The 144,179-nt window shown below is 42.5% G+C and overlaps 1 protein-coding gene and 1 long non-coding RNA gene across 8 annotated transcripts; both read right to left on the bottom strand.

The window, feature by feature from the left end:
* Window positions 1-16,709: 16,709 nt before the first annotated feature.
* On the bottom strand, window positions 16,710-17,593 carry LOC131472859 (uncharacterized). The gene is made up of 3 exons (XR_009242141.1): window positions 17,484-17,593; window positions 17,322-17,403; window positions 16,710-16,818 (listed from the first exon to the last, which is right to left on the bottom strand). It is a non-coding gene; the product is annotated as an uncharacterized LOC131472859 (long non-coding RNA).
* An 11,052-nt stretch (window positions 17,594-28,645) lies between these two features.
* pcdh19 (protocadherin 19) lies at window positions 28,646-78,641 on the bottom strand. Of its 7 annotated transcripts, XM_058649314.1 has the most exons (6): window positions 77,811-78,590; window positions 74,865-77,681; window positions 71,583-71,928; window positions 50,588-50,645; window positions 48,649-48,834; window positions 28,646-30,308 (listed from the first exon to the last, which is right to left on the bottom strand). In XM_058649314.1, exons 2-6 carry the CDS (start codon window positions 76,994-76,996, stop codon window positions 29,755-29,757), a joined length of 3,276 nt encoding a protein of 1,091 aa, XP_058505297.1. In that variant the 5' UTR covers window positions 76,997-77,681; window positions 77,811-78,590; the 3' UTR covers window positions 28,646-29,754. The 7 variants fall into 7 exon arrangements, with proteins under 7 accessions (XP_058505297.1, XP_058505302.1, XP_058505303.1 ...); XM_058649319.1 differs by having other exon boundaries at window positions 71,796-71,928; window positions 74,865-78,641; XM_058649320.1 differs by having other exon boundaries at window positions 48,649-48,821; window positions 50,587-50,645; window positions 71,796-71,928; window positions 74,865-78,590.
* Between the last annotated feature and the right edge of the window lie 65,538 nt (window positions 78,642-144,179).

Genomic DNA, 144,179 nt, shown 5'->3' with positions numbered 1-144,179 from the left:
ACCTCTATAGCCTTGTTCTCTCTGCCTTCCCGTGGATGCACAGTAAGGCAGACTGTCAAGTTACACCGAGATAAATGTTCAAATGTTGCATGCAGACGTCTTGCACAGTTTTTGTCAATATGTCTAATTCAGATGAGGAAATGGTGTGTTATTATTATTTGATATGTTTATGAAAAGAGTGCTGTGATGAGGCCAATCATGAAGTTCCCTTGATGCACAAAGAATCCAGCATGTGTAAATTAAATGGGGGATGTATTGATTTTGCACACTGGCTTTTCATCTGTAATACCTTTCTTTGAACCGTACATGTATACACACAACCAACCAAGCCGAATGAGAACTCTAAATGTCGGATTTTTAAAAATAAATCTGCTCTTTGAAGCCCAGTTTGCACAGATGCTGGGTACCTGCCATGTACCATAGCATCACATGTTTAATGGACAAACTACTGAAGAAAGACCCTATGAATTAAAAATAGACACAACTGACGTTAGCAAAAATAACATCTGATTTTTTTTTTTTCTATTTTATCTTTGAAATAGTTCCGTTTTATCCTAATTAGCTGATGCAGGCGCTTTGAAAATGTGTGCAAAGTTGTGATTTCAAATGTATTTATTTTTAGTATTGCATGATGATTTTTCTTTGGGTGGGGGTTAAAAGAGAAATCAACTTCTGTCTGAAGGTATTGACATGAAGCGATCCCACTCGCCTGCCTCCTTTTACATACCCTCTATCTGTTTTTTTCCCCCATTTTCCTTTGAAAAAGACAGATTTGAGTTGTTCAAGTGATAGCTTGAGTGATGGCCATCTTGGGGAATGAAATATTTGCCGAAACTCGGGCGCCCTTGAAAGTTGATTAACAGGAACACAGTGGAGACATTGATGAAGAACAGTAATGGGGGGTTTCTATCATCTTTTGTATTATTTCATTCACCATTCATGTCCCGTGCAGATTATGTCATTTGGTTTTTGAATACAGCCAATTATATATAATAAATATATGAATTACAATACACGGTGAAGATAGTCTGCAGTATTCCAGAAATGGCCAGAACGTTAGTAATCAAGGAGTGCTCATATTCATGAGACTCTCAAATTCCTACTTAATGTAATGCACAAAAGTGGATGGGTTCACTGGTCTCTAAGAAAGACATTACCATATTACATGCATGACATACAAACTGCATATTAGGCTCTCAATCTGATATAATTAGTTAAATACTTGATTCAACTATAAACAACCAAACTATTTTTGGAAACATTTAGAAAGTCACACGTTCTGCTAAACTGTACATGTAATACCTTTGTCACAAGTGATCCAAAAGTGTTCTGGCCTTCTGACCATGCACCTGTTTGACCTGTAATACAAAGCCCTCAAGCACACGAGTGTCCGGATGTGCAAAGTGGGCCTTTTGTGGCACCTTAATGTGCAACTCGTGCTAGTAACAACCAAAGTGTGCATAGGACCATCGCCTGGCGGACTTTTAACATCACAGGCAGTAGAAAAGTAACACCTTCCTCAAAGCTTTGTAGTCGCCGCGTCACATGCGCTAACCGCCATTGCTGAGCTCTCTCTGTTTCTCTCTGTGACTGACGATTTCATAGTAGCCATCTACCATGAGAGCACTGGGCTATGATGCATCATCCTATCTGTTGAGAAAATCACAGTATGTGTCTTGCCCTCCTCCCGAGCCTCTGTGACAGCAGGTCACCAAGTAGCGCATTCAAATGCATCACTGCTCTCAGACCCCGCTCACACCAGCCAGGCACACTTCCCAAGCTCTTAGCTGAAGTATGTTATTAACAGACACTAAAACAATAATTTGTCTAAAGAGCCATGTCCCCAATAGACTATGATCTAGACCCATGGTTCCAAACCTGGGCTCCAAGCTCCCCTTAGCGGACGGCAGAGATCACATGGGGGTGGACACAGAGCTTTGACTGCTCCGAGTTTGTAAGGTTAATATAATTATATTTGTGCATCCCATTCAGACACTCTACTGGATAATTGGAAGTCAGTATCACCCAAATAAAAACTATAATTATTTTGGTCCAACTTTCAATTTATTAAGCTATTTATCACCAACACGCGATCACGTTCCTAGTGTGTGAGAAACGTAAAAGTACCAAAGAATCAACGGTAACAAAAAAAGAAAACAAAGCAATACCTCAATTTTGATTTAATGGAAGCACATGACAGTTTTTTATCTATATATGTATGTATACTGCAACTGCTGTTTATTTTTGCATATGAACTTTTGACTTTATTCTCTTTTGTGTGCGTGCCCTGGACAGGGGTTCAGGGCAGGGGGGCCTGGTTTATATATATGTATATATATTAAGCGTGCAGTCCTCTACAGTATGTTTACAAATGTACAGCTGTGCACATAAGGTGGAGTTCACAGTAATGTGGAGCTGTAGCAGTGAGCATAGTATATGGGAATACAACAAAACCTAAATCTAGATAAGACTTCCAGTCCCTAAGGGAATGTCTGCCTTTGCTTAGTTTCAGTGAGGGAAAAGATTAAAAAAACCAAAAAAAAAAACCTGACAGACAAAAATTTCCAGTTGATGTTATAACAGCCTTTAATGGCACCATTGATGAGCACAAGAGCACAACCTGACAAAACACCGCACACCAATCTTCACGTCTCCCTCAAAGGTACAAGTGCTGGTTCTGTCTGATTTGAGTGCAGCACAGTTGAATCTAGCAGCCATTTTCTAAACTAACAACTAGAAAAATCCAGGTGGTATTAAAAGAATCGCAGGACAAACCAAACATTAGATTTAGTGCAGTTGGACCGCAATGATGCTTCACTTCAGACCCATTCTCCCGTTCCAAATATCAAATTGCAGACTGCAGCCACAAGTAATTGGCAAAAAAAAGTGTCAACGGTACACATCTAAAACCACCTCTAAGTTTACACCTCTCTCTTCTCTTTACACTTCCTGCAGACGCAACAGTGCTGTGGCGTTGTAGGTTGTAATTGCATGAAGGGGAGAAGGCTCTCTGTGAGGCACATGGGTGGGCTTAGAGGTGACTGCAGTCCCTGTAGTTTGAAGTGCTGTCCGCTACAAAGGGAAGTTGACCTCGACAAGACAAGAGGCCTCTCTCTGCCTTGTGGGAAGCAACAGTGGGGTAGGGGGTGGCTCTGTCTGCCCACATCACATTACTTAGACCTAATGGCAAATTGTCACTGTGGAAAACACCTCGGCCACAAAGAGATGTTTCAGGGGCAGAGGCAAAAGCAAGCCTATACAAGGTTGAAGAGTCATTGCCGAAGGGGAGTTTTGAGTTGGTTCCATTAGTACCGTGATTTAAGGGCTCTGGGCAAAAATGTGCAGTTCGCTGATTCAGTGTCTCTTTATTCCAACTGGAAAGTAAAGGTGTGAACATCATGTTAGATTTTCAAATCTTACATGGCCAAAACCATTTTTATTATTTTTAAATCAAGAATAAGGTACATCCAAAGTGCTATGTGTTAAAAAGTCAATGGTGTGTATTGCTATTTCCTAGTTCCTAAGAATTACTTAGAGAAATCTTGCTCATATTTCAGTCAGTTGTATAGTGGCTGTCACTACTCGCTAGTCTTTAAGTAGAATTAATGCTGGTAAAATAAGGGGCATGGATAACTAAAGACATATCGCCCTTGCCAGCATCAAAAGAGTAAAGTCATTAAAGTCAATTCAATTCAATTGTATTTGTATAGCAAAAGAACATACATTATCTCAAGGAGGGGGAAGAGAATGGGGTTAGTGAAGGAGAGATGGGTGAAAAGAAGAATGGAAAGCAGAGAAGAAGATAGAGGAGAGATACAGAGGCCAGAAACTGTTGTGTAAGAAGTGTATTTCAAGAATCAGTAACATTAATAGTACCATCATTATCATCTTCATCATCTCCTCCAGGGTGTGACATGCCTCTTCCCCCCAGTAGTCTAGGCCTAAGGCAGCATAACTAAGTGGTGGTCCAGAGTTCACTTCGCTGTCAGTTTTATTAAAGAGGAAAGTTTTAAGTTTAACTTTAAATGTAGGGAGAGTGTTTGCCTACTGGACCCGGAGTGGGAGCTGGTTCCTCAGTAGACGAGCTTGGTCGCTGAAAGCTAGAAACTGAACACAAGATGTACAGGTCTACATTATCAGAGGTCTATTTGTAATAAGGAATAATCAGCCTTTTGAGATATGACGGGGCCTGATCACTGAGTGCTATAAATTCTGTTCTAAATTTTACAGGTGATCTGTGTAAAAAGCTCAGCCCTGGAGTGATGTGATCTCTTTCCCTCGTTCCCGTCAGTACCCGCGCTGCTGTATTCTTCAAAGATGTTTTATAGCTTCCGGATAATAAGGAGTTACAGTCCTAAGGTAATTGAGGCATAAACAAGCTTGTCAACATCCTTTAATGACAGGATGTGTGCTATGTTGCACAGGTGGAAGAAGTCCGACTGACAGGTGTTGCATGTGTGAAATGGGTCATCCAGGTGTGATCACATGACTTCATGGATATGTACAACTGTGTGTCATCTGCATAACAATCAAATTCAGGTTGTGTGTTTTTTTTCCAATAATACGACCTTGAGGAAGCACGTACAAGGTGAAAATAATGTGCCCGAGAACCAAACCTTGTGGAACTCCATGTTGATTAACATGAAAAAAATCTGCACAATTTAAACCGGATTATCGCAGTTCCTTTGATCCCAATAACATGCTCCAGCCTCTGTAATAAAATGTTATGGTCAAGTGTCGAATGCAGCACTAAGATCCTATAGCACCAGCACAGACGCAAGGCTGTTGGTGACTTTCAATAGTGCCGTTTCTGTGCCATGATGTTTTCTGAATCCTGACTGAAAGCTGTGCAGATAATCACATAACTGGTTTGCTATAGCTTTTTCAAGGATTTTAGAAATAAAGGGGAGGTTGGACATAGGACGAAAAGCAGAGAGGACAGGAAATTTGTTTTGCCTGCCTTTTATTTGTGTGACACGCCACCTGCAACATGCAAAGAAATGAAGAACAGAGGTGAATAATGACAGCGATGTTTATCAACAATGCTGTAAAGTCTATGCTCAGGGTGATGTAAATTCTCCTTTGTCAGTTTTTTTACACTTAGGTATAAGAAAAAGCAGTTTGAAGAAGCTTGTGGTGCCTTACAATGATGGAAAGAAGAGTGCAAGTCAACATTTAGTGTCCACTTGTGTCCCTTTACATCAGACACAAGAAATTTGAAGTACAATTTGTATGTGTCGCCTGGTCTGAAAACAGCATCATGGAGGATTTAAGCAGCCTGAAGAGCTTCTTCCTCTTTGTTTCTTATCCAGGTTATGAAAACACCGGAGAGATAGCCTGCATCTGTATTGTGTCTGATTAATCGTGTGGTGTATTGTACGCTCCACTCTTATTTATTTATTTTTAGCTGCTACGGGCCCTCTTGTGAGTCTTCAAAGTTGGAAGTTTTAATTGAATGTGAGTTGAATAGTCCGTGCCAATTTCTTATCTCCATCCACAGTACAGGTAAAACAAATTCTCAGATAGAAGAGATAGATTTCCACTGCCTCACTGTAATTCCAAGATATGCTTTAAGATATCTTTAATTTTACATCCTTTAATTTCCTCTAGACCAGATGAACTGTTCACCAAATGAATAGTAAAACATCAAAATCATTCCGTTTCTGCTGTTTTGCTTTTGCAATTTGGGGCAATTACTTGGATGTTATTTAGAGAAGACTGAGATTTAGGTGCAGTATAGATGTAAGACCCCGCATTTAGGTTATAGTATAACTATTGTGACAACATATTCAGAGGGGGTATATAAAATAAGGAGTGATTTGGTTAGATCTAATTATTCTCTTGGAGATTAATTCACCGAGAGATGTAGCATATTAATAAAACAGAAGTCCTTCATTGATCCTTTTCATTATGTTCAAAGTGGGTGGCGCTGTCGACAGACCTGTACTTCACTGTCCACCTGTTAATACCAGGTCTGAACAGGGTTACCATCTCTCTCCCCCTCCCTCGCTAACCAAACTGTGACAACTGTAGTTCAGCTGTCACTCAGAGAGTCACTACGTTGTGCTCCATCATCCATGAAACCGACTACAGCTTCCAGTTTGCGGCGGAGCGCCTGCTCTTATTCAGATAAAACAGTGGTTCCTGCTGCCATTTCAGTGAATGCTTATGCCAGAAAACAAGAGGAGCAGTATCGCTCTGTTCAGCACCGTGCCTGTTCTCATTGGACGTGCACTCACAGGTATCAGTTAAGCCTTGAAAACACATTGATATTCCATGTTTAAATCCACATTACCAGAACACTAACTCCGTACATAGCAGTGAGGAAGTATTGAGTTGATATCCAGTATAAAGTTATGTCTTTTGACACCGCATTACACACCCTTGTTAGGCATGGGTGACTCAACCAGTTGATTAATGTCCATAGAAAATTGAGGAGAGGGCAGAATCACTGTCAGTGCTCAACAGATAAAGATGTCCTCAAAGAACTGAGTTATTTCTTTGTGCTCATCCCTTTCTTACTTCAGTGTCGAGTATTCAAAGTTTGGACAATATCAAATCATATTTCAAAATGTTGACAAAACCCTCTTAAATATTGCTATTGACTTAAGTAGAATACAATTTGCTTATCTTTGGTTCAGCACAACACTGCACAACACACAATATTGAGTTTTCCTCCAAAAATGTACTGTATGATGTTTAGTAAAAAACAAACCTAAGTTTATGCCACAGTTTATGCTTAGTGTGTGTACGAGTGCACAAATCGTGTGCACCATATACAGTGTGGCATCTATTGTGACACTGCTTATTGCCACGTTCATGTAAACTAGTTGCAGTTGCAATGCAAAGCATATTGCACCAGGGAATGGTAAAAAGAAAGAAAATCTATATGTAACAATGGTGCATTTGCCTAATAACAGGGAGATAGAGTGTGAAATCTGTTTAAATTCCTGCAGCACCACGTAGAGCAACTCCCTTTCGAAGCAACAGAAGTCGAACAGAATAAACACAACGCAATCACACCAAGCACTGCGCACAACAACGGGCTGATGTAACGATGCAAGCTTCAGCTTATGATGAAAACAATGATATGGGTCCATAATAGACCAAGCAGCACAAGCAAGCCAAACAGAAACAAAGGCTGATAAAAAAAATTCCAAGCGCTGAATACTGAGAAAATAAACAAAAACCTGACCAGCAAAATGTGGTATCGCACTGCACAGAGTAAAGGGAACGAGGCCTTACACCTTGAACAGAGTCTCTTCCTTGACCTTGTATGTGCAAAGTGATACGTCCAATCCTCGTTCTATTGATCACACTAGGATGGACTCCACAGCCAGCACAGCAGTGAAAACACAGAAGCAGTCAGCCCTGGCCTGATGACAACAGTGTACAGTCAAAGCCAAACCTGCAGAAGGCAATTTAATAAAACAGGTCTCTTGGTGCAATTTGTTCCAAAGGCCGCAGTGCAGCAGGTCAATGTTAAGAGAGGACTTCCTCCAAGGTCAGTGTCCAGTACGTTTGTCAGCCCTATTCTCTAAAGCCGAGTTATGATACATGTTAATTTTGAATCTGAATAAATACTATAATCCTGATAATGTTTTTTATTTAAGGATAACAATTTCCATCATCCTTGTTCGCCCAGAGCCGCCTTGTGTAGGCAGCACGGTTGGTCCGCAGGGTCCCCTCTCTTCTTTGCTTTATCTGCCCCACCAGAGCTGTCATTTACAAGCCTCGCCAAGCAAACACTATTTCCGCTGCTGATGACAGCCCACTACCACTATCTTTGCTCCTGATGTCTCATTGCTCCTCAGTTAGCCTTGCTCCTCCCGGCAGCGAGGCTAACTGATGACAGTACCTGCTGCTAATTATCCGACATGTGAGGGGGAGGAGTCTCGCAGTGTTTTCTCTTACACAGAGCAGAACATTTCATTGGGCCTTGACTTAAGAATGACTGCGGGCCATTTATAAATCTTTCGTTGAACAATGGAAGTTTGCAGCAACATTTTACCATTGTAAGGTTTTTGCTATCTAGCATCTATAACAGCTGAGATTTCGATTAAAGATGCAGTAAGAATAATGTATGCGAGGCCAAAACTTCTCTGGCATGGCTTAATTTTATATGTTCATAGTTATACGAGTGCAATGAAAATGCACCTTGAATGTAATCTCACTATTCTTCGAATGCCTCATCATTTCATATTCCCTTGGACATCTTAGTTTCGTGAGACGAGTTTTATATAACTGATTTACATTTGGCTGATTCATCTTCATCTTCTTCAACCGCTTTATCCTCCACATGAGGGTCACTGGTGCCAAACCCAGCTGACAGAGGGCGAAAGGCGGGGTACACCCCGGACACGTCGCCAGTCCATCACAGGGCCAAATACACAAACAACCATCCACTCTCACACCGTCACACAGTCAATTTAGAGTGTCCAATCCACCAAATGACCAAATCTGGATGTTTTTGGACTGTGGGAAGAAACCCAGAGAAAACACATGCAGAGTCCAAAAGGGGAGAAAATGCAAATTCCACACAGAAAGGCTCTTGTTCCAACAGGGTCACAAACCCGAGTCTTCTTGCTACTACTACTACCGTCTGGTTACTGTTTATGGTCATTACACCAGAACGCCTCAGTTCTTAACTAAGCCAAGGTCAGATCTAATTAACCTGCAATGAGTCACACTTTTGTTTATTTGTGTCACGGAGGTCCATTTAGCATGCTGTCATTTTGCACAAGTTTTAATTTTGGGGTTCTCGATTGACAACATGGAATTATAAACCACTAGAGGGGGCTGAGCTGTGGATCCCCTTGGAAAAAAAAAAAAAAAAGACAACATTGGTTCTTATCTAAAAAAAAAAAAAGTCTGCCTCATGAGAATACAGGATACAAGATAAAGCTCTTATTAGCATCTCCTTATTATGAGTTGTGGCCAAGGACTGTGCCTCTGAAAACAATACTTCCTGTGACATTCCACTGTTTGATTCTCTGCAGTAACCTTGGCAATTGCCTCAATCACAAGGAATTAATTCCAGTCATGCCACCTTCTCTCTCTCTCCCCTGAGTTGTATTGGGCCGATGCATTGTACTAGTGGCCCTGATTCACCCTGAATTCCAGCCAAGTCCAATGATTTTCAGGTCCCCAGACCCCCTTTTTGGTGTCTGTCTGCCTCCATTCTCAAAATGGGCCAGCTCTTTGCCTGCACACATTTTCTGAGCTGCCAGACAGTGGCAGATTCAGTCCTCTTCTATTTCCATACCCGCTCATGATGTCAGACAAAGGTTTTCTTCACTTGAAGGATGAGCCACCATATGTCGTATCAGGGAACTGTGCAGAGACTGCAGCTTCCATCGATATGAGGCACAAGGACGTTCAATACGACTTAAATATATACAAATACCAAAACAAACAAAATACACAGATTTTTGCTGGCCATGCAGACACCACTGAGGCTAATACACATTACATTTGCATGTGCAGCAGCTATAGAGACATTTGGAAGGCATATTTTATGACACATTTATGGAAGCATGGCCAGTTTCCCGATGCAGGTTGTGTGCATTTCTCAGTGGATTGAATACTGTATGCGATAATGTATATATTTAAAGAACTCTGACCTGATTTAGAACCAAGTAAGACATAAATGGGACGTAAAGAAGACCGTCTCGTTACGGGAACATGACCTGTAAAACTAGCAGTGATTTGACAGCATGTGTGTATCAGTGCATTTCTGGGTAAATGCGCATTCTATGAGACCGGAGGCCATTTGCTAAAAAGGAGCTTGAGCAATGATAATGGTTCTCAGTCACAATTTAGAGTCAAGTTGTTCGGTACAGCCACAACACGAAGCCTCCCACTTCAAAGTTCACGTGGAGTCGCTCTCCAAAATAAAGGCTTGCTCTGAGGTAGCCTTGTGTCCTTGTCATGTATAACTCACAAACCATCTCACAGAGAGTTAAGACCTTTTAAGTCAGCAGGTTTCTGTCAACAACACTTACTTGGAATTCTTCGTGAGGCTAGATCGGTCACCGACAGGATGACATTTTATACGGCTGCGAAAAAAAGAATGACAACGTGATTGAAAGTCATCATCAAAACTCTTGCAATACGCTGTTGAAAAGGTTATGATGGATCATAGTTGACTCTGGACAGCAGGCGTCTGACGACGGACTGCGGCTCTCGCTCAAATCGATCAGTTAGAGCCTTTATGGTTTTTATTTGTTTACAAGTTTGTTTGTTGTTTTTTCTCCTGTGTGCAGTCCAAAGACTGCAGAGCTAAGGAAAACTACAAAAAGACAACATTGTTTGTAGGTTTAATTTTAGTCAAAATCAAACTCCACTTCTCCAGCCTGTGAACACTTTGACCTTTTAATATTTTTGTTTTCAAATTTGGCAAATACTTAAAATAACAGAGGCAATTTGACCATTTCATTAGAATCCTCACTATCTCAAATGCTACTCTTTAAGTGAGGTGTAGTTGTTGGCACTTTATAATCTTGACGCAGTAAAAACTGAACCAAAACCCTGATCTGACGTCAGTGGCAGAGTAAGTCTTAAAGGCATGTTTACCAAGATGCAGGTGCACACAAAACACAACACATGCCCTTTGCTTGTCGGTCCTAACAGGACTTTTGCAGCGTAACACACTATATGTATTATGACACATCATCCTTGTGTGTCATAATGCATTATGACACACATAGATGGTCGTCTCCTCTGTGAAATCAAACTGTCTTTGCAGCATTCTCTCACACGACTGGCAAATCCACCATTAAAACGTCAGCGTGCCAAGGTTCCGGCACACCGGACTTTAAAAGGGGAATAGGAGATGTTTATTAGCACAATCCTTGAATCCTTGAACCCCCGTTTCTGGCTCAGTAACCCTTTTTTTTTTTCTCCTTATTTTCCAACTAGTTGACTGGGACAACATACTCGCACTGTGTGTTTTATACTTTGCTCTGAGATTGTTAAAATAGAGCCCGAGTCCTGTTAGGCCTGAGCAGCCTCTTGTCAATGTGTGCAGTGAACTAGGCATCAGGTTTCATAACCCTGAAGAGAAGCAGCTCAGTGAATGGACGTCTGGATAATCAACAAGTGAATCAAATAATAGGTTTTCCAATTCTGTGTGTGTCAAAGTGAGATTGATTTTTAAATTTTTCTTTGTAGCCCATTGTTGGTTTTTCTGGTTTTTTTCTCTGCATTATGTATATCCTATGGATTTTTGTCAGGCGAAATGATGTATGTATGCTCATTTAACAGGAATGGTGACTGTGGTGAGGTGGGGGGGTTTTAGTCTGCGATGGGTTGTCTTGGACTACAGGCGTTTGTCTGAGAGTGTCTGTAATTGGCTACAGTGTGGCATTGTCTCATTAATATGGAGCCCGGGGGAAGGAGACAGCCAACTTCCTCCCTCTGTGTTTGGTTGTTTGACTGCATCGCCATTGATGCTAAATGCAGTGCTCCCAGGGCTCCCCATGCCTGTTGCCTGCTTCGTTAAAATGAAGAAAATGAATATTAATGCCATAAAGTCAGGAAGCTGCAGCAGCAGAAGGGGGTCGTCAGTCGAAAGGCTGTTCCTGCTGATTTTTATGTGTATTTAGAATTTATTTGGGAGGGTCCAATCCTGCAGAAGGACAGGCTTATAAATGCTATTGCCATCTCATTTCCCAGTTCCTATTAAGCATTTCCAGATATTGATCACTTCAACTTTTACTGATTATACCTGATCGCCACAGCAACTACACTATATGTACGGAACCCACTTGTACACCAAACTGATAAAACTGTTGGTATCTTCTTCAACCTTGATCTTGGCAGAACAGTAAAGTGCCTGCAACCATCACAGTAACATTTATGATGACAGCTGCCACAGCCTGTGCAATTTCCTTGACACTAGTAACACCAGCAGCAGACGTGTCAATTCATCCATATACTGCTTTACAGACGCGCCATGACAGCGACATCATGTACTCTTCTCCCCCAGCTGACGATCTTGATGGGACACAAATTAAATCGGAAATCAAAGAATCTCTCATAATGCCGAGGGGTCTGTCTTATTTATCGAGAATAACTGCCGAGCAAAGTGATGTTTGGTTTGACATTTTGGGAAACGGGCATTTTCACTCGACTAAAGGGATCACTGCCCCCTCTTATATCCATCTGTACATAAAACATGTATAGCTACAGGCAAGACACCGTTAGAATAGCAAAGAGAGCGGCTCTGTTCAGAAGTAACCAAATCAGCCAGTCACTATTTTTACACAGTGCAGACTAATCACATTTGATATAACCAGTGTACCATGTTTTTTTTTTTTTTTTTTTAATTATGTTTTGGACAGATCTAGGCCATCTTTCCCTCCATTTCCAGGCAAGCCCACAGACTCGTGGTCGCAGTTTTGTCGTTTTTTTTTTTTTTTTACATTTCTTCATTAAATCAAGGGACGACTAGAACTGTTCAACGCTTCACTTGACGAGATTGACAGGGTTCTGACTTTGGCGGTGTTCGGACAAGGAATGCTAGAGCTATCGGTAGAAAAGCAACACACATACAGTACGGCTTAGCGAACTGCTTCCTCAAGTTCCCGCACATGCCCATCAGAGGCAAAGAGTTGGATGTGCACTAGTGAAAACATGACGGATTTCCGTTGCCAGGAAAACAAAACGGTGATCGGTGTGAAAAACAAGAATCAAAAGAGGGTTTTAGCAGTAATGAAAATGCAAGAGATATCAGTAGAAATACAACAGATATCGCTAAAAGAGTTTCTTCCACGTCTAAAGACCGTTGCACCAATAGCGAGGCAATGTGCCTTGCGCGTGGTGGCTACGGACTCAGTTGTAGCCCAAAAATGAGTTCCTGTAATAATGTGCCTCGCTCAATGCATCCATCACAAATGAACACATTTATTACCAAGCGCATATTCCTCGAGGGTCACCACTGCCCTCACTTGAACGAGGACGGACAGGGTAGTTGTCGCTCTTCAGAATAAGTAAACGCACCCCAGAGATGATGCTGCTTCATCTTTTCTTTAAAAGGAGAAACCTTATCCGACGTACACGAGTACAGATCCCGTGTATAATTCTGACACTTACATAATCAACTGTAAACAACTCATTACGCTTAAGTGAAGAGGCTGCTCCAAACTGCTAATGTGTCAGTCCCTCTCTGTCAGTCCAGACTGCAACGGTAGCAATGAGCTGATGAATTATTAATTACAGAACACATAGAATTCTCACGAGGGAGTTACTCTTTATCCTTAGAGCAGACAACCGCAGAGGGACATTCAAGGTCAAGTAAAATGGGTTTCTTTGCCAACGGTGTGAGGATAAAGATACAGGAAAATACCTATAATTGGTTTAAAACACTGCACCGGGGAAGGCCCTCCCCCGCCTTAGCCCCGCGGTCATATCGGCTCTTTTCAGTTGAATTTCAGCAGCATTAATAAAACTTCAATTAACCATCAGGGGTCCACCTTCCAGCTCACCTTCCTAATCTGGTTTGATGGAAGCAGTTACAGAATCAGGAGAGCCAATTTATATGGTTCCCAACTAAGTAGTAGCTGTATTGAATGCACGTCGTTACAGCCGTGTCTTTCTCTCTCTCTGACGGAGCATGCGAGGCTGCATCGTGCGGTGCCACTTTTGTCCCATTTCTCTTCAGTTTCCTCAGTAATTTGTCGCTTGATAAACACTGTCACAATGTAGACCACGGCTTCACGGTGGTAAATAGGATCTGACCCCTGATGTTAAAATTAAATTGGTATTTTGAAAAGAGAAACCCAACTAGCCTGGTTAATTGATACACCTACACACCAACACACACGCCGCTGTGTGTGCACAGATTCCAGCAGGGCAGAGGTCCATTGAGCCGATAGCCATGCTTCTCCCAGTAAATTGGGAGGTTTTTAATGAGCGGCCCCTTTGTTGCCCCAACATTGTCTTCAGCAGCCATTCAAGCCAGACTTACAGGTCCGAGAAAACCGCTGTTATGTTGATTTTACACAACACTTTTCAACATGCACGGACGAAAATATCCCTAATCCATTTTGTAATAAGAATCAATGGCAAAAGTGTGCTACAGTCTCCAAGTTGGCCGATGTCGAGGCATACGTGTGCGGTGTAAAATAATCATCTCATCCGTTCTGTGTGCCGCAGACATCTCGCTGTAATTCTACCCCGTCTCTTTTCCCCCGCGAGGGTCGTCTACAGGACATGTGAAAGACTTGATGAACGGAGAGAAAACTGAGCAGAATGCCATTTGTGAGCTCCATGGTGTGTGGGTAATAACATAACAGCATAATTGCTCCACTTTCTTTGAAAATAATCTGTAAGTCTTTAGAGGGACAATCGCTTAAAAATGCACCTACAGTTCGCTCCATTATTGTTTGGGCGTCGTGATGGCTGTCACGACTTTCATCTCGTGTCTGGTTTCATAAAAAAAACCCAGGAGTTTTATTTTTAAAAAGGAGTCGGGGGCAGTTTCAAAGATTATAGCATGATTTATAGGTCGACGTTGGAAGAAACCTTTTTTAATGTGATATTTTTCTGACGATAATAGTACAATAGTTAAAATTAAAGTGTAACTAAACCCCCTCATCCGCAGTTAACTCTGCCCAACGCATGAATTGAAAAACTACCAAAAGTGGGCTGAGCCCTGAGATGGGGGGGGGGGAGGAGGAGGGAGGAAGTGAAGAGCAGTTGGGGGTGTGGTCTAGATGTGAGATTTGACACTGAGATCAAGCCTCCGAACAAGATGCTGCTCTCGCCGCTTCACACAGTGGCGAGAGAAAGGCAAACAACAGCAACAGCCCCTGCATTTAGAAAAAGGGGGAGGGGTCTGGGACAATGAGCCTTGCACTGATTGGAGATCGCAAAATTTGAACAGTGTTTGACCAGCGAGGCCGTAGATACCCTTATCACAATATGTTTGATTTCAATTACTTAGAATAATGTGAGGATTTGCACCTGGATCAAAAAAATAACACGACTCGAAATACACAGAAAAGTGGTTGAGTTACACTTTAAATGTTAATTTTCTACACCGTTGGGCAGCCTCAGGCCTGGTGGAAAGAACTTTTGCTTGTAACCACAGAGCTGCCGGCTGGAATAGACAGGTCAAGAGCTGGGTACCTCGGGGAGTCACTTTTTTTGGACCCTCTAAAGTCCCAAGCCCGGTTAAATGGCCGGGTTGTGGTGTAAAATATCTTTGCCAAGTCATATATGCAAATCTGCGACACCTCGAGAGGGAGAAGTCGAAAGCAAAATAAATAATGAACCCCTTTTTTTTTAAGTATTTAACACTTGCGTGGACAGCAATGCTCGACCTGAGCCTCTTTATCCGACGCCGTAATCAGTTCTGACCCAAATCTCATCAGCTGCTTTACTACAGAGCAATTTGTGTCTTGCTTGCCAGTTTGTATAGCTCCCTGGTTCACTCTTATAAGGGCCAATTGCCGCAACATTCCTGTGCTTACTCTTCAGCGGCCATCTGCTGCTGTCTGTTTACACATGCCAGTGAGTAAATTAGAGTTGAATAAATAGCAAAAAAGAAATTGTCACCTTGCAGATAAAATGAAAAGCTCTCATTAGAGTACGAGCATGTGTCGGTAAGGAGGACATCACATAACTTGCGCAGACCTCTTCACGGGCGCTTATGAAATGCGAGCTCGCTTGCAAGTCGGTCATCTGTTCAGTGAGACGAGCAGGTGCCGCGCTGCTGATGGGCCGCACGGACAAAACGGAATCAATGTATGGTCACGAGAACGCAGTAATGAAGTGGTTTATAATGCCGCATGGTTTGCATAAGCTGGAAACATCCTAATAATTCATTTGATAATAACCACCTAGTGATTTACAGTACATGACACGGCGCTAAACGCCGATTAGGTGGCATTCAGAGGTCTGATGCTTGATAAAGGACGCTCTTAATTCACCGTCATCATTAGTAAGGGTGATGTTTTTGCTTGAGTCACTCTCTTTTTTGAACACCTGTCAATACGTGCACAGAAAAGGGACGGAGGTCTTGCAGCTGTCACTTTGTCAAGCGAGATAAGGATGATGTAACGCTCGCGCCATAAGCTTAATCATGTAAAACACACCAGCGTGGTGGTGATTTGTTGGTTGCCAGTGTTCCGCACATCCAGGGTGAGCCAGTGGATTGATCAAGCCAGCTGGATGTTCCAGCTCCATTTTCACTTTCGAACCCGTTAATCCAGGCCTGTCTTTGAGATCCCAATTTGTTTTTATTTAACGACACTTCAGAATACTGTCATTTCGACTGAATGCTGAATTGTGAAATGTTCTCCTGCTGGCGGTGTCAAAATAAAGCGACGCACATTTTAATGAAGTTTATACATTGTCATTATCATTACCTTCTGTTCATCTTTGCCTCACATTCACTTTTAAGAAATGAATGTGACTGGCAAGCAGGGTATATAATATAAATTAAATATGAGATATACATTAAGTGAATACATGTGGGGGATTTCAGTGTACTTAACAAGGTCACACAGGTTCATTATAACCACAGGGCAGAGACGAGATTTGTGGGGTTTTGAAAGGAGTCATTTATTTATATAATTTCCCAATTGTTCTAACAAAAAAGTCTAAAAAGACACAAGGAATTAATCTCAAAGTACATGATTTATAATTATTGCTCTGGCAGGGGAAAGAAAATATTAAAAAAATGAATGCGGGGGGGGGGGGGGGGGGTGGTCCACAACTAGACCACACATGACACTGCACACCATCCAAAAACGGGATTGTGAAGGAAATACCACCACCAGGAAAGCCGACTGCTCCTTGCACCCACAGCACCTGTCCAACAGAGAGGGACAAATCAGCAGCGGTGCCATGAGACACTAAACAATATTAACATGAAACTATGAACATTCAAATGAAAGAAACAAATATTCCACTAACTAATCCAAATAATTCAAGTAAAAAAATAATTGGAAACAATCTGCATTTGACAAGCTAAGCAAACTAAACGTATGAAAAGATATATATATATATCCCTGTGAAACTCATACAATTTCACTCCAACCGGCACAAGGAGGAAAACTAGGACCAGGAAAATGAAAAAAAGTCAAAACGGCAGCTATTACTGGAGCCTTCTAACAGAATAAAGGGCATATATCAAATAAATTAATTGAAAAGTTAATGATTAATAATTGTAAAATGAGTGATTAACAATCCACAATGAACGTCACTTAAATCCCACTCTATGTTTGAACCACACTGCAGCAGAGCGCGCACGGCAACAATCAAAAGGGACACATGTGACTGACGCACAGAAGGGCACGAAAACGCCGACCTACCTTCCGGAGACGAGAGCGCATCCAGGAGAACCTCCAGCAGCGCCGCCCGGCCACCACCGCACCACTGATCAGTGATTAGCCACTACAACAAGTGGAGAGACCACGTTACCAACGCGCATTTTGCGCACGTAAGGGTGGAGATGAACTGGCGACGTGCATTACCTGTGCGACGTCAATGAGCGCGCGCGGTGGATGCCGCAAACACACGGGCAGAGCACGCCAGCCACACGGCGTTCAGGCTCCAGCCACCAGGGGAGAAAGGAAGCGGAAGTCAACACACCTGTATATATAACTGCGCATGACCTCGCGCAGCAATCAGCAGGAAGGGAGGGGCCTCGCACCACACTTCCAGACAATACATGACGTGAGAACACAATACAGATGATGCAACACATATGAAAGTCAACTCCAAACTTGGAGAAGATGTTATGTGAATAATACTGAGATTATTAGCTGTTCATGGAGGTTATAATGCTTTAATTGGGCTTTCTTCCTGCTTTTCTTTGTCTGCAGGAACAGATGTTCTGTTATTATACGCCAAGGGTCCTTAAAACAAAGAAGTTGAGAACATGAAGCTACTGTATATTGTGGAAACATTTGTGACTCAAAAACTGTGAGCAGTCAGGTTCCAGAGACAGGTATATTGCAAAGATACTTTGAGTTAATGAGCATGGTTGAACCTCTCTGTATCCATCTCGCTTATATATCCACCTACATGAAAACCCTTACTGGGAAACAGTAAAAAAAAAAAAAGTTGAAAATTGTTTAAGTGAAAAAAAAAAAAAATCATTGGAGAAAGAGTCATCTGTAGTTTTAGAGGCTGTGTTCAGAGCACTTGCTCATAAGCATGATTTCTGAACAAGGTCAGGCATGTTTCACCATATGACCAATTGTGACATTGTATCCAATGCTAATCTATTCATTTCTACTGCAGAGGGAGTATTTACAGATGTTCAATCCAGGATTTGAGAAGGTTATACTTTTTCTGGTGTGTGAGTCGAACAAATATCAAACAAATGAAATGTCAAAGTTGGTTCCTCTGAACAAATGAAATGTCAAGAACAATACCTCGGCCCAGGCACTCCCTCACCTAGCACATTATCTCCAGGCAGATGTATTTGTAGTCGGACATAAGAGGACAGACCAAACAGGTTTTCTTTCACTGAGATGACCAATCGGTGCCCTATTATTTGAGGTGCTGGACAGAAAGTGCCTGTGGGGTCCTTTCACCCCTGCCACAGAACGTTAAGGTCACAAAGTAGATTTCTCTGGAACTTCTCTCTGTCCATTTGGTTCCCGAGTTGGCGTCCTCCTATTTCCTCTCTGGCACGGAGCCTCGATTGCTCCCATTGTGGACGTACTCCCATGCACCGACTCTCACTATCAAAACAACAGTCATTAGGCAAATTTGCTTTGGTGCAGGATTACGTTAATTATCATGGAATTATCACTTCATTAAAGCAGACAGAGATAAATTATCTCTGATTACATTCATGCAAAATGAGGAAATAATGATCAAGAAAGGGGGGAAAAAATAAGACTACTCACCATGTGAAATCAAGTCATTGTGCGCCATAGATTTATCCCTTTATCCCCTGATTACACTGGAGCACAGTAAGGACCACCCACCCTTTTATTCAATGCAGTCCAGTTTTCATCTGTAGTTTTTTATTGTAAATTGCACGTGCCATTAATCATGCAGAAGAGCGATTTTAATGAATGCCTGCATCAGCCTTGTATGCTCTGGGGTTCTGGGCAAAGTCTATGGTGCTACAGCAAGACCAGAGTGAGCTTTTATGACTGTAATACTTTGACCGTCACGAGCTTTGCTCCGTTGCTCTTGTTCTTATCCGAATGATGCTGTTCGACCATGTTTATATTGTTTATTGACAACAGAAATGATTAAAAAAATAGTCTGACAGACGTCAGTTTCAATTGTTGCTTATTTGTGAGGGTAACTTTGAGCTGATAACGTTTCATGAGCCAGTGTGTGCTCAGTCTTTGCGTTTATCATCAAGCTGTTCTTGTTTTCCACAATGTAAGAAGGACTGAAAGAAACATACACTTAAATAATTGCCACGGCTGTTTTAATAGCCCTTTTTCTTGCTTCATGAAAGTATTGGCATTTTAGTTTTGATGAGACCATGAGTATACTTCCACCATGATCTGTTTTTACAATGCCAGCACAATGAAACACAGCCCTCAGGCTTATCAGCTATTCTTTTTGTAGTCATTTTTGTTTTTTTGTGTTTTTTTTAAATCCCAACAGTGATGTAAATAACTGAAGCACAGGAACGCCGGTCTCTGTTTGATTAATAATCATCAGAATATCCTATCTTGCCATTGCTTAGCAATATGTAGAATGAATTTATTCATGTCGCCATTCATTTCTGGGGTATAGGTTAGATGATCAATTTGCTGCTTGTTCTTGTGGCCCAAGACTATAATTTGTGATGTTACATTGACGGACAGATTGTTGGTCTACAAACTAAAAAAAAAAGCTTTTGTCTGAACGAAGCGTAACATTTTACTGAAGTAAGGGGGGGGGATAATTAGTGTCTGCGTCATTTACTCTCTCCAAATGTTTTGGGGTAAAAAAAAAAGGATTGTATCAACAAGCAAAAATCAGCAAATCTGTATGTGACACATTTTGTGTTCACATATTTTATTTTGATTTGTAAAGGTTTCAAAACAATGAATGTGAGATTTGTGTCCCCTTGTCCTTTTTGCAAGACACGAGAAAGACAAGAAACTCTAACTTGAGCACATCTTTAGACCAGTACTTTTACTTGTACTTAAGTAAAATGTTGTCAAAATAGTGCCGCTTTTACTTGAGTAGAATATTTCAGTACTCTTTTCCACCTCAGCTAAATTGTTGTCAGTAAATGTGACTCTATGGCCTAAAATGTTGGCCAAACAATGATCACTGAACAATTTTGGCTCATCTCACCGCTATTACCAATGACCACAAACACACATATACCATTGCACTCATATTGAGATCTAGACCTGAATACTCATTTGAGGCTGTAATATACAGAGTCCCATAAGGACCTTCTTGGAATGGTGACACATGCCTGTTCGCTTTGGAGCTTATTCTCAAGTTAAGGATTTCTTCATTAGTATAAATCCTTAACTTGAGAATAAGCTCCCAAGAGAGTCAGGGAGACAAGGCAAAGGAAACTTTGGAGGGGGGGGGCTAACACACTGTTTGTCATTGTGGACCAACAGGAGGTTTTATCCTCCAGTGCAATGTTGGTGGTATCATGCAGGCCTTCCATTGTCTACAAGGATTTTGGGGGGTAACCTTAGTCCAGAATACCTATTCTTCACGAGGTCACATGGAACAAAGACACCTACTGTGCAGGGATTTGTTATCTTCTAAAAAAACTTTACACTGACCTGTGTTGACCTTAAGTCTAAATACCACTTTCAAGGGGAAAAGAATTACACATCAGTTTAAATGAAACAATGTGAAGCTCAATGTTTATCCATTTGGCGTTTTGTATGCTGGTGTTATACTAAACTAAACAGCATGGAGGAAAATGTCCGCTTGTGTTGACCATCCCGGTATCAAGTAAGAAATTGCAAAAACCACCCACAAGTAATCTGGGAAGATGTATTTGTGATTATGCAGCTACTCGCCACCATGGCCAGAGCATACTCTTTCTATCTGAGTGATTCATTCCCGACGCAATTTCATGTTCTCTTTTTGTGTTGTTGAGAAATCTGTCTGGGACCATTTCTACAACTTAGGTTCAACAAAAACCATGTCCAATTTCTTCCACCAGCTGCACAAAAAAAAACACACTGCACGCACCTGTAGTCAAAGCTCCAGGCAATCCATTTGCTTTTGTTCAGAGATTTAAATAACATAAAGAACAATAAGCAGCATGCACTCTACACACCGTTCCAATTCCACCTCTTTGAGTAATCTCGCATTATTCTCTGCACATCACTGAAACCCATTCAAACCCTTTTTGTGTCCGCTGGCATTATAAGGAAAACACAAAAGCATCTACTTACAACAGTGTTGTGTAAACATTATGCACGTGTCACCCGGTGACATTTAATTTGCATGCAATTAAGTTTGAGTATAACTTTGTGTTTTATTAAAATTTCAACATTAATACATTTGACAATTTGGTACCTTGTTAAATACGTGCATCGACTGCTCATTCGTGGAGGCATGTACTTGCTCCACCTTTTGCAATTTGATTGGTTTCGCAGGAGCCAATGAACATGTTATTCACAAGTCTGCACCGGCACGGAGATCAAGGTCAAAAGTTCCCTCAGTTATTGTCTCAACTTCCTCGAGTCGTCTTCTCAACGCGACGAGTTATTTAACGAGGGGTTCCTGACACATTCCATCGCCTCAGTTCTTCTCTAAAAGATGATTGATCAGTTTAAGAAGTTGGCTCTGTTCCTGGGTGAGAGAAACGACTGCACCCGCGGTCTCTGGAAAGTGTTCAAGAATATGTCTTCTGTATTTTACAGACGCCGTTTGTCTGCATAGTTTTCAGCAACATTGTTAGAGGATGTTTCCTTTCAGAGAAGGAAAAGAAACGTCCAAAACAAGCCCATACATTGTCTGCGAGGGAGCCGCTTGTAATCCATCAGAAACAAGTTGCATTCACCTGTAGTCACTTAAATCATTACAACATGGGCACAATCCAGGAGCTCACGTGCCCTCTGCCCGGCCTCCATGCCTCTCACTGCAAGAAAATGACAGTGATTGTCTTTATAAGGGACAATTGGGCCACGCATGGGTGAAATCACTGGTTCACTGGGATAAACAGCCAGCCAAGCAGCTCACTTACTGCCCGCACTGTCAATTCAGTTTAATATCTTGAATTCGCTGAGTGACCGGAGATGAGAGTCGTCTTGGGGTAACATTAGCAGACACACTGGGGAAACAAGTGTGTGTGTGATGGGCTGCAGAGTGCTCGTCGAGCTTGGCACTTACAGAGTGTTGAGTTTTACAGTCCTGTAAATGTTTATTTCTTTATTTGTTTCATGTTTTTTTTTTTGTTAGACCAACGCATTGAGTCGTTAGACTTTCCCCGCTCCATATGAAAATGGAGTGTCATTTAAGTGAACTGGGTAAATGTTTCATACATTTTTTATCAACTGAAGTGGAATCCCTGCTGACATTGGGCTACTGGAGATGCAGGCCAAGTAAATATACATACATATGTGTATATATATATATATATATATATATATATATATATATATATATATATATATGTATATATATATATATATATATACACATTTTGGTCTCACGTTGGACTCAAGTCCGAAAACAAATCACCCAGTCTTTTTTGTCTCCCTGTATTTTTCTGTAACAGGCTGGTGATGGCACCTAAAAAAAAAATCTTTTAAAATCTTGTAACATTAGTGTCATTTAATGGCAAAGGTCCAGCAGAATTCAGGTGATTTCTGTCACAGGGGTATAGAGGCCAGAGAACATACCCATGCCAGGGTAAAATAAATTACTGGCAAACAGAGACTTTAGGTCAAATCATCACCCCTCCGATAATGCATGTCCGTGGAGAGAGCCGCTGAGATTCATTGCTATGCTCTCTCTGACAATAATGGAGGCTTTCAAAGGCCAGCGTCTTTAATTTCTAGTCCCTGCTATCAGCGTTTTTATCCTCCAGAGAGGGGGAGGTCAACTGCTCCTGTTCCACAGCCCCAGAGTCGGCATCCTGGGCATTAAGGACTGAGAGAGGTTGGGAAGGTCGCGCTGTGATTGCTGCTGAAGATGGCAGGCAGAAGGGTCCTGGGGCTCACAGGACCCTTCTCAGACAAAGGGGGCTTTACAGAGCAGCTCCCAGGTCACTTTTATCAGGGCATCACTAATGGTTATGATATGATCTGTCTAGCATCACTTCCAATTAAAGCTGGCTGGGGGAATGTGGCAGTCGCAGCTTCCCATCTCACTGAGGGCTCCGCGGTGTTCACAGTGAATGAGGACCATTGTTTGAGCCGCTCATTTCAGTGGTGATCAAAGTTCCATTGTGATGACCACAAAGAGAAGTGGCCAGGCCCATTAGATATGTAGTTGTGGTGGGGAGATAGAGAGGGTAATCAGTCTTCCTACTGATAGCAATGACCAGCCCACTCCTCATTGTGTCCACGTCTATCCTTTTTAATACAATATAAAGCTATGACAAAAGGTTTTTTCCCCCCCTTGTTTGGTTAGACTTTCCCTCCAGTCAAGAAAAAATGTGTCCCTGAAAGTCTTCATCCTTTCTACAAACTTCCTCCTGCAGTACAGAGCTCAGGTCTCATCATTCCAGGACTTAATGGCTGCGAGAGAGGGATGAATCATTATCTGTAGATACTGTATTTGGGGGCAGAGTCATTGAAATAAACGACCATTATACTTTAAATTTATATCAAACAACAGATAAAAACCAAAGTGGGCCCATTATTCTGTAGCTATACAGCCAAAAACAACGCCTATAAAGATAAAACCTGCCTTTTTCCCCACATTACTTTTAATTTACTACCCTTTTAATATCATTTCTGCGAAATTTGGTATGATACATCAGTTTGTCAGACACGTTGACTGTGACCTCATCCCATGGTAAACCTCCAGCAGAGGTTAGGTTGGTTAGTCAGTGGAGTACTTTGGTCATAATGAGGCAGGAGCAGCTGCAGGCCCTTTTGATAGAATGAGGTCACTGGAGCGACAAAGATCAGTGCGACTGATTGGGGGTTGAGAGTGTCTCACTCAAAGGAACAGGCAGTGAACTATTCTCCATTGAAGGAATGCAAGGGTGTGGGTCCTTCTGCTCTTTCCCAACGCACATCTGTGTCAGATGCAAATCATTCTAATTGTTCTCCGATTCCCCCTTACCGTTTCGCAAAAATGATAATTGAAACACCGATAGGACGCGTGTCCTAGTAACCTTCGGTGTATATCATGCTGTAATGAAGAGGGTTCTCCATGACTATCTTGAATCAGGAGTAATTAAACATTTGGGGGTGATACACATATGGGTCGTGTGATGCAAGTATGGTTTGGCCCACAGGATGTTGCTCAAGCTGGAAAATGTTGTTTGAAGCTTTTTTGTACACACACAGGTTCATGCAGCTATCTTTTTAACGACTCTGATTGATTTCTATTCATTTAGACAGCCTGAACTGAGCATTATCCCTAACCTTAAAGGAATACTTCACCGATTTGCATTTAGCTTTGTGTTACTAGAAAAGGGGTAGTATTTTTGAAAAATTGTGCTTCCCAACCTCCCCTGAGTCGAGAAATATCTTCATTCTTTTTTTGTCTTACGTGCCCACCAGTGACACTTGGTCCGAGCCTTGGTCTGAGGCTTAGAACTGCAACACTTTTAGATCCACTCAGGGAATAGGGAAACTGAGATTGGGAAGCACAATTTCTTCAAAAATAATATCCTTATTCTAGTAATACAAAGCTAAATGCAAATCGGTGAAGTATTCCTTTAACCATAACCATCCATCTTATACCGCTTTACCCTCCATATGAGGGTCGCTGGGGGAGCTGTGCCAATCTCAGCTGACATAGGGCGATATGTGGGGTCACACCCTGGACAGTTCGCCGCAGTCAATCGCAGGGCCTCATACATAGACAAACAACCACACACACATGGTCAATTTAGAGTTGGAGGACCCTCAAAAAACTCATGCACGCACAGGGAGAACATGCAAACGCCATGCAGAAAGGTCATTGTTCTCGAAACCCGGGTCTTCTCGCTGCAAAGGCAAGAGTGCTAACCACTACACAGTACATAACCTCAAATCTGAACCCTAAAACCTTACTTGCTCTTCCGAAATGAGGTTCTGCCCATCAGGTTTTGGTGCCCATGAGATCTCCTGGTCCTGAGAAGGTCCTAAAGAGGTAACAAATACAACACACACGGCTCTTACCTCCTGCCAGACATTGCATTTTTCTTTCTTCTCCTAAGTTATATGTTGAGTATCAGTCTTTTCACTCACTCTCTCTCTTTTTGTGTACACAGACATGCTCATCAAGCTCATGGCTCTCTGGTGTGTGCGGTTTCGGAGGAGGCGGGGCTATGCCTTTAAAGCCCTGCTCTCTCTCTCTTACCATTCCCGGCCTTTGACCCTGCAGCTCACCTGTTTATTCTTAGTTTCGCATCCAACTCACACACACACACACGCACTTTGAAGTTAAAATAAATGTTAATTGTCGGCATCTCTCTTGTAAAAGGTTGTTTTCTGTCAAGTCTTCTGAGCCAGTTTTGACACTACACGTCTAGACTTCATCCAGGAAACTTGGAGCTGCATGCTGCAGTCAACAGCATCAGCTGTGTTGTGTTTTTTACAGGCAGTGATTTACATTTTGACATTTTCAAAATGGAACAATCACCTTCACGAGAACCCAAACTTGTGACTGTGATTAAAAAAACGACTGTGAAATCACTCTGAGTGCAGCGAGGGAGAGGGAGAGAGAGAGCGATGTTCACAGAGAGAGTTGTGTGGAGCTGTTAGGCTTAATCAGCGCTGTGTGAATTCATTTGATTGAATGCCGCGGACATTTGTTCATTTTTAATGCACTACAGCTGCACTTGTCAAAAAATAGCTTTGGAAGAGAAACAAAAAAAAAATATTCCACCACTGAATCAGTGTTTAAGGTTAACGATAATGGGGCTGTTTGTTTTAAATGCTTTGCTTTGCCCTTCCTTCAGATGAAGGAAGGACTGTACCATTGGTTCAGGCAAATTTGTTATGGAGACCCAGGGGTCTTAACAGTGAAAGGGCATGAGTTATTCATATGGGTGGGGCAGCGCTAGAATCGTGATATTGCCCAAGAGAAATGAACTTAGCTGGAAGAAAGAAGATCCTCCTTATAGACTAATGGATGTGTTAGCAAGTGAGCTTTCAGACCAGCTTTCATGTTGGCTCCACCAGAGGGTAAAGAGGGAATGGCAAATTAATTATAGAAATGAAGCCAACCTCCTTTTCTTATCATAGAGGGTAACTGTGTGGCAGCTGTTTTTTTCTTTTCTTATCATTGCTCTGTCTTCAACGCAGGAATGTATCCTGTTCTACGTCAATCCTCTGCCTCTCTTCATCAATCCATACAAACCTACTCAAGAAAAAATCTCCTCTATATATATGTGGGGGAGTTGGAAATTGGAGCCGTTATTAAGTGAAAATGTCATGAAAAATGGTTGTAGACCAGCAGGGAAAGAACCGGGGCTCTGTCTTGCCTTTCAACCTATTTCACAGCTTTTAGTACCTTCCACTCAAAGTGGACTGAAACATCAATATTTCAAGTGGGATCAGGTATTGTAATGACATCACACTGCTGGCTGTGAAACCACATTAACCACCATCCATATACCTGTATGTGAGTCTCACGGACAGGCTCCATGGTACCGATCACTGTCCGGATTTAAGTATTTTCAGTGTCTAGCAAAAGACGGCAGCACTCGCACGGGAGATGGACAGTAGTTTACTCTCAGCTCCATGCTGGAAGGTTCCCAGAGGCCTGCTTTGGAAATAATGGGAAAGAGCAACAATAAATGCATAGAATATTAATGCAGAGTTGAAGCCAGGCCTCAATTCAAACTGCTCATTTCCATCACATTATGACAAATTGAATAGACATCACTCCACGTGTTAACACACTATTTTCAAGAACAGTTCTCATTAATATCATATTGGATTTAATGAATGTGCCTAGGTGGAATTGCTCACCCTCTGCTCACTTAGAGCTGACGTTTATGTTTGGACATTTCAGGCCTTAATTTGAATTTATGTGTTTACAGTGACAGCAGAGAAAAAACATGTGTGGCACAAGGACATGCAAAAAATAAAAAATAAGAAAATGGCCTGGGCCTGGTTCTAAGGCTATAACCATTTCTTTTCCAGATTAAAAACAATTTACATGCAGCTATTATTTCAGCTTGTAATAATCTAAAATCTATTAAAAAAAACATGCATATCCTGTGTCCATGTAAACAGGAAATGTATTCTCTGTTGTGCAGAGAGAAACAACAATGTTATGAGACCTATGACGAGGTGACATTCAAAGTACTTCAGATTTTGCCAATTTCGGACTCAAATGTTGCCGTGGAGTTTTCAAACTTTGTCAAAATCTGTTACTTTGTGACTCTGTATATTTGTTACAGGATCTTTATACAAGACAGACTTAACACATAGGATGGAGAGAAATGAACTTTAATTTCAACCTCAACAATTGACTAAGTAAAGACAAGGAAACAGAGCAGAGAACATTTAATAGTTTAATTATAAGCTGCTGTATACATTCAGTGATTATTCCGATTTTCATGTTGCCAGAAGCCATGGGTGAGACCAGCGAAACATTCAGCTACAAGATCTAGTTTGTTGTATGCAATTTGTCCATTTTTCCATGTTTTTCGACATTGTACACAGTTCACTGCAAAAGCAACATAAAACCACATTGCTGATGTGCAACACGGTTCTTCCAGGACCTTAGTTCATTTGCACGCATTTACACCGGGGGTCTGTCGTGCGACGCCCATTGACGGGGAGAGCCTTCTTTATACCAGTCTGGTCTTAACCTTATCTTTGAGATCAAGTAAGCACAGATGACGGAAAGGTGACAGCAGTGCTGACCAAAGCTATACTAAACATCCAAATGTCCTCGGTTGAAGCTGAAAAAGTCTGGTTTTTAAAACTTGATTGGGCCCAATCGGGAAAGCTGACTCATTAGACAAGATAGATGGAACCCTGTTTACTTGCTTGAAGAGCACTAGGAGTCGTTCTTTCACCTCTTCAAATACTAAGTTTAAGCAACATCCGGCAGTCTCAAGGTTTTCTTTGCACCTTTTTTGGTTTCTTTTGCTATCTCACTCTAAGCTCGTTGAACTGACACACTAATGTTGGTGCTGAAATTGCTTTTTTGTTGTCGGTTTTTTTGTTTTGTTTTTGTTTTGTTTTGTTTGTTTGATTTTTTTTTTTGTCTTTTTTTTTACATTTTCTATTAGCCCACACAGAAACTCGATGGCACAAGAACTGACCAATAAGAAACTCTTTACAACAAGGTAGACTGCAAGTCAACGTTTGCCAGGGGTCACACAATAAACAAAAAAAAACAAAAAAAGAAAAATCCAAGTTCATTTTGAAAATGAAAAAAAAATCAAGTTCAATATAAAAGCAAAAGACAAATGAACCAAAGCAAGTTAATTTCAAGTATAACTTACTCATAAAATAACTACACAGCATTAAATATTCTCATTATACATTTTTAAATTATTTATAAAATATATTTTGGCATATATGTTTTTTTATTTTTGTGTTTGTGTAACAAACGCTACTGTAGCTTCAGTTGAACACCAATGTTTATTTGTTTTTTTTCCTCTTGAAACAAAACATTAAAGGGATTGTCACATAACAACAGGTTATTAAAAATGATAATAGTAAACCCTATACAGAGTTTCACATAGCAAGACATGAGTGACGATCCCTTCTATCCTAGCCCCATAATCAAAAGTCAAAAAAGTACAAGACCAGAGCACAACGTTCTAATTTGTGCTCCATGGGCTACAATCAAGGTTGGGCACAGGAGATTTCAAAATCGGTTAAGTCTTCTTTTCATACGACTCAATTTGAACACAAGGATGTCTGTCCCACTTCCAGTGTTCAGAGCAGCTGGGCAGATTGTGAGAGTTCATTTAGCTCCGTCCTCCGCTAAAATATAAATACTGTAAAGATCTCAAAGTCTGATGACACTAGGATATCCTCAGGGATACAGAGAGAGAGAGAGAAAGCATCTCTTTTTATAGTCACAGAGAGGATGGGGGGCCGGGGGGGGCAAATGCAATTGAAAGGCCTCTCTTCCCTCCTCCTGAATGCGCCCGAAAACATTTTTAGCTGAATCCTGTGTTGTTTTTGTGTTGTTGCGTGTTACACACCGACGGAGCTCACTATACAAAGGAACAAAGAACGATTTTGGCAGCTAGAACAAACTGCAAAAACCAAAGAAGGCAAATATCAGTTTGTGATACAAAAGTAGTTCAAAGGCATCACTGTACTTAGGAGTTGGCACCCCAGGTGTCCAAACGTAGTATCCTGCTTTGGAGCGGGAGAGCTCCACCGGCAAAGTCCATGCGGTCAACAGTAACCTGCCTGTCCACTCGTTGCAGACTGAGAGAAAGAAAATGGAACAAAAAGCAAACAAGGAGAAAAGTACCGCGACTACAACAAAGCCACATCCACTACCTCGGCTTGAGCACACAACTAGCTGCAGTATACGACAGTTCCCCATCACCAGCCCAGGCTGGTTTCCGAATATTGTATACTGCAAATGGGTGTGTCTCTCTACTTCCACGACCTGACTTTTGTCTGTGTACACACAGCTATTGCGGGGTATATATATGTGAGTTTTACACTGTATGTGTGCGTGTGATGTTGGCCGTCGGAGAGGAGCTCGCTAAAGCACAATGTCCTTCAGGCGCTTGCTGCTGGGGGACTCCTTGTCTCTGCCGTCGTGGAGAAGCGTGTTGATCTCCCTGACAGCCGGTTCACTGTCCTTCCCCTCCGGTTGCCGCAGCAAGCTGTGGTTGGCGATTCGCTCCGCGTCGCGGCATTTCAGCGTGTTGTAGGCAGACGACGGCTTCGACACCGGGCTCTTCAGGTGCACAGGGGAAGTGATGGGGCTGGCCGCCTCGCGCCCGTTGCCGGCTTCACGGACAGCCCCTCCGTTTGCCTTGGGGCTACACACCTGAGACTCCTGAGTCCGCTTTCCTTTTATTTCTCCCCGCTCAACATCCTCAGGCCCGTCCTTGCCGAAGGTGGCAAAAGTCCTCTTGGTGGTGCCATCCTCGTAGTGGGGCACGTCCACTGTGGTGGCCTCGATAGACAGAGCGATGACATTGCGGCCGTGCTCGGGTGACTTGGCCCGCGCCGGGACGCGAGGCATCCAACAGCGATCGGAGTGGCCTAGGATGCGACACTCATCCTGGCAGTGAAAGCCCTCACTGGGATCTGTGGGGGGGGGGAAGAGAAAACATGATTGTTAGCTCGGTCTGTAAAAGCAGCTTTATTTTCAGTTTTTACACTCATTTGAAAACAGATTTCACAGTAATTCCCCCACAAGGCCTTTGATTTCAATCTAGCAAATCCACGTTTTTTTAAATCAAAACAGCCCAACATCTCCAAATCACTTCCTTTCACTTGTATTGCACTCCTGTATCCACTCAAAACTTTACTGCTACTCGTGTAAAGCTGGACATATGGGGAAATTCTAATATGGCAATTCAATTATGCGTTGTTAAATCAAATGTCCATTTGCAGCTCCCATATGATTGGGTTTTCTGTAGTAACAATGGATGTAAGGCAGGTTTAAACAGTGTGAATATCAAATATCTCAGAGAGACACACCAGACATGTCACCGTGTTGTTTTTCCTGGTTCTTTCTCACGTTCGGTTTCTGCTGTCGAGCTCGAGTTATAAATACGTAATGATGTTTAAAACTGGAGTTAAAAAAGATTTGTCCAATTCGGTATTATGGTCCCCTTAGGCACTCTGGTGTGTTAGCGGGAACGGAGGACATTCACGACAAAATTAAGCCTTTTTTTTTTAGATATGAGTTCTGAGTCATATTTTTGGGATTTGGGTCCGGGGCATTCTCCGGTGGTCGCTGTTCACATATGACAAACAGAGAGAAATGCACTCCCTAACAGCAGAAGGAGCTCTGAAGGGTCCTGGCGAGGGGGGGGGAGGCGCCTGGCTTGAGCACACAGGAAGCAGAACACTGTCTCAGACACTGTGGAGATTCTCCTGCTGCGTTTTGCACATGAGTTCACTTGGACATTAACAGGAGATTATACTTGGGAGCTGGCAGAAGAATCTGTTTGTACAGCCCCCCCCTAGACCGTCTCCAGAGTTCAATAGATGTCCAAAATCAGCTTAATTACTAAGCTAAAACACTGCATTGCTGTTTGCAATACTTATTTTGATTGCAAAAAAAAAAAAAAAAACAGTACCAGGTGCTGGAAATCTTTCAAATCAGGTTGGAAAATGATTTGGCAATGACATATTTCTGAGCCCCCCCCCCCCCACTTCTTGCAAGAGCCATCCCCATTCCACAGGCCCAAGGTGACAAGAAAGGAATGTGAGAAAGATTACCGTCAACCCAAATGCATACGCTTACATCTGGCAATCTCGGCTTGACAGATCACCTAATTAAAATCACTAATGATCTGTTTTTTTCTCTCTCTCTCTCTCTTTCTCTCTCTCCTCTTTCCTGCACTCACACGAGGCACCTCAGCTCGGGCCCTGGGGATAGATATTTAAAGATTTGAGGCAGGCTTTTCGAGACCAGATATGCCAGAGCCGTAATCTCATATAGAATGATGTGATGAGTTTGACACATAACAGGGTGACTAAATGAACGGATGAGCACAGGTTATCGTGGACTGTGGGGATGGGGAAGTCGAGTTCCGGGAAGAATGCCCAAGCAGCCTCAGACACCTTCATTCCTTAAAAGGTAAAAGAATTTGAATAAAAATACCTCTAATAACGCAAGTTAATATCCCACAGTATTTCTTCAGGGTGACAGTATTAGCATTGTGAAATATCCTTACATACTATTATCCACTGTACCCATACTACAGCATATATTATGTAGGCAGCTTTATAAAAACCCCCGGAAAAAATCAAAAATCAGCGGAATGAATGTGTCTTCTATGAGTTCACTCCTGTAGAATTTGCATGAATGCTGATTGGTCCTTGGAACTGTACTCGCGGCAATCACGGAGACAAAAGGCAACAAAACCAATCAGAGTGTAATAATGTCATCACAGCAGGAAACCTCAGGTACCGGGCACATAATGCAGAAACATGCCCACACACTAGATTATATTGTCCACTGCAACGGTATTTTTTAAATCCCATGTTCCTTTTTAATCCCATGTAATGGATGTTTTCAACATCTGTAACCCCCCTGTATGCCCTTTCTTTAAAAGAGTGTTCAAATTCACTGCACTTTAGTCACAGTAGTAATGTATAGTCCAGCCATACATTGCTTATATTGTGGTGCTTGCGTGCCATGAAAGTATGTAGGTGACGTGACGGTTGCAACAGTCGTTTTCAAACTTGCACTTAAACACAGGCCCGGCAGCTTTAGCTCTGGATTTAATCTGATATTGCTTCCAAAATCCGTTGACATGTTTGACAAAGTAGATCCTTTTTCCCCTCCACTGATTAAAGATTTACAATCATGCCGGTAATGAATGTCATTTCCTCTAAATACTTTGGCTTTTCTCTATGGCCCGAAGCAATTTCTAAAGGCATGAAATGCCTCGAGGCACAAAGAAATATGCACAAGTCGCATGCTATCTGCTTAGCAGTGCGTGCGTGCGCAGTGAATGCCTTTTTATCCTTTCCTTTAGGGGTCTATGAAAGAGCAACTGGGTTGTAAATGACATTGTTATGAAAGCCAAGTGTCATTAACACTCGTACATCCTGCCTCCACTCACTGCTTCATAAAGCGCAGATGTTGCTCTAAAAGACCCGCCAAAATGGAGGAGGCAAAATTTAAATAAAAATAAAAAAATAAAAAAAATAAAAGGCCATGGACCTCTAACAAAACACAATCTCCCCCATTTCCAAATAAGGAGAGCGAACTGTAATGGTAGGAGATGAATGAATGGCTTTTTATGGCACCAGCTAGGTTTGGACCACATTTTTCTTGCAGACTCAACCATTAACCATATATGCTACTTTCATATCGTTTAATTTACTCTTAAAAACTATAGCAATACATGCCATCGGGAAATAATACTTAAAGTCTGCCCATGTTGGTCCATTTGTATATTCCTGGAGCAGAATCACTTTACATCAAAAGGAGAAAAGCCTTTAAATCCCCTGCCGTTTTATCTCACATCTCCAGCCTGCCAGCAGCCGGTTCAATCTTCTTCAATTGTCTGCTTCGCTCAATCAGGTGAAGTCATCTTAACTTCAAGTTACAGCAGACAGATCTCCACCCTCAACACGAGGATCGCACAGTCTGACATGTTCATGGCTCAATTTACCTGTTATGAGCCGCAAATGAAGATCGCTCGATGTCATACAGCTGCGGGGCGGCTATTTGCCTGTTGCCAATGTTGCAAGAGAAATCAGCAAAAGACCAAAAACCCCTCCGACATGAAATGGAAGGCATGTGCTCAAACTACCGTCGGCTCATGCCAGCTATTTTGCATTTTGACTTTGTAAACAGACTCCTTTCCCCTCTAAATATGATGTACGCGACCTCAGCGTCAAAAAGACTGACATGAATCCTGTAAAATTAGTGGAAACAGACACAAGAAATACTGACTTTTCATTCCGTATTCGTTGGTTGAAGTGGAGCCAGTAAAGACTTGCAGTTATGACACAATTCAATCAGTTTGGTTTTACAGCGCGATGAACCGACGGTAGAAGAATTTGGAACAGCGATATGATGACATGACAAATCAGTCTACAAGGAATGTCTGCCACTTTTGGCTTAAACTACTTTTTGTATTTCCTCTGTATGCTGACATTTTTCTTTTTTTTTTAACATTAAATGTCCTGATTCTTCCTGTCACAGGGAAAAAAGATACCAGTGAGCAGACACTCAGAGACAGCTTGAAGAAGACATTATTGTTGTTGGTGGGAGCGGAATTCATTTACAGCCATTTAAATCAAGATATGCTTTATTTATGTCTGTAGACTTTACGCATCCGCTTTGATTTTCCTTGGCCTTCCTGTTTGTCTCTGTGTCTCCGATATACTCTGATAAACCCCTTTCAACAAAACAATGTAATAAAGCATATCGGCAGTCTGAAAACACAATTATTCAGCCCTGGTGATTGAAATATCCAACGGCAACTCTTGCCGTCGTGTTCTCTTTTTCAATTTTGTCTGAGAGGCCGAACGCACAGACCAAAATAAGTCGGTCTACATAGAGATGGATAAATGTGGTCGCCACCCCACCGACCCTTTCTGAGGACAAACGTGTCTGAGTGGTCCTCAGTTGTTGGTAAAAAAATCACATCCTCCTCTCTGCTCTCATCTTGGTATTCCAGTGTATCTATGACAGTGAGATGGCTGTTTTCTAATTGCTCTCCATATTAATTTTCCATCCTGGCAGTCACATGGCAAAGATTGATTAAATTTAAATTGTTACTACAGAGTCTTGATGGAGCCTGTGATGCAGAGGCTAATGGAAGTATCAGAAGGGAGGGGAACGATATATATATATATATATATATATATATAAAAATATGGCAACTGAAGCAATATATTGCAAGTGTCAGTGGCTGCTTGGTGGAGTCCAGGTTTAAGCTCGAGACCTAAAAAGGACTCACCGTGGCCCCCGATCCTAATGCTGGGGATGAAGCTTAACCTCTAGTCTGCCGTAACTATTACAGAGGACAGCTCTGCGGCCCAGCTGAGGCCGAGGCCTGGCCAACAGCTTCCTGCACTCCTCACCAAGGAGAGTCAAGGCACTGTTGTCATCCCAGCCAGCCAATTCAGTCCATGGGCTATAAATCAGCCTGGAGGCCTGGCTCCTGCGGGAGCAGCAAGATGGAGTGTGATGGTCTTGTTTTTACAAACAGTAGAGGGGCACCCTTACTGCACCACACAAGCTATCATTTTCTACCCAGCACTGAGGCCTCGCCTTCTCCCAACAGCATCTGGTTAAGTCACATCAAGCTCCCCCCCCCCCCCCACGACACAGCCAGATTCATCCCTCGCAGCTCCCCCACACACACAAGCCCATCGTTTCTGCTTCTCCTCCTTCTGTCCTCCTCTTTCATCTCATCAGCACGACTGCCTCACATATATATCGGTGTAATTAAATAAATCCTTCATTCGAAAAATCCCGAGCTCTAATTTCTTCCTATCTGACCAGAATTCCTTCTGCACTTCCAGTCAAATATTAATTGCTGAGGAAATTAGACCCACTGGGCAGCCTTGTTAGCGCTGTCATACGGCTGGTGAAGCCAGGCATTATTCTGGTATTGGTTCCATTTCTCAGAATTAGTACCCAGTCGGTCCATCAGGGACAAATTCACTGTGTAATTCATACAACACTGTCGGCCTGACACAGCGCAACCTGTACCAGCTTTGTCAGAATCCTCCCAAAGCTAATAAAGCTAAAACTTAACTCAATTTTGACATCATGATATAACAGCAGTTCTTTTTTGAATGCGAACAACAGTTCACGCCCAGTTCACACCCATTTCTGAGATATTTACTTCCACTCTTCCACTGTTTCCTCCCACACTGCTTACTCACTCAACCCACCCAGTGCATTCCATAGCAGGTCCTGGCATAAAGGATGAACTTCCAAACTGGTATTGACAAAAAAAACAACAACACTTTCTTCTAAACTGGTGCAAACAACATCTGTTTAACAGCAGAGTAAAAGACAATAAAAAAAACACAATAGCTTTTTGCTGATGTCATCATATTGTACTGTCTTAAAAAGCAGGACCAGCAGCCAGTGGACTGCTTGAAAACGTGGAAATGATGCAAGCTGGTCATCATGAAATATAAAAAATAAAATTCTCTCTCACCTAAGTTCATCATAAGAAGAGGAATTCAGCTTTCACATCCAAGGTTCATGAGCTGAGACCTTTACAGTTGGTCTTGTGCAACTGATTTACATTTGGCAGAAAGGAACAACGGTTCGATCTTGTGTGATCTGTAGGTTTTCATAAATGTGCATACATTACACGAGCAGGTGGGTGTTTAAATCTATAAGCAGGGATTCTATAGTCTAAGGCTGCATGTGGCTCAACGGGAAAAAATGAGGTTGTAAAGAGATTTCCAGGGCAAACTATAGCCGCAGCAGCAGCAGCAGCAGCAGCAGCAGCAGCAGCAGCAGCAGCAGCAGCAGCAGCAGCAGCAGCAGCAGCAGCAGCAGCAGCAGCAGCAGCAGCAGCAGCAGCAGCAGCAGCAGCAGCAGCAGCAGCGAGAGAAACTACAGAACAAGTTTTGTTCAGGTGTGGGCTGCACATACATAAGCACGGCAAACTCGTAATATGTATGACAATGATAAAAGAAAATAAAGTATATAGATGTTACTGCAATAAAAAAAAAAGAAAGTCTGCTTATTAAGTTTCTGATGGTAAATTAGATAATTATGTGGCCACATTTATTTTCCAAGTGAAACTAGTCAAGGGTGTAATTTGGTGATGAATTTCATCAGAGGCAATGTGGGTAAGAAGTGTGTTAAAAGGATGGTTATTTTATTAAAATATGATAAGATGCAAGACGAATAAGAATGCAATTAAAGTAAAAAAAAATTAAACTGTAACTTGAGCGAAACCGTACCCATAATTTATTACACATCCACTTAAAATGAGAAACTGCGGCGAGAGAGGGATGAATCATTTTAATGTGACTGATCTCAAACGAGTGATAACAGTCATTTATTTTACTGCATTGTTTATTAATATACACATTCTATTATTGGATGTTCCGCACTTACAAAACACCCTGTGTTTTTGCTTTGCCATTTGGAAATTATGCCAAAATCCAGTCAGTGTACAGTAGCGGCTCCTTGTTAGACTATTGACTTCTTAACCTTCAGAGCCCGTTCCATCAATCTCCAGACTCAGACGTAACAGGTAATAGATAATAATGATTTAATATTATACACAAATAAACAGTGCCTAGAGGCATGTGCCATTTCATTCCAGAAATATGTGTTTTCATACACGGAATGCGCCAAGTTTGAGACACGGGTACGAAACATTTCGTACGGAAGCTTAAATAAATGAACCCAAAACAACTGAATCACGCACAATTGGACACGACATCAGTGAACTTCAGCTTTGCATTTGGATCAAAGCCGTAGCTCAAGTGTCACAAAGTACTGCGATTAGATTATTTCAATATAATGGCGCGGCAAATGCCACCCCTGTCAATTCTCCGCATCCAAATTGTACTGATGGGATTGAAATTGACTCGTGTTCAGGCGCTCCAGGTCCGGAATGACAGTACAATGAAGTCACAAGATTTAGCACAACAGGCCGCTGGTGTCCTGGATATAGACCTGCCCACACTGCCAATCCGAGCCAGCCAGGCCGCCTGCCTGCCTGCCTGCCTGCCTGCCTGCCTCTGTCAGCTTGGCTCATTGCCCCTACAACGCGTTGGCAGAAGACGTCTTTAAATACACTGGAACAAATGCAGTATTCCTGTGTTTAAGCTTGACCGCGCTAGCGAGCTAATTTGCTCCTAAACCCTCGAGTCTGGGAGGAGCAAGGGGGACAGAAACAGTCTCTTAAATTACATCTGTGAACGGGGTTGGAGGGATAGATGAAAACCTTTCCACGGAGAGGATGAGACGACTCGGGGATAGCAGCGAGATGGACTGACTGAGGGAAAATTACCGCCTTCGTGTCGGATGAATCTTGCAGGTGATTTTGCCACATCCTGACCGATAGATATTCCCAAAGTGGATCTATAGGTGTGTTGCCACTGCAGTGAACCCCCTTAATAAAATTTACAAGGGTTTTAGAATATCTTATGGGCATGGGGGAAGACATAAACTGCAAATGCCAAGGCGATGTGTATGACACCAAGTGATGAAAAACTGTGTGGCACTGAACTTCTCCTTAGTAAACAAGAAGTCAATAATAAATTAAAAGTTGCTACAACACATGTCGCTTGAAAATCACAAAAAAAACTGAGATGATTAAATGAATTTGAAAAATGCATTGCATAAACACACTGACTGGCTGTCAGGGTGTTGAGGCCCCAACATCTGGGCTTCTTAGGATTTCTCACTCTCACTGTGATTTTCGGCTGTGTTTTAAAAGAGTGGCGCTCCATTATTAATGTCACATGGCTTCTCACCGAGTCGTGTTCACTTTACGTCAGCCAGGACTGTGCGGTTTCGCTTGCCTTTCAAGACAGAGAAGAAAGTACACTTGTCCATTTTTCATCACCGTTTTAACAACCTCTGGAAGTAGGACACTGTAGAAGAAGGTGAGAGTGGTATCGGTGGGATTTCAGCATGAGGCAAATATTTACAATATGAATTATGTGGGCCATCTTTGAAAAGACAGCGTCCCTGTTCTCCACTTAACCAGATTGACAGCGCCACTCAGGGATAAGCAGCGAATAAAAGACATAAGGATAAAGGAAAACACAGCTGGAGATGCATTAGGTTCCGTAAAAAGCAAGAGGGTGACCTTCTCTACACTTTCTATTTCTCCGTCACGAAGGACATTCTGGTTGGCATCGGAAAGCCGTGCTGCTTCTCTCCCAGGTTCTCCATTATTCACCGGTAAAGGTTCTTGCGCCGTGATGCCACTTAATATCACACAGAAACAACCAATGTCCATAGCATTAGCCGCCCACCATGCAGTGCTACACACCATACACTCCACAGAGTACTGTCAGCAGCGAGTCAGTCCACGAGAAAAGCTGCAGGTCCTATCAAAGACAAACACTGGAACGGAGGCGGGAGCCTGAAGTGAAGAAAAGAGAAGGAACTAATAGGCACATCTTTTCTGATTTGAGGAACACGACTGTAGCATACATAAGAATGATGGCAGGGGTCTGACACAGTGGTAGTAATTGGATTTCTCAGGCCTTGTGCCCACTCATGATAACATGCTGAGCTGCGACATAAAAAAAAAGTCCTTATGTGTGGCGGGGGAGCAAGGTGCAGCAGAGTGGAAGTGACAGGTGTCAAAGATCCAATTCCATCGCTCCTCTCGATCCTCCACTTCCTTTTCTCTGGAGACGGCGGAGGAACAACCTGGCCTGTGGTAAAGCCAAACACCAAGCCTGACATTCACTTGCAAATCCAAGCTAATTAAACCCACGTAGAGTGAAGTGAAGGAGCTGAAGGGGGGTGGGTGATGGTGGTGGTGGGAGGGCAGACATTAACATAGATATAAGAGGTCATGGCCTGATTGCCTGCTTTATTTATTTTCTGATGGTAATGCAAGCTGAATACAGAGGAAGCCCAGGACTTCCACCCAATGGGGCCTGAAACCCCCACTGCCAATCTTAAATGAAGTTGGGTGGTAATGCAGAGTCTGGCCACGATTCCATCGCTGTCCTCGATATGTATTCTGTACTCATCTTTCGTGAGGATTGCTAAAGAACATCATTAAAAATAGACATTCCGAGACATTCCTGTCTGGCATTAAATTTAACAGTCAATCTCTCCCGTGATATTTATCCTTAATTTTAAGGAGATGTGGGACAATGGTGGTTGGAAAGCGACATTTGGCCCAAAAGAGGCATCAGTTAATCAGTTAATGTTGTCCCTCGGCACATCAAAGGGTAAGTAAACAGTACAGTCACCTACAAGGCAATAAAAAGAGTTTATTTCTGTAAATAAGTATTACTGTGGCATGATCATTCATTTAATGGCCAAAAAGACGCGTCGTAGCCTGAAGGAAACACAATACAAATATGGAGATGATTCGTGAATAGCGTTTTTTTTAAACACTGACGCCGACTTACATCTGCCACCGCCGGCTGTGCGACAGCTTACAAACGTCACGTCCTGTTCAGCTCTTGACCTTTACCACACAGGAACGTAGTCAAAAGGAAGAATAACGGACTGCGGAGTCTACGGGACACACGAGGCGTTACGGCCTCTATTGTATAGGACGATTCAGTTCACTATAGCAATGTGTCTTTCTGCAATTCAAGAATGACTTGTGTGCGCGTTAAATAATTCAATGAATACGGAATAACTCCACGCTGGTGAGTTCTCAAATATGCACATGTGTTGAAAGGGAAAATGCAGGCGAAGTCTCGTGGAGCGATGGTGGCCAGAAAAAAAGGTCACGGATAAGCCCGCTTGGTCCACAAAAACCTCAGCAGGTCTCTTCTCTCTGTTACTGTGCCTTCACTCCCGCATCAATAATTTATAATCTGGGTCCGTGGCAGCCACAACGCGCCTCCCACTATTGAGACCTTCTCAAAATGCTGAATTACACCATCCTCTGCAAGGTCATCTAGGGGACAACAAGGGACACTGACACTAATTGGCGGATGAATGATAGTAATGGTGGAGGTAGTTTGGACGGCTTCTCTTTAACCTCTGTTTAACTTGCGAGGCGAACAAATCCAAAGAGCACACTTTGCCACGCAGTGTTTTACAGCGGCGTGCAGAGAGAATTCTGCATTTCAACGGCTGTGAAATGTTACAGAATAAATCATCCTCACTGAATATACATGAGGAGAGTGAAATATGGAAATATTACAGCAGCGTGCCTGAGGTAACCTTTTGTTGCCACAACTGAGGAGGACGACATTACTTTACATATTTCGGTTCAATATTCCATCTGAGTTATATCATTTTCAGGCGAAACAAGGCGATGAACGGCGAGATAAAAAAAAGAAAAAGAAAAGAAAACCAGCATGGAGAAGACACAGGCACTGGGGGACACAGGGAAATGAAAGAAAAACAGAACATACGGAATCTCAAATGGATTAAAAGAGGATGGAGGTATAGTGTTTTTTTTTCCCACAGGAAGGAAGTGATAGGGGTTAAAAAAAGAAAAGAAATGCACATTGTTGCAACACAGGAGAACCCCCCCCCTCCACCGAACCCCCCCACCCCAGCTGCAGTGATAAATGTCTCTTTGTATTCTGGACAGAAAACTACGAGCTACAATATACTTGTCAGAAGACAGCTGATTTCTCCCCCTTAAACAGAGCACGGCGCATTCTTAATCTGTCCTTTCACAAAGGCAGCAGATAAAACAAATGCTTCATGCCAAGACACACAAAAGCAAGGCAAGGAGATCTCTCCCCCCAATTCACTGCAGGTTTCTGCTGAGTGCGGCTAGACCGGCATGTTCCTGTGTGCACAATGCAGCAGGTGTAGCTATAATGTGCAACCGCATACTGTTTGGACTTTTCCTAAATTTTACAGCGCGCTTAATCCCTGCAGCATAGCCGCGGTTCCACTATGAGGGATCCTAAATGGAGTCGCTGCTACAGGTAATGGAGCTGATTACAGCTATCTGGGCTGCAGGCCAGCTGCCAGACTGCCCTGCCTGGAGGGAGCACAGGCCGCCTGGTGTCTGATATCCTGGGATCCCTGTAATACAAGCCCTGCTTTGGCAGTCACTCAGTGACTATCCTGTCCATTTCCCAGCCCCACACTATAAGGCTCCTTTGAGTTAGTCTATGTGTATTGCATGTCCTCATCAGGTCGGGAAGTCTCGCGACTGTCTCGTAAAACTGACATCTTCACTCTAACCACAGCGCTCTTTGGAGTTTGTCACTTTAGTCTTACGTCTCCCTTAGCTCATCGTGCTTCTGTGGCAATTCCTAAAATGACAAATGTTCTAATTTTCTTGAGGCTGGCAAGTCTATGAATTAACATTCCAACAGATGTGCATACAGGGCAGCGTGTGTCGCTTTCTCTCAAAGAAAAAGAATGATTCGCCTTGGTTCGAGGGTGAAGGATGTAAATAAAGAAAGCCGTGAAAGAGAAGACTTTATTCACCTCTCGTGCTAAAAGTACAATGTGTGCGAATGAAATGCCTGTAAAATGTGAGTGAGTGTGTGTGTGTAAGTGAAAATGGAGGTGTTATGTGGGTGACATATTATACATATTATGTATATATATATATATATATATATATATATATGTATATAAATATATATACATATATATGTATATATATATATATATACATATATATATACATATATACATATATATATACTCTATATATATAGAGAGAGAATAAAATGGGTAAAATAATTTCATTGAAAATATCCTGTTAAGGAAGACACATAGCTGGATTCCAACTTCATTTGTCTCAACCAGATCCACGAGTAATTCCAGCATGAAGGGAGCGACCGCCCTCCCAGCCATGCAGCCTTCTGTTTTCACCCCCCAGTCTGAGCACTGCTTGTGTTGCACTGCAGTGGAGGAGAGGTTGTGCCCACACGATGACCTCTAAGATTTAGGAAGACAATTGCATGGTGAAAAAAAAGAAAAAGAAATGGCTGTTGTCTCGGTTCCTCAGACAAGAGCGAGAATCAATCTGAGCCACAAAAGGATCCTTAGCCCACTGTATTTCTCTTTTCTCTTTATCTTTCACCCTCTCTCTTTACCCTCTCCTTCTCTGCATTAACCTTTAAAGACACACACACACACACACACAGCACAATTTATTGTGTACAGGAGGTGGAGGCACATTTTAAATTCAGGTACTCTCTCCTCTGTGTTTAATACCTTCTCACACGCCCCCTATCAATTTCAGCATACTACTTGTTCTTAATCTCCCTCCCTCTGTCTGGGATCGTCCTGATCCCCCTGTTTTCCCATCTGCCCTCGATCGGGGCCCAGTTTGGCTATAGGTGTTCAACAAACACCTGTGATTCACTTGGTTTCTGCGGAGATTATTAACACAACTAGCATGCCACAGCATCATGAATAAGCAATGGAGATCTGGAGCCCTATTTTCTCTCTGTCTGTGTGTGTGTGTTTCCTCCCTCTCTCCCTCCCTCCCGCTCTCCCTCTCTCTCTCTCTGGCCCTGCCATGTTGTGAACTGAATGCTAGGATTGTCTAGAAAATGAGCTGTCAGTGGAGTGCCTGCAATGAGATACATCAGCCCTAGAAAAATAATGAACTATTCCCATTTCTCTCTCTCTGATATGTTCAATACGCTATCCATGCCGAGTGCCGAGAGATAAGAAGTCTCCCTCTTGAGCTGATTAAATACACCGGATGCATTCAGGAGGGCTCGGGCAGCCATTATCGCATTATAACACGACTCTGTTTTCAGTCTAGGCCGGACGCGACGCTCCGTTACACGTGTTTGGTTCGTGAGAGCGCGCGGGAGGGGACGGCGAACTCGACAATGAATCAAAACGGGTCAAGTTTGTTAAAGGCCTTTCCATCCATCCATCCATCGACTACTGCGTTACCCTCCACGCGAGCATCGCTGGAGCCAATCCCAGCTGACACGGGGCAAAAGGCGGGCGGACAGCGCGGGGAGAGACGCGAACAATCGCACACCTACAGTCCGTTTAGAGCGTTCAATTAACCTCTGCATGTGGGAGGAAATTGGAGTGCGCGAAAGGAAACCCACGCATTCGCGGGGAGAACGCGCAGCAAGGGCCGCGTTGCAAACAAGTCATGAACCCGGAGTCTTTTTTTTCCTGCAAGGCAACAGCGGCAATTTACTTATTCCGCCGTGTGGCAGGCCCTCGCACATAAAAACTTATTATAGCCGGCAAACGATGGATGGAGGAGAGTAGGTAGGATGGGTTTCCGGGTGCTTTTGGGAATATTTGGGTTGACTTGGCCGCATACGTGATTCACTGTGGTGAAGCCTCACAGGAGCAGCTAAAAGACAAGCGGTGGGTGGAGGTTTTTTCAAATAAATACTATCAGGAGGCCACAGATGTTATGTTATTTTAAAATTAGAGCCGATGCTTTATGTAAGCCGCACAGAAACACATTTGATTTGCAGCGAAATATAGAAAAACCTACCATATCACGCTTTCCATGATAGAGGTGTCACTTCTCTACCAGGGATGAAATCAATATCGGTCAGGTCTATTTATTTATGGGGTGTCATTTCAAGACGCTGGAGCCAGAGACCTCATTGAGTCATTCAAACTCATTTAGCAATGGAAGAACAATAACAAAAAAAATGATGAGCACAGATGGACAATGGGTGAAATGACGTTTTGTTTCCTTCATTCTCAAATCTCGACATCTCCGAGGCAAAATCTTCATATCGGTTGCAACACCTGCCAGCAAGCATTCTCTGGTGTGTTTGAGCATACCGTGTGTGTGTGTGTGTGTGTGTGTGTGTGCATTCTATCTTCCTTAATGCTTGTATTGCACTGAGCTCTTTGTCACTGTCAGCCATTTTACCTCCGCCAAAGGTTCCACATTAGATTAGGCAAATCCAAATCAAAATGGATGGTCCCAGAGTAGAGTTTGTGTGTTAATCTAATCATAAAATATCATAACCCAACACATGTTGTTGCCAGTTTGAATCAAACAAAGACTTTTGATGCTTAATTCAATCAAATGTTGTGTGAGAATCACTCAAATCCGCTGGCACAGTCGCAACTATCTTGGAGTGAGAAAAAAAATAAAAAATCCTTCTCCTACCTGTCAGCGAGGTTTGCTTCCTCTCTTACTCTTTTTTTTTTTATTTCTTTCGCAAAGACTGCTTACTATATTCTCAGCTCATCTCTTCATCTCTCTCACACACACACACACACACACACACACCACGGCTCACGCTGGCAGCACAGCCCTGTTCATGTTGCCTTCCTGATTCTGACACCTGTCAGCATTTTTCGTCAGTAGATCAGAGAGCTGCAAACTAGAAATGTTCCCGTGTTGAATTTAGGGCAAGTTTGCAGCAGGAAAATTTGTGAGGTGCCTTTACTCTTCCTTTAATTCAACAGGGGAAGGGTACTGCCTTGACTGGCACAAAGTGGGGAGGATGTGGGTTTGGAGATGTTTGTAGTCAGTGGAAGGAAACAGAAAGACAGAGACGGAAGGACATGCAGAAAGGGAGGAGGAGGAGGAGGAGGAGGAGGGCTGAAATCAATTAGGAACAGTGAAACCCTACGGGTCCAGTGATGGAAAAAAGGGAATATGGAGAAGTATTTGGCCCACAGAGGGGGGGGTTCCATTCCTCCAATTCCAACTTCAGGCACACACCCATAGGGAGCTAAGAGATAGATGAGAGATATTCTCCAGAGGTGGAGGCCAAGGAATATGTCAAGAATAAAAGCGGCCTCTTCCCTGTTCTGTCTAAATGAGCATTCTTGGAGTCTAATAGGCCAAGAGAACGCTATTTTGTTTCCCTTTCGTTATTTGACGTTTCTTTTCTCACACATTGCCTTGGAAGATATTCCAAAACCAGGACTACAAAACCTATGAAAGCCAACATCTGCGCACTCTGTGAAACAACGTCACTGATCACTGAAGACACTCATCAAAACATTCATCGTAATCCTGAAAATATGGCTCATCCACACCAGGAGGAATTAAACTGTGAGCTATGACAATCAAAGGAAGACGACAAAAATAGATTTTTTTTTTCTTTTTTTTTTTTCTGTTCCATTGCTTCTCCCTTGACACGAATGGTGCTAAAGAGCCAAAGCTACCATGTCGCACATTTCAACCAAATCCCCTAACTTCACAGACATGCCAATAAAGATAAAAAACATCATTTTATATGGCTCTTCTTCTCAGTTTACAGTTGTGGAGATACCGTCCGTTTTTATTGTAATGGCAGATGAAGTATGAAGGGAGCCATTACATGTTAAAGATAGGTCTTAATAGATCTTAAGAGATTTAATGTAATTTGTTCTTGCGACGCTCGCCTGATATAATCCACTGGGTGAGGATATTTCAGGTCAGACTTTCAAAAAGAGCACACACGGCTCTTTAGAGATTCGCTCAGATTTGAAATCTAAAATCTCCTCACAGGCACTTTGCTGAACGTTACCTTGGTCGTGGCTGGTGCAGGAATAATGAAAAGAATTGTCGAATGCCGGGTGAAGGAAAAAGTGAAACTGTGATGGACCAAAGCCAAATCTAAAAACTCTGGAAGGAGAAAAAAGGACAAATGTCTGCTGTGGTACGGTGCAAGGTTAGTCAACAGCTGAATCCAACTGGATTCCCACATGAAAGCCTACAAGATAATGTGGAGGCAGGGTCTTTGTGTAAAAGGTAACAACTGCCCTCCTGGGCAAACAACCCAGTAACATGGCACTGGGAACGGTAAACATTTGCACTGTAAAAGCCTGAGAGTTTAACCCTTCCTCCTTTTGTTCTCAGCACTTATCAACAAAACAGTACAATAATAACACACACACACACAAAAACAAGGCATCTGTCCTCGACTTGTGCGCGCCACCATCCTTTGGCAATTGCAGTTCTTCAACTTGTTTCCTAACTGTGCTGGCAGGAGAGGCACGCTATATAACAGCGTTGCTCCCAGAAGACATCTGAGCAGCGGCGTGTTTAGTGAACATGCCTTTTTGTTTTCTGACAATTCCCCACCATTCACTCACCACTACACACACACACACACTCACAGAGAGAGATAGTGTCCATTTTTGTCAATTAAGACGGACGAACTCGGTGCAAAACCACATGGTCACATGACTGTAACCACTGCGGTTCTCATATTATCCAAACCCAAACGGTTCTATTTCTGCTGCTGTACTCAAGGCAGCTTTCACGGAGGAAAATGAAGCAGGGAAATGAAGAGGCAACTGCTCTCCTGAGGAGTGAGACACAAACACACACACACACACTGACAATGTAAAATCCTCTTATGTCAAGAGAGACAGATTCAACTGCACCTCATGCTGAGTCTGCCCATCGCTGTCAGCCCACCACGTCTTCTAACTATGTAATTAGACTGCCGCAATGGTAATAGAGGGACAGATTCATTTGCTATGTCATTACATTCCCGTACGTGTGAGGACCTTCGGTCAATTCATTTAATCATCGCAAACTCTCATTACTCTCTCGTGTGACCACCGACGACGGCTGACTTTCAAAACAAAAGCGCCGCAAATGTCCATTTGAAGCCGTTATTTCCCTCTAAATCCTTCTGTGAGCAGAGGAACTCTAGGCAGAGATGGAGGCTGTAGTTGACCACAGTGCATAAAACGAGAAGGGAAAGATAAGCAAGACAAAAAAAACATCTCATTGTCATTCCAAACAGGCACTTTGTTATCATCTTTTTGCCTTGGTCATAACAAGGGACAGCACTGTGAAATAGCCTCTTGCTGTGTTAACCACGCATCCATTTTGCTGAAACAGATACAATCATTGGTGGTGTTAATGAAAAAACAAGAGAGAGTGAGAGAGAGAGTGAGAGAGTGAGAGCTCCCCACTTGTAGTATTCTTTCATGTACATCATTTCTAATTGTCTCAAATAATGAGATCCCACTACTAGGAGACGTGTCTGCATACATTTATGAGAGGCACAGGAACTTTAGCCGGTTGTGAAGTAATTACACCTGGCAACCAAACAGTCAGCAAATTCTCTTTTCCTTGTTCATTACTGTCTGATGCCACTGAGGGAACACACTGTACGAGTTGATTCGAAAGGCCTGGGTGATGCTTACCCAACTCCACGATGTGCAGACAACTCTGCAAGAGCTGCTGCTGCTGTGTATCCGCACAAGCGTACACGGCTGCTTTTCCAAAAGGAGGGTATTTGTGTTAGTCAAGCGTGGAGGCTGATCATGATATTTACGTCACCACGTGGGACCCTAGTGGCCCCTCTGTGGACACACGGATCCAATCTCCCCCCATTTGTGTGACTCTATCCTGAAACATGTAGGATGGCTAACATGTGTTCTCTTTATCTGGCTGGGATAAGTAAGGAAGGCTATTATGAACTTAGTAGGTTCCTCATCGTGATCTCTTGCTCATCACACTTTATCCTCCACACAAAACAAGGAGGAAGAACGTCACGAGAGCCAAAATTAAAGCCAACGCTCACTGAGGGAAAGGGTGCATTCGGAACGCCTTCCCCAAAAGTGGAACACAGCACATTCCGCGTAGTTCACAATTGATGCTCCAGAGCGTGTTTCTAAAATAGAACGTCCAGTGTTTCCTCCTCACCCAGATTAAAATTAATGTGAGTCATCCTTAAATTTTTCAGAGACACTGGCTGAGCCGCCGCACCTGTGCGCGCGGTGTTTCCTTTGAGCTGCGTAAATACCCTCAGGTGCGTATAGTAACTTCCTGGGTCGGCTCCATCCTGCCTCCTCTGATCCCGCTGCCTCTCGCTTACCCACACTGTCTCCCACAGACTGAGCGGCAGTCGTTAAGAATGAACATGACCCTTATAGGGATGTCGTTTTAAACGGTGAGTCAGAAATGAAACATCAACGCTAATTCCCCCCCCCCCCCCCCCCCCCCGCTAAATGACCCCCACTGGATAATGGATGAGGGTGTACATGGCGATATGTAGATTTCCACCTTCTACCTTTGTGAGCCTAATTGCTGCCATTCAAGCACATCTGAAGTCAGCCTGGCTTCAAGAGCCGACATGATTCTATGAGTCAATAATATTTTTCTAAGCCTGTATCAAAGGGGGGCCTTCACCATCACAGATCCCACACATTAGCTGCTCCAGTAGGAGATCAAAGACAAAAAAAAAAACCCTGCATTGTTACTTGAACTTCTGAAAGGCATAATGCACCTTTAAAGATCCTCTGGAGGCACAAAAACAGGCTCAGCCCACACAGATCCACCCTGATCTTATCTTGATATTCGGTAAAACAAACTCCAAAGGATTCTCTAATCCTATAACCACACCCACACCCACACACACACACACGCGCTGATTTTCTTACCTTGGTCTGGCAGCTGGCAAACATTGGGGGGGACAGTCATGTTCAGCACATCATTGACAGCCGTATCAACATAGTGTCCTCTCTGGACATCGTGTTCGCTGTCCGTCTGGTCGCTCTCCTCGTGACCGCTGTCCTTCAGACTGTTTCCTTCCAGGTCCTTGAATGTCGACGTGCTACATGGGGGCCAGGAGGGAGAAAGAGGGGGGAAATGTTGATTAACTGTCACATCGCCGTCTCTCACATGCACCGCTTTGCCCTCAGGTTTGTAATGGTGTGTGACGAGATGTCTGTCTCTCCCGTTGTCCCCCCCCCCCCCTTTTTTTTTTATGTCCTTTCTCTGAATTCTTTGCCCTTCCATGAAACACCGGATGAATTGTGATTCGATTTGGGACAAATCTTAAGTCGACTTTTTTTCCAAGAACAAACACTTGCACGAGCACATCATTTCGCCGTCACCGTAAAAATAAGAAGTTTTAAATCTGTTGACAGCCTTTATGGATTAGGTGAACATTTCCTTTTTACCTCCACGGCTAAAAGCACGGCAGCTACAGGGCTTTTCAGACAGGGACATTTTTGGATGGATGAACTGACTTCAAGGACATTGCACTGAACAAACAGGAGGCACTCACTCACTAAAATCAAACAAATACTGCAGTAATCAGGAATTCCTGGAAGGAAGATGGATGCAGGAAACGCTGGAAGCATACAAACTGAGCATCTGTCTTGTTTGGGACTCACAGTCAATAAAGCATGTGGGGGTGGGGTGGGGGTGGGGGGGCACAATCAACAGCTGCACAGTAACAGCATGATTTCCTTTCATTTGATTTCTATCCCACTGGAACAAATTCTGCTTTACAAACAACACTAAATAGGGGTGAATATATGAGCATGTGTTCTTGCATGACAAAAAAAAAAAAAAAAAAGAAATATATGAATGAGTTTGTGAAAGAGAGGACAGAAAGGAGAGAAGAGTGCAGACAGTCAACGCAAAGAAAAGTAGCGGCAGAGAGAGTGAGAGGAAGGGACAGTACAAAGAAGCTGCATTCCCAAGTCCAAGCCTCACATTCTCAAGCCTGGGAGAGACAGGACTGCAGTGGAGGTAATGCTGGCTCTCTGATGTTATCACTGTAATTGCACCTGTCCCAGACCATAGGCTCCCCGGCTCCTGAGGGGATTTCTTTGTAGTGTGCTGCAGAGGCCTATACTTGAATACTCTTTGTTTACATTAATGCAAGGGAATCTTTTTTTTTTTTTGTTGGGGGGGGGGGGGGGATTGACATAATGGGTTTTCAAGGATGGCCTCAAACAAAAGAAAGCCCGGACTGCTCTGTAGCTGCAGGTAAAAGGAGAGAATTGTAGTTTTGAAAGCCTGGCTACAATAACCTCTATGGCTGGAGGGTATTATTATATAACCCCCATCCCAAACCCCCGCCGCCCCCCAATCCTCGCTTTCCCACAGTCCTATCAAATATCGTTGTTTAGGTGGACTGAAAAACAGCACACACTGAAAATGTGTACACCCAAGAAAAAAAAAAGAACATCATATCCTGAAAAAAAAAAGGCAGAGGCGTCTCTTGAATTTGATTGGACCCTAAAAGTACACGAGCCACGTGCGTCGCCAATGAACCAAATTACCGGGGAGTAACAAGGTTATCTGTAACATGAAATCACTCCAGATTCCCCGTGCTATATAATCTCATCATCGGAATGTATTAGTTTGTGCCTCCTTCCAACAAGTGTCTACAAAATGCATTATGAAAGTAATGCGATGTATCCCAAAATCTTATCTTCCCCACTGCAATTACACCGAATGAAAAAAAAAAAAACACACGCAGGAAGACGTTTAAGCGGCGACGGGAGCTGTGCACTCATTAGATAAAGCAATTACAGATAACAATGGTAACGAGGTGCCGGTAACAATTCCTAATCAAGACATACCTTTTAATGAGGTGGGCTCTGCTGTTCACATAACTGGAGTCAATGGAATAATTCTCCGTCTGCAAGAGAGTGATACAGGGGGGTGGGAGGGGAGGGGTAAATGGGTGTCATGGGGGTGGGGGGGGGGGGGGATGTGGATGAGGGAATGATGGGGTGCAAACAGAGAGAGGAACTTTTAATAATGGAAGCAACCAAAATAATGTTACCAGTAATTGGCTTTCAGTAGAAATGTTATTTTACACAAAGGCCCCGGTGAGCAGCCCCTGCTTTTATTGGGGCTGTATCCTGTTCTCTTTCAAAGCACACACACACACACACACACACACAGAGAGAGGGAGAGAGCGGCTGACTGGGAGCTAAGAGCTGAGAAGAGTGCTGCAGTAGTGAGTAGCGCAGCCTCTCTTCTCCTCTTCTGCCTTCCCACTCCGGATCCCTTGCTTCCTTCCCCCCCCTCCCCATCCCCCTCCCCCACTGACGGTCAGCCCACCATCTTTAAAATGTAGTCATTAGGGAGAACAGACTATCTTGCAGACAGAGGGAAGAAAAGTCTTTTTTTCTTCTTCTTCTTCTTCTCCAAACTCTTCACTGTTCGAGAAGACATTCATGTAGCAATATTAAATAAATAACTGCAAGAGAAGTATGAAATTAAGAATGTACCATGGGAATCTTAACTCCGCAATTGCAGATGAAAAGACTTTTAGAATATGCATGCGATAGATCTCTGACCCACATTAGAGAACACAGTTCAAAGGCATCCTACATGCATTCTTTTTTTGGGTGCTTCTTTTTTTTTTCTTTTTTTTAACATTTATTTAGCTAAGAGAATGTGTGATGAGAGAGCGCACATGGACAGATGAGACAGGCATGTACTCTGAGCAGGTCGTCAGTCCTGGGTCTGCCAAGCATCCACTCACACTTGCTAAGACGTCTGAAGGCCAAAGGCTATCAACGCCACTTTCGCAGTCCCGTGAAAAGACGGGATACGACCCTTTCAACAAAGTTTGATAAGACGCAGGAAAAGCAGAGCCTTCACTTTAAATTCCACAGTGCAGATACTGAATCCTGATAAAGGCTTTCAGGCATGGGTTGTCCTCCACGGGATATCCACGCAGCAAATAAAAACAATGTTGAAGTAAGTCTTACCCATGATAAGAAAGGTTAACGCAAGCACAAGAGCACAGATGCTGATTATCAAGTGGGCTATACAGCTGTCGTACAAACTGACTTGGATGACAACTTTCCTTTTTAGATGCATTGAACAATAGAGGAAAAGCTCCAACGCTGAGGAGTCTGAGCAGACGGGTGTGCACAGTAAATGTCAAACATTAGCCCCTTCTTGGGTCACTTTAGATGCTGTACATACACGAATAAATAAAAGCGATGCTGGGTAGATTACGGCTGCCAGTGTGTGGTGTTTACCATTGGCAAATAGCTCCTATGACCCGGTTTACAGTCTATGAAGAATGTAAACACGTGCTAATGCTGCTAAATGCATGGTTCTGTTTGCTTGGCTTTGCGGCGGTGATGCATTATCTCGTGGCGTTGGATAAAACACGGATGCAGGCCGACACCTCCTCGTCTCTTCTTTTTGCGTTTAAGTTGAAAAGTGCACTGGTTTTACGCCGTCAAATCGGGAGAAAGCAAAAGTCTTTCACCTCAACTCATCGACTCTTGTGTCACGCAACGCGTGTTTGGCGCGTTCCAATTAAACTGCCTCGTCTTGCTCAGGAGCTGCCGTGCACTTGGTGAGGAAATAAACTGGAAATGTGAGGCCTAAGTGCAAGAGGGAAAAGTTCATTTAAAAGAAAAGATCCATTTCATTTCCTCGTGAATGTCACTCTGACTGCAGGCCTGTAATTGGTTAGGACGGCGGATTCTGTGCGAGCACAGCAAGCCAAGGAAGGCAAGTGCGTCCCTGCTTTCAAGCTGCTCCCGGTCCTGAAAGGGGAACTGTACTTTCAATCAGGCAACACTCTGTCAGAATTTTTTTACATGGCGCTCTCCTGTGCAGTAAGTGCAGCGAAAAGAGCCTCTTTATAATATTACCCCATTAAGTGTTTTTCGCATCTCTTCCGCTCCCGCTCGCATTTACCACATCAGCTTTTTCATTAATCAACAGACACCGCGGCAAAATCCAAATTTCCTGCATTCATCAAACTGTCAGTGGGAACAAACAAAAACCTCCACGTGTCAGAGCACAACCTTGGCTTTCCATGAGTCACTCAAAAGGTGCCTATTCTGAGGAAGAATCCCACGCATTAGCCAAGGACTTCCTGTAAAGAAATGTAATGTCTGCCCCCGCCACATTTCTGATTGACCTCAAATTGGAGGACATGTCAATATATCTTACTGCGAGGTCAAGTTTCAGGCAAGATGATGAGGAGTGCTTAACTACAGCGAGGATGCCGCAAATGGCTACTTAATCAGGTTGGACAATGTGTTGTTGTGATCCGAGCGGCCCCAGTTTGGCGGCCAGAGCCACTCTATCCCCATAATTATTGTTCCGTTTCATCTGGAGGACTGGAGGGAGGAATGTAGTCCCCGGTGCCGCTGGGTGACTGATGGGCAGTGTCAGGATGAGTGGGGAGGAGAGTGGAAAGAGAGTGGTGAGAGAGAGAGAGAGACGATGGGAGGAAATGGGTGAGACTTGACCTGCGGGAGACTCGCAGTCCAGCTGCTTCAGCCCAATCGCCTTCCCCTTTTCACCCCGCGCTTCTCGCTCTTCAGTAAAAACCTGAGGCACAGAGACGAGGAGTTCGCTTCTCTGCCACTGAGAGGAAAAGCAATCTCCTCGCCTAGTTGCTGCCATAAGATTTGATTTGCCTTCCTCACAGCGTGACAATTGGTTCTGAAGTCGGGATGCAAGTGTATTCATTGTGTGGGGGCAAAGGGAAGCACCGGGGGAGAAGGTGGGGGGTGCGGGGGGAGTGAAGACACCAGTTGTTACACCGGCAAACACCCGACGAGTTTAGCAGATGTCACACCAATGGGAGAGAAAGAAAAGAAAGAGAACTGTCATTCAGCTGCATTACTGTACGCTTCATCAAGGCTGACAGTGCACATTACAACATTTAAACAATAAGACAGATTAGTATTGGAGGATGAATAAGACAATGCCATTGGCAATCTGATACTCACTTCAAAATGTAATTCTCTTTCTTGAATAGTTTCTAAAAAAAAAAGGGATTTCAACGTGCAAAAAAAAATGTGCACAATCAATATTTAAAGCGAAATTATACTCGTATAAGACAAACTGCATCTGCTGAACAGTGGATAAATTGCTTGGGAATAGATTTCCAAGAAGGGTGGAGTGCGATGCAAGACCGCTTCGGGGAAGAAAAAAATAAAATAAAAATAATCGAGCATCTGACAGGAGAAAAAAATCGATTACAAAAGCGAATGTTTTATGTGTGTCATGCATGCAACTCTTTAATGTCATCAATTTGTCTGACAAAAAACACACACGCCCCCCCGCGCGTGTTGTGGCGTACCGCGTTTACATGTACACAACAACAACAACAACAACAGACCAGACGGAATCAATTCAAACAGTCAGATCAAATGTTGCTTCTTTATTCGGTCTCTGCCTGTGTGCCGCCGCTGCAGCTCGAGGGTTCAAATAGAAGAGGCAGGTTTGGTTGTGAGTGAGTTAAAGAGTATGGATAACAAACAATCACGCACACACACACACACACACACACGTTATCCGCGTGTAATTTCACAGTGAGGATGCAGAGGAGAGTGTTGTGTGTCTCTGTGTCAGTCGCTGCGTCCATGAAAAGAAACGGCTCACTTTGAGCTTCCTGTACATGTTTACCTTTCACACACACACACACACACACACACACACACACACACACACACTCTCTTTCTGTTCCCCCTACAAAAGGCACCGCTCCAACAATCCCCGACTCACACGACCGCGCTGGCACTCGACCACCACGCCTCAGGGTCGACACCCAGCGGCTCACATTGAGTCTGTATGACACCCATTACGAAGACACGGACCACCAAGGCACACGCACGGTTTGGGGGGGGGGGGGGGCGGGGGGGTTTATAACGTCCGTCTTCAACGTTAGGAAGTGGAAAAAACACCTTTCAGCTTCTGAGCTGCCATAACCGTCCACCACTAATACTCCTCTGCCCTCTACTTCAGTGACCACCATCACCAGCTTCATCCCTATTATCGAATTTCCAATAGATCCTTTTGCCATCTGCGAGATTATAGATTTCACTCTTCCTTTAGAGAGGGCAAGGCCCCTCAGGGAGGATCAGTGGTAAAAAGGGTGAAAGAGTGCCTGAGGCACAGCTATGGTTGTGGATGAGATTACATTTTCTATTTCTGCCTGCTAAAGGGGACCCGCCGTGATGAATACAGAGACTTGTTACCATTTAATATCAACTGGCTCCCCTGCAAACTGCAAATTATACACAATCAATTGTGACAGAGGGGTACATGTGTGACAAATAACCTGCCACATTCTCTGCCTCATTTCACTTCATCACCCATCAATTCAACCCAGTGGCCCATCGGAGAACCAATCATGTTATCAAAGCAAGGGGTTCGGGGCGCGAGCGTCTGCAGAAGCCGCCTGGCCTCCGTGCAGATTCTACATTTCTGCGGCGTGAGCGAGCGGACAGAAAAAAACAACAAAACAAATTTAGCGGCCGTGTCCTCGCGTTGGGCATTGTTTTGGCAAATCAAGTAACGGCTTCTCAGACACACAATGAAACAAAACGTGTAAACACAACACCACCACACATCCTGCTGCCGTTTCCTTCCAATTTTCTTTGCCTTCCTCTGTGGAACTGAACAAATACTCGCCGACTCTACCCAAAACAATTGCCCCCCGCCCCCCTTGCTCTGTGAGGGACGTGCATCGACCTGCGCATCACCCCCCATAGGAAACTGCAGATTAAGCAGCTGTCTTTGATTCACAAACGGAGACAATTGTCCAGACCAGTCTCCATGTCACTCAGGCCTACAGGCTCCACAGCAGTCCAGTTAGTAGATAAGTGATTAATTATACATACATTGATAGAAACAACATTCATTATTCATGAGCTTTTCAACGTCAAAGCTATTTCCCTCCCTTTCAGCATGATGAAAAGATTTTAAATAATAGACCCCCTCTGCAGACGTCTGCATTCCAGCAGAGTCGGCTGATGCTAAAGAGGCTTAAGTCAGAGCTGCTGTCTTACCAGGGAATCACTCCTCAAACCCAATGTGTTTCAAACTGTTGGTGGTTGCGGGGGCTCCCTGAGCTAGTGTTTTTGTTTCGTCTTGGTCTCAGGAGACATGGCTGCAGCGCTTCTAATCCTCTCAGATGGTTATAGTGTCCATTTAAAATGAAAAGGGGTGTCGCCTGCAGTCGCCGGGCAAACAAGGCTAGACAGGCTTCCGCGTAACACCTGTTCAGCACCGAGACCTGCACTTGTTCTCTCCGACTTATTCTATCTGCAAGTCAGATGGAAAAACCCGAGTATCTCTATGAGATTACAATTCATGGTTTTACATAGTACAGAGGGGGAGGGAGGGAGGGAGGGAGGAAGAGACTCCACGATGTAAGCTGTTTCCTAAAAGAAATCGGCTTACTTTCCTTAAAGCCACTGGAGCCCAATCAAACTCCAACAGCAAGAACTTCCCCTTTAAGCAAGTCTTAACGGATTTTCTTTAATTCAGATGTCAGCCTGAAAACTTTTCACTCTGCTATCATTACAACCTGTTATTTTATGTGAAATAAGACGTGAAAAAAGGGGTTTTTGACAGACTGGAAACAATAAAGGTGTTTTTTTTGCAGTTAACAGGACTTCTGGGAGTAAGCATTACAAACATGTTTGAGCAGTCATTTATTCTCATTTTTTTTTTTCTGAGAGCATTACTAGATAGCATCCCCCCCCCCCCCCCCCCCCCCCCCTCTCTTGTTAGTGCCCTATATCAGCCCATGTTGAGAAAGGCATGCAAAATTAGCACACATGGAATTCCCAAAGGGTTTTTCCACATCCCAAAGGGCTGGCAGGGCTTTAAAAATAAACATTAAGAAACAGTGCAGATTATGTAAACACATTTCTTTTGAATGCTTTTTCGCGAGAGCACCGACTGAATAAACAGGATTACTCCGAGTCACTTTTGAAATTAGTGAACTCTGAAATAATCTTTGATTAACCCAATACACGCGAGGACGCAGAGAGACGTCTGAATCTGTGAAGCGAGCTGATTTGCTCGCACAGTTTGGTACATTTTCTCTTAGTAGCTTTAAGTTGGCTGCCAGTCACGCCGGTGCTGCTGTAGTCTCTCTGTTTTCTTTCCCTCTCTGCCTGCTTTTTTTTCTCTCTCTCTCTCGCCGACTGTGACAAGGCATCTTTCCAGACATTTTAGTTGGATGGAGATTTGCAGCAGTTCATTACAGACTGGGAGGCTCTGTGAGCGGATGCAGTCACTCTTGAGATGGATTGAGTGGGTCTGTTTATTGACATGCCTTAATCTGACACTGGGTAAAGGGAATGAGTCACCACCTCCAGACATACTACCACATCCAGCCACTCCAGCAAATAGGGAGGCAGCACCCAGATACAAGTGGAACCTCATCAGACACTCATTAATCCGACTACCCCAGGCCATTCGCTCAAACAAACCATGTTTACCCTGTGTGTGTTGGCAGGACGGAGGGGCTTTTTCAAAGGGCATGTGTGCAGGTGCGCAGATTTGATACACACACACACACACGCACACATGTACAAACATGTACTCCAACCTCATCAAAACCCGCCCTTCTCACTAATACACAGTATCTGTGTACATCAGCTGCTGACATTCACTGGAAAAAACACTTTTTTTTAGCCGATCATCTTCATGCCAAAGTTCTTATCATTTCTGTTCAACACATGTGCTTCGTTCGCTCACTTTAAAACACAACAACGCACAGGATTTTTAGCACAAACGTGCTCTGCACATGCACCACAGTTCCCACCCTGTCTTGTGTGACATAATAGGTCAATTGAGAGACACCTAATAAGACCAAGCTTAGAGGAGGTCGTATCGCCACCTGCCATTGTGGACGCGGACACACTTAAAAAAAAATAAAAAATCAATGCCCAAATAGTCCAATTAAACGGCATAGTTGAGCTACAACCGCAGCTCCGACTTAACTGCGTGCGTGAAGATGTACAGAGAGAGCGATGGAGTTATCTTTTAATCCACTTTACCAGCGCGTCAATGGAAGCCCATCTGGTGCTAATATTTGGGATGGTCTTTCTAAGCAGCTGTCAGCGCCGGGATTGACAGCAGAGCATTAGCTGTTTGCACGTCACCAGCGCATCTGTAAATCCAGCTTGTTAAAAGACTGCGACAGGCTGCTGTCAGGGCACTGGCAGAACAAAGCATAGGACGCTAATGTTTGTTTTCCATTACGCTGCTTTTTAGCGCGTCGTCTTCGAGATGTGAGGAAGTGTGACCTCCGCGTTTGACTGTTAAATTAAAAAAAAAAAAGAAAAAATGATAGCTCCCAACAAATAAAGACAAACGTGTGATCTTTAGATACATCTTTCTTTTGATAGCACACACACACACACACACAATTAATCATAATTAATTAAAAAACACCAGCAAAAGTGACTAAATACAATGTAAAATAAAATAAATAATACCACAGATTGCGAAAACACCCTGTACAGTTGTAGGGGAGGGGGCATAAAGTCGGCATGGAGCCTGGGGACTGGGAGTATAGCAGCATGGGAGCAGGGCCAGTGGAGAGGAGGCCAGATGCAGTCGTCTGACCCACTCAGTCGTGAGGGGGGGTTGGGGGTGAACTCTGTGGCTGAAACACACAGGGATTAGCCACACGGCCTCCATTTAATTTAATTTGAATTAGGGCCATCTTTGGGGGGCAAACATCGCTTTTCACTGTGGGGAATACGCAGGGTCAACAGCAACAGAAGGGGAATCTCTGCGTGCTGCCCCTGCAGAGGAACCACAGGGGAAGGCATGGCGCTATATTATCAGACCTCAAACACACACACACACACACACACACACAGCCTCCAGCACGTATCCTGTTTTTCCCTAATTATGTCGACATTATGGAGTCAAATCTGTCCAATTGAAATGCTTCTTCCCTGCATCCACCTTTCCACCGCTTGATTTCTTGAAATGAAAAGTGTGAATCCTTTTGTTCTGCCACCATAAACAACGTGTTGTAATTTGCTGTGCTTATCAAAGCTCCGCTGCTCGGCTACGTGCAGCGTGTTTGTGTTTGTGTTTGTGCGCGCGGCAATCACACACACACACACACTCGCACACTAAGCTCTTATCTACAAGAACATATCTTAGGGCTGGATGTTTATCTGTGCTGATGCAGATTGGAGGAGCTCTCTTTGTCTCACTATAGTGGTACATAATATTGTTTGTATTTTGTTTTTGATCATTCATTTCTTCTCGGCTGATATAGTTTGATATTTTATGATAGAGAAATCCTTTTAGTTAGCCCCAGGCTTCTAATGTGCTTTTACTTGTAATCTGGGAATTTAATAAATGAAAAGGCAAAAAAAAAAAAAAAAAGCTGCACACAATCAAGTATACAACTCTTTGTATTCCATGGAACATCACTTAGACTGGTACACAGAGGAGGAAAACAACTGCAGTGAGTGGGTACCTAACATGTTTATTCTTTGGAGAAATATGGCTGCAATCTGTCTGCAAGTCAACAAAAGTTAAAGCCCATGGTCATATGAAAGCTTTTTGTTCCGTTTCGTGCAAGTGCCAATGTCTGAAAGGAAGCTGGTGCATGCGTCGTGCTCGGGAAAAAGCAGTTTTGTCACGCACACACACACACACATCTAAAAAAATAACAGAAAATGATGTGTGAGCTGCAAAAGCATTGCTTTGTCTCGAGAGAAAGGGCTGTAGTGCTGGAGCCTGTGCAAGACTATGAGGCGCTACCAATAATTTCCTCCCCCCCCCCCCATCCCTCAGCCCTATCAAAAGATGTTACTGTGTAAAATGTCAGAGAAAAAAAAAAAAAAAAAGGAGGGAGAAGTAATCTCCTTCTCCTTTTTGATCGCAAGTGGAATAATTGGAAACCTCTTAGGCTCATTACATGAGTTGCCCGCCAGCCAAAAGACAGCTCCAACTGCCCCTCTTCATTCATGTTGGAGCTTTGAAAAATATCGCTTCCTCTAGTAACAACTCTTTATGAGATGCGACGACTAAAGGTCCTGATACCTACATTAACGGGTAATCCTGCAATGCCTTTGAAAATATATCTTTCAACTACCACTGTCAAACATCAATTCGAGGCAATGGGAAAGAAACAGTCCCAATCTGGCTCCATAATAAAGTCATTATGCACGTTGCACAGCGCTCCTCACCCTTGCACTTCTTTCCTTTCTTTCTTTTTTTTTGACTGTTCTTCTCGAATACATGGGGCCATTGCGTCCATGTAGCAAGTCATTTTCGAAATCTTACTAATAGCCCGGTCTTCATTGTTATTACAACTGCGCATGTAATTACTGTGACTCTGATTATTATTACTGTATTATCCAAATGGCCCCTATTCTGGGTTTAGATCACCCGCAATGATGGTAACCAAGACATGCCTATGAAGAATGGCACCAATGTCCCTTCAGATAAATCCAGCATAATTAGCTGTGTGCCTCACAGGGCCTGTGTGATGGTAATAATTAGAGCTACTGTAACAAAGGTCATGCAAAACAATTTGGAGACGATGCTGGTTGACTGGGTAATGGGGAGAAAGGGGAGTGACAAGAGGAGGGGGGAGACGAGAGGGACACGGAGACTCCTTCTCCATCTTATGGAGATGGGAGGCATCTGCCTTACTTGGCCTCCAATGTGTCCAATGTTCTCAAAATAATCGAAATTGAAAAACTATTTTAATGGCAAGCAGATACACAGCTTCAATTGATCTATGATTAGATTTGAAGAAAGTGCATCTGTGAACTGGTGCCCGCCGAAATCAAGTCCCTGCTTTCCGAGGTGTGATCGCTGCCTCGTCACCGCGCCGTTTCATCAGCATCGACTGTAATGTGTTTACACTCCATCATCAGTTATCGTTATTAATTGTGTGTTGCGTGCGTGTGAGAGGTGGCGCATGGGGAGGAGGGCAAAAGAAGGACTCGCCGCTCCATCCACAGTGCACAGGTTAATTAGCCGAGTCAGAAATGTTGCCAGCAAAGTAAACAAGTATCACACACACCGAGGTACTTCTATTTCTACACTCATCCCCCGTGGTTCGGCTCTCTCTGCAACTCCCAGACTGCCCCTAAGCCGAGACCTCAGGGTTCATACTCTGTCTCCACCAGAGATTCACAAGCTCCCTCATCTTGCCAGCATCACACCCTGATGAGATAAGTAACAGCATCACACTCAAATATAGCATCTAAAACAACACATGTGCTCATGTGTGTGAGATAAGGCTCTATTCCCTCTTGTAACACAGATGCCCTGCACCCAAACTCCAAACAGCACTTAATTAGCAGCGAGAGATACAAACAGTCTTGTAAACCTTTAATATAACTCCTGCTTTTTGTTTGTAGAAATCACCCGACCTGTGCTACAACTTATTTAATATTTACTTATGTATGTTTGCATGTGCCAGCACTTACGAAGATTAATAAACAAGTGGTTATTATAGATTTTATTTTTTTTAAAATAAATAAATAGCATCAATATGATGCTTTATATGTAAGGTGTTAAAGTGATGATCAAACACTGGCACTAGAAAGTGCAATAAATTGGATAAACTTTTGAGAAATATGGGTGAAAGTGATTAAAGCACTGAGGCATAAAGTGGTGCTGGAAAATCTGATTTGGATGCTTTATTCCATCAGATTTATCTTACTGGTGAAATTCACTGGGGTGGGAGCAGAGGCATATGCTAAGATCCATATGCCTTTGTGGCTGTGGGAGTTTAAAAACTGTAAATTGTGATTATCATTGATCTCAGCCGTCAGATGCCTAATCTCTTTGACTCATATCCACACTGGCCACATTGGTTTATGATGAACTGTCCCCCCCCCCACATCTCAAGTCCCAAACAAGTGTTGGGGAAAGCAGTGATAAGCAGGTCCTCATCCTTTTAAAGACACTCCCGTAATCCAACAGCGGTGGGAGGAGGGAGGGGGCTTCAGCTTTCAGGGATTTAGTCTGGATTATAGCTAGTCCTCCAAATTAAACCGAAAGTCAGCTTTCTGCAGTTGCTCATGCAAGCTGGCGACTGGCTTGTTACCAGGCCTGCTAACAAGGCAAGTGATGGAGGTCTATAATTAGAAAATGTTCTCACTCGCAGGCAAACAATTGAAGGTAAAACACTGAAAACTTGTTCCCCCCCGTCGGCACCTGTATCCACAACTTCTTTTTATTTAACTTCCCAGATGACCAGCTGTTACTACCATCAACAACATGTCTTCCATGCTCTGTACCTGACTTTCTGTGCCAACTAAGCCCAGACAAGCTTCTCAGCCCGGGCAAGGCTGCTTTGTCCCCACTGATGCTGCTTCCCACAGCAAAACAAGGCCAAATGTGGGACTTAGAGGCTAAAATGGTCATTACTGGGTCATGGACAAGTGACAACTCACAACACAACTCCCCCGACCGTCTTCCTCATCAGTTGTGATATTCTGTCTGCTGTCGTATCAAGTACAAACAACAGTGGGGCGGATGGAAATGGAAAGACAATGTAAATCCAAAGTTAAAACACTTATTATTATTAGTAGTATTAGTAGTAGTAAGTAGTAGTTGTTTTTTATATACTTATATTTGGAAAACATGCTTATCTTTTCGTGTAAGTTATAAAAGAACAGATCCACTTTGTCAGGAAAAGCTTGAAGGTAAAAGCGAAACACACTTCATTCATGAAGTAAAACAAGTTGTCAACAATTTCTCAAAGGCAAAGCGTCAACCATTTTGTGACCCCCGGTTCCCCCTCGCTCTAGTTTTTTGTGCTAAGCTAGGCACTAAACATGTAGTGCGACAAATCTAATCTAACATAAAAAAAAAAAAAAGCAAGTGAGTTCAATTCCCAGACGTCACACTTTCACACTTTCCTTTGTGTATTTCTGTGGTTTCTTTTAATATACCATTGATGGTTTACAGAAACACCTCGAAAGAGGTAATTCTACTTCCTATTCATGCATGCATGGACATGCATTATATATATATATACACATGTATATATATATATCAATGTATTAACATTCCTTACAGACTTCTTCAGTGTTACAAATCTTGAAACTGGATAAAAGCCGCTCTACAGTAACCCTTTTGATGTGCTTCACAATGGAGCCTCAAGCCCCATTATTTAGGCAAAAGGAGGATAAGCAAGCCTCCCTTTGCACATATACAGACACATTGCCTCGACTGTGCAATAGCTCCACAAGACGACTGAACTGGGAGCTGAACACAAAATAGAGAGCAGGTACACAACAATAATCTTGAACTAAGGAGGTTACTGGGAAAAGCACAGCGCTCGGCGCAGTCTGACAGAGGCCAAGTGCTTTTCATTCATTAACTTGGCCGTCTGAGCCGCGGTATGTCAAACGCTGAACGTGAGGGGAAAATCAAAATTCATGTTCCATTGTGTTCCAGCGCCAGACACTGAATGAAGCCCCGAATATTGTTTTCTGATGCCATAAGAGAGCACAAAGAAGCAAGTGGAGTCTTTATCAATTCCCCTTGCAACTAACTATTATCATTAGTCGTGTTTTCATCCTCGGCACTCATTTCTAATGGTTTTTTTTTGTCTTTCCAACTTGACCTGGTCTCACTCGAGGAAAGATGTTTCCCCCATCTCTCTGGGAAACTAGATATGGATGTAAATAATATGCCTGGGACATTTCTGAAAAAGCCCCATTCCCAGGAAGACAAACCTGAGAATACAGGCCAACCTGAATTGCTTTCAATAAAACTAGATAATCAAAATGCAAAACAGCCCTTGATGGAAAAATGAGCCGACTTCTAACAACAAATCCTCCACACCTAACATCAGCAAATTCTCATCCTGAACTTTTATTTGTATGCAGTGTTTGGGTTTTGAATGTAATCACACGGCATGCGGCGCGCCACCAATGTGCTATTCTGATTAATGTCAGCCTGAATCAGACTGAATGCTTAGCGCTTTAGAGACATCATGAATGAGAAAAGGTGCCACACACTGAACACATTAGGGGTCCCCACCATTTTCTCAGACAGGGGGGACAATGGCTAGGGGAGCGGGGATAAAGGGAGGGGGGGGGGGGGACAGGGGTGAAAGAGTGGTTGACGCTGATCGGGTAGAGAAAAATGGGAGAATGGGAGAAAAGAAAAGGAAGAGGCCCAAGCCACTGGCCACATAGGGCAGAGGGAACGTGAGGGCTCTGAGAGGCCTATACTCGGTCATAGCCCATTAGGCTGGCTGGGTAAAAATGCTACAGCTCATTACATGCTCTGCCTCTGTTCTGTGGATGAACAATGCACAATTACGCTACCCTGCTGCTCCCCTATCCCTACTGCTGCCTGCCTCTGAGGCGGCCGATATTGCTCCTATAGTGGCTTGCCTGCCAACAGCCTGTGTGCTCATCAAACATCCCATACCCTAATGCAAATCCAGGTTTATGTCTTAGAAACAAAAGCACTGTATGAGTTTGCGCAAATGAAAGGAGGAGAGGAACAGGGAAAAAAAGGGCTGCTCCACCGCTGGGGCAAACCAAACAAAAGGTATAATGCAGCATTTGTGTGTGTCAAACAATGACGTTGGCTGTCTTGTGTCTTGCTCGGCCTCCTTTAGATTTAGAAGAAGAACGGGGAATTTCTTTTGTCTCCGGCTCAATGAAGTTTCCCCTCGATGTAACAATTACTGTACAGCCAGGTACAGCACTGATGTACAGATCTAAATATATAACAACAATTAAAATGGTGTGACCAGATGACACTGAAAGTGCCATGACAATATCTGCAATGCAGCAGCTCACCAAGCTCAGGATTCATCCACTAGCAATTTAGTTCACTGCAAGCTCTACAATTATACATGCAGAAGTTGACATTTAATCCGGGGAAATGCTAACTAGCATCCCTCCTGCTCCCTCCATGTTTGAGGTTAAAAAAGAAAAAAGGAAAGGGAGAGAAAACGGGACACTTGGAAAGGTCAGTCTTCCCTGGTGTCAGAGCTGGCTGCTGGGAAAAGTTTCCTCTCACTGGGCGTGTTGTTATCTTTCACGGAATCCATCTCCCATTTCCCCGTCACTCAAACACCACAGTGTCACGACTGAAATTCAAATCATATCGAGGAACCACAACAACTTTTCTCTCACGTTGTTTACTCGGTAATAAAACTTTATGGTTTTATTGTTCAACAGCAGAACAGAGGGGGAAACAATTCATATTCCCCAAGACTGATTATAAGCCCCTTATTATTATTATTATTATTATTATTATTATTATTATTATTATTATTTGTGAGGAAGGACTAATACATATGGATGTAAAAAAGATTTTCGTACATTGTACAACAAGTCAAAAAGACAGGTTGCCTCTTGACATAAGTTGTATACAGTGTTAAAAATAGTATTATGAGCATCCAATGCAAATAGCTTTCACTCTTGGCCATAACCAGGCTTCGGGGTTTGTGTTTTTAAATATGCAGGCTGACCTTTTCTTTTCTATATTAATTTAACTGCAGGCATTTTCCCGCCATGGGCAGCACATTCTGCATTAATGAGAGATGATGATAGTTTTATTATTATTACTATTATTATTATTATTATTATTATTATTATTATTGTTGTTGTGGAAGCCTCTCCTTGTCCTAAGTTTTCATATGCAAAACAGTGCCAAAAACTTTGCGTTTGTTCATTTTCATACTTTAACTACCTCTTCATCGGGGGAAAATTGATTGGGAACACAATGCGGCGCATTTACGTAAGGGGGTTTAATTTGAGAAATAAAGGAACAACACCCCGGGAAACTCATTTAAATGGGTAATTACTGTACATCCACGCAGCATTGCTTGCGGGGTAACAAGGTGCGTAATGATGTCCTCTTCCCCAGCGATAAACATCATTACTATGTCCATTTCCTTCACTCCATTTAGCCTCCTCTCATCAACCTATAAGTCTAATGCCATTATACCTCTTTTTGCATTTAAGTACTTGTCCATTAAAATTGTGTAATATATAGTGTTTGACCACTAATGCTATTTTAGGATGACTTTTGTCTCAATAATAAAACAAATAATAATAAAAAATTCCATTGAAGCATAAAAGGTTTTTAAAGAAGCGTAACTCCATCCACGTGATGGAGGTTTTGATACTTTAAAAAAGTATTTGCTTATTAAGTGCTGCTGTCTCCAAGCCAGCGAATTTATCACGAGATGAAAATGAATTATTAAGACGGTTTTACTTTGATATATGATGCAGATAGCTTCCAAACGTCGAGTCACGGACGTTCAGCCCTTTGCCAGTGTTATTGTGGGCTGCTAAACGCAAGACTTCAAACTCCATAGCCACCACCCTTGTTGCTCATAATGCCATAATCCATGTTTGCGGGTACATAGAAATAATCCCGTTATTTACCTTTTGAGAGGAAGAACAAAAATGTTCCACTGCGGTTAATATTGTTTGTGCAATAAATACATATTCCTCAATCCGACGCCGCTATTTAGAGAGAAAAATAACATGGCTCAGGCAGAGGCAGCACAGGTTGTGGAAAATCATTGGTGTTCTATAAATAGATCTATCTCCCCTTTTCTGCGACTCTCCTATTATTTTTTTAATTTTTTTTTTTCCTTGGCCTTGCCATTTCTCTCCAACATTACTCCCCGCTGCCCGATTCCTACCAGTCACATGCAGTTAAGGACACATACAGTGACATGAGTACATCAGACGCCGTCACTCATGTGTTTTGACTCCGGAGCTCTTTCTGCTGGGTGCTCTAATCCCGACGAGAAGGTGGCAACCCGGCGGGCCTTAGTTGTTTGTGACTGGCTGCCTGGGGTTGTTATGTCATTCCGTTGTACCTCCGCAACATCGAGGATGACATGCTGGTGTGTTGCGGGTTGGGGTCAAGGCTATAAAAACCCAGCCGAGTGTAAAACTAGCTGCGCCGGAGCTTGTGCACACGAAAGTGAAAACCATCTTGTCGAGTAATGCCACTTAATCACCCCGCACGGGCCTCGCCAGCTCCAATGGGAGGAGCGAGCAGGAAAAGGATGCAGTAAGAGGGCACCGCATACATTACTGTCAGGCCGATTATTTATTTCTGACAGACGAGCCTTTATTTCACCTGATAAACAGTGGCGCTATGTTCTGAAGTCGCTGCCTTACAAATAACCTCTCTAAATAATTAACAGGTTCATCTGCCACTCAATCAGTGCGCGTCTGGAGCTTTTGTAGATGAAACAATTCTTTGTCAATTCCTTAGAGAGTTTTTTGTTTGAAAAAAAACAAAAGGAAAAGCAGCGTACAGCTCTTATTCTTCACATCACATCAGAAATGCATAAAAAATAGAGTTTTTAAGATCAAGCAGTTTTCTTTGCATTGTATCAGTATACGTTGTCATTTCTTTGCATCACTGGAAAAATACGATCGGAGTTGAAGGGATTCTGGTTTATTTCCATAAAACCCTTTGAGACGATACTGGCTTTGCCGTATGTTGCATTTTATGCTGATTTATAATAAAACAAAAGTAAATTATTCTCTTTAACTCTAACTCTTTGACAAAAGAACACATTAATTCCTTTCATAAATCCACCTGAATTATCATATTTTTGAATAGACTACTGTTACTGTTTTCCTTTGAAAACCTTTGTGTTCAAGTTATTTTTCACTTTGATTTATGAAATTCCTAATTACGATAATTCATTATGATTTCATAGCATTTTAGACGTGTAGAATATTCTGTGTTGTTGAAAGTGTCCAATCTGTGCACTTCCTGTTGCCTTCACGCTGTGTTTGCAGTGTCGGAAAAACTCATTTCAAGCAATTAACTTCTACATTTTGGGGGAAAAAAAGGAGAAGTTCATGTTAGAGTCCCCAGTTGCATCAAAGTGAGCATTCGGCAACAACATGAGAGCTGAGGTGAGACAAAAGACGGGGTTTTACTTCCACTTTGTGCTCCCCGGCTTTCCATGCTTTTCTTCTCCCCATTCAACCAATTGCTGATGTTCTTTCTGTCAGTCACAGCCCGTTCAAGTCAACACAACCACCAAAGCTGAAGGATTCTGCCTGATACACTCTGTGGATACACTAAAAATAAAACTCCAGTTGCCATTGAAAATCTGCACAACCATCTCAACTGAAAAAGAACAAAAAAAAACTGCTTCACTCTTGTAACTGCACCGAGGAGAATGAATTAAATATGTAAAAATGTATTCAACACAAGAGAATCCACTATTTAAGGAAATATTATTGTGAAAATTAAAGCGAATCACTGTAATGTTTGATGCGGTCCTAATCTTGTGAATGATAATGTCACAGCGCATACTTTTAATAAATGTGACACTCCATAAGGAAATAGCATGTGTGTTTGTGTATTCACAAGTACGTGTGTGTGGGGGGGGGGGGGAGCGGCAGTTTCAACAGATGTGTAGTGTACGACGACAGCATGACATCTGCTTTGCATGCTCAATACGACGCGTTTGAATGCTCCCGTGGAAATTGCCCTGATGTGACGTGACGGCAAGGTCGTGCAGCCTTCGCTGAATTCACTCGGTGCCGTCTCCCGTGCATCGAAATCAAAACACCTTCCTTTTCGAAAAACAGGAGAAAGTAGCTCAACTTGGCACACCGAGATCCGTAAAACCGCAATTCTCATTTTCTCACATGAGGTCCTGCGATTGTACATGCACCGACGTATGGAGATGATATTACATTTGTGGAATCCGTCCGGAAAGATGCATCAATTAACACCAAACTTCAAGAAAACTCTCCTCTGCCAACGCTGAACAGTCCAGCCGCCCTTTTTTGCCCAATTCATTCATCGCCTTTTGTGTTTCATTTATCACCAGCGCGAAAAGGAAAATATGCAATCTGCTACCCGAACGAGGATAATCAATAAAAGGACATAACTTATTTCCCCGCTATGCTCATTATCCGGACTCACAGGTGTAAGAGGCCTCAGTACATATTACACGCAAAAAAAAAAAAACAGATTCTAGCCAAAGGCCATTCCTTTACTGTATAATTGTTTCCCCCCCACCAAGTGGTTCACTATAATTAAGCCGTAGAAGACAGCTCTATTCTCCAGTGAGCATCCATATTAGCGCTACCACAGGCAGGTCTAACAAACATCTCACAGCTGATGCTTTTCAAAACAATGGACAGCAATGTTTGGGGGGGGGGGAGTATATACTGGTGCACATTCTCACGAGGGAGAATACAATACACACAATGCACTTGCAGGTATAAGGCCTTTGGGGAGACCCGTCACTGTTATCTTGGCCAAGTCGGCTCTGTGTGAATGTGTGTGTGCCAGGGAGCTTTGTCTGAGGCAGGAAGAGCTCGACTCCAGCGGCTCGGGCATAAGCAGGATGCTCGCTGGCCCACATAAACCAACAATGGAGGAGAACTTTGCATCGGTTATAAACGTAGATCACAAAGAGACACAAGCACATATCCCCCCCCCCCCACCTCCCTCCTCCATTAGCAAACCAAATTTGACCCCGCATCCACATTCTGATGGCTATCATAATTCTAAACTACATGTTTGGAGCATAAACAAACACAGAGACATCGCTGTGCCGTGGTGTAAACACACACACACACACACACACACACACACACACAAAAAAAAGCTTTTCCGCGGAGGATAAATGAATCATGGATAATTATGAGGTTGCCCTCAGGATGAAAACAATTTTTTGGGACAAAGCTGCTTCAGTAATGACGACAGTGCAGCCACTTGTGTGTCCTAGCCAGTCAATGGAATATGGGTTGAGGACTTGTGGAGTCAAGTGCTTTCAAGCCCAATCTTGCTCATTGTAACGAAGCAATTATCAGTCATTTCAGTCATTTTCGCTGTTGTTTGTTTGTACTATAAATGGTATCGTGATTATCCGGAATACATTTCTCGTTTCGGAGAAACCCGTCGGTCGAAGGCGCGGAGCTCGTCTCTCTTGCAAATGTCACAATAGGGAGGAAAGGAAAGCGCTGTCGGGCAGAGGTTGAGCGGCTAACATGTGGTTACATCTATTTCTCACTTACTTTCTCATCGACTTCTCCCTCACACACACTCACGCGCGCTTTAAAATATGCAGAGGCCGGGTCAAAGAGATGTTTGTCAACATCATGTGTAAGGCGGAGAGCGACGCGGGCTGCATGCTAAACAGGCCCGGCCTCTATCAAACCAATCAACTGTCTCTAAGAAAATGAGAAAACGTAGTCAGGGCTCAGACACCTGGCTCTAAGACTCATTCCCCCCCTCGCTCTCTTCTTCCCTCCTTATCTCTCGCTCTGTGCGCCCTTACATCGCTCGAGCAAAACAACAGCGAGCTTTGCATATGGAATAATCCAAATCAATCTTCAGGCCCTTTTCATCTCCCTCCCCAGTTATTCCATGAGCTGAAACCAATATAGGCTCCCCCTAATCTTGTGGCAAATGTGCTTTTATTGGATGGTTAAGCCACAGAGGCAGGATGGCGCAAGAGGTTTTACAAAAGGCAGTTGATTTTATTTTGAAGCCAGAGCCACTTTTATTTATTTTGTTGCTGGTTAAAGCGTGGCGGTGACCCCGCTACTGCAGCAAATGCAATCACAGCATGCAGGTCAATGCATGTACCTGCTGAATCCCCCCCCCCACCTCTGCCTCGCCTGACTGGATAATGCTACGGGACAACTGCCTACAACATTCCTAATACCTTCCAGCTGGGTTATTCACACACACACACACAGGCTCAGTAAATCAGCATGCCTGTAAGTAGGTCTCATTGACCCCTCAGGATCCATCGGTGCCTGGGGTTTTCTGGATCATCCAGTCAATATATCAATATCCATCTTGTGTTCCTTGTTTCAAGACCCCCACTCCCAACACACCACCTCACCTTCTTCTCACTGAATGTCAAATGGAGATTGGAGTCATCAATTACAAACGTGTGTGTGCACGTGCAGCTTATTTGCTCCAGTGACCATGATACACATTCCCAAATAAACACACACACACACACACATTTGGTCTCTTGCTCACAAACATAAATGTCCCCCTGTCCTATGGGATCAACGGAAAGTGGGTCATGAAGAGAGGGAGCTTGCCCAAAGAATCCAATAGACCAGTTCATAAATACAAAAATCTATAAACTAAAGATCAACTGGTCGACATAGACTCCGTCAGCTTGAATGGTCTTTCAAGTCGGACCGTCACGTCGGCGTCTCCCGGAGACACGGGCGGCATGTCGTGGGTAATTCAATGCTAATAGCGCAGCCAAATCAACACACTGTTCTCCCCGCTATAGCACATGAAATGCCATGCGATGGCGCCGATTAGTCGGAATCAATACACCTGGCAGGTGCTCGGACTCAGGAAGCAAACGTGGAGCAGAAGAGGCCAAATAATCCACTGTGCCAGGACTCCAGAAGCGTGCTCGCTCACTCACAGGTCAGCCTCTGTGTCTCGGCCTCTGAGGAATCTGCTCAGATTGACTGGCACCGCGTCACAAGGTCCACTTCAAACGGCTCAGGTGTCCGTCGGTAACAGGCAGACGTCTCACCGACACTCTGATCCTCGATATAATAGAACGCTAAACACCACTAGACCTTGAGATGTGTTGAAAGGTGGTGCAAATTAACAACTCGCTCTTAAGATTCCACACCACTGAGCAGACCCATTCTGTAATAACTGTTACAAAAATATCAAACATGATTGTTTATTTATTTTACGCTGGTTAAACATCACATCATTTTAATTATTTTTTTTTACACCAACCTTTCCCCCCCCCCCCACACCCCCCGTTTTCTTCTACCACTAACACCTAAAGCTGCCCAGCCAATGATTTAGAACAGAGCACAGTGTGTCTCACCTCTGGCAGTGGCATGCCGTTGATGATGAGGTCTGGCTGTTGGTGGCCCTGCCCAGTGAATGGGTGCTGATAGCCATGGTTGGGAGCTGCATTGCGCGAGTTCTGGTTCTCCACGTTGAGGAAGGTGCTCTCGGAGCGCCTGCAGCCCAGAGGCAGGCTCTGCTGGTGGTAGTCGAAGTAGTTGAGCGAGGAGGTGAGAGACGAGCAACTCACCACATTCATCTTGTCTGTCTCCTCGACGTCTCGCGGCACCAGTCGGATGTCGTTCTTGCTAAGCTTCTTCTTCTTGCTGGACTTCTTCTGGTTGCCATATGAGTACTCCGCCACCCTGCGCAAGTAGAAGAAACTGAACAGACTCAATAAAGCAATGTTCTGCCTTTCCCTTCCCCACCCACACTGTCAAAAAGCTTGCCCATGCCAGCGAGGGCACTGTTCAGCCATAGGTGCCAGGCAAAAGGTGCACTGCCTGTGACCCCCCCCCCCACCCCCACCCCACTCCCAGCTGTCAATGGGGCTGTCATCTCTGGTTTGTTTGCATTTGCATGCTCAACAATCAACAAGACACGAACAGGCAGACAGAATGCAAACATGCCAAAACCACAAAAGCAAAGCAAAAGGACACACTGGTACTCAGCAGCTCTACCGGTATATGCAATCATATTCAAAGCACACACAGCCCACACAATTTCCATTATTATTTTTTCCTTTCATTATCGAGCGAGCCGACGAGCAAAACTAAGTGCAGGAGAACTACAGATTCAAACTCATTTAGCTCCTCTCAGAGTTTGATACAAACTTGATCTGAGCATTTTGACTTTAATAAGAGCAAATGAGCAGTTTTTTTTTTTTTTCAAAGGATCCTCAGACTGGGGAAATATCCATTATTCGCAAAGCCTTGCAGTTTTCTATCGTACAACAGATGCTATGTGGCTCTATAGTGATGACTACAAACTTCACTGGACATATTCTATATAATTGGTGATTTTTTTTTTTTTTTTCTTTACAATTTGCAGACGGCAAACTCTGGAAGAGTTCATTGTCAACCTTAGGGCATAGAGCATATGGTTTGCTTCCCATTAAAGCAACAACAACAACAACCTATAGTAGTGCATGAAATTGCAGAAAGTGAAATGTGTCTGTTTTCTCTCTTGTCTTGTCTGGAACCTCTCTGCTGCATCAACCCCCACTGGCCCCTGTTCCTCACTATAATTCTGCTTCTAATCCTCTGCGGCTTCTAAAATCACACTGGTTAAGGAGCACCATTGTATTTTTTTTTTTTTTTTTTCCCATTTTCCATTTTTCTGTTAGATTGCATCTTGAAAATAGCTCCCACTCCCATTTTGCTCCCCCATGATTCAGAGGGAAGGAAATGGACAGCTGCGAGGGTGGAAAACCCTCCGTGTGTTTATCACGTGTCACTTTAACATGTTGTCTCTACTTCATGCTTAAATTGAAATTTGGTGAGGGGGGGAAAATAATCTTCAGAGCAACACAGACTGACAGAGGACAAGCAATAAATTGGAGATAACTGCTTCTCATATTTGAGGTGGCAAATGAGAGGCTGAACACATCAGTGGTGATTAAAGCGCCCAGCAGGGAGAGCAGCTCACACTAGGAGAGTAAAGTTCTGACAGCAGTTTTGAATTTCGAATTTGTTGTTGTTATCCGCGTTTCTTCTCCGAGGAAAACTTGTATGACTGACGTTAAAAAGTGATGCCGTGGAAAACGTGGCTGCTTTGATCAAGTTGGTCTCGCTCTATTTTAAATCACATTTGAGTAGCAACACGTGTAATGTCGTTTGACTGCGTGTGTGTGTGTGTGTGCGCATGGGAGGAAGTGTGACTTCACATCCACTGTTAACAATCTGAAGGTCACTCTTGCAACAGAGCAGAGAACCAGTATTCATTTCTGTATCCAAGCTCTGTAATTAAGAAAAAAAATGAAAAGCACTTAAGCCAAAGATAATTTCAAATAAATATTAAATGATAATTAAATCATCAGTGTTTGAAAAAAAAAAAAAAAAAAATGGGCGATGCTGAGGGAGTTTTGGCTTTTTTTCCGGCTAAATTACACATTGGGAAAAAAAATGATCTAACTTAACTTCAAATCAGCAAAAAATTATGTCTGGAGCAAAATATGATTATTGCTTCAGGTTAAATCTCAAATCCAATCTATATGTAAATTAAAAAGTGATAATGTGGCACAGGGAAATCAAAGCCAGGGCTGATGTACAGACTGATGAACACAACACATGTGCACGTCTGCAATGTAATAACGTGCTAAAAATAGCTGCATAGTTAATGGAAATAATGTGACCTGCATTATTTTTAAACAATTAAAAACCTGCAATGTTTTTAGAAATAATTACTCATACTCTTTTCTTAAACGTAGATGCATTTCTGATGAGAAAAGAAAAGGTAGATGTGACCAAACTGGCAGGATTGTCCATAATAACAGGCAATCAGCCATGGTGGACATTAAATAATCAACGTCTGGGAACGCTATTGAACCAGTGGGACGTTAATTGTCCAGCAACACACCCGCAAATTGAACATGACAGTTGAACCGTCATATTTATGAGTCAATTGGTTACAATGGGAGGGATTAAATCAATCAATCACGTTCGCCTCGCACGGAACAGTGGGCCTCAGCAGAATGTGTCTGATTTAAAGCAAAGCAGTCTGGTTTATTTACTGTAGGTTTGTTGCCGCTTCAGCTGTCGAAGGAAATAATCTGCAGTCCTCACAGTTGGGCCTGTGCACGCTGCAAGACAAAAGCAGTGCACTGACACCTTGCAGTTTCAGGCACGATCACTGTCAAACACAAACTTCTCTCTCGATCTCTGCCTCGATAGTCACGCGTGCACATGCAGCACCGGCCCCTTGTGCCCTCTGATGGGTGGGGGCCCATTTTTTAAGACATTTCTCTTCATTTATTTTTTACTTCTTTTTTTTTATTTGGTGTTTTTCAATGCAGCCGACAGCACACATGATCAATTAGATGTGTTTTTAGATTTAGATCTGCAGTATTTTGTACATCAGTTTCGTAGAAACTTGTAGAGTCGGCGTATTAGTAGTGCGTGGTTATTAAATAAAATAAATATAAAAGTATGTAAGTGACATGATTTTGTTTAATAACTTTAAAGGGGGTGCCCCCATTTTATCACTTGAGCCCCTGCCCCTTGAAATGCCTGTGCACACCACTGCACGTGCACACACACACACACACACACACAAACACTCACACACAAAAGCATAAACACACAAGAGACATGGTCAGTACCTGCAGTTGTACGTCCTGATCTCCTTATTATCCCGCTTGCACTTCACAGCCACGAAGATCATAGTGATGAAGAGGATGGCTGCGATGGAGCCCAAGGCAATGATGAAGATGAGAGACAGGTTTACGGCTCCAATAGGCTCCTGTGCGTTCAGGTCTGGTGAGAGGTACACCACGATGTAGGCCGAGGCGGAGAGCGAGGGCTTGCCGTGGTCCCTCGCCACCACCGTGATCTCATAGGTGGATTTGGCGTTTTCTCCAAACATCCTGGTGGAGCGCACCTCCCCGTTCACTTGGTCGATTTCAAAGAAAGCCCGGTCCCCCTCTGAGATGGTGTAGGTCAGGCGGCCGTTCTCACCCTCGTCATAGTCGTCTGCTTTCACCTGTGTCACCATGTAGCCCACGCCCGCGTTCCTGGGGATAGACACCTCCGCGGTGCCGTTGACCAGCGGAGGGTTTGTCATCACAGGTGTGTTGTCGTTGACGTCGAGCACGACGATGCGCACCGTGGCGTTACTTGACAGCGAGGGGTTGCCATTGTCTCTGGCCAAAACTTTGAAATCAAAAGTCCTGGTGTATTCGTGGTCGAACGATCTCATGGAGTAAATGCGGCCTGATGGGTTTATGCTGACATATGTGTTTACATCCATGTGCTTAATCTCACCGGGGACTATGGAGTAGGAGACGGTGCCATTCATCCCCAGGTCCGGGTCCTCTGCTGACACTGCCAGCAGACACGAGCCGGGGAGATTGTTTTCCATGACCATCTCCTGATAATGTGGCTTGAGGAAGTGGGGAGGGTTGTCATTTTCATCCGAGACTTTGACTACGAGGGATTTTGTGGCGCGTAACGGAGGGGTGCCACTGTCCTCCGCTTGAATGGTCAGATTGTATGTGTCCTTTTGCTCTCTGTCCAGCCTCCCGTCCACTAGTATGGTGGAGAAGCTCTCATATTCTTGCAGTCTGAACGGAACATTTCCCTGCAGCCTGCACTGCACTTTACCATTGGCCCCAGAATCCTTATCTGACACTCTCACCAGTGCAATGACATAGCCGCGCTGCGCGTTTTCACTCACTTCCACCATCTCCGTGTTCAGTGAGAGCAAACTGATGACAGGTGGGTTATCGTTCGTGTCCATCACGTTCACTGTGACTTTGCAGTGAGCTGGGATGGAGTTGGGACCTAAATCTTTGGCCTGCACGTCGATCTCATATATTTGCGTTGCTTCGTAATCCAAAATGCCGTTGACGGTGATGATCCCGGTTCTGGGGTCAATTTTAAACGCGTCCCTCGTTTTCTCGGTGACGTAGCTGTTAAACGAGTACACGACCTCTCCATTAGGGCCCTCGTCAGGATCCGTTGCGTTCAAGTCAATCACTAATGTGTTCATCGGTGAATTCTCCATAACGTTCACTGTATACACCGGCTCGTCAAACACAGGGTTGTTGTCATTGGAATCAATTACTTTGATATTTAACTGGACCGCGCCTATCTTTGGAGGGTCTCCTCCGTCCTCTGCACTGATCTCATATGTGTAGTGTGACTGTGTCTCCCTGTCTAACGATTTCTGCACAACAAGCTCAGCAATTTTGGATCCATCACCTCTGGTCTTTATTTCTAGTCCGAAAAGCTCATTAGGTGTGATAGAATACGACTGCACTCCAAAGATCCCCGAGTCCGGATCGCTTGCCCCCTCTAGGGGAAACCGAGTACCAGGGGAGGCATTCTCAGAAATTTCAATGTCAATGTGGCTCGTTGGGAATCTGGGTGCGTTATCGTTCAAATCCTCGATTTCAACTTTGATGACACAGATCTCCATGGAGTTTGACATCACTTCTAGGGAAATAATACACTTTGGGTTCTGCCGACAAACTACATCCCGGTCTATTTTCATCTGGGTTGTAAGGATTCCGGCTGGACTGAGTTCCACCCATCGTGGCTCTGAGTTGGAAATAACCCTCAAGTATGGGGGCTGCGGTGCGATCTGGAATCCTTGCTTTAGTGCGTCCTTTGTCACGTTTCCAATCACAGACCCGGGCTTCATTTCCTCGTTTATTCCATACTTGAGGTTGATGACGGCCTCAACCCCGATCAAAAATAAGAGGAACACAGCAATGATTTGTATTAATTCCATGTCCTTGGTTTGTATTGTACCTGTTGATTTTTTTTTTCTTTCTTTCTTTCTTTCTTTTTTTTCTTCTCTGCCTTAAAAACCTCGATAATTACGCACAGGAATGCACGTCAGAGGAAACAGCAAAAATGTTCCAAATGAATCATCTTCTGACTGAAATGTCCGGAAAAAGTGTCGGGGGTGATGAATGGGGTCGCGTGTAAGCAAATTAAATCATGATGTGGAAGCTATAATTCTAACAAGTGCCTCAGCCTACTTCACTCTTCTCAGGCAGAGCGCATCCTCAGGTCTGCTGCAGCGGGCGAAACAGTGGGGACGACAGAGCTGTGAAAACATGCTGAATGTTCCTCACCACTGTGATTTTAGCCGTGTAAATCCGTGCAGATGTCATCAGGCGAAAAACTGTCCATTTTTAAGTCGAATGAAATGAGGGGGGGTGGGGATGTTCTAACTGCATAAGCACAACATTAAAATTCCTGCGAGCAAGCCCACAATAAAAAGGGGGAAAAAAATCTTCCCTGCAGATGAAGTAATGGGGTTCAAGAGTCCGCGTTAAATTCTCCTCCTCCTCCGTGCCAGCAAATATTTAAGCCGCGTTTTGGATATACACCTTTTTTGGGGGGCGATTTATTACAAGCAGTGATGAAATGTCCTCTTCGGATGGCAGATATAGGCTCACACTGCACATCTGATGAAAAAAAATCAAAAAAATCTGCAGTCACAAAATTATTCAACAGCTTAAGTCCGGATATCTTTGCTTAAAGAACAGGACTGCAACTGCAGGGGTATCTCATCAGATCACATAAGTCCCGATTACCTTTTTATTTCCAGCTGGTTTAGTCTTCCATCCCCTCCGCAAGTCTTGAAGCTTGTACTTACTAATTGATTTCCTCGTATCTCACTTAGAAAAAAGGGCTGCACATATCCCGGCAATTAGTCCATGCAACACACACACACCAAAAAAAGGCAAAAAAAATCCCTTGTAAAATGTTGCCAAAAGCCAGTGGGAGGAAACGATGCGAGAGCCTACTGTAGATAGAAAACGCATTTCATGTTAAAGGCTGCAGCAGAGGGAAAGCACAGAAGCCAATATCCAGCCAGGCTGAGGCGGAAAAAAAAGAAATCACCACTCGCTGCCAGTCGACTGTCTAGTTGACTCCAACAAGCGCTCCTCTCGCTTCACTGGTGCACACTGGAGGACGCGCAGCTCCGAGGCGAGCGCTCAGTCTCAGGACCCGCAATCCCCTCAGCCAATCAGGGGTTACACTGGAGAGCTGGAGCTGCTGGTGGGTGGGGCAGAGTACAGCAATGAAACACGGCCAACTACCTGTTCCCCTGCAGATGGACGACTGAACGAGCGATTACAGCAGTACACGTTGAACAACGAGGCTGAGTAGTTTGATGATAGTTCACGATGTGTTTCCAAAACCGAGGTCTGAGGACCCCGGAGGGCATTTAAAAGTGCTCCCAATAGTGTCACAGAGAGAAAAAAAAAGAGTTAATTTCCTCCAGCAGAGGCACAGCAGAAATAGGCAGAGAAGAGCTGTGTCCTTGTTTTCTCTTATGCAACATTCACCAATCACACCTAACAAGTGATATTTCACAGCACAGACCCCCCCATCATGTGTGGTCCTGAATGTATCCGAGGCTTGTATTGATCCGTTTGATCCAAACGGTGACGCGCCACAGTTTGGCAACATCTGTGCCAAAATAAAGCACCACTGTACCAAATAAGCATTTCCTCTATACTTTACCCCTGCCTCCTCATTTAAAGTCAAGTGCAGGCCTGTTGATCTATACAGGCGCCGCAATTGTGCGCATTATGTTGCATCATGTAGCCCATATACCGGGGCGGCTTTCATGTGCGCTGCGTCTGATCTCGGACACCAGGCGCCATAAGATTATATTCCCAATACTGAACCAACATCATAGATTATGGCTGCCATGTAGCAACATGCTGGGAGGGAATTTTGGCTGTAAAAAAAAAAGTAAATATTACCGTTGAGCATATTATTATATGTTCTGTTAAATATAGAGAATATATGGTTATTAACCAATGCTTTGTTTCAAATGCCTACACCTAGTTACTGTAAATCTTGCCTCTTTCAGGAGGAACGCGTCACTAGTAGACGTCAGCCTGTTTAACATTAAAGAAAATGCATTATCCTGAATGAAAATGAACAATCTTCCTCCACTGCTATTGAAACGTCAGCTGCAGAGTCCACGCATTAATAAAGGTTAATCATGAGAAGAAAAGGAAATAGGACAGAATTGTTATTAGATGTTATTCTGTCCTTCTCACATGTATTATCTCCGCATAATGTGAACAATTCGCATGTTGTCACGTGTTAAGACAAAACAAGTGAAACACCGCACTGCCCATGAAGAAAGGAGGGTGAGATGAAGTTCCTCTGTAGTAGCCCTGCACTCATAGCAACCTCTCACCACTCTCCCAGCATCTCACTCCTCTCGTTTATAGATAGAAGCAACTCTCTCTCTGTCTCTCTCTCCCTCCCTCCCTCCCTCCCTCTCTCTCTCTCTCTCTCCTCCCATGCAGCCAGTCTGCCTGCCTCTCTTCGGCGCGCACAGCTGCCACCACATCCTGTCGAGGGCAGGCCGATTTTAAAGTCACAAGGGTGACACCTAGCGTCCGCAGGCGCAGCTGGAGTCTGTTCATCCTGTCCATTTTTACCCCAAGACTGTTTCAACCCAATGGAAAGAAGAAAATAATAATAATAATAATAATCATAATAATGATTAAAAAAAAGGGAGCCTGAAGAATAACAATGAAACACACCAGCAAATCAATTTCCTCTTTATACTAGAGTAAATGTCTGCAGTTTGACTGCAATTGATGCGCTGTCCAAGAGGTGAATTTGGACATAAGTGATTGTACTGTATATGAAAAAAATTGCACTATGGGTAATATGAATAACCTTATTTATTTATGTCTTTACTCAGTGCAAGCATCAAATAAACACTCAGCTCATTCTCTGCCGGCTTAGTCTAGGGCACTAGACGGACGCTGCTCACGGAATTGTGTTCCCACAAGAACAATATAACGTCATTATTTTCATTGAAAGTACGTAACGCGTCAGTGTTTAGCAACATGAATGCGACGGCCTTAGAGCGGAGACATTAGAAACTCGGCTCAACAAACCAAGTGTCAACACAGCAACTTGTTTGCACTCTTCCATAATACTTTTCAAGACATGATGCAGCGGCATAGGAGAGTGGCAGAAGAATCTTTAAGCTCATAAATTGTTAATGTCATCGAGTTAAACAACCGTAGGCAGTGGCAGGGGACTGTATTTTCCTCCAGGCCTTTTAATGGCCGGATGTACAACACAGTGCATTTTGTATTTCTATCAGTGTGAGGTGACGTTACGGCGACGATGGTGTTGCGTCATGCACACGTGCGACCTGGTCGTTATCGGTCTTACATTGAAACGTGCTGCTTCGTATGAGCTACAAAAAAAAAATAGTCTATATATGGATTTGTGTTATTATACAGCACCTAGTGTGCGTTAAATATTTATGTGGCTATTCTCATCTCACTATATATTCTTAAGGTTTTTTAAGACCGTGGATTGGTTCATGACAAGAGGGAAAAGTTTTTAGATTTCTGACATTAACCTTGCAGCACGAGGGTTAAACATCCTTCGGCCTAAAGGTTTCGGCCCAATTTGGAGCCACGGTGCATTATGAGGGCTAAAATGTTGGCTGTGCCCCCCACCCCTGCAGTTAAGTGCAGTGTGAAAAGCAGGCAACAGCACACTGCTCGGAGCTGCCGGGTAGATCATAAACCATAGTGCAGTAATTTAACCACAATGTATTTCTTTCTCTCAGAGAGTGGTGACATATTTCATTTATGAGCTACAATATACCTCAACACACGTCCTGCGGTTGACATTTCTTTGTGTCCTTTATTGATTTTAACACCACGTTAAAATCCTTAAATTTTTTCCGTCATGAGAGGCGGCGCCGCGGCCGTTTAACATCGGAGTTTGTTTTCAACACCATCGTGTGACGGTGAGAGAAAAGAAAGAAAAAAAAAGATGAAAACTGAGAATGTTTACTAAACACTTATCATTCAACTGTCAGTCATTCCTGGTGCAACCTAACGTTTCTTAGTTGTACACTGCGTTCACGACTTCAAAACGAGATGGTGTCAGAACATTGTTAATTAGATAAAATCATCACATTACGCGTGTTCAGTGCAGTTTGTAGTAACACAGCATATGATGTTTAGTGCTTAAAAGGTGTGAAAACAACTGAAAACACATTTTATATAAGATGTCCAAAGTCTGTGTTGACGTTTTTCTTTTTTTTTGCCGGATTATCCATTCGACTGTACATCCTTCCGTCTTAGGAACATTTGATGAGAATTTCCCCTCAAACTTGACACACAAACATTTATTCGGACTCAGGGATGACTAAATTCAAACAAAGGTCAAGGTCATTGCGAGGCCACAAAACACGGTTCTTCATATCTTCAGCAACAATTATCGCTCATCTCCTCAAAAGTGACAAAAGAGCAGATTTTACATATAAAAGGTCAGCTCCACACTGACGTGGTGATGTCCAGCGCCACTATTTTGGGCATCATTTAATACCACACATCGGCAGGAGGAGCAATTATGATCATTTATACCTCTGGTGTGTGGTGGAGGCCGTGTTTCTAGTCTATGCACAAAAAGGCTGTAAGTCTTGTTTTGATTATAGTTTAGACAACAAACAACAACAAAATAGGCAGAAGTCAAATGAATGACAAATGATAAGATGTCTAAGAGAGATTTACCTAATTGCAAACAATTCATTATTATTTCTTAATTTACTGACAGGATTTCAACTTTTTTGTTTGTTTGTAATTCTGGGCATTTGTGTAGCACTGTGCTGTGTGTGTGTGTGTGTGTGTGTGTGTGTCAAGGCTGTGCAAACTTTTTTTTCTGCTGGTATACAGAAGGAAGACCTAGACTATTTAAGTCCATGGGAATTTCACAACCTCACACTGGTTTCTAGTTTATTTGAAGCATTTGTGGTAGAAAGCTTGAACCAGTGCAGTTGAAAGTACACAGAGAATGACTGATTTAATGTCATGTCTGTTTTTTTTTTCCTTCTCTCTGCTGCCAAGCAATGGCACATGTCTGTAGTCTGTCCTTGCTTCTTTCTTGGAAAGGAATATATAAGCTCCTCTGAAAGATGCTGGCTTTATCACCCCTATGTCTTTCCCGGTATAATGCAGCTTGGCCCATGCTCGGGCAGGGACTTACAGTGACTATAGCACAAGACAGCAGAGACAGACTGTGGCGCATTGATTCCAAATGGCCAAGATGGCCATGATTGTTCTGGCTGGAGTGGATAATGTTGTTGTTATAATAGTTTGCTTCCATACATCTTCTCCAACCCCCCCCCCAAAAAAATGATTACACCTGAGCACCCCTTGCCAGAGGCATTAAAAAGGAAGGGGAACGAACAAGCTTAATCAATGGCCCTCTCGTCAATGACGATACGACCTCCACTTCATTCCACACCGTGTCTGTCCATGATACATCGATTAGTAACAACTCACTCTATCCATCTGAAGGTTCACTAAGTCCCTTGGGCTCGCCAACATGACTCCAAGTACACAAAGCAGACTCTTTCTGCTGTTTGCCAACTATTTTTTTTTTTTTTTTTTTGCTGCTGTTGTTGTTGTTGTTGTTGTCTAACTCTAAATTTAATCTTATTTTTTAAAACCCTTACTTTCCCGGTCTCCTGTAGCGATTAAGTTCAGCAACAAAGAGTTCAGTCGCTGTAGCTCAGCTATATGTCACGTAATCGGTGTGAATATCACTCACCGCTGTTTCTTTCTCGCTCCCTGTCAACTCTCTGTGGATTCCCGAGTTCAAATGAAGTGCATTTTTTTCTGGGCAGTGTGCTATCCTCTATTAGGGAGTGAAATGTTTCCATCGTTTTAGTCTACAAAAGATCAGATTTTGATTTTCACATTGTGTATATTCTAGTGAATGTCAGTGGTTGTCCTGAACTTCCTCCTTCAGGTTTATGGAAATGACTGCTTGTTATGTACGTATGCAAATGAGCGAAAAAGAATTGTTGCGGCTGTTTGAAGTCGCATGGTCGGTGGGACTCCTGATCATCAAAAGCTGCATTGATTTAATATGCAGTTTGTGGAGGTTTAAACAATTAATAATTAGTAACCCAATGACCCATTTGCCACCGAAATGAAACATGTTTAAGTGAAGCTTGTTCTATTTGTGCACAATTGGTTTCACTATTTATGCCGTTAGATGGCAATTAACAGACTTTGTGTACAGTCCTGTAATGTTTCAAGCCAAGCGTGCACTCCCTGTCTCTCTTTGAATGTTTGTATGTTAAATAGCATTTTTAACTGTAAATGGCTATTTGTCGAAGGAATCTCTTCAAAGTGGAATTACAGCTTTAAATACATTTAAATACCACTTTTAAATGGCCATATCACAAACTTAGGCCTAAAAGTGATGAGATGCAAGAGGAACATACGTGGTACTTTGGCAAAACAGTTCTCCAAATCAATATCCATCTCCTTATATTAATTGCAAATAAATGTAGATGTGGAAGCTAAGCAAAACAGTGGCCAAAAAGCCATGATCCCTATTTACAATGAATAACGTCAGGACTCTGGAAAGATCTTGGCAACTGGAGTCAATGCACTTTGGACCAAGTCTTCGCTGCATGTTTTTAAATGCTTGATTTTATAAATCACGGCGGTATTTAACATTTTCTTCCCATATAGCATGAGGCACAATGGTTATAATCACAGACACAAAACCAGGCCCGGAGATTTCATTTTGATCTGATTACGCTGATGCTCAAAATCAGTTGGCTTTGTTTGGAGGCCGGAACCATAACCGGGATAAGAAGCCAGGCACACCCATGACTCTGAATAGACAATAGACCTGGTCTGTGAACACACAAGTCCCTGTTCACCTGGTGCACAGTCAATTAGCTTTGTGTGCGCCGTGTTTATTCCATGTCAGCTTTGATTAATAGGCACAGCGTTGTGGATATAGAGCACCTGAAAATGTGGTGTGGTACCTGGGTGGGACATTGTTGTCATGTGATACCATCTCTACAACACGGTGCTTATCTGGTCCCACCAACCTCCACCCTACCTTAGGGGTCTTTATGGTCGTTTTCTTGTCAAGACAAATTAGAGTGCCTGCGTGCCTCCGTCAACCACCCATAGGGAACAGAAAACTCATGGTCAGTACCTCTCCCCTTGCATGGGATTAATAAATGCTTGCATTTTCAAAATTGGTGACATATGTCAGTTTTAACTAAATGTGTTTGTTGATCTGTGTAACCTCGCGGCATAAAGGGGAGGAAAACATATTGTTGGTGTTATTCCCCGCGCTAATCTATCAAACCTAATATCCAACTTATTTATTTATCTTTTTGATCTGCTGAGGCTGATTTAGCTGTGGTAATACTCCAAATCCTGACTAGCCTGTGTACTTCAAAATGAGAGAATGAGGTTATATTCACAGGGGATAACCTCCTTCCATAGAACACACACACACACACACACACACACAGACACACACACACACCACCATCCCTATCTGTCTTTTTCTGTCTCACAAACAAACCCACAACCGCTGTGCCCATTTTCATTTAAGGATAGAAACCTTCATGTTACTTACTCAAATGCTAATGTGTTGCTATAGTGACAAATTAGGTTTCATAAAGACAGTGACATTTACGTTAACACTGACCACGGCAATGTTGTTAGCAAACCCCCGGCGGGGAAGCACAGCCACCCCTGCGGGCGCCCATATGTTGCCCGTGTGATAGATGCAGTTGCATGAGCGGGAGTCTTGTTCATCGCTTCTCATAATGTGCCACCAGTGCCTTCATGGTAATGAGGAGTTTGTCCGATGATTGTTGGTTCAGATTGTTACGCTCCATCACCTTAACACATGATCGCCAGCACCATGCGATGGTATAGGCTGAATAAGTCTGGCAAATGAATGGGCCTTGTTATTTTAGCTTGTCAACACCTCGTCTTAATTTCGGCACTGAAACACATTTGAACCATATAAGCGGAGACCTTCAACGCTTTGGCAGCTTGCGTCGAGGGGCTGAGATAGGTGGTGAGAGTGTGTGTGGGTGTAAGCACACAGGCGTATATTTGTGTCTGTGCCACTATGTATGGATGTGAGTGCGTTTGTGCATGTCAGCATGTGTCGAAAAAGGCATTCTCCTCCTCGGAGAAAAGAGAATTCAAATAACAGACAGAGATAGAAACAGAGGGAGAGAGACGGCGAGGGTGAGCATGAGGAAGACAGTGAGAGGGAAAAAAATAATCTCATGCTATGTTATCCCTGCAAAAACCTGACAAACCACCCCCCCGAGACTGATCTGGCTTAGCATTCAGTGTGGTCAGGGGCTTGTTTGTGTGCCTATGATTGGAGCAGGCTGGCTAAGCTGGCCTCATAACAGTCCAGTCACAGTGGAGCCCCAGTGGAGTCATGCTGCCTGGGGATGACAGGCCTGTCTCTATCTGGCTGCTGATATCAATAAAGGCACCAGTGTAGTCTTCTGGGAGGCTAGACAGTCTAAATTCTCTCCCCTGAAGGAGGCTTATTAATTGTTGCAAAGTTGAATGTGGTTTGCTTGCACAACATGTTTTTGTTGAACATTTTGAATTCCAGACATGTATACCAGAATGCAATTAGTCCTCCACTATTAGATCAAGCGACATGTCTTCTCGCCTCACGCCTGGTCTGGAATTATGGTGAGGGAAGGTAGAAAAGAAATATGGAAATTAGCTGTCTTCAGAGCCTTTGGTGCTAAAGGTGGTGCAAGGTGCTACTGGAAGGTGTCGGTTCCCTTTGCAGATATCTTGGTAGGAGAAAACACAGGGATACAGGTGGATTGATTTTCCTGGGAGACTCTTATCCCTCTGTGCAATGTGGGATTAAGGAAATAGCACATAAAAGGCATATCATGCTGTTTAGTATACACTAATTGTGTATCCAGCACAGAGTAGTCTGGGGTAAGCAGATTGTATTTTAACACCACACGGTGATCCATGGAGAGCTGGAGTTCCTTCATTTTTCAAAATATATACACACACGAGTTTGTAGTGTTTACCCACGCCCATTGCAACCAATCCCAGACCTGAGACATGAATTTAGTTTGCCTTCTGATCCTTTTGTCACTTCCTTTGGGTGTTAAGACAAACTGACATGTGCTGATTCTCCCCCAGAGTAAACATGGGGGTCTTAAAAGGTGTAGATTTTTTTATTCAGTGCCTTTCAACCATAAAAGAGTTGCTTTTAGTTTTACTGCTGTATGTCACATCAGTCACAGCTTCAGGACTTCAGCCTCCATGACTGTGCTCAGGGCAGATTGTGGCAGCTGCTAAACAGGGACAAAGGAAAACCTGGGCTGTAGCTCATCTCAGGATAAATTTCAAAATGAGCGACAAGTCTCAATGTCAGAGCACATTTAAAGGTACAATCTGTAGTTTCCTCATTGTAATACAGGTAAGCTCATGCAGCACATTAAGGATGCTTTCTTTTGGTGTCTCCCTTTAGGGTTTGCGACAGTGGATCTTCTGCCTCCATCTTGCCCCATCCCTTGTGTCCTCGTCTGTTGGAACCTTTTCTGTGGTCCTCTTTTTACTGCCTGGCAGCTTCAGCATCCTTTGTCCAATATGTTCACAATGCCTGCTCCGAACAAGATCAAACCGTCTCAACCTTGCCTCTCTTGCTTTATTCAACCTGCACCTCGAATATGCTCAAGTCTAATCCTGTCCATCCTGGTCACTCCCAACAAAAACCTTGGCATCTTCACCTCCAGCTCTCAGTAGTCTCAGTGCTATCTTGTAGACCTTCCCCTACACTTTTGCTGCCATCCTTCTGTCACACGTAACCCCTGACACTCATTCCACCCTGCCTGCACTCTCTTCTTCACCCCTCCAGTGCACTGTTCATTGCTTTGGATGATTGACCCCCACGTAATTAAACTCATCCACGTTTGTCTACTCCTTGCACTGTACCACCTGTCTCACTGTCATGCACACACACACACACACACAGGTATACTGCCTTGCTTCTACAGACTTTAATTTCTCTTCTCTCCAGTGCATACCTCCACCTCTTCAGGCTCTCTTCTACCTGCTCCATACTCTCACTGCAGATTACAATATCATCTGCAAACAACACAGTCCATGGAGACTCGATGCCTGACCTTATCTGTCAACCTGTCCATCGCCATTGCAAACAGGAAGGGACTCAGAGCCGATCCCTGATGTAATCCCACCTCCTTCTTAACCCATTCGTCACTCCATCTGCACACCTCAACTCTGCAAGTAAACATAGCATCTGTGGCACTCGTGATGGCTTGGCATGAAACCATACTGCTGCTGTTCGCTGAGAGACACTTCTTTTCTTAACCAAGTTACAGCGATTCATTTCCACATCTTTACAGTGTGGCTGATCAACTTTATATCTATTGTAATTACTACAATTCTGCACATCACCCCGTTCTTTGGGTACCACTACACATTATCTCCATTCCTCAGGCATTTTTTTTTTTTGCTCTCCAAGATTGTTAAACAATCTGGTCAAAACGTCCACTGCTTTCTCTCCCAGACGTCACCATACCTCCACAGGTATGTCATCTGGACCAACTGCCTTTGCACTCTTCATCCTCTTTTCAGTTGCCCTCACTCCTTCCTTACTAATCCTCTGCACTTCCTGAGGCCCTGTCTCCCCGCCATCTGTCGCCCTCGCTCTCTCATTTTCCTCATTCATCAGCTCCTCAAAGTACTCCTTCCATCATCTCAACACATGCTGTTCACTTGTTAGTACATTTCCATTTCTGTCCTTAATCACTCTAACCTGCTTCACATCCTTTCCAGCTCTGTCTGTCTAGCCAATCGATAGAAGTCCTTCCCTCCTTTTTTTAAGTGTCAAGTCTCTCAAACAATGCAGCATAAGCCTTTTCCTTTGCCGCATCTCTCTTTGCTGCACAGAAAGACTACTTTCACTCTGGCTGTTCCACTTTTTCTTTGCCATCCTCTTCCTTTGGATGCTTTCCTGTACTTCCTCATTCCACCACCAAGTTTCCTTATCCTCTTTCCTCTGTCCAGTGGACACACCAAACACCTTCTTGGCTGTATCTCTCACCACCTTGGCTGCACTTTTCCAGTCTTCTGATAAGTCTTCAATGGCTCCCTGAGCCTGTCAATACTCCTCCCTGAACTCTGCACAACATTCTACCTTTTGCAGCTTCCACCATTTAATATTTGGCTCTGCCTTAACTTGCGTCCTCTTCTTGGTTTCCAAAGTCATCCGACAGACTACCATTCGACGCTGCCTAGTTCTTGCCTGGCATCACCTTGCTGTCTCCTATCTTCTTCAGATAGTGTATAGTCTACCTGTGAGCATCTTCCTCCACTCTTATAGGTCACCCTATGATCCACCCTCTTCTGGAAATATGTATTTACCACAGCCAATTCCACTTTTGTGGTACTCTATGCCCATACCTAAACACTGAGAGAAGAGGTTTTGTGGTCCCACTATAATTCCACTTTTGCATCTGACAACAGTCTTCATATGGAGAATTCCTTGTCACTATTTGACATCCGAACAGACAAACAATGATGACATTTTTAGTGTAGGCAAGGGAGGAAGAAAAAGAAATGCCTATAACGCTGCTTGTTAACAAGAGGAATCTTGAATGGCAGAAAACAAACTGGAGTATAAACATGAAGGAAGTCATTCAGTGTAGCCCCACGTATATTCATACTTATTCAGGTTACCTATTTCCATTGAAGCAGCATGTTTCTTCACTTCTTGTATTATTCCACGCAACCTTGAGGCATATGAATGTCCTTCATACCTGAATATTTGAGATAATTGTTCTGTCTGGCAACCGACTGGCTTTATTATCTCTCTTATTGGGGTGGTACTGTATCTTTTGGCAGGAGGCAATCTGGCCCTGAGGCTATGGGGATTCCTTTCCCCCATGTGTCAGCTAATGTTTGCTGAGGCCTGAGGACTGAGGATGGATCACAGTATTTCATAATCCACTGCCAGTACAGTGGAGCGAGGGCAAAAAAAATAATTCCCTTTGTGTCAACAGTTGTTTCATTCATGGGCAATTTCCCCATAGCGAGCCTCACACTGCAGCCAGAGATAAAGACAGAGAGGGAAAGGAGGAGATAGTGAGAGAGATATCAACACTCAAGTGTTCTGCTTCCCTGGAAACCGCTTCACAATTTGGTTGTAAAGCTAAGCTATTTGTATTCCACCTGAGTTGTTCCTTTCATTCATGTGTTTCAACCAACCATACATTTGAATTTAGGAGCGCCTTATAAACCAAGAGATGTAGATGATATCAGCAGTTCTTCAGGGAGGGGGGCATTACTCCTCAACAGTTTTCCTCTTGCTCCCTGGACACTGGCTATTTTCCAAGATGTTATTCAGAATCAGTGCAATATGGGAACAATCTCGAGGTTTATATACATTTAAGATGTAAACTCACAAAGGTGTTACTCATCAAAACATCTTGTGGATGCAACAGTCGTGTAGTATAGTCGTATAGTTTGCTGAGGTCTATACTGGTGTACAATCACCATTCACCAGTGCTCACTATGCAGATGTACATGCTCGAGGACAATGTACTGAAGCAGGAGCAGGTAGATATGCATTGAGTGCCGGAGTGGAACACATGCAACTGAGAGAGAACACTGCGACGCTGAAGTATACTTTACAAAGTGACATCAGGTTTGAGTCAAACAGAATTAGCAGATGGCACTCTTCTTTTTCCATGCCTTCTCAATGGTGCTGTCAATCAGAACAGCGCACATCTCTGTATATCTACTACTTGAAACAAAAAAAATAGCAACTTACTCACAGCCCTCATCACGATCATTGAGTTAAAAAAAAAAAACTTCAAAATATGTTTTCTGCATCTCTTGCACATCTAACTTTGTAACACTGCCCACCTTGTAAAGTCTAACAACGGATTAGAAATGAATAAAAAAAGAAACTGCTTCATGGAGCCTCTCTCCTGCAGCTACACAGTTCAACTTCCCCATCAATATGGTTATATTGCTGTTGGTGCCGCAACCTGAGTCCTCCTCTGCGGTGTCCCTGGGTGATCACAAAAAGGGGGGAAAACTCTGTCTGTGGCTGAGCCTCAGGATGGACATTCAACACATACTTGTGTCCTTTTTTCTCTGCTTGACTCTTGACTGATTCCTTTGCTGCTGAGGACCGCAAAAGCAGGATCATCTCAAGGTGGATAAAGAGAGACGTTGAACTTTCACCCTTTTCTCCACCGTTTTTGTGGTCATGCCGGGGGGGGGGGGGGATAAGGACCATTTGCAGCCTCTCCAGACGATATCTTTTTTGTTTCTATATTTTGTATCCTTGCAGCCACCACCATTCTCTCTCCCCCTTCAGAAAGCATAGAAAGTGTATGCTTATCAGTCTAGGGGCTGAACCTTGTCTTGCATTGGTGCTGGGGAGCGATGCACCATATGTGCCGCATGTGTGGCGTCCAGTATCCTCGCCAAAGCTTCAGAGAGAATTTTCCTCACATGGTTTACCATATTCAAGGTTCTCCTTCAGATCAATGAGACATAGGTTCTGGCATCTATCTCTATTAGTGACCCCACGGGACTCTGGCACACTATCAGTGTGAATAAGTGATCCTGAGGACCCTCTCTCACACCTGGTGCAAAGCAGTAGCGAGGAAAACAGGTTTTACTTCCCCATTCAGTGTCTACATCATTTACTTTGGTGCAAATCTATAATGCAGGTGCACCTGACTTATTTGGGGTATTGAAAGAGGCTTCTCCAGTTAAGTTGGTGCAAAAAAACAGCCTTTAATAATAGAACAAAGGCAAAACATTATTTTTGGCACACCCTAAACGAACTTGCACTGTGTGCTGTAAACCGAGTACCGTGTTGGAGCCCACAGTGTTATGTGAGGTAACTAATATGCCATTTAGACGCTTCAAGTGCACAGTGTATGCTGCATTCGCATGGTCGTCCCATTTTACCAACTGTCAAACTGAACACGCCAGAAAGGAGAACAGTCACTCTGTCCTGTTATTACGAGAAATGTGAAATCTCTGGCAGCTGTGATACCCACCACTTGCTCGAGAGAACGGCTGAAGTGTCAATAAACCCATGCCAACATTTTAATAAAGCAACAGTGTTGGCGGTTCAGTGTTAAATAAATCCAATAATAACACAATTACAATTGCTTAAGACGGTTTAAAAGGAGCTACTGTACACACGCTGTTTGTGTCTCTGCGTCTCAGTAATCTTTGTATCTGATTTAACTTAAAAAAACAACAACATGTAATTTAATTATCATCAGTTGCTAGTTTCAGCTTCTTCTTGTTCATTTGGTTTGGAGGCTAACAGGAAAAATATCTGACTAATAGTTACAGCATGATTGGTTTTCTTCTCACTCTCCCAACGTGGACATGTGAGTGGCCCACTTATTCCAGGTCAAAGTGCACCTACTTGCCTTTGATATGAATGACAAGCTACATTGTTTCACTGCACAAGCTGCACCTCTGCCCCCTGAGCTTAAAACTCACTTCCCTCCGCTTATTTTTAGTTTGTAGTGCCAAAAGCAACACAATAGCATTTCCTGCCTGCATGAGATAGTTATGAAATATGGCATTAGAGACAGCCTCCATGAGAACAAATCCATTGATTTATAGTGAATCCAGTGTTCTCATATGTTTCATTATCTTTTGCAAGAAAGTGATTGATTTTAGCAGTGCGAGATCGAGCGCAGCTTGGGGGCGGTGTACAAATCTAATCAAGGTCGCAAATTGATAGACTTACTTGTGTGTCGGATTTGCACTATACTCTATATCCCGCACCTGCATGTGTAGGTATATGCGCACAGGTTTAGACACGCCACAGTCAATAGACCTCAGGCTGCAGGTGAGCTGTGTTTTCCGTCATAGTTACGCTTAGATGTGAAGGTGAAGTAGTTGTATTCACGTTCATCATATCGTATTATTGCTTGTCAAAAAAGTGATTTACACCGTTGCATTTTATAAATAAAAAAAACTAAAAAAAACTAATATCCACGACTTGGGCAACACCAAAATCTTCATTCTACATCTTTAAAAGAAAAAGGCAGAAAGTCCAGCGGCGCACAGGACTGCAGCTGGACTCCACCTGACCAAAAGTGCACAACCCCTCAGTGTCAGATAAGGCTGTAATGAGATAGAGTCAAAGCCTGGCATCTAATCTGATATTTCACTTCAGTAAGAGATAAGAAAGATATAGAAACGTATTAGGAGTGGGCACTAAGAGGATTAGAGTATAAAAAAACGAATGAGTGTGCCGGTGTTTTAATCCAGTCATGCTTAACCATTTCAAACTGCCCCATCAACTACTCACAAATAATAATTATTAATCCCTCTGTTGCTGTTTCTCTTGTTACTAACTTCAAACACACACACACACACACAGAGGTCTACCAGAGAGGACGATGACATTCAGTTACTATAGCTTAGCTTAGTTTATAGCCACAGATTTACTTTAACCTTAACAGTAACTGTTCCTTTTTTTTCCCCTCCTGTTTGCATTGTGTCCCCCTAAAGGATGACAAGTCTCCATGTGACTGTGTAAACAGGTTTAGGTCTCCACAACAAGTGCAATTCTTCCCACTGTCACACATTTAATTTGGCTTTGTGTGAAAAAAAAAAAAAAAAAAAAAGAAGTGAGCAACGTACCGACAGAGCTCAGGTTTGATTAAGATTCTCTGTCCTGTGACAACACAGCACAGTTCTGTGTCTCTGGTGAATGACTCTGGATTGAAAAGTGACATTTGGTGGCTGGTTTAGCAGCTGTGTGTGTGTATGTGTGTGTGTGTGTGTGTGCATACTTATATTTGGTACGTCTTTAGGACCTTTCTGGCGCAGACACTGACCTCATCAGGACCTAATGTGACAGAATCTAATTTCTGGCTAAGTTTAGGGCTAAGATTTGAAGTGTGGTTAAGGCTCGGCATGAACTGGTTAGGGTTAAAATCGCTTAATTGGGGCAATGGAAGTCAGTTCTTAAAGGATAGCTGCACAAACCCATGCGTGTGTGTGTGTAAAAAAGAATTGTCGTGCTCATGTTTTGTTAACCACCCACATATTTGTATGCGAGTTACGTTTTACACATGTGTGCATGCATTTAGATATGTCCTTATCCGAGTGTATAGCAAGAGTCTAAATCCTACCTAATCTCACACTGCTTCACTTTGTGGATTACGACCACACTGTGGGGGCAATTAATCTTTCTTCCATTATAGGAGCTTTCGTTTTTAAGGTGGGCTCATCACCGCCTCGTCAGGCTGCGTGAAAACACAGGTATACTCCACTGTTGGACGTTATGTTAACAGCGATATTACTTTCAGGGGGGCAATAATCTCAAGCAGCCTTCCAGGAGGTATTGCTGCAGTCAAAATGAAGTCATCACTCTGGGAGTGACAGCTGATACATGGGATATGAGCAGCCAAGCCCGAGAGAGCAGTCATGTTGTGTCACCTAGGTCCGCCCCGGAGGGCGGTGCTCAGCGGCCCACCAATCAACATCGTCTATCAGAACCCCTGTGACTGCACACAGAGCCCCGAGGACGTGTGAGTGCGTGTGTGTAACCTTACAGAAGGACACGGCCATTAATACATTTTTGTCTGTGGTGGGTGGCGAGGACAGGGAGGAATAACAGGTGTCAATCTTCATTAGATGGGATCTGCCACCTATCCAAACTCCAAATTATTTCCCAATTAAGAAGAAAAATGAAGGCAAGGATGCTCCGGGAATTTGACATCCTAATTAATTACTTCCTTCACATGAAGAATTGACTCATACTTCCTGTCACCTTGGGGGCCCTCTTGCATGTTTTGCATTGTGGAATCAGTCAAAAAAAAAAAAAAAAGAGCTTAAGTTTTTAAAGTAGCGAGAGAGCTGGAGAGAAATGTTGACATGTCGTAAGGTCCCGTCAAGGTACTTTCAGACATGATGACAAAACTCAGTGAAGACATAATTTGCTGCACTGTGAAATGGGCTCAAGTTTTATTATCGAATCAGTTGAGGTGAATTAAAGCAGCGTCTTTCATCCTGTCCTCTCATTTGTGATTAAGTTTCCTTCACGCCATCCCTCTGGCATCTGTATCCCAGATTGTAATGTGCAATTTCACTCTTACAATCAATTATAGGTTGATTGTGGATGGTTTACTGTGAGGGAAGAAGGTGAAAAAAAAAAAAAAAAGAAAGAATGAAAAATGAAAACATTATTTTACTTCCATAGATAACGGCATCAACGTGAAAAATAGAAAAATAGAAAGACTATCTCTTCCTGTCCTTGTTTGCACCTCATTTATATCCACAAACATACACAGGAGTTACCACAAATATGAAGGCAGCATGACAGATCTTTGCATAAATTCAACTTCTCAGTGAAACTGGTGTCCTTGTGAACAGCATGGTGATAGTTTTGCAGTACTGCAGATGGCTTGATAAAAAAGAAGGGGAGAGAGCGAGAGAGAGAACAAAAAAAACCAACACGTCTGAAACATGAAATGTGGAAGGAAACGCTGAGCATCATCATCACATAGACAGACTTGGCTCTTCCACGTAATGCAGTTCATCAGTTGAAGCATCTCATGTGTGCTGAATGTATGTCATTATAGCTTAGAGCCAACGCCTTCCTCTGGTGCAATTTCTTACACTTGGCAGTGTGATTAATGTGGTGCAGTAAATCTGGGTTGCCAAGAAGGCACCAATAGTAGATAAAGTGGGTCTCCAAATTTTTTATTTTTTTTTATTTTTTGCCAATTTCGCCCTTTGGCTTGCACCATATCTGCAGTTCTTTTGATGATTGCCACAAAATAAATATTTCCCCCCTGAAAGGAAACCCACGCTGCATTATTTGAATTCTGAAAACTCCCCATATATTTGCTTGTCAGTGTATTGCTGGGGGGCTTGGAATGGAATTCATCCATCACAAGTATATAGGCTCCTGCTAGAAAACCGTTCAAACTTAGAAACTTCCACGATGCCAGAAAGGTTTGTGAGCGACCTGCTTCAGGTAGTCTGCTGCGGAGGATCATAACAGAGTAAGATGGACCTCTAAATGCACGCACAGCGCATTCAGGGGAGTGCGTTCACTTTCGAGGGCTTATTAATTCAGAGACAGGGAAACTCCTGCAGGGATTAAGACAAGACATCAGAAAGACATAGTAGCAGCACGCTGCCGCATCCAAGGTGGCTCATTTTTCTTCCTTTGCTTGGTTAACATGTTGGTTTGATGTTTCCACTGCTTCTGTGTAATTTCAGTTAAACACCGCACATGATAGCAGAGGAGAGAGAGATATGAGTTTGTATATTGCCCTGTTTATGAGGCACTTCCTTATTTGTCATATTGCCTGTCACGTCTGTGATGAAACTCTTCCTGCAGTACCCCCCCCCCCCCAAATAAATTTCCCTCTTATTTTGCGAAATGTGTGCTCTGTGCAGAAGTTTCTCATTAAACACAGTAATGAACAGGAGTATCAGCAGCAGGCAAGGTGTTTTATCAATACCGGGGGCAAAGACGTGAACCGAGCTACTAACACAGCCTCACTTCTGACACTCAGCAGCCGGCTAAGTGAACATTGGACTTTTCCCCTTATTTCAATACCCCCAGTGAGAGAGATAAACAGTGGAGTGAGGCTGACTGTGTATGTGGTACCAGTGGAGCCTCTTGCTGCCTGACTGGACCGTGGTGATGAATAATAAATGAGCAGGACAGAAGCAGTTACCATTTGGAGACAGTTTCCTGATGAATGATTACTGGCTCCATTGGGTCTGTATTTGCATAGGAGATGAAAATGTCGAGGGGAAGACACATGGCTGTTACAGTAGTGGAGGCTGTAATACTTTTGAATGCTGAGCAGGCAACTCTTATAATGTTATAATCAACTAGCATGGCTGGTCATAAGAGACTGCACATAAACTAGAATAACGGAAGATGGGCGCGGGGTGAACGCGGCGACATTTCAAATGAGATGTATTTATCTGATATGCTACCAAATCGGTTGTCTTCTCCAGCAGGAATTCCCCCGATTTATGTTTGTACGACACTGTACAGCTGTTCCTGTAATAACCACATTCATTACCAGGCGGCGGTTATTAGCAGGGCCAAAAAAAGAAGGAAAAAAAAGCTCTGCAACTGAGGTGAGTCTAATGTCTTAGGTAACACACATGTGCAGCAGAATAATGAGGTTAAAGATAATGAGCAGATACCAGTTGATTCATTCCTCTGCAGACAGACAACAACACTTATTTTACTGTAGCTTGTCTAGAAGTGAGGGACATACGGACGTTTCCTCACAAGGTGCTTGTGATGCTCCTGTTTGATTCAAACCTATCTTTGGGAGGACATTTTGACCCCGTTAGGACATTTTGGCTGCTCCTCACAAATTTAAAGGGTATTTGAGGGTAAAGAGTTAGACATTTAGCTTGAGCCCCAGTTCGAACAAGAGCCTTTCTGCATGGAGTTTGCGTGCACAAACATTTATGAATTCAGTCGGAATCTCGGGCCCTGTCTCTATGTGGTCCTGCGATAGACTCGCCTATTGCCCTACGTCAGCTGAGTTTGGCACAGCCTACCTCCCCCGACACTCCTGTGAAGGATAAAGCGGTAGAAAATGGATGGATAAAGGGGCTAAGAAATGCATTATGTCTCAGTTTGCGCCTCAGAGTAGCCACCTATGCCACCACTTCTTGCGTTTAGCTTCTCCACCCGGAATCGGGCTTAGTTTGATCATCTTTTTGAGTGGACTTAATCTTGTCAGGCCTGACAATGAGGGCTGATCTCCTCTGTTCCTCTTAGCAGTAGAATCAGCCCACAGCTCACGCTATTCAAGCAGGGCCCAAGATTCCTCCTGAATTCATAATCGTTTGTGCGAGGGATTTCTTTTTTTTATTTTTTTTGGATGTATCAAGCATTCGCAAGTGAAGGCACTGATCTGCATTCATCCCCACCATAAGAGGGCTGAATACAAAACGGCCCTGCTAAATTCTGACAGCCACCTTTTAAAAGTGCCTAAGATATGTATAAGGTGGTGGAATAAGAGAGAGGAGTCATCTTCTTTTCTCCCTCGTTGTAAAGAGATGAGGAGACAAGTGTCTCTGAGTGCTCTCAGGGTCAGTAGGAGCTAAGAAGAGGACTGAGCGGAGAGGAAGCGCACGAGAAAGTAAAAGAGAGAGGGAGAGAGAGAGCACAGAGAGAAGGTGGAAGCTATCATTACCACAAGGCTACTTAATAGCATCATTTGCTTCCTTTCTTTACACCACATTTGAAAAGTAAGGAGACGGCCTGCACATGGGTGCATTCCTACCAAGTTGAAAGAGAGAATACTCTGCCGCTCGGGTTTTGTCTCCTTTGATCAAAAAGACAGTCATATACGTTCCACAAAGTATGCTTCTTTCTCTGAGCCTTGCAGTGAGAACCACTTGTTTTGGCCACAATCTCACTCCACTCCCATTTCAATGTATTTAGCGGCCAATGTAACTTAGCAAGGGCAAATTCCCATTCTGCCTCAAGCAGCCCTGACCACTCCAGTTCTGCAAAGGAGTACTTATAGTACTATATATATTGCATTGTACTATGTTATACCGAGTTGTTCATTGATTAAACTGTTGTACTTCACTACATGCAAATGCACGTGCAAATTTGTCTGGTTTTCCTCTACCCAAAAACACTAGTGATATATACATATATGTACATATATACATATATATATATATATATATATATATATGTACATATATACATATGCATATGTATACATATAAATACACATACATGGAGTAAGCGCAATAGTAAACATAGTAAAATTATGATTACTGGATGTAGACAGTACAATCACAAAGCTATCACTCGTGTTTATAGACTTTCAGCCAGAGTAAATAAATGTGAACAGTAGCAGTGAGTGAACTATTTTGCAGTTTGGTGTTAAACAGCGTTCTGCTAACCTTATAATTGACAGCAATACACGTAGCCATGGACTAGAGACTAAACATCAGATATACTTACAGTTATTACAAAGACATTCGCGTCAAAATATTGCTCATCTTTTGTTGTGATTAACAAATAAATAGAGACTAAATAAAATAGTACATACGCAAACTGGAAAAGGTGTCAGAAGGAAAATGGCATGGCGGTGACATGTGAGACATGACTGAGTGTGGCTCTCTTTTTACGTGCATGTGCATGGGAATCCGCACGCTTATGTCAGTCGTCTGGTCAAAAGTATAATTAAGATCATGCAGTTTGGTCATGCAACCATGTCTCAAACACATATATAAGCTGCAAGTATTGAATTATGTTTCATGAAGAGCATATTTTCTCCCAGAGGCCATTTGTTTTTGACTTATCACAAAGGTATTCTTATCAAGAGCAGGATGCAGATGACGGTTCCTCTATCTTTAACGAGCCCTAAACATGTGCTTTTGGGCGTAAACCTAACAACATTTTAACCACTGTGGCCAAACTTAACCACATTCATAACCTTTCCTCATTCATGCTAAAAAATAAATGCCACAGCTGTATATAACTCGTATCATGTCAAGAAGTGTAATTCTTTTACTTAAAAAAACACAGTTGTATGGAGGATGTCACTTTATAGGAGAAAAGGTTACGATATGACCTCAGTCCAACAACTCATCAACTGCAGGATGTGTGCAGTTATCATTAATCAGTGAGTCTTTGTGAACGTACGCCTGGAAGCTAAAGATATAAATCATTTATACTCAACAAAAAAAAAAAGAAAAAAAAAGGTGCACAGACTCACAGTGGCATGACTCAGTGATCTGTGCTGTCACCTCACTCTCTCACATTCCCAGCTCCTCTAAATTGAGATCCAACACCAGCCTTATTCCTTTCTTACGAGGGTACGATACATCTGTGAAGACAACAACAGCGAGGAGGAGGAAAAGTTGGCATGTGGAACAGAGTCTCGTTGGGTGACAATCTGCTGCTCACTGTGTGGGGTTATTGATGGAGCAGTTAAGCGTTTGAAGGGGCTTCTGCTGCATAACAATTAACCTGAAATGGTAAGGTCATATTCTTCCAGTGAACAATATAGACATATGGTACGTAAGTACGGTGAGATACTGCTGGTCCAGTTCAGCATCCCTAATAATTACATCGATATTGGATGACCTGCACCTCATGATTTACGTGTAAAACCAATGTTCAGTGCCAGTGCAGGAAATAGTGTGCTTTATTATGGTGACGCAGAAAGAGTGTGGAGGTCACGGTGGTTCAGGAGAAATGATTATGTATCCTGTCCTAAAACAGTTGCCTATTTATTTCATGCAACCACATTTTCCCTTCCCTTTACTACAGTGTTTATGGCTCCTCACCTTTACCCGTACCTCAGGCACTGTTAAAATATTGTTTCACGTATAAAAGTGAGGAATGAGGACAAACGAGAAAAAAAAAGGTCATAGTATAAACAACACTGAATAGAATTAATTCAAATGAAATACAATGAGAATTTGAATGAACGATGACTTCTGCACATAAACCAAACGGAAAATAATTTTTTTTTTTGACTAAGTTTCTGATTCATATTCACATTGCTTATTAGAAAACAACACCAAAAAAAAATATGTGACCCTCAACTTACACAAACAGAAACTATTTTTTTTACTACTTTTGGCTGTTTTTTTCGATGACTATGTTTAAATGTACAGTATATACGGAGGCTATAAGAATAAAAATGCATGTGCAACGACAAGTGGCACTCAAGGTTTGTTGTGTCTACTGAACTCTACCTTAGTAAAAGATCCAACACAAAGAAAAGGATTCCGTCTGACAGCTGAACAATGACACTCAAGGTCGTTCATATGATCTGTGTATGAAATCAAATATTTGGCTCCGCCGGGTCGGTTTCAGTCTTAAAATAAATGTGCACATTCCCGTATGCTCTTCAAAATCATCCCCAATCTGCTCTGTAGCACTTATTAAACGTACCTTCGTGTTAAAAACTGCTTCACACGGCCATGAGAGGGGAATATACTAATGCCGCAGGTGTTAACTGAAGCTGAGGGGCGTGTCAACTCCCTGCCTTTAAATTGCCCTCGTTCTCAAGCAGGTAGTTGAGGCGGCGAATGCGAGTCAGCTCCACAGGTTGAGCACTGGGGTTAGATGTCGGAAGCACTGGGCTCTTCTGGCTCAGAGGCATAGGTCTGCGCAAGCATGCAAAATTGGCTGCGAGTTCAAAGAGAATCAGTGAGAGCAGGGAGTTGAAATGAAACCTGTTATTTCTCTCTCTCTCTGACTCTTCTCTCTCGCTCTCTCTGTGTTTGATTCCGACTCCCTTGCTTTTCTCTCTCAAGCCTTTTCTAATGATGACTCTATCTGCCTCCCACTGGAAGGCATAGGAGCAGCGGCCCCGGGGTTTTTCGGCATCACGGTTTTGCAGCTCATGCTTTTCTCTGGCGCTGCTTTTCAAGCTTTCGCTCAGCTATTTAACCCAGAATATGCCCAAGTGGAATAACTGAAGAAAGTCCACAGTCAAAAAAACCGCTGCTGTCTTGATTATTATTTAAAAAAAAAGTGGGTTCTTTCTTCTGTTAAAGTTATCAAATAGTAACAGATGGAATGTCAGAGATTTGGGGGAAGGGTATAGCGAGACTGAATCGAAGCATATCCGTGAGCAGAATGGCACTGAACGTGTGCACAAAACGGAGACGGAGAAAAACAAACGCTTTGACTGACTGCAAACATACAAGATGACATTTGTTATGACCTCGTATGACCTTGACATAAACAGACAAACGTGTGCCACCGCCTTTACCAGTCAACAGTTCTCCTTCCAGCATTCATTTCCATTGTAACACAACAAACTCCAAGTACTGCTCACTGTGTTTGTCATGTTCACGAATCAGCGTTCAAATCCGCCGTCTCACCATAACATTTCACTAATTCTAATCACTAATTCTTTTAAGCTGCAGAAAATACCTTAACCCCTAACCCCTCGCTCTACATGTAAGATAACGGAGGCCGTTTGGCACAAAAAGAGGAAGACGGAGAAACACTTTCACTTAACCGACACCCAGAACACACAATTCAAACAGCATGAAACCTTAGTTCCCTCAGCAGTGTTGGCAGCAGGTGAGATATCTCCGTGCTTAAATACTATAATACTTTCTTAACATTCTCTCAACTGTGATCGCAGTGTTTTTTAGTTCAGGAAACAACAGTTCTAGCAGAGGTCGCACTCTTTTCAATTCAATTCCTTCTTTGTGTTTTCCAAGACATACGGTAGTTTCCATATCGAGCTACAGTGGAGGAACAGAATCTAAGAAAACAAGTTTGAAGCCCGTGCTTCAGTTGCTTTGCGTGAACTTGGGATTAACTGTTGCCAAAGAACAAAGACTGCAGATTTTTTTTGTCCCACACCTCTTTCAAAACAACCCCCCGAGTCACTGAAATTTCAATTAAATTTTGACAGCACTCTTGATCTGAAGCATTTTGATCACTGCAACACAGTACAAAACCCACTTGTGTTGATTATGGAGGAATGACGGGCATTCGCAGTCAGACTTCAAAACCACGAAATCCACATTTACGCAAGAAATAACCCGTTTATTTACTTTTAAACCACTAAATGTCGCGTGTCCTCATCGCAAGAAAATAGCAAGATACTGAGACACTCTGGCCGTGCAGCTTGACAGAATTCATTGTATTAAGACCTCACAAATTGTTCCATGCGATGTTGTGAACAACTTCTTTTATTTACCGACACGTTTCATGATTTAGTGTTTTAATGATTTAGTAACGCAGACATGCCTGGCTCATATCAACAAAACAAACACTTATATTTAGGGCCGTTCGCTCACAATTGCCACCCTCTTATTCCTGTGAGTAGTACGATCCACATAGTCACAAAATGGTCTGCACACACCACTGCAGACAAGGGCAGGTGACGAAATGTCCATCACTTGGACCATAGTGGACTTCTGAGGACAAGGCATGACCCAGAACTTAATCCTACTCTCCACTGCACACCAACAAAGAGATTTGAAATACAAACCCTTATTAATAATAATAATACTAATAAGAAGAAGAAGAATAACAACATACTGCTATAATGATTAAGCTCTTGTGCAGCACATGTACCAGCAGTTAATCTTTAGAGGCAAGGATAATTATTCAAAGTTTTCAAACATGATGAAGTGAAGTGGTTCTCGCTTTCTTATGTATAATAAACATATATTTAGTAATGTAGCCATTAATAAAACAAAACTATGACCTACATTGACCCGTCACAGAGTGCCGTGATGTAGACCTGGAGGCAGTATTCATCATCTTAACACACTCTGCAAATCACATATCTCTGTGTAGAGTGAATATTTGTCAAAATCCCTTTTGGCTGTATATAATATAGCTCATGGGTGCACAGTCAGTGCAAAAGTCCAGCCGCCGACATATCTCACTTGTACCGGCGCATGGGGAGGCCGACTGTATTTCAGGTTTCACTACAAGGGCTTCCGGCGTTCTACCGAGCATGAGCGTGTGTGGTTTATGAACAACGCGTCAGTGCATTTGATTTCTTACTGCACCGCGCTGACCTCTTAACTCCGCCTCACACCTCGCTGCCCTCTCTCTCACGTTTCACAAAAGAAGGCCCCTCCCACCCAAGCCCTTTCAAGTCTGCAACTTCATGACTATCGTGTCCGAGACAAATCACAAATGTGGAGGTAAATCACAGTGTTAACAGACAACGGCGTTTACTGCAGTGCAGTGTGTGTGTGTGTGTGTGTGTTGCACTAGAGAAAGTGTGTTGTGGCTGGTTTCTGTGATGGCTGCTGCCATCTAATGTATTTCCTCTCAGGCAGTCGGTGAAAATGAGGCCCGGTGCTGACGTGAGGAGAGGGGATGTGTTGCTTTGAAGCAAAAAAGCAGGGTGGCTGTCAGAGTCAGTCATGGGTGGGATGTTCCCATCTACAGAACTGTTAGAGAGCGGTTTATCAGTGCAGCCGACAATCAGACAGCGGACTTCATAGCAGTTTCACATACAGCCTATCGTGCACGTTCTGTTCATTACGTGTGGCATTAGCTCCGTGGGTCCACTATGAGTGCAGGTCCTGTGAAGCTGCGAGGGAGCGGTACATGACTCTAATGGTGTAAGGGAAATAAATAACTAATCGTATCTTGACTGAAACATAGAATAAACGTTTTCATCCATCATTTTTGTAACACACAAGTGGAAAAGCACTCCACGGTCATAGCAGCTGCATCTAGTCAATATATTTGGATTTCTCTATAAGCTGATATAAGGTGCAAAAGACATAATCATAATGAATTACTTATTTTACATTTCCAAAGTAATATTGTAATATATTACACACTGTTTCCCCCACCTCTAACATTAATATTCACATTTAAGAAGCTGAAAAATCACAGAAACTGGTTTTAACTCTTTAGAAAACACTCAAACCGAATAATTGATTCAAAAACATCAAAATAGTTGACGATTCATTTAGTAATCGATTAATAACCGATTGATCGAGTAATGGTTTCAGCCCTATAGAGACAACATAACCTCTAACAAATGATCACGCTTACATTCTTTTGTTTCTTGTCACGTTAAAAACAAATGAGATTGTTTCTAAACATCAGCAAGTATAAAAGCCAAGCGTTGGAACAGGACGCTGACGATACCTTACCACACTATGAATACTAGTACTAACCAGCAGCTATTTGTAAGGTTCTCAATAATTGGAAACATTAAACAGTCAGTAAGAGATTTGTGCTTTTAACCAACTCATTGAGCTGATGGTTTTGCATTTAGTGGGCAAGCTTTAATTGTCCAAACAGCCAGCGGCAACTGTTATTTCCAACAATAAAATCCATAGTCACTGTAGCTTAAACCAGAGCTTGCCTTTGTCTACTTCTGTCTGAAACCAATCACCAATCATTTTGAGTCATGAAGAATTGCAGGTGCTAAATCCTCAATTTTTAATTTTTGTTGTTGTCGTTTTTTAATTAGATTTTGTGCCACAAGGCTATATTTGTTTCATGTAATTTGCCACATTCTGTTTACGAATGTTAATAAAGCTCGGAAACGATCCCACTGACGCTGGATATATCCTCTATTTATTCCATTTAGTGATATGATCAGACACTTTTTTTTTAGGAAAGCAAGCTATGGCTACGTGATTTTATGAAATAGAGAGGAAGAAACAGTGTGATAAGGACGCAGTGGCACAGTAGCTCATTTGCAGCTCAACTTCTCTTCTGCAGGCAAGTCACTGAAGAGTCTGTGCCCACTGTCTGTCACTGTCTGTGCCCTCGTGTCAAATGAATAAGTGTTGGGGTTTTCTTTAAGGTTTTTTAGAGGTCGAGCACAAAGTGCAAACATTTGTCCCTCTGTCAATTATTTTTAAATCACATTAATGCAATGTATCACTTAAAGATTCCCAATACGTGTATTTACGGCTCTTGCAAACAAACTTGTCACAACTCTCACTGGTGGAAGGTGCACGTACATTAGCGACTTCTTGAATTGTCAACTTCTGCTGTTGTTTCTCAGCACTTTGCTGCGCATACAGGTATAAATACAACATCAGTAGGAATCTGGACCCGGCTCCCGGTGGTTAATAATTCAGCTGAGAGCTGCAGGCTTGCATTGAGGTGAACTATGCAGCCGTCTTGTTAAACATTCATGTTCTCAGCTGTGCCTCGCCCCTGGAAGGCATTTGACCGCTAGAGCGATAACTCAGAAGGTAAAGGCTTCTCATAGATATTAATATCAATTTGATGTCTATGGTGTCAGATCTGCCCCTATACTCAGTAGGGCCACCACTGTTCCGTTCTCTCTCTTTTGCAAAGTAAGTGTCTGTGTCCTTGCAGGCAATCACCTCTGTATTTTTATAATTGGTTATGATGTATGCCGTTCATGTGCGATGTCCATGCATCCTGTGTGGAGTGTTTAAGAAATAAGAAATCACACTACAATATCAGAGCATTAGGGTAATACAGCATCATAAGTACATCATCTCGGTTGGTGGCCTGTATTATTTAAAAAAAGAGAAAATAAAAAAGGCTGTTGTGAAGAAATAAGAAATAAGAATGAAACTTCATTGTAGTCAACAACAAATAATACCAGGTTGACAACAGTCAGTGACAGCTGCTACACATGATTTCAAGGTGGGACATTCGTCCAATGTTTGTTTCTGTATGGACAAGAAAAAAATACAATGAGGGCACTACGTCTTTTAGCTGTGGAGAAATTCTGTTCCTAGGTTACAGTGCAGGTAAATCAATATCAATAATGGATGTAGTTGAAGAGATTAAGGACACCATTTTTATTTATTTATTTTTTTCTCTCCTCGAAGACTTTTAAAGATATACTGCAGCGTTGTTGAACTGTGTCTCCTTTACTGCAACCTAGAGCTTGCTCATCAATCACGCTCACAGTACAACAACACAAATTAGTTCTTTTTGGGTGGCAGTGATTTATTAGAACGGCAGCTGGATATGCAAGACTAAATTGTTTTTCTGCACTTTCATAATTCATTTAATTCTCCAAACAACAATTTTCTGCCAGGTCAGAGTTGTGCTCAGGGTTTGAATTTTTCAAAGTAGTAGCTGATGTAATTGTTTTTTTGTTCTCCCTGACTGAGGAAGTGAGCCTGTGGCAACAAGTAAAGTAGAGCTGTTAGGTGATGCAGGCAATGTGACACAGTCCTCTTCAATCTAGGCACCTTTGCAGTCGCCTCAGAGTGTGTTTACTTCACCACAAAGAGCACACAAACAACTACATGCATCCCAAAATCAATGCTGTAAACACGCTGCTCAAATAATTGAGGAAAGACCTAAATCACACATTGTCACAATACACAAAATATATCAAATAATATGATATTTCTTTTTCCTTTTAGAATTCTTTCACAACCCAACAACGTGTGCTGGGTTTAAAAGCACACGGAAATCAAAGATAGGTGTTCTCTTAATTCTGTCTGCACAACAACATACTGACCCAGTTACACTTTGAGCAGATGCTTTCATAACACACAAGGTTTAGGTAAACAAACACAAAAATAATGTTCCTGCCCCTGTAATAATTACAAGAGCCACTAGAGGTCTATAAAACGTAGATATGGTTATAATAACTTGCTTTTTTTGTTTTGTAAAGACAGTGGTATAAAGATGCTGCCAGTAAAATGTAATGTCCGTACTACAAAAGAAAAAAAAGAGAGATAAAAAAGTTTGATTATGATCAAGAAAGAATTGGGTTGCTGGGGTATAAGTGTGATTTTTTTTGTTGATTGGTGATTGGGTCTGTTCTACGGAACTCTGCCACTTCTCCAGATGACCCTTCAAATTAAGACCTCATCACCGAGTCCTTGCCACAAACCCAGCTGACACTTGGGCTTGAATTATTATTTCCATCTTGTTTGCAGCCACTGCAGATGGCAATTTGGCTGTGCACATATGGTAAGCTCATATCTTAAATTTATTCATGGACATGTTTTGAGTGCATTAATAAATGGGAATTTGACATGACTCACATTTAAAGAATACCCCGTGGCGTGTGCACTGTACATTTTCCCCGACGTCAACAAAACCCAAGGACAAATTGATCGCTATTGGCCCGAAACTTTGGCACTGTAGACTTCCACTCGATTGCAAATATATCCTTACGATGAGCGTATGTGTGAATATGAGCACCAATGGTTTGCTTCTATATTTTGACCTTGTGAAAGGTCTTCCAGGATGCAATCAGCCTCTTGCCCAATATCAGCCAGCTCCCCCTGCAACTCTTAAGGGATAAGTGGGATGATAGATGGATGGATGGATGAATGGTCTCAAATTCGCTACATGTTTGCCGTACTGTGTGAGCAATGGCTGCTAAAATTTGCAACACTATTTTCTTCTGATTTAGATTTTGAAGTGATAGTTTCTCCAGTAGCAAAGTGTGGAAGTCTGAACGTGTTGTGAGAAGGACCATTTTGCTCATGATGATAAAAGTATAAATAATACGCTGGCTTCACCTTTCAATTCAAAATGAGTAAACAAGTGTCTAAAAAAGAATATATAAGCTTAAAGTCTATGTAATGCATACTTTCTATACAAGCTGAATTTCAGGGCTTAGTCCAATTGGAGTGCTTTTGGCAGAAAGTTTACTATAATAGACATGTAATTATCATTATAGCCACCATATATTGGTGGCTATATATTATATATTATTTACCATCCTTTTGAGCAAAAGTTAAAGTGGCGACGGACTATAATTGTATCCATAACAGAAGACATAAAACTACTTCAATTTATTGCCATGATCACCACCACCATAAATTTAATTCCTGATCGTAAACCTTTGTTTACTTCTTCTGTAAATTTATAACCAAAGCCACAATCTATAAACGAAAATCTATATGGGTAAAATGTGAATAAATGAATGAAGCAGCTGTAGCAAGAGTGTCTATAATATATAATGTAAACATTCCTCACTGTCACACTTTAAATGCATATTCGTATTGACTTAATTGTAACAGAGAAAAAGCCAAACACTGGGCTGAAAAGCAGAAGCGGCGCCTTTCATTTATATACCCCGCGTTCATTGCTCCATTAATAATAATAAATGTCCCCAATAATGAACATCCGTAATCTAAACTGTACAAATGGGGATATAAAACATGTCTGATAAACTGCACTTCTGACACATTTGCGCATAAAAGGTTTAATAATTATGGTATCGCAGATGTTGGCCACCTATAACAGAACTTCATTTGTAATATTCCAAAAAAAACATGTAGGTTCAGCAGTATAAGGTGTGGGCGGATGCATTTCATGGAAATTGCCTGGAGGCTTGCATCTTAACGCCAAGGCTGGGAAATCTATGTAAACACGAGACTTCCCGCACTGACAAGGGCATAAGGAGAGAGATCTATCACATAAATGACACCTAGGATTGTCTTCAAGCTTTCGTTGTGTTGCACGCATAAATTAACCTGAGCCAAACTTGGATCAGTCAATTATGCCGCGGGGCCGGTAATGAGTATTTAAACACAAATGTTTTGGAGGGGGGATTATCCCTGTCAGCCCGGAGAAGACCCCGTCCTTCACCTCTACGGGGTGACAATCAGCAAGGTTGAATAGAAATTCTGCTCATGTCTCGAGATCAATAAATTAAAACCACAGCTTTTATAAATTGACTTTCCTGCTGTTAAATGAAATCACGCAACAATAACGATATTTCAAGGTGAGCCACTGACATTATGTTCAAACCAATACCTTTTCATCACTCAAATTGGATATATTCCTCTTTTTGTGTCCCATTATGTCAGTTAGTGTGTGTTGCTAAGCTGTGGTTGTTGAAAATTAAATTAAAATGAACCAAGTTTGAAAATCAAATACAATGCTTTAGCACAGGTTTGGTGATTTTGCCTTGTTGTGGTGTTCAGCTATATCTGTACTGCTTTAGTGCATTTTTCAGTGTAAGCATTAAAATGGGAAGCTTGGCAGGTTTTCATGAGACTCTCTGTTGTAAAACTGAAGGACTCTTGGGTTTACACTCATTTTTGCCATTTGGTCAATGTGGGCAGTGTAGATTTAACACACACCCCCATATCTCAGCATCACTTTGATAGAACAAGCTATTCAGTGGAGGCTGTCCACATTCAGTAATGATTTTCTTTGTTTCAAATCATGGATTTCCATTGATCATTAAAAAAAAAAAAAAAAAAGGGTTGCTGTTGCAGATAACACAGTTTATTCACCAATGCACCATTCTTCCTCCTTTTTCTCTGTCCTCGCCCTGTCCCATCCTTTCTTCTTTCCTCTCTTTCCCAACAGTCATCTACTGCTGTTGATCACATAATCTACTGTATCTGATTTTCGATCGCCTCACTCGTTCACCCTCACCCTGTAACTGACACAAGGCGAGGCAACACAGGAGGGAATTAACAGGTGAAATGTATGCTCTGTATCTCAAGCACCACTGTGCTGCGTAACGCGCCCCTTCCCTGTGTAAACCCAGCCAATATCATTCTCACAGTGTGCAAACAAGAAGTTCATATAATTAACTTTGAAAGAAACTGTTGAACCAACCCTACATTATAGAGGAAAAGGGGGAGCCACGTGCCTTTCCTCCTAATTCCAATGGATTACAGTAATGACATAGAAAGACAGGAGCAGACAGTTGGTCTGCTAAGAAGTCTTCTCCTATTTCATACTGTAATGAAATTGAATTATAAACCTCTACTAATCTCTTTCACAAAAGTTTAGAAGATATTCCCCCACCTGCTGGTGTGCGAGACAGCCCCCCCAACCAGTGCAACGTGTGAAGTCTGACTGTGCAGTCGCTCCTTACACAAATATAGTGCTTCCTGCAGGAAGTATACAGTATAAAATATCTTACATCTGTCTGAAATAAATACTCTTAGTTTTTAGACACACATTATAATTGCAGTAGGTGGGATCACTGAAGCAAAAGCCATTTTTTTGATTTTCATCCCACATTCTTTTATATGAGTTTCCCCTCATCAGATGCATCCTAGTAAAATAACGAAACTACCATCATTTACAGCAGAAAGTCCCCCATTTGGGGCACGCTATAAGCAATTGGATACTGCACTAAACATGAACAAATATATATACACATCAAATTAAACAGCAGAATATGGGCTATAGGACTGAATAAACCTATTTTAAACCGCTGTGTGAACACACTCACAACAATCCTGGATCTAACGCTCGGACACGTTATCCAGAACACACCCCATACAACTTGAATGAATATACGTCAAAAAGCACTCTGCACCACAGAAATAAAAGCCACAGAATAAAGACTTCAGAAATCACTTTGCCCGAACGACTGCTGTAAAATTGCTCTTACCTTTGGTGTTTATCCGTTAAAAGTTGATTTTACTGCGACAACAATGCTCTGTCCGGTCAGATGGACTTCCTGTGTTACACTCAAATCATTCCGGGCGGACCCAGGGGAAGCAATTATGATCTGTAAAGGCAGCCTGTCACCAAGATATATGCCTGAGGGATGTAGCTCAGTTGAGCCACCTGGTGATCATTTTTGGTAATGGGAAATGGAACTTTGTCACAAAGCCAGAAACGTTTTTAATGAACACTAATAGTGATATAAAAAATAAATAAATAAGTAGTTTTATACATGAGAAAATACAAATGGCACATATGGTACCAAAATGTGCCAAATGAAACCTCTCCTGTACTTTCTGTATTAAAACCTCTCTAATTTTGTTTTGCTTCACTTGATCAAAGTCAACCTTTGCAGAGATGATGTCCACATACTGTAGTTTGATTTGATTGAAGTTCAGAGCTGCAGCTGCATCCTTCCAAAGAGATACTCATCCTGAAAGTGCTTCTTTTTTTTCATTTTTGTTGTGTACCATCGTCATTTACTCTTCACCAGTAACACATGCGCTGATATTTACATGTTCCCTTTACTATGACACCTAAAGTATTCAAATAGTTCCGTGCGGTTGCAGAGATATACTCTTTTCATTATGTGTGTGCAGTTTTCGAGCAGAGACTACAAAATAGGCATAGGGCTTAAAGGGATGACAACAGCCTTGTGAATGGTCTAAATCTTCCATTATAGGCTTGAAACAGAGGAAGCACAGAAATCTAGTTCCCTCTTAGATCAGTATGCTGAAAGGTTAATGTGGAATATCAATAGTGCCCGAAATGTAAAGAAAACAAATGCCCATTTGATATTTGTAAATATAATTAGCCTTTTTTGTACATACATGATAACTTGACATTGCAGTGGAAGCACGCTTATATTCCTTAGCAACAGGTGATGGAGCTGTGCTCACACTTCGCCTTGTAATGTCCCTTCCACCAAATTATAACCATCACACTCACTCCCATACACAAGGGTGCATTTAGTACAGTGCACAGTGTATACCTTCGCCTCTTTATGAATCTACAGGGGGCTGAGTGTCAAGCGGCATGATTGTCTAAATTTAGTTCAAGGCCATGCCAGTCAAGGAGGTGAGCTCATAACTGTCAACACCTGTGAAAGAGAGGTGGAAATAGACAGGAGAGCACACACAAGCCTGCAAATACTGGCTGCGAAATTCTGTATGGAGGAGCCCCTCAGTATGTTTATACTCATTCAATGAGACAGCTGTGGGCATCTTGAGCCTGCCTATGCCTATGTTTCTCCTAGGCTCTCTAAGCCAGCCCCATTCATCATCCTCCAACAACTCTGCTCTAATTGGACTGCATCCCCACCTGCTGTCACTCACCACCTCCTCCACACAGAGCTCGAAGAGATACAGATGTACCTGGTCCGGCACAGCCGTGTCGCAGCACACCAGCCTGCATTTGAATTGCATATGTGGGCAGCTGAGCCTCAGCACCGACTCTCAGAGCTGATCCCAGGCACCGCGCTCTCTTTCTCTCCCTGTCACTACCTCCCTGTCTCTCAATCCACAGCAGAGGCAGAAGCCTGGTAATGACGTGGCTTATCAGTTTAACCGGAGACGGGGCGACAACACTGAGAGGCTGAAGGCATGATCTCGGGTGCCTCTGTCCCTCAATAGGGCAGGAACATTACTCCTCCTTGGGTACTGTGTCTGTTAAAGTTGTGTGAGGCCTATAGTTTCATGATAGCACTCGCCCAATTTAGTGGAACCTGCCACTTCAGATAAGAATTGCAGATACCCTTTAGCTGCCATGCAAGCCAGAGGCCATCTAATGAGCCTTTGAGATTTCTCAGCTAAACCTACCATAAAATGCCGAGCATGCATGGAGACATGGTTTTCAATCTGTCTGAAAGGAATTCCAAGGTTTCAAGTTTCAGCATAATGGACAAGACAGCAACCGAACGTCTCGTTTGCTCAATTTGATTTTTATTAATAAATAAAGGATTACCCCTTTTTTTTCCAAGGGAAGATTGGTTTAAGATTGGAAGCGGCTTGGATTTATGTAGTTGGGCTCAACAAGAGGGAGATTTGCACTTGTTCGCTTTGTTCTTTTTTTTCTTCATCGCGCATGTTGTATCCTTTAATTTGCAAATATTCTTGTCTGTCCGCATTAGTGGCTGACAGGAGGAAGGAGGGGTGGATTTTATGCGAGTGCAGTGCACATAGACGATGGTAAGTGACAGTTGCTGACACCAAATAACTTGAGTTTACTCAATGTAGATGCCAGTTCCAGAAGGAAGGCAAGAAATGCAACAAAGCAAATGTGTTCTAATGTGAAATGTAATTGTGACCTGCATTAAGTTTACAAGTCCCACGTCGAGTTTTCCTTCCCAGCTCTGTCCTGTTCTGCCTGCCAACTCGTTCCTCTTTTACACCTGATGGCTAAAAGCCAACATTTCTTTGGCTTTGAGACTTGAAAATAATCCATGTAGCTGGACTTCAAAAACTCTAACACATACACATATATATACACACAGTCATTAAATTCCTTTAAGCATAAGGACACTGACAAGTTACTGTACGCTTCAGTATCCTAATCAACAGATAATGGGCCTCTGTTAATGAATCAGACACCAACTCTTTCTGTGATCTTGTTGAAAACCTGTAATACAAATGACAGCCTTTGAAAAAAAAAGAAAAGTGAATTGACTTAATATCCTCCTTACCTGGAATTGTACTAATGTCCCATGTGAGCATATGCTGCTGCAATATCCTGCCTCCAACTTTTGCGACAGGAAAGTTTAAAATGTCAATTTTTATGTTTAAGACTATACAAACAGGAACGCACGGCTGCTTCCTGGAGACAACATTATGGTTTAAGTGATCAGACCATAATGAGCTGTCAGCTGTACAGACAAAACACAGGATGTTGACTTTGATTGTTAAAAAAAAACAAATTGGACCAGTCATTTCAAGTTTCTTTGAGACATCTCTGCAGGCAGTGAGTTTATATGGTGACTATCGTACAGTGATTGGAGAATCTTTAGGTGTAGTCGTGGTGTTAGTGCCGTGTGTGCAGTAGTTACAGACAGTGAAGAAGGAACCGGTTACAACTGCAGCAAGTGGAGGATTGTCAGGACACAACAGCGCTGACTTTGCCTTTCACGCTGAGGTCAACCTGAGAGTGGAATGAAATATACGATCTTTCATTCGGGTTCTTGTGCTTTTATATCAAAACTCAATGCAGTCAGTAAGTGTTGAGTAGAATAATAACACATGCTGGGGTCTAAAAGAGTCAAACAGTAAAATAAGAGCCATTGTGCTACTGTGTTATGAAGATATTTTGACAGACTGATTCTGTACCTTCAATGTTCACATGTTTCAGGATACATAAAAAAAATATTTTTTACATCAAAATTGATCAGAAATGTTCAATTTTGATGTTTTCATGGCATTTCTTTAGAAGACAAGGCACATTTTTTTTCTTTGTTTAATATCCAATGTTGCCCTGTAATAATTCTATTGCACCTTTTATAACTATGGAGTACATTAATCACAGTGTTGTTCCTTTGAGCCTCACTTCCTCCTCTCCTGTCTGACCCCCAGACGGCCAATAATTGTGGAGTGCCATACACGTGTTATTAAAGTGTATATTTGGAAGAAGAGCTCTAATAACAGAGCATCAGCGTTCACACTGAATTCAACACATGATGAACTTGATTTAGTGTTTTTAGTGAGAGGATTATTGATGCCTTAGCAGCTGGAGATGGTGTCTACGGAGTAAGATAAAGAGTAAGAGTGCATGCGGGTTTGCGTTGTGACATTTTGCTTCTCAGAGCTGTGAAATGTAAACGCACACGTACATACAATAAGTGCTAAGACCCAAAGTCCAGTGTGGGCCCAGTGCTCTTTCATGTTCAGTCTTCCAGATCAGAGCACAGACCTACAATTAATATCTGAAAATGCAGAGATCAAATAGAGTACAGAGTATAAAAGAACATGTCCTTTGCACCAATTTAGAGAATTTCCATAAAATTACAGCCTTCCATCAAAAGTGCTGGTGTGCACCCGGAATGCAGAAGCTGCAGTAAAGGCTTCCTTTGCGGTGTTCTCCTTTTATTTTTGGTTTCCCTGAATGTATGGTCGACATCATACATTACAATGTATCGCAATATTGATGGTATGCAATCAAGTCAGCTGCAGATAAACTGTATTATGCTTAGGGGCAATGCATTGGGTAAGTGGTGCAAACAGTATATATATATATATATATATATACCAAGACAGCACAAAACAGCAAAAACAATGCGTCATCCAGTGATGGTAGAGCTCTACCAACTGCTTCTATTCCCCTTGCACTCACACACAGACATGCACAAAGAAAAGGAAAACCAGCTGCACAAGTCTACCCGCGACTTACATCACACACACACATACACGTACAAACAGAGAGAGAGAGGGAGAGACAACAACTCTCAAAACCATGATTATATGAATACATAAATGTGTGCCAATTTAACACATGAGAGAGACAATACCAAATACCGACACCACACATGGTGGATGCAGCCTCAGTGCCGGTTGCCAACGACGAGAACAAATAATCGCTTGAACCTTGTTGTTTGGATTTTGTATTCCAGTATTCTGCGTCTCTATACGACTCTATTTGATCTCCAATTGCCGTGTGATACCTTGGTGACTTTGGGTGCAAAATATGCGGCATATTGTGGCAGTTTAGCAATGCAAAAATAAGAGGGAGTCATCGCTCGGAAATTGGACGCTGAAAAAGAACTCTTCCACATGAAGAGCTGATCACTCTGTGGGTTAGTGTTGCATGTGTGGAGATATGGTAATGAGGACATGCCTTGATTGGGCCACCCACGTCAGTGACTCCGGCTGACAAAGGTGCACAACTCTGCATCCGCCTGCCTCATTAATGCCCCGTCCAATTATAGAATAGTAATTGATCATCTGCTTTGTGTGTTTGTGCCCTCTCTCCTTGTCTCCAAAGTATGCTCAAGGTCTATTTAAAATGCATCAAACCTGTAACATAGTAAAAATCCCCACAGACAGTTGATGGCCTTCGTTGGCTTTTTGGTAAGCTCCTACATGCACCGGCGTACTAAGTGCTGTCCCTGTTTCAGAGTTTTGACTCGTCTTGCACTGACAACATGATCTGACATCCTCTGGGAGTATAGTTCCTATTTCTCTGTTTTAACCATTCCAATTGCTACAGATGAGGATTTAGTATGAGTACAATGAAAATGAATGGTTAAAACTGTGATAGCCTTTATAAAGCAAGTCATGGCAAGTAGTAACTTGAGGTGCGGCGAGTGATTATGTATTTATTTCATTGTGTTTGTGTGTTGAAACATAGGGGCCTACCTCGTTGTCTGTCAGCCATGCTTAAATCATACGCTGGGCCGCTGTTCCCCCACCTCACCTTCTTTCCGTTGGGTTGCTGTTTCAAACTGGGAGAAATTATTTGTTGTTTTCCTCTCGATGAGACAGGGTGGCATGGGATCTTGAACTCTCCCGTGCAAATGGAGAGGAATAAACACTGAAGCATGCTTGTCACAGCCGCCGACAACCATCAGGGTGTCAAAACAACACCAGCACAAACACGCCGGTGCCTTCAGATCTCCATATTTAGATATGTGCACACTGTGTGGGCACAGGAGGCGGGTGACTTTCAACAGACTCACAGAGTCTGGGTTTCCATATTGACGGGGACTAAGTTCAACTGTTTCTTGAATCAGTCGCAAACAGAGGTCTAATTTACCTCTCAATTAGACCTCTCCTGCTGTATTGCCTCAGTCTGTCATGATCTGTATGCCAACCAAGATGGCTCCACTGCTGCCCCATTATGAATAGAGACACTGCCTTTGTGGTCTCATTATTAAATAAGTAACGGGATGGAGGAGGCAGACAAATGTTTTTAAGCCTTGTCAGATAAGACGCCATGGCCATTAGCGGCTGGGCATTAACAACAGTAAGAAACAACACAAATGGGTGGGTGTGGGGTATTAGAAGAGAGAAAATGAGATGGAGAAGAAGAAATAATCATGGTAATAATAGAAATATTGCCACCTTGTTACTATAGCTTGTATGGAGGTCTGGTATGACAAAACAAATAATACAATCAGTTCCTTTCCTGTGATGTTTGTCGATATTCTGAGGACCTTTTACATCCGAACGAAGGGGTAATAAACAAAAGAACCATCACTGGACTTCATAAGAGCTTGGGCATCCTCAATGCCAGCACAGAATACATTAAATGCAATATGAATTGTCCCTTTATTGGTACCATTCATTACCATGATGAAAGCTCTTGGTAATTATCAATTTTGTTAAAGCACATCTGAGAGCTTTGTGTGGCACACTAATGGCCGCCACCGGTGAAGTCAGTCATTCGGATTTGTGTCAACGAGTCATTAAGCCGCCTTTGAGGGAAGTCAGCGATCGGATCCATCATGACAATTAATGAGATGAAGATGGACTCGTCAATTCCACTCTCCCAAGCCCTGCGCATGGCTCATACTGTAGATAACAGTTGACGTCTAATCCTCCGTGGCTCATCTTTCACCCTCTTCATCTTTTTGTTGCCCTGTGACCCTCTGTGAACGCACCCTCTGTCCGGCATTGTCACCCACGCCACTTTGTTATTATGGAGGAAATTCATACATCTCCAGCCAACATGGCATCCAAGTGTATCCTCCTTTATGTAATAGCTTGCAGTTTAGCGACACCGTCTTCACCTAGCACATTTCTCTATAGACATAAAAATGCATACAATTTACAATATGTAAAGAAACAGAAACTTTTTTTTTATTCTTGGCACTGTGTTGTAGCAGAGTTTGGTATTTGTCAGAAAAACATAACTTTGTGTTTCTCTCCTCACAAAAGTGGTGGTGTTTTATTTTGCTTCCCTGTGTTCGTCCTCACAATCGATGTTCTTCATCGACACTGAAGTGTCTGAAATTGGTTTGTTTTGATATGAAATGCCTTTGTGCAAATCTTGATCCTGTACACAGCACACACTATACCCAAGCTCAAAGGCTACCATAATACGTGGTTCATTCAGCCTTCAAGAGTTTTGGATCTACCTGTTACCTCGGGCTGCTTCTGCAGTTTCCATTTCCTCAATCTGCAGTTCATCATGAAGCTGGCTGATCATAGCCAGCACTTAATGATTCATGAACAGAGAAACTAATGGAGTACTTTGCACGTTGTAATCAAATGAGGCCATTATGAGGAAACTAGGTGCTTACTGGGGGACTTTGATCAAAGAGGGACTCGGGGTATGATCATGAGATGCATCAGATGTGGAGCAATGGCACAGACTGACATCAAGCCTTTGGACGTGGCCCACATTAGCATATCTTTCAAAGGTGGGGAGCATGCTGGTACACAGGGTCATAAAAGCAGTGAAGTCTTTCCAAAGCAGACTCTTCTACTCGAGTTATGGAAAGATCCTGATCATTCAAGTGAATGCAATTAAAGAAGAAAAGAGAGATCAAAAAAGAGACAGCAGCACAGTCTCACAATAATAATAATATACCACAGTTGCATAAAAACACATCTGTACATTATCTTAGTTCGTCTAAGAAATCAATATTGTAGTGTTTTGTTCCTTTGCAGTCTTATTTATTCATCGTATCGCTTTAGCGTGTGAAAATAGGCTTATCAAACAAAGAATTATGTAATTTTTCTTGTGTGTATGGTGGGTTTTTTTTTTTTGTGCAAATACAATGGACAACACGTTCTGCTTTATCAAAATAATTAGAAATTTCAAGAACTTGCATCTTCAGAGAATAGTGTTTTATTCCAACTGACTTTTGGTGAGGGAATCTATAAGCCTGTATTTGTTGCTATTTCAACAAATGAACAATAAACCGACGCATTCCTCCTTTTCCTATCATGGAAAACAGTTCAATTCATTATTGGGCTTTGCAATAATGCCAGCCACCATTGTGTTGATGAGCTCTCAAGTGAAATATGAGAGTCTGCTTTTGATTAAAAAGAAAAGAAAAGAAAAAGTTCATTAAAATCTGAAATTAAAAAAGGCTAACACCAGATGAATACGTTATTCTACTGTATATATACCTCTTGTTTCTAGTCGCAGGTCATTTGGTCATATCCAAATTGCAGGAAACATACAGAAGTCCTATTTGCTTAGAATGACATCCAGCAGCACTCACATGGATGAGTGTGCAGACAGAAACACAAAGGAGCGCTCATTTAGCCCTGTCTTTCTGACTGACTCTCTGTCTCTGTCTCTCTCTTTCTCTCGCTCTGCTACATCTCTTACCTTTGCGCCTACTTCTTGGGTGCAGCACTTGTTGGAAGGAGAGAAGTGTTGACAATTGTCTTCTCCTGCCTTGTCACCAAACAACTTTGTCACACTTCACTGCCAGCTTAATTCTTAGACATCCCTGTCAAGAAATGACATTTAATTTTCACACCTCCGCTCTCTGCTATTCTGTCTTTCATGAATTTTATTTCCGAAGACACTAGCAGTGCATTGACTGACTGGCAGTATCGATGTCTCTGACAGTATGGGAGACTTTGACTCAAATCAACATTCCCACCATCTTTGTATTATGACATTGTCACCCCTATACTACACAGAGTCGCATATTTTATATTATATTATATTATATTATATTATATCATATTATATTATATTATATTATATTATATTATATTATATTATATTATACTATATTATATTATATTATATTATATTATATTATATTATATTATATTATTGTGAATGACTAATTAATGTGTCTAGATAGATGAAGCATTTTAGTAGATAGATTATAGATAAAGATTATAGATAGATACATAGATATATAGATATATACATACATAGATGGATAGATGTCACAATAAAAACTGTGATAATATAGATAGATAGATAGACAGATAGACAGATAGATAGATAGATAGATAGATAGATATATAGAAAGATAGATAGATAGATAGATAGATACAGCCCAGTAGAAATTAGAGCATGTGCAAACTCTCCACAACTTTCATGTCCTTCTGACAGGTCTTTTCAGTGGTTTAAGTAGGTGGCTGGAGGGAGTTGATCCAAATGTCCAAAACGGCCCCCTGGTTCATTATCAAGAGACCTCGAATTTGAGATTATAGGTGATTACACTCATCCATCCCCTTTTCTGAAAAAAAAAAGGAGAAATCTGTTTAATCCCCATCTCTGGTGAAGCTTCGGAGGGCGCCCGGGGACGGCTGGCATCCATCACAGGACTAAAAAAAGCACAGAACATACGGAACCAGAAGGAGCCCTGGCCCCGGCTTGCAGGGAAGAAGGCCAGTTGGCCAGTGAACAAGAGGTGCTGGGTCTGATCGGGCAGAGGGAGACGCCACTTGGCCGCAGATCACAGCGGTCAGTGGGGACATTGCTGGCCTGCCGGCTTGCGTGGGGAGCTCTCATGGAAAATGGGAGGGAGTGAGCTGGGAGTTCAGTGTTGACCTTAGACTTTGAGCTGCAGTCACAACACAGCAGCACTCTCTTTTCAGACACATCCTCGCCATCACTGACAGCCTTGACTGACAGCTCTCAGAGCCGCATGTTTTGCTCCACTCTCCCACTCTTTCTGATGGATTATCATTGCCAACGCACTAATGCGGGGTCATTCACAGTTCTTTTTGAAATAGTTTTTTTGTGGAGATCATGTAAGACAGGCTTAGAGAGGGAATCCACCCTCATCACAAGTGTCTAACTACATTTCTTCTTTTAAACCAGAGTACACTTAGGGAAAGAGTCTGATGAGCAGACTCAATTTAAAGTTTGAGTTGATAGGCCATATTGATCACCTCCAGAGTTTTGTTCTCATTAAATGCTGCTGCCTAGGTCAAGTTCACACAGAGCCCCCGCTTTACTTGTTCAGGGGGATTTCATTTCATCAGGACATTGAGCTATTCATAATGTATTTTGGAGGGAAAGAGGCATAAAATATTTTTTTTTTCCTCTCCAGCAATTAATTATTGATTCATTCCTTCCCTGTTTCACACCTTTACATGAAGCAAAAATCAATACCTTATGAGCAATAACCAAGGAGTGGTTGTATTTTATTATTATTTAGTCATTTATATCATTAAGAGGAAACAAATTCTTCCTTTATCTTACACTTGAATACACAGTTTATTGTTATATCCATATCTTAACGTTCAGCAGCAAGTGAATTCTATAAAATTAATGTCATTTTACTCTGTTTTTCTGCCATAATAATGGCATCCATCCATTTGTTTCTCCACATAGTGTTAGTTTTAGTCTCTGGTTGTTGGCAGTCACAGGCCTGTCGACCAGTCAGTAACATGAAGCGAGAGCTACAACTCTACCAGATATATACCAGATACCAATATCAGAGAGTTTAGTTGTGTTGCTTTTTTGTTCCACTGACATGCAGTGGACAATGGAGTTGATATTTATACGTTCAATAGGAAAATAAATCCATAAAGAAATACCTTCGGCTCTGCAAACAACACTTGACAACAAATGGTGAATCCTCGTAGCCTCCACCCTTGACAGAAAACAGGATCCACAAGCAAAACAAATGCAGCCAGACATGTTTGTGCAACTGTGTTCCTGCTCCTCTCCTTCAACAGCGACTTAGCAGTAAAAGTACAGAAAACTCACACCTTCACATTTCAGGTTTTGACAAAAAGATTGATCAATTTATATAGATTAGACTGAGCTTCCAAACTCAGTCTAATCTATGTTTTTGTGCTATCACTCTGTATCAAACATTGTATATGGCAAAACATGTTCAAAAGAATCAATATTTATCACGCTTTAGATGACAATTACCCATGAGTTCCGTGTGGTTCTCAGTCAAACAGTATTTTGAAGTTTAACTATATGATATCTGCGGCATATGCTTTTTGATTCACTTATCAAGGAAAAGGAGTGAAGGTCAGTGTGCAGCAAAGGAAAGAAGTTAAGATCAGCAAGCAGCAGTGTGCGTTCATGCCAAGAAAGAGTAGCACAGATGTGGTGTTTGCTTTGAGAGTGTTGATGGAGAAGTATAGAGAAGGCCAGAAGGAGTTGCACTGTGTCTTTGTGGATCTGGAGGACGCTTTTGATCTGATCGGGTGCCAAGAGAGGAACTGTGGTACTGTATGAGGACGTCAGGAGTGGCAGAGAAGTATGTGAGGGTGGCGCAGGACATGCATGAGGACGGGGAGAAAGTGGCGAGGTGGGACCGGACAGGTAGACCGATGACGTCAGACAGGAGTCTCTGTGAACGATGTTGTGTGCAGATGATAGGGGGACAGGTGCAAGAGAGCCTGGAGAGGTGGAGCTATGTGCAGAGAAAAGAGGAATATAGCAAGACAGATGACCCGTCTGTGTGGGTGACAGTGAGATTCGAGGGACAGCTCAGGTTGAACGGTGTGGAAATAAAGTAAGAGAGGCAAGGCAGAGGAGGGATAGTGATTGTTTTGGACAAAGGATGGTGAAGATGAAGCTGCTGGGCAGGAGGATAGGGTTCATGGGTGTTGTGAAGGAGGACATGAGAAAGATAGAGACAGAGGCTGTGGAGACCCCTAAAGATCAAGATACAAGAGTAGTCTGACCAAGACATAGTCATACTCTAAAGTTAATGAGGCAAGGGGATTCTGCTGATCTACAGCACTGAAAACACAGATAAACATGGTGTTCATCCTCTTTTAATTGCCTCGCAATTGTGGCTCGACAGCAGATGATCAAGACAAAGAGGTGACGGACAAAAGTCCCTTTGTACCTGGCCACCTCAAAAACAAGTCCTCTACCCTCCCTCCCTGCTCCATCTGTCAACACAACACAGAGTGAAAGTCAGGTAAGTGCTCTGCAGCGTGTCACAAACACAACACAGATGAGGGCCAGAGCACTCTGCCGTTAGCAGGCACAGCCCTCTGACCAAAAACGCTGCTCATGATTCATTCATTACATCATTAACAGTTTCCAGAATGTCAACAGCTTGTCTTTGAAGTGATAATCTTAACATTGAGGGTGTCCTTGAATTTCTTCTCTCCATTAAAATGGTTAATGGGAAATGATTTCTATAACTCAGCAAGGAGGAGCTCCCTAAGCCTCCTGTTAGTTAAACCATGTCTAATAAATCTTAAGGGAAAAGACAGAACATGTGGGAAGAGCCTAAAAAGCTTGGGGCATTTCTCTCTCAGTTTGCATTTGATAGTCTTCTCCCCTCATATCCACTGGGATTTAGTTTACATCTGCAGCTAAATAAAACATCAGCTAGGTCATAAAGTGACGCATGCACAAAATCAAAAAAGGATATTAACAGTGTATCTTAATGTCGCCGATTTTTATTTAATCATCATTTCTTTTTCCGTTGCTGCATCAGCTGTCCAAATTATGCAAGTCACAGTCGCATGAGTAAAGTGAACTGATCCTTTGGCTCGGATACGTTAAGCAGATGGAGACTGTCCTCCCAAAGACCAAAGATTACATCATGTGTAACGGGAAATGCTAACATGTGTTAACATTCAAGTGACAAAGCCTTTCCGATATTACAAATATTATATCTGTCAGGATCAGAGGAGAAGATAATATGGCACATTAGAAAAACACACTCACAATGAGTCACTTTCAGGAAAAAGTAAAGTAAAGTATTCATTAACAGACGTGAAAATTGGGTTGAAAGACCAAGACTATTAAATTAATGATGGTGTTGGGACATAACCCTGGATCAATTGCTTTGTATCAGTCAGTGGCTATCAAAGGTTAATAATGATCATCTGCCTCATTATTAATAATACTAACATTTAAAAAGTATTGATATTAAATTATAACTTAAATAACTTGAATTAGTATTATGTTCTGCTGGGATGGAGTTGGCAATATTAATTCTGGACTTAGCAAATTAGCTGTTAGCGGTTGGAGCTAAGTCTGTTCTGGTGCCTTGGTTGATGCTAAGGAAGGCTCTCACTGATGGGAGGACAACTGCACAGACCTGATTGGAGGTCAGCATGAGTTCTCTTGCTGGCGATGCTGGATGGCGAGGACAGAGGAGAGTGTTTCTTTCCTCCAGAGGAAAAAGACACTCTGTATAGTTGATCAGTGGCCACTGAGGTGGTCTTCACACATACGTGTGAAAGATAGAAAATCTCGGGAGACTTGAGTTTTATGGCCCTCTTTTGTCTTTCAACAAAATGGCCGTGTGGTCTTCATCCAAGATGCATGTCAACTCCATTTGGAATGAGCTGAGTCCCAACAGTGGATTGGAAACCAAACATAAGAGCAAACCCCCCCCCCATGAAAGGAACAACAACGCAATTATTGTCTAGTGGACAAATAATTGTGTTGTAAACAAAGCAAAAATAGAAAGCGAGTCAAATACTGCTGTTAATTTTAGAACAAAACACGTTGAGCAGCGTTGACAGACGATGATTATAATGTGGAACATCCGGCTTACAATCTGTCAAATCAAGGAAATCTTTTAATACCAGCACAATTTATTTCAACTCTTAACCCTCCAACACAGTCATAATTCACTGTGTTATTCATTGTGCGATAAAACGCAGCCAAGAGCCGTGGTAACGATTCCCCACAGTAAGCATGATCCAAGCTTATACTCTAAGAGGGGACTTTAAACACAGGCATATGGTGATGGTTTTATATCATACTTAGTGATCCCACTGGGGGGTCTAATCAATAAGGGACATGTTCGTTGGATGTGAAAGTCTGTGTCTTTGTATGAAATAAAGTAGAAGGGGCCGGCTCTGCCATCTATGTTTGGACACGATGGAAACAAATGAAGCCACTGTCATACATTAGCTTTTAATCATTTGGTTACACAGTAGTGGAACAACATACAGGCTGTTTTGTGCTCAGATCACTTGCATGATGCATCTGCATGGGAACACATAGTGATATTTTACTGTCCCCGGTTTTCATAGAGATGTGTTCCCCACAGGAGATGGTGTGTGTTTGGTTTAGCTGGAGGTAGGGGTTGATTCAGAGATGGAGATAAGCTCTGCTCTTCATAACTGGGCCATTTAGTCCCCTGTGACCCAGCCCCTCTGCCTTTGGCAAACACATCATTTTATCGCAAACTCAGCCGCCAGCCAAACATTCAGCCCTATAAGCCATCAGTAATGAAAAGCACTAATTCCAGCCTAGTGAACACAAATGGAGAGGCCCAATTCATATTCATGTGCTGAGCCTCTTCCGTGCACTCCGTGTCAACCCGTTCATCCGTTCACTGCATGTAGACAACCCCGAGCATATAGAACCCTTGATTTACTTGACAAGAAGAGTCGGCCCTCAAGTTTTGTCTCAGGTAAAACAATTAAAAGGCTACGACTGTCGCAACAGATGGGATTGGGGCGTCCTCTGCGGTACAACCAAATAATTCATCAATTAGAAAACATTGTTTTATTGTAATTATTTTATGACACCACTGTGTGCTTCGCTAGTTCACGACATTTTTAGCGACGGGTTGATAAATGACTCTTCATCTCATCCGACGGAGACAGTCTCTCTTATGTTTTAGCTCAACGCTGCAGATTAAAAAGTTAATCTACAATTCCCCTGTTTGGTGATCACACATGTTTAAAGGTATTCTGCACCCGCTGGAGACTTTGCATGTAATAGAAGTGTGTATTCTCAGCTGGGTGCATTTGTGTAGGCTAGACATGCCAGCAGGGCTTCAAAGCCCACATCTAGGTGATTCCAACAGCTGTTTGTATGTGCCCAGGGAGAGAGCGTGTCAAGTAGGATGCCTTCTGCTGTCACAAGCTCCTCAAGGTGTTTATTAAAAAATGGTAATGCCATCAACATGATACACACAGTGAGATTTGGCCCTTGTGAAAAGGATCTGGCAGTACCCAACTGTTTCCACTTGTGTGTGTGTTCTGGTTTTTCCACGCCTGCACAGCAGGTTGTCTTAGTGGGCATCATATTTTACTCAGGGCCCCAAGGCCGCCAGGGATTTACTTCAGATGGCTTAATATCTCCAAAGTTGGGAAATATTGATTACGCATTCTGAATTAAAAGGGAAAACAGACTAAATATTCACTTTGACACAAGTGGACACACACATGCTGTCCATGAACACACACGTGTCCCCTTCTTTCTTCCAGCGTCTCTGAATCCCCGTGTATAATGTTTTAGTTATTTCAAAAAAAACAAACAGTGTTTAATTAATGTCGACGGCTCCTGATATCTCAGCCAGCTGAACACATGGCGTGACACCGTGGAATGGAGTGCCAAGTCAAAGGACATCCATGCCTTCTCTTCTTTAAAACTTTATTATTATAGGGTAGAGGCACATAAAAGTGTCATTATAAAAAGGTACTTTACCCGACAGAAATGTGGAATACTTTGATCATAAAACCTCTTTTAAAAGAAACCTAAGCAACGTCTGAATGTTGTGTTCATTTCTCGATGCTTATTTGGCGGATTTTAGAGCTGTGAAGCTTTAAATCTAACGTTAAAGTTCTAAGTCCAGGTTGCCAAAGTTGTAGGATACAGCATATATATTATTTTTGCTGCTTATTTTTGCTCAAGAGCGACCAGACGAGTTAAACCTCCCGAACACTTTGCTGTGGTCGATCGCTGTGGTCGTGAGAGCGGGATTTACGCCTTCAATTGGATTTCCTGCAAACGACAGTTGACAATTAAAAGATGTGAAACGGGAACATTTCATTTTCATTTAAATGTGCCAGGCTTTCAAACTCCCTTTTCTGCATGTCTCCCGAGTGCTATTTGTAGAATCAGTCCTTGTTAAAAACAATTAGGATTAAATTAGATATTTTAATGAAATGTCACGTTGTTTATTATACCATAAGACAAACACGTCATGTTAAATCTGCTGCTTGAATCTATATCCTTAATTGACCACCTCTCTTGGTATAAAATGATTAAAATACTGAATGTTTTTACTCCCATTCCAATGTCTTTGCACAAGAGTTGGAATCAGAATTAAAGATTGTGTTGTGATGATTAACACGAGGTGTTGCCACAGGCAAAGTCATATCATGTGAATTAAGGGTTGGCTGACAAGGCCCCATGACATTTGACATGATGTTGTCACCGTAGGCTCTGAAACAGCTTACTGGAGGGCGAGAGAGAGAACTCGGTAAACCAGGTGCCAGCTACCTAAATTAATGAATAATCATTTCACCCCCAACTGTAAATGACTCATGTGGAGGAGTGCGGCTTTTGTGAGCTGATAAGATTTAAGACAAGATCTCCTACAATGGTGGCATTTAGTAGCATCTTTGCTACACAAACACATAGCCTGCATACATACAGTACACGATATATCATTTCAGCCACAACTTAAAAGCCAATTACCGCTTTTAATGAACTGCAAATGTTAAATGGAGTGTTCTTATAGACATTTTGTTGAAGCCTGGGCTTGAACCACTTTACCCTCTGAATCACAGGTGTTGCAATAATAAAGTCATGAATAATAGGACTTCTAATTAGCCGATCGTGGGGACAATATATCACCCTCCTTAATGTCAAGGTGATTTTTGGGTTAATCCAATTGGACTGATCGTAAAAAAATAAAGCTCATCCACACAGGCTAAAGAAAAGCTCAGCAGGGGTATGTTGAGACCTGCTCGTTACTGTGACGCGTATCATGATTTTCGACCCACGGTTCGGATCAGTAATGAAAGCACTAATTCCAAGAAAAACTATTAAGACTATTAAAGCACTTCATAAATATAAGCAAACCATGTAAGCATGTAAGTAAATTACATAAATTATTGTTTAAATAATTTAACTGTGCTGTAAATCCGATGTTAAATAACAAAAAAAAAAGTAAAAGCAAAGCAACATTTATCTTTTCTCCAACAAATCCCTGTTAAAAAAATTAAACACAACTAAAATCCACTGTGGAGATGATAAAACAAACTTTCTATCTGTGCCATAAACCACTGATATGTAAACAGTGACCACATGAACCACAAAATAAGTAAACAACAACTCTTTTCCAATGAGCCTAAATAGTAGCTAAATAGTCATTTATAAAAAAGTTTGGTGGAAGGGGCATGTCGCGATTCTGCCTTTTCCAACCAGTTTCAGTTTCGATATACATATCGTTCCAGGCTCAGTAAATACTGTCAGTCTCATCTTGGGCGCTCTGATCGGCTCAGCACGTCAGCATGGCACGTTCACAAATGAGAAGACACATGGATGCTTCATTCAACACTCTCAGCACCAGGTTGAGAGCTACATTCATCAGCCTGGTGTTAATTAATGCCTGCATGATTGAACGCAAGACGGGACATGGAGGGGAGATAATGCTCACCTACAGGTACAACACTGGCTGTAATTCAAAGATATGGTGATTAATTCATTCTTGTCTTCTCCTATAGACATTAAAAGCAGGCGTGCTGCACTGTTTCGTGTCAAATGCTTGGCGAACAAAACAAGAGTCATTTCCATTGTAATTAGGAGCCTGTGCGTGAGGGAGGCTTCACATCCATGTCATGTCGACAGCTCCAAGATGCAACACAAAGGACTGGAAATAAATACACGCATGTATGTTGTCCCCGACTTGGGGCTTTTTGATTGGAACAGACTGGCAAGAAAGGCAGCTGTTTGAAAGTGGGTCTCTGGAACACCAGCTTTGAGGTTAGGGTTAAATGGGATTGCTCCCTTTGACTTATTTTGATGACCCGCTGCAGCTGAGTCTGCAGGTTGTCCTGCTTGGTTTAAAGCATATTATGTGCCCCGAGATTGAGCAGCACTCAAGGCTTATCACACAAGTGCACACACACACACACACACTGCATCTCAGGATGGTAGGTTGCAGTTTATCAAACGAAGTCCTGAGAATGTTTGCTCCAATCCATTTGTGTTGTCTTTCTGTTTTTTTGTGTCTCTTCAAGTGACTCATCAAAATAATTGACTCAATCATACGACACCGCAAACCATGAAAACAACTTCAAAATGCAAGAAATTCAACTTATTTGCGTGTGTGAATTGGTCATTAAATGCCACGGGGTGAGAAACACAAGAGAAATATATAATTATCAGCCCACACCAACGCACACTAGCACCGCTCCTGTTTTGAGCTGTTTGGCGCCACATGAGCTCCATCTGTACTCAAAGCCTTGTCTGGTGACATGTGGCCTGTCCATTATTGCTCTATTAAAAGCTGCGTGTGTGTCCCTGGGTGTCATGCTGTTCCATACCAAATATGCATCTTGTAATTCTGGTGAAGAGATTAACAGCATCGAGCGCAGTGACATGGTTTGATGTCACTTTCCCTGTGATATTCATGCTTGCACTGAGCCACGATTGAGATTAGATCTTACACAAAGTAAGTATTGGTTGGTACAATATAAAAGGTGATGATCCTTACGTTTGAAAGAGCTTCGTTTGATGGCTTTTATTTGTATAGAATTCCGATGTGTTATACCACTTTTTTGAATTTTACTAAGAGATACTTGTTCGTTACGACCTCCGCCAAATGGCCTTCAGCTCAGCTAAGCTCTTGCAATAAAAGTGTTAGATTCAACATTGGCTATGCAGGGGAAGAACCGCCCTTCTCAATATACAATGTATATAGCAGTTCATCTGAAGGAGTTCACCCGTGTGACTCGCTGCTGCTCAACCACTGTTTCCCAACAACTTCAGGTCCAACCTAAAAGGGTTCACGCTGAGATGGCACCACAGATGTAGAAGAACTTCCCTCCGAAATGAATATTTGCCTTCATTTAGTTTTCCCAAACAAAGGCTCAAATCCCATTTCACCCCCTTTCTCCTACCACTAGCTTGGTGAAGAGCAAAGGCTAAGTAGCCCTTCAAAGGTTTTTCAAGGGCCTTTTTCTCATATTGATCTGAATCCAAGGAAACTCATCTAACTTGCATGAAATGAACACTGGTTGTCATGTTCTGTAGCGAGGCTTACCACAACAACACATGCCTATTTTACACTGGTGCACATTATTACTGGTGTTATAGGAACAGACCTGGGGGAAAACCTGATCTCAGACCCCATCTTCCCGTGTTTAAACAAACATTGTTACAGGTGCATGATATGAGATGTCTGCTGGCAGTCTGGCTGTGCATGGTTCAAAAGGGAAGTCACTGCAGCAGGGACAATCGGGCCTCTTATACTACTTGAACCTCCTGTGCAGGGCCAATCAGATCGCAGGATCCACCTCCACACTCAGTCAAGCACACACACCTGCAGTCATGCACACCTGCAACCCGTCACACCCTCATACACATGCAAAGAGAGTGTAAGGCATGACTCTCGGGTGTGACATGTCTCCACTGGCTACAGGAAAGAACTTAATAACATAATATGACATTAGTCCATGCTACAGCAACCGACCGTGGAAGGGGGAAGGGCTGAATCTGAAAAACTACTTACATGAGGAAGCGTCACAGAAAATGCAAGACAAAGAAGCTCAATGACACACGGGTTTCATTTTGAAAAATCATGTAGAATAAACTTCATGATCAATTCTTCATGTATTTATTCATAGATTTTCACCACAAACAAATCATTGTTTGTCAACAACAACCTGTGGTCTTGTCTGTTCCTCCATTGAGAAATAACTTCCGTATACAAGACTCATTTCAAGTGAATTTCCTTGGTGCCCCAGATGGTGCCCCAATTTCCAATGAGTCCAAATTCAAATTTCACGTGTGACCACGGCTACACCTGGATGTGTCTCCTTTCACAGTCGTTGGGAACTCTGTTACATGGAGCTGGTTCCCTCTCCTCCATCTGACCCTGTTGTTTGTGTTATCTAAAAAGCACATAATCACACAGTCTGACACTTCCTGACAAACAGTCACACAGGAAAACACACCTCGACTTTCTCTCTGTGTTTCACCTCCCCTCCGGGTCATCCGTCAGCCTATTTTTTGCCCCAGCCTGTTGCTTCCTGAGGGGCAGCAGAGAGGTGGTAATGGACGGTGGACTGAGACCTGTCACTTCATGCTCTTTCACCCCAGGGACTCGGAGTGGGAAAGTAATGGCCGAGCCTGCCAGATGTAGCAGTCGCTTTTAATCAAGTGCACGGCTGTCACGCTGCCTGTATTGATCCCTGTGAAATCCCCAGGCAGCCTGCAATCGGACCAGTTTCTACAACACAACAACTTTCCTCTCACCTTTCAAGCGGCTCCCCGTGTGGCGGCATCTCGGCCAAGTTAATCATAATCCAGCTCTGATGTGAAAAAGAGCAACAACAGGGAAACAAGATCGGACAGGGTCATCGCCCCTGCATTTTCTGCGTGTATTATTCACGCTGGCACCGCACAGTGAATGTCATGATTTGTATGGGAGACAAATCGAGTGTTTCCATATAATTTATGAGTCTGTGTCTCGTCGCTGGTGCACTCGTGCGTGAGTTTGTGTTCCTGAACGACAGCATGCCTATTAGTTTAACACATTAATGTGCTCGAGAAAATCCCCCGGTCTTCATATTTTTTTCAGATTAAAGGTATGGTATTCCCAAGGTTAAGAAGCATGCTTTTATTTGTTTAGTCTTCCTCACACGCTCACAAGAATGCACACTTTTCTAACACTTGCACATGGAGGATTTGGCACCTGGCTTTACTTCTTTTTTCTTTCTTTTTTTTTTCTTCGTCAGAGATCTGTTGCAAGGCGCTGATTTTATTGTTCATTTGCCGAGGCCAGAGGGGCTGACTATTACTGGGTCATATAACTCAGCAGGATGATGAGGGATGAATTCTAATGTAGATCCATCACCGATAGGGATGTGAGGGAGGTAGCGGGTTATAGAGAAATGGAGGATTCATAGGGGAGGTGGGAATAAAGTATGTCATCAGCACAGGCACACACACACACACACACACACAGACACACAAAACATGCACATGACCACAGATGCATGCCGGTGCATTCACTGTGTGTTCTACTGGAACAGTGGACTAGTATGACGGGAGCATCGTGTTTCCTTTTCGAAGCTCTGTTTTGGATTGAAATGTTTCTAACTTGCACTTTAGTATGGAGGTCACTTTCCTCGCTTGTTTTTTTTTTTTATTATTTTTTTTTTTCACTCATTGCCAAAACTCTGCTTGCGCACGTGTGTGTGTGTGTGTGTGTGTACGGATCACGGCTGTCTCGAAAAAAGAGGGCGAGCGTTTGAGAATAATCTGCCCAACCATCCAGACACATGGTTGACTCCATGTGGTAAACCTCACTGACAGATGCTTAGAGTAAGAGTAAAAGGAAAGGTGTAAGGCAATGACATGTGAAATAGAGGGCAGATTGCCGAGCCCCCTGCATTGCAGATGTACTCCACTGCACCACAGTGGACAGACAGCACTGAAAAAGGGCACTGTCTCTCACAGTTTGAGAGAATTTGGTAAAGGATAATTCCGCCCAATCCTCCCTATATGGCAACCGTTAAATGCAACATTTCATCCAGCGAGTGGAGAGTGCAGTTGACGTGTGTAGAATAACACACGGGGACAAATTGGATTTTCAAATGAATATGCAGAATCTTACATGACTGCAGCAAGAAAACAAGCCTCATCCAGAATGCATGAGTACATAATGACTATTCTATACCTGTATGTGTCAAGATACAAGTTGTTGCAGGAGTAAATAACACTTATCCCCAGCCTCGTATAGGGGCAGAAGAATTTTAATCTGTAAAAAATAAAATTCAGATTAAATATTAATGACCCCTCTGGGGAGAGAGGGTCGTTGCAGCTATGTGGAGAATGGTATATATAATAATAATACAACATAGTGTAGTGGATACAGTTCAACAAGTCGCCGCCGCCACCTGAACCTGCAGAATAAAATGCAGTGACTAAATAAAAAAGCATAGATTGTCTGCCTTGGCAGGTTTACAGGTTGAATGATTCAGTGAATTGTTCATTGCTATTACTCTCATTACAAGAGAACGCTCCTTGGCTCAGTATAATGGAGCTCCAGGTCACTGGATTTTCTTTCTTTCTTTGGTTTTTAGAACATCTTTTGTGAAACACACAGGAAATTGTCAGCATAGTTCTAGTTTGTTCCAGTTCTGGCTGTCATGCATGTCTTGGGGAGAATGCAAAAAGATGTTTGTGGGGTTTTTTTTTTTCCTTTGGTATTTGCAAATGAATTATCTTCCTGTCCTCTATTTCAATGTATTTTTTTTTGGGAGAATCCACTTCAATCACCCTCTTCATGCTGCAACAAAGATTTTGCACTGCAGCTCACATTTATACAGCAGAACAAATCAACAAAAATACACGGTTCCTCCAGTGTCTTGTTTCGCTTCTGCTGGAAACAGACCGATGGCTCTATTAAAGCAGCAGTACTATACACCCTGGGTAAAATAGCTGTCAGATTTGTCACTTTCAAATGACATACCTATTAGAAACTAATAAACCCCCTGAGCTAAGTTGAGCCAGCCGGCACATATCAAGGCTACGATTCACAAGCAGAAGGATTAAGTGTCGGGGTGAAAGAGAGGAGAACATTTCTTTGCCTTTCTGTAAGCTTTTGTTTGCTTGTTCAGCCCCTGTTAACTTAGACAATGCAGTTCCCTGAGAGTCTAATCAATGCTGCAAATGTCAAAGACTGGCTGTGGCTGCATGAGGCCAAAACATGACTCTCAGTGAAGTGTTGTTATATGCTGAACAAAGACTTCGACAACTAATGTCCAGTCCTGGGGTATGAGCCAACATCGACAGAGGCTTTATCTTACGCAGTCTTATTGACACAACGCCAATGGCCAACCTTAATCTAAGAGGTGTTGTTAATTAAGAAATGTCTCTACTGGCCGGACGCGAGGTGTGTGTGTGTGTGTGTGTGTGCGTCACTGCTGCGTCCTGTCACGTTTTTTAATTTTGATGCCCGTGTTCACAGATTAGTGCGGATGATATTGACTTTATGCAGCAATATTGAATAAAACGGCCAAGTTTTACAGTCGTTTTCGTGTCCATGCTGAATCTAAATGAATAAAAATCACAATATATCATAATATAATATAAACAGCTGTAAGAATGATATCAGGGCTGATCCCCTCTCTCTCTGTCGCTCTGACTAAACATTTTCTGTCAGACGTGAATTTAGAAAGTTTGGTCATAAACATGTTGATGTTGCGGGTGAGACATGCGAGCAAGAAGCGGCAGCAGTCACGCGACACACATCCAGTGTGATCCGAGGCGTGAGAGGTGACGGTTTGCCAACGATTGGCAGGTATGTCAGCGTGTCTTTTCGGCAGAGTATCAGATTTACAGTTTCAGGGCTTGTAATTACGGCTTAGACACAACGGCCGTCATTACACTGGTAATTATCTTTGCTCTTTGAAACCTTCATCATATCGATTTGTTTACATGTGCTGGATTGCACACACACACACACACATTGTAATTCAGGCAGCATTTCCAATGGAGATTGCACTGTCGTGTCATTAAGACAGACCCCCGAGGGTACCATTATTGTACAGATGCACAGTAAAATACTCACCCATGAGTTCACACACACACACACACACACACACAGCCAGGCCACCTTAATTGGCCTTACTCTCGCAAGAGAGTTGTATTTTTAAGTTGTGTGTTGAAGACCAAAAATTGAACTCGCCAGCCTTCGCGGTTGTGACGTAGTTCCTATATCATGGCAGATTTAATCACTGCAATAAAAGCAGATTGGCCACCGTCTTTCCCAAAGCAAATAAAATTCCAGCAGTCTTGAAACTATAATGGGATGTTATAAATTGAATCGATCAATACATTGATTAGCAGTTACACGGTGGCGGCAGACTGGGGCATTAAATGTGAAAAGAATGAGGACATGACTATACAGACCATGAACAATGTCCACAATCATACAGTTACAGACTGGTTTTACAGACGCCGCTTAACCTCCAACGATAGCGGATCATTTATCGATGATTCCATGATTCAATATTGATGATATTAAGTGGATGGATACTGAGTTGAGTCGCCTCTGGCGCAAAGACAGTGATTGAGAATAGGGCAGAACAATGAATGAATGAAGATATTTAAGACCAAATGAATGGATGGACAGGAATAGGAAACAAAAAAAACTGTGCTTACTTCTCTTAATTTCACAAATAAATGAACCTTTTATGGACGACATATTATTGCTAAACATTTTACAAGCATATTATGGGGCCATCGTTTCACATTTGTTTTAAATGTCAGAGTAATTTCTTCTAAAAGATTGTTTCTTGGTCGCGTTCATTTGTTTTGTTCAAAGTGCCTTTGACTTCATTGACTGAGTTGCTTTTTCATTGACTTGGGACGCGAGTAATAACAATACTAAATAATAACAATAGATTCATTATGTGCAGCACCTTTCCCACTGAAATGAAACTCGCAAGGACTGAACCTGAAAGGATGCAAACATTCAAAACAAGGCGATAAAACAGACACGGAGCATTCACGTGAACTGTGCGGCTCTACTCTGTACAAATAGCGTGAATTATATGATCATGCATGTGCTCCAAAGCAAACTACATGGACTATGTTCACAAAACTTGCCTCGGGATGACCAAATACAAGGAAACAACATCGATTTGCTTCTATCTGTTGCAGACTTTCAGTGCCGAGGAGAAAAACAACCAGTCTGTTGTTATCCATCTCTTCCTGTACTGGGGGGGGCTCTAGGTGATAAATTCAGCTCTTACCAAAGCCCACTGGCAAGTCACCAAGCACATGTTGTCCCAGAACAAATGTTTTTTAAAGTGTATATTGTTCAGGTTTTAGTGCCGTGTTCAGTTTCTGATACCTGCTTCAATCACTAGAGTGTTGCATTATCATCTGTCATTGTTTCCTCTGGACATCAGGCTCGCTGATTACCCCATCATCCTGCCAGACTTCCCTCACAAAACCTGGAACTTATCCAAGACTCTGACTTATAGAGGAGCCCTAAGATCCGCGTGATATCATTCATCCCTTTAAAAAAGAGTCTTCTTTGGGGCCAAAGAGTTGTCGAGCACAGTTTTATTATTTTAATGTTGTAAACTGTTTTGTTTTTAACGTAGATATCTTACAATCGTATATCATGCTTTCTCACACGGGACATTAAAAGTACAATTTTAGGGTGTAGCGATTGTTCAGTACAACCGCCCATAAGATTTTACTAGTTGTGAATACACTAAATCTGCCTGACATCTGTCTGATGTCTCAGTGAGCAGACCATTTTCTCCCTTGTCCGTCCTCCATCAGCCTCTCAGGAGACCCTAGACCACCTGCTGTGTCCTCCCCCTCACACTCACACACACTCTCCTTACCCCACCCTTCCACAGCATGAATAATGCATGATCAGACAGTCGGCAGTGAGCTAATGAGTCAATCGCTAAGAGAACCTAGAGAGACAGACATCCGTGTGTGCTGTGGATGGTTATACGGAGCCGTCCCCTTTCTCACGTTGTGCCCAGCACCAGATGTCCATGGTTTGGGGTGATGAATTACGGGTCATGCCTCTTGCACCTCCTCTGCAGTGTCACCACATTAGGAGGCGAGAACATGTGGTTTGGCCCGTGTGGTTTTTGTGTGTGTCCTTCTTTTTTTGTTTTTGGATGGCGAGCCGCTCGTATGCTTTGCTCTGGGTACATCGGTATCATTTAACGTTAATGCTTTCTCGCCGTTTAAGGGCTCAGGAAGTGTCTCTTTGTAACCGCGGCATCTGCACAAGACATCTGAGGAAGTAAACAGATGTGCTGGTGATATAAGAAGTGCTAAAATTGCAATCTAGTGAGCATGCAAAAGAGGGAGGCGGGGAGGGGGGTTGGATGAGACATGCTTACGAAAGCAGATTTAAAGGATTGTTTGCACATGCACGTGTGAACAACGACTGAAAGGTGAATATGTGATCATCTTAATGTATGAGGTGTTTTGGTGCACTGCAGTTTTTCCCCTCTGCTTTGATTCTATTGTGACATTTGATCCCACAGATCTGGCGTTCAATTCCTGTGCGTGATAATCCATCACAGAAGGAATATCAACTGCCTATGACCTCATGATAAAAATGGCTAAAAGTCAAGTTCGAGATACTACCCGACACACAATACAGTTACAGGAGTTTCAAGTGGCGACAAAGCTTCCTTAGGCGATGCTATCTAAGCTACAAGCTGTTGTGACAATTGCAGCCTCTCCAAGTCCACTCAAGCGCTTTGACATTGGGCGAACTTCTCTTTACTCTGAGAAACTGTTAGAGTGAGACGCTGTGTAAAGAGGAAGATTTCCTTAATAATTCTTTTCCAAGTGAAACGTCTGCCGTTTGCAGTTTCGGTGTGATCCGGCCGACAGTCGGGGCAGACTGCGAGGCCAACTCGTAATTAGGGCGCTTGAGCCAGCACATAATGCTGCGGGAAACTGTTTAACATGTTTAAACTTAGTCAAGTCCTGTTAGCATACTGGGGAGAGATTTGGAGACCATACAATACACGGTTCATGGAACAGGCACAGTGGGTTTCCATCACAATTCAGTTTTTTTTTTTTTTTTTTTTTCTCACTGTGTATTTTTGGGATTATTGCTCACAATATCACAGAGAAAGAGCTGCAGTGTAAAATGGGAACAAAGGGAACAGTGAATATACGTCTTGCAGGCTGCTCTTTTAATTCACTGTAACATAAGGGATGTTTTCCCTGACTTGTTATACTTCTGTCAACTACATTCTTCGGAGAGGATGAGCAATCAATCCATTTACATCGTAAAAGCATCAGTGAATGGCACTGACAAGGCCTCAAGACTAACCACCAGCAGTCTGTCTAATGGGTATACCATACTCTAACAATTAGTGGAGAATCTCCTCTGTAAATATTCTCTGCGCCAAACTGTCTGGCTCCCCCTGACAGATTTTTATTAGCTTTAGGTGCCAGGAGGATGTGCATATTGATTACAAACTGCTTCAGCTATCTCACTCCAAACATCAACATTTTCTGATATGAATCAAACGATAGCGGCCACATAGTTTGATGTATCCTAGAAATGATTAATGTTTTAAAAAAAAAGGGGGGGACGGGACCAAAAACAGACATCTACTACCAAAATAATCAACTGCAATTTCTGTATCGCCCCACAATCCAAAGTTGCACAAAGTAATTCCAAAAAAAGTTAGAAGGGCTTTGAATATCCAACATCATTACTTACAATTTGAGAAGATATTTATTCACTGGAGATTTGCTTGTCTTTGATGATGCCATTATGCATGCAACAGTCATTCAGAACTCATCCAATCAACATGGCCTTTATCGGTCTATTTACTTTACTAGATTTTTGTAAACCGAGTTCTTGTCCTTCACCCGGCGCATAATCAATGGCGGCTTACATCATGTGATTCAGATGTTTATCATGTGTAATGTACTCAAAGGAGATATTTCTGTTGTCTCCAACATTATAATTGAAAAATGCTGCAAATCAGTTTATGTTCCGCTGTTCCTAATAAAGTCAAACGTTTCCTATAAATATGGTCTATTTACTGGATAATGAATGGCTTTAATCATTGGTCACACGTTTTCAGGTATGACATTTGAAAACTAATCGCTACATTTTATTTTAAACTGTCACTGAAAATATCGGACATTGGTTGCAACCATTTTCATTCTGATGTGATCGCTACAGAGCTCTAGTGCTAATTAGCCAACGCTAATGGCCGATAAACACATACCAAATTATATCACAACAACAAAATCAAAATCCTGTGAATCAGCAAACGCACACGGTCTGGGAATGAAAAAGAACTCTTTTGTATGAAATATTTGACTGATTGGTTGAAAATGCTGACCTGCCTTTAATGAGTGTAAATAGTGGTTGGGACATTTTATTCTGGGCTAAAGAGATGAACTGACAGAGCACAATTGTTCCAATCCATAGAACCTCAGAAGTACAATAAAGCTGCGTGGTTACGCTGCATTTCCTCTCTCCTTGTTTTGGCCCAGTGTTTTCCTAAATTGTTCCCGGTGTTCCTTTATAACACGTCTTCAATACCACGGCACTCAAAAAAAAAAAATAATAATTGAGAAAGCACTGAGAAAAAGAACTGTGATGTTCTTTGCACTGCACAAGGATAAAAGAAACGGGTGCAAAACTGGAATCTTCAGAGAAGATCAATAATAAAATGTAAATTTTTGAATGAATTTTGCATACTAAGGCGTGTATATGTGGACGATTCCAGTAACGCCACTGGATCCACAATGATGCAGTAAAAAAGGGGGCAATTTGAATGGAAGACTCATAAAATGTGAAAATGTAAAACTATCCCTCAGTCAGTAAATGTTTAATCCACATTCATGAAAGGCTTTTTTTTTTTTTTTTCTTTTAGGATTCAGGCTTCAGATGATTCTGGGTCAATATTCGCCTCTAGCTGTATAATTTTTGTCATATTTAATAACGTGGGAAAAGTAGCTATAACCGAAAAGTGGCTTACTGTTTCAAACTGCCCACATTTTTGTCTTTAATATGCGCCCATGCTGTGGCATCCAGCTGCATCATTCCTTTTCAAATTTGTATGTCGTACATAAATGGACATTCGAGTTTGTCAATTCATATGTTCATTCCGTCCTTAATGCCATGTTTTGCATTGCACTTCCACATCGCCACGTTCCCAAACCAATCAGAAGACATATGGCCCTTTTCCACCACGGTCCCGGCTCGCCTCGCCTTGGCACGGCACGACACGGCACGGTTTAGGTTGCATCTCCACTACAAAAAAAAAGTACCTACTCAGTGTGGGCGGAGTCATCACTGCATGGCTGCGTGAAACTGCCGTGACTTTGTTTTACACGCGACACACACCAACGAATCACAACTAGTGACTTGTAAAGCAGTTGTTTTCAGTGCGACTGAATCAAATCAGTAGAATCAGTTCATTAAAAATGTCACTGGACTGAAATACAGCGGCAGGGTTTGTGATGCACCAGATACACCAGACTCCACTGTTAAATATTGAGATTTTAAACATTTCCCTGGTAGTTGTTGGAGATGAACCCACATTTTTAGGATTGTGAAGTCTTTTTAACTGATCTGCAGTTCGGCATTGTTCGGCTTGATTTCTGACCAATCGGTGGCCGTCAGGTACTAAAAAAAGTACCTGGAGTCTCTGTTTAAATGCAGTTGTCTGGTAATTTTTTGCATTTCAATTTGTATGATGTTATTTGGGGGGACTGTATTCATTGAAGTTTCCACATTTTCTTAGAAACCCTAACCACTGTGTCATACACTTGTACTGACATGTCGCTGCGTGCCATCCACGACAATTTCAGAACATTGTGATCAAAAAGGTGTAATCTGTCTGAAGTGTTTTTAAATCATCCATGACGCATGCTAACAATATCATTAATAGTTCAGGCCCATGTTCAACAACCACAACTTCTTGGTAAACTATTTGTGGTTGGAAACGTTTCTCGCTGATCAAAAGCACTTCCTGTCTCTTCTCTGTCCCTGCCTGTTTGATCAAGTTGTCAGATGCCACAGCCATTATGCTCAGACGGTGAGGCAACCTGGTGAGGGCATTAGTAAATGCTCTATTTTATGGGCTCTTTTTACACTTTAATAATTTTCTGGTGCTGTATCCTGAAAGGGAGTATGTATAATTTAGTAATTACTCTGAGTACTCTGAGATCATACCAGACGTGTACACAGTGCCTCTCTCCTTGTTTTTTTTTTTTTTGTTTTTTTAACTGTGCAAGTAGAAGGTTTTTCATTTTCAAAAAGAAACATCCTTGGAAAAACATTCATATTATTATTCATTTAAGATTACACGTTTGTCATTATTTTCACAATCAAATATTTATCCGTCTGTTTGAAGATTTCATCTAACCATGATGTTCTGAGCACGAGGTTGTTATTATGGCTCCTGTCGTATTTAGTTTGCAGTCTTTAAAGTATAAGGAAAGGAGGAAATGTAAGGTTTTTGCATTCAAACCCAGGAACCAGCCTGCCACGTTTGCTTTTTACGTTGGTTCTTAATGTCAATACAGCCATACTGAATCCTTAGAAGTCATTCATTTCCTGTGTGATTGACATGTTTTTTTTACATATAAAACCTTACTAAGCCAAGTGTGTGTGCTACTTATCCTTTATCTCACTCACTTTTTTTTGATAACAAAATGACAGTAATTCTTTTTTTTCTACAATGAATCCTGAAGGAAAGACCACTGTTGATTGCACGATAATAATCTATAATTAACGTGTGAGTTTGAAGTCAGAGAAAAGGTCACCCATATTCACCTGTGTCGCTTTTGTTTGATTCATATAGTTTTCCTGAGAATATTAGTTTTGGACCTGTTTGTGAAAGATTGAGAAACAAAAATCTGAAACGGGTCCAGTTAGAGGAGGTACCTACATCACCTGTAGTACATCTCATTGTTTTGTGACAAAAGAGCACTTTATAACTTCTGTACCACGATTTGGTTTAATCCTCCTTAACCACCAGAAACAGAGATTATTGTCAGTAAGGTTGTCCTCCAACAGACTGATGTTGTTAACGCATCAGTGTCTGTCGAGGAATGAAAACCACCAGCAGTGATAGTGAAGAACTTGTCAGCAGTGCCCAGCGAAGCCTGAAAACCACATTCACTACACACGGGCTTCAGCATAACAGCTTGCGTATACTTACTCTTTTGATTTGTGATATATTCTTTGATAGATATGCAGCCCACTAAGCTGTGGAAAGTCGAAGTAATATTGAAGATGGAGCAAAATGTACCCAGTGAGTGAAGCCGATCATTGATATTGTCACAGCCCGGCTCACAAGCCATGACCGGGAAAATAAAAATGAGAGTCACATAGTTTTAACAGACGATGAACACGATTGGAATAAGTAACATCTAAACAACTCAAAATCAGCATGAAACATAAATAACAAACAGGCTGGAGCCGACTCATGAACGCGGTGCTGGAGGGCCGTTAATCAGAGCGAGTGATGATTGTCACTGCCAGGTCTTAAGCACCCAGTTGTGCTAACTACTTTGCCCAGATACCTGCATGACAGATGGACAAGGACGAGGGGAAAACAAAAAGAATGCAAGCAGGGCCATCTCAACTTATAAAGTCGATGTTATCTCGAGTGTTGCCACATGCAGCCAACGTCTCTTTTGGTCATCTGATCCTGCCACCTGCTGTTTCTGTGATGTGAGCACCACACAGTCACACCAGAATCCAGGAGAGGGAGACACGGACGGGGAATGACTCGCAATCTGTATCTGTATGCCTCATCCTCCTAATATTGTTAGTGAGCGAGGTCATATGCTGCCAACTCATTGGCCCGATTGGAATAAAAGCCAGACGGTCTTCAGGGGGAAGGAATGAGGAACTCCTGCACATGCACACTTGGCACACGAACAAGGTGCGGAACTTACCCACATTCTTTGCCGCGGCTCTCCTAAGAAGAAAGGTCATTTTTGGCTGACAGCCTCTTTGACTAAGGCTTCCCTTGGGGTTCAAATGGGAACAGACAAAGCATTTATGGCGCTCAAAATCTGGCTTCACTACAAATCCAGCAGTGGAGCTCAAAAGGCTTCAACCACATCCAGTCCTCTTTAGGAAACCGATAAGAAGTCTGTGAGACTCCATAGTTTGGTTTCACGCTCCACTATGTGGGCCACGATGGTGGCCACATGCACCTTTGAGGGAGAGGCTGATCTATTACCATGCAGCGCTGAGTCCAGAAACTGCAATATGGTTATGGAACTCTCAGGAGCAAGTCCAGCCAAGTCTGGGTTTGCTGTTTCTGTGCAGGGAAAGAACATGTAATAAAGAAAATGTGCCTGCCAGGCAACAATCTGTCTTTTTGTCAGTCGATATCAGAAAGCACTATAGTCTCCAAGTGTATTGTTACCAGAATCCCATTAAGACGGTAGCTTTGAGCTTCGAGGTACAGCGGACAAAAATATTCAGAGGAACAAATTAAATATCACCATAGTCTCTTTTAAAGATGAGACTGTCACATAACTCATACATGCACAAAGATGCACAAAGATGTCCCCCAACCAAAGATTCAATGGTGTCCTTGAGACCCTTCACAGCCACGGCAAACAAAGGTTACTGAACGCAGTCTGCATACACAACATTTGATATCTGATGTCGTGAAAATATTTATTAAAAAGGACTGCACCAACCACTTCTACGTCTGTACAATAAAGACCTCATATTCAGCATGGAGTGAGTTTGAGAGACAGGAGAGCACTGCGACATGATGTTATTCTTTTTAAAGTAGCCTGTTAAGCACAGACTCTAATCCTACTACATTTAGTTTAGTAAACTAAGAGATTAGCTTTTTTTATAGTCACTTGATGAGGAACTTACAGCTGCAGCCATTTTGAACCAAAGTCAATTCAAAGGCGACGTGCAAGGCCATTCCAGTGTCTTTGTTAAATTAAAAGTGCTCGAGTGAGGGGACTAAATTAAACGCTAACCTTCATTATGACAAGCTTTTCTTTTTGTTAGAACGAAAGCAAACTACGGTGGTTTGATTTAACATGTTCGAGACAAGCAACCAATCTGCACTGAAGGTTTTTTTGGGTTTTCTTTCCCTTCAAACTATCGTTTGAAGAGATAGTTTATCTCTCGAACTGTGAAAGTGCTAAATTTGTTTCTTTGACAAAAGCCTAATTTAATGACTTCAAAGAAGCGGTCTATTCATGCACTTCATTTCAAGTGATAAGACCACAAACAAGATTGTTTGTGTTTTTAAGATCTAAAGTACTGGGGAAATTTAAAAAAAGAGATTTAATTAATTGAATTAACTAGAAACTTGAACATGCACATTTACGTTTACTTTATTGAAAAAAGGTTAGATCAAAATGTGTTTTACTGGGGGGGAAATAAGTGTTTGCATTCCAAAGAAGTTATTGTTGTGTTGAAAATGTAATTTCAATGTTAAATTGATTTCTATTATTTACCTGTGCTCTGGATTTATCGCTGGTAACTATTTGAGCTCCAAAAAACATTTGGAAACCAAGCTTTTCTTTACACCTGAAGACACTTTGGTTAAAAATCAAAATCTCTCCATCATGGGGCAAAAGTTCTGAACTTCTGTTTCCATAGCACTCAAGGACATAGAACCTTTCATCAGCTTTATTTTTCAGTGGAGTAAGTTAAATAAATGTAGTCTTAAAGGAAATAACATTTGGTTGCGTAACCCTTGCTTGCAGTAGCTTGTGTTGCAGCAGCATTTAGTTTGTAATTGCTGAGGGGGTTTTATTCCGTTCACTCGCCTCATCAGGAGGTGAAATGCTGCTCTGCCTGGTTATGGTCTAGTGATTCACTGAGCCAGTTTAAGACCTTCCACTTTTCCGCCACTGATAAAAAACCCTTTGTGGAATTGGCTGTGTGTAATTTTTGCTTCATTTGTTTTTGATTTCACTGGTTTCATTTGTGTTGTATTTGCCTGCACTGACAAGTGTGTCTCCATTTTGTCCGCTGTCGCGCGGTTTTCATCATCAATAAAGATTAGCGAGTTTGTATAACAGAAGCAGCCGAGGCCATGACATCACCTTTTTAGTTTTTATGTTTTGGGTCACGATCAGATCCTTTCTTCTCCACAATTTAGGCCTTTTCATCACTTTTGATAGAGGGTGAAAATTGTTCCAGAAGCTTTTGCAGCTCCTCTCTGCTTTTATTGCAAAGTCGGATGTGGTTTTCAGTTTCTTGGCACTGATAAGTGGTTTGCATCTTGTGGATCAGTGTATATATTTCTGCTCTAAATGTTGTCTTCCCATGCGGTGGATTATGATACTGTGAACTCGGCCTTTGACCTGTTTTTCACAGCTCTTTCTGTCACCAAACTGCTGTTGTAATGTGTTCAAATGGCTATTTCTTACTCTCAGTAGTTTCTTTCCTGCACATTCTGAATCGCTGTATTGTATATGATCAGCATTGCTGCAATGGTTCCAATTGATTTTCCTCTTTCCTCTGCTTCAAAATGGTTTGCGTTTCTCCCGCCAACATCGCTCTCATCCTCGTTGTTGATTTATCCTCTTTAAAAACAAACACAGTCTTCACAAGCGAGTCTCAAGGCGAAACCCGAGACATTCAAAGTTCTTTAATGTGCAAACAATCGATTTTCGAGGCAACAACTTGACCCACATGAAACACCTGTCAGTCACGCGTGCCAGCGTTTGTGTTGACGTGGTCGATTCAAACTAAAGTTGTCTTGCTCATCTATATGTTGTGGAGGTTAATATGCAAAGACGGAGAGGGACGCCGGTGATGGCACTGCTGACACCAGCCACACTCAGCAAACCAATATATCGACTAACGCACTGTTTTCCATTAAAACCTGGCACGGCTTCATCATAAACTAAACCCC

Source organism: Solea solea, chromosome 14, assembly GCF_958295425.1.
Source record: "Solea solea chromosome 14, fSolSol10.1, whole genome shotgun sequence".
Lineage (NCBI taxonomy): Eukaryota > Metazoa > Chordata > Actinopteri > Pleuronectiformes > Soleidae > Solea > Solea solea.
Note: the sequence above shows the minus strand (reverse complement) of the source record. Positions and strands in the feature narration are given on the sequence as shown.

What these genes read in the sequence shown, in the direction of transcription:
- pcdh19 (XM_058649314.1), bottom strand. Translation starts at nt 76,996, where the DNA reads ATGGAATTAATACAAATCATTGCTGTGTTCCTCTTATTTTTGATCGGG. An exon ending in ATCAGGACGTACAACTGCAG is followed by an intron (nt 71,929 to 74,864) that starts GTACTGACCATG and finishes GAGTCTGTTCAG; the next exon opens with TTTCTTCTACTTGCGCAGGG. An exon ending in TTGCCAGCTGCCAGACCAAG is followed by an intron (nt 30,309 to 48,648) that starts GTAAGAAAATCA and finishes CCCCCCCCACAG; the next exon opens with ATCCCAGTGAGGGCTTTCAC.